Below are 106681 nucleotides of genomic sequence, written 5' to 3' on the forward strand. Positions count from 1 at the left end.
GCTGCTGTTGCTGCTGTTAGTCGGTCATCTTCCCAGAGGGGAAGTCGTAAGACCGCTAAGTCTTTCACAAAACAATTGACCGTCCAACAGTCGTTTGCCATGACCACAAAATACGATAGTAGTCACCCTATTGCAAAGCGTATAACTGCGGCTGTAACTGCAATGTTGGTGTTAGACGTGCGCCCGGTGTCCGCCATCAGTGGAGTGGGATTTAGAGGGTTGATGGAGGTATTGTGTCCCCGGTACCAAATCCCCTCGAGATTCCACTTTACTAGGCAGGCGATACCAAAAATGTACAGAGAAGTACGATCAAGTGTCCTCAGTGCTCTTAAAAATGCGGTTGTACCCACTGTCCACTTAACCACGGACATGTGGACAAGTGGTTCTGGGCAAACGAAGGACTATATGACTGTGACAGCCCACTGGGTAGATGCATCCCCTTCCGCAGCAACAGCAACAGCTGCATCAGTAGCAGCATCTACAAAATGGCTGCTCATGCAAAGGCAGGCAACATTGTGCATTACAGGCTTTAATAAGAGGCACAACGCTGACAACATATTAGAGAAAATGAGGGAAATTATCTCCCAGTGGCTTACCCCACTTAGACTCTCATGGGGATTTGTGGTGTCAGACAATGCCAGTAACATTGTGCGGGCATTAAATATGGGCAATTTCCAGCACGTCCCATGTTTTGCCCACACCATTAATTTGGTGGTGCAGCATTACCTCAAGAGTGACAGGGGTGTGCAGGAGATGCTTGCGGTGGCGCGCAAAATTGCTGGACACTTTCGGCATTCAGCCAGTGCCTACCGCAGACTAGAGGCACATCAAAAAAGCATGAACCTGCCCTGCTATCACCTCAAACAAGAGGTTGTGACGCGCTGGAACTCCACCCTCTATATGCTGCAGAGGATGGAGGAGCAGCAAAAGGCCATTCAGGCCTACACAGCCACCTACGACATAGGCAAAGGAGTGGGGATGCGCCTCAGTCAAGCGCAGTGGAGACTGATTTCCGTGTTGTGCAAGGTTCTGCAGCCATTTGAACTTGCCACACGAGAAGTCAGTTCCGACACTGCCAGCTTGAGTCAGGTCATTCCCCTGATCAGGCTGTTGCAGAAGCAGCTGGAGAAAGTGAGGGAGGAGCTGGTAAGCCATTGCGATTACACCAAGCATGTAGCTCTTGTGGATGTAGCCCTTCGTACGCTTTGCCAGGATCCGAGGGTGGTCACTCTTTTAAAGTCAGAGGAATACATTCTGGCCACCGTGCTCGATCCTCGGTTTAAAGCGTATGTTGTGTCTCTGTTTCCGGCGGACACAAGTCTACAGCGGTGCAAAGACCTGCTGGTCAGGAGATTGTCCTCTGAAGAGGACCGTGACATGCCAACAGCTCCACCCTCATTTTCTTCCACATCTATGGCTGCGAGGAAAATGCTCAGTTTTCCCAAAAGAGGCACTGGCGGGGATGCTGATAACATCTGGTCCGGACTGAAGGACCTGCCAACCATTGCAGACATGTCTACTCTCGCTGCATTGGATGCTGTCACAATAGAAAAAATTGTGGATGATTACTTTGCTGACACCATCCAAGTAGACATGTCAGACAGTCCATATTGTTACTGGCAGGAAAAAAAGGCAGTTTGGAAGCCCCTGTACAAACTGGCTCTATTTTACCTGAGTTGTCCCCCCTCCAGTGTGTACTCGGAAAGAGTTTTTAGTGCAGCGGGGAACCTGGTCAGTGAGCGGCGAAGGAGGTTGCTTCCTCACAACGTTGAAAAAATGATGTTTATAAAAATGAATAATCAATTCCTCAATGAAGTACAGCACTGCCCTCCAGATACTACAGAGGGACCTGTGGTTGTGGAGTCCAGCGGGGACGAATTGATAATGTGTGATGAGGAGGAAGTACACACTGTAGGGGGAGAGGAATCAGAGGTTGAGGATGAGGACGACATCTTGCCTCAGTAGAGCCTGTTTAGTCTGTACAGGGAGAGATGAATAGCTTTTTTGGTGTGGGGGCCCAAACAAACCAATCATTTCAGCCAAAGTTGTTTGGTAGGCCCTGTCGCTGAAATGATTGGTTTGTTAAAGTGTGCATGTCCTATTTCAACAACATAAGGGTGGGTGTGAGGGCCCAAGGACAATTCCATCTTGGACCTTTTTTTTTTGCATTATATGACCAATCAACAGTCGTTTGCCATGTTCAAAAAGTAAAACCAAATTTAAAAAAATACAAGAAATTAAACCAAAAGTAAAATGCCGTGTCATAATTTAAAACAAGAGGTATTGACGTGCTCTAAAACTACTGTATTGTTGTTTATATTTTATAAACACTACACTTGAAAGCTTGAGTCTTTCAATAAAAAAGTAACTGTCCATTGCACGAATATTTGCAACAGGGACAATTTTAGGGTTAAGAAAGTCAACTAATAACACTTCGACGCTGTCTGTCTTTATAAACACTACACTTGGAAGTTGGAGGAGGTATTGTGGCCCCGGCACCAAATTTACTACCGGGGCCACTCCACTGTGCAGTCCATATTTAGGTGTATCAGATATTAAACAACGTTGACAGTTGATGCCCAATTTTTTAATTATATTGTGGCCTCGGTACCAAATTGTGTACCGGGGCCACCACACTACGCAGTCCAGATACTTGTTTGGTGGAATTCAGACCAGTTGAGGGTTTTATTATTATTATATTGTGTGGACCACTCTATCTATACCACACTACAACTCTATATACCACTCTATTTCATACTTTAATTCTATTTCATACTTTAATTCTATTTAATACTTTAATTCTATTTCATACTTTAATTCTATTTCATACTTTAATTCTATTACTAATTACCATAAAGAGGAACAAAATAAACCAATTTTACCAAAAGTATAATATGACTTAGACTTACAAACACTACACTTGAAAGATCGTGCCTTTAAATGAAAAAGTCAGTCTTCATTGCACGACTATGTGCAACAGGGACAGTTTTTTGGGTTTACAAAGTCAAACAATAACACTTTGACCCTGTCTGTCTGGGATCTCAATGACGAATTGTCTGTACCATGTTTGGAGGAGGTATTGTGGCCCCGGTATCAAATTGGGTACCGGGGCCACCCCACTATGCAGTCCAGATACTTGTTTGGTGGAATTCTGACACGTGGAGGGTTTTTTAATTATATTGTGGCCTCGGTACCAAATTGTGTACGGGGGCCACCACACTACGCAGTCAAGATAGATAGATGCGTATCATAGATAAAGTACATTCAGTGGTGTGGGGCAAATTGAAAAATATTCAAAATGCACTGACATTATCAAAAACAAGAGGTTGTCACACGCTAAAACTCCAACATGTATATGATGGAGAGGATGGAGGAGCAGCCGTATGTGTAGTGTAATGCAGATCTGTTGAAGGTTTTTTATATATTTTATTGTGGTGCCCAGTGCCCACTCCTCTACGCAGTGCAGGTACATTTATTGGTGCGATTCATAAAAGTTCAGGGTTTTTAATATATATTGTGGTGACCCACTCCTCTAGGCAGTCCAGGTACATTTATTGGTGCGAATCATAAAAGTTCAGGGTTTTTAATATATATTGTGGTGACCCACTCCTCTACGCAGTCCAGGTACATTTATTGGTGCGATTCATAAAAGTTCAGGGTTTTTAATATATATTGTGGTGACCCACTCCTCTACGCAGTCCAGGTACATTTATTGGTGCGATTCATAAAAGTTCAGGGTTTTTAATATATATTGTGGTGACCCACTCCTCTACGCAGTCCAGGTACATTTATTGGTGCGAATCATAAAAGTTCAGGGTTTTTAATATATTGTGGTGACCCACTCCTCTACGCAGTCCAGGTACATTTATTGGTGCGATTCATAAAAGTTCTGGGTTTTCAATATATATTGTGGTGACCCACTCCTCTACGCAGTCCAGGTACATTTATTGGTGCGAATCATAAAAGTTCAGGGTTTTTAATATATATTGTGGTGACCCACTCCTCTACGCAGTCCAGAAAGATACCTTGTTGCAACGTTTTGGACTAATAACTATATTGTGAGGTGTTCAGAATACACTGTAAATTAGTGGAAATGCTTGTTATTGAATGTTATTGAGGTTAATAATAGCCTAGGAGTGAAAATAAGCCCAAAAACTTGATTTTTAAACTTTTTATGTTTTTTTGCAAAAAAATCCGAATCCAAAACCTTAAATCCGAACCGAGACCTTTCGTCAAGTGTTTTGCGAGACAAATCCGAACCTCAAAAATAACGAAAATCCGGATCCAAAACACAAAACACGAGACCTCAAAAGTCGCCGGTGCACATCCCTACTTGTGAATGGCGGGACGGCACGCAATATGGCATCTTAAGGTCTTCTCTTCCACAATGAAAATTATCTCTTAACATCACAGATAGTTTATATATGGAGCTAGCCGCTTGGCTTTTAATATCTCTACCTCTAAGGGCTAGATTTACTAAGCTACGGGTTTGAAAAAGTGGGGATGTTGCCTATAGCAACCAATCAGATTCTAGCTATCATTTTGTAAATAAATGAAAGCTAGAATCTGATTGGTTGCTATAGGCAACATCCCCACTTTTTCAAACCCGCAGCTTAGTAAATCTAGCCCTAAGTATCTATAACTCCTTCAATGTCTCACTACTTACATGCACACATGGTTTCTTCATTGGTATTTTACTTGTACTAGTTTACTTGCTTCAATCAAGTTCCAACTCTTATTCTATTCAATTCGTTCTACCGAGTACCACTACTTTATGTTCACACTGGTTTATGGCTAATTGAAAGTATGTGATTTGTTACCACTACTCATACATTATACATCTGTTATTAAATAACATGAATACCCCTATTATCTATTATAACTCTAGGACTATCACATTGGATAACAAAAGCTTTGAGTATGACACAGTAATACATTAGACACATTTCAATACACCTTTACCCAGACATATTTCATTAGTACACCACTGTATACTTGAGGATCCTGCATGGTGGTAATTGGATGGCGTGGATTTGTTTTATCAGGAGGAAAACCCATCAGCAGGAGGGATATGGGATGGCTCTATTGGTCTACCTTGTCCATCTTTCCAGAGTCCACCAGACTCCTCACCACATCTCTTCACCTTCCAGACAGTTTATTCCTCAGGTAACACAAATCTTCATATATTCACCAATATGTGTATGTGTGCATGTTTGTGTGTGTGTGTTCACCTTTTAAAACTAAAACAATACAACGAAAAATAAAACAAAACATAGATTTGTTAGCTGTCACATAAAACCCTGCTGTCTATTTGACAGCTATGTTCGCCCTGGTGTGACAGCCATGTATGGTCGTGTGTGTAAGTGTGGACTTTACTAGCAGATACTTCAGTTGGTAACTGTGTCACTGTATAAATTCCTCTATCTAGTGTCCTAATCATGTGCTGGTATTGCTATAAAACGATTTCTCAGTCACCTCAACATCGCCCCCTAGACTAGAAAAATGCTGAAGGCCAATGTATATCAATCGATTTTCTCTCTGCCAACTCACATGTCATTCTCAGTACCTCACATTCAGCTACTTGAATAAGTGAGGAAGACAAAGTGGTCTATTTCTATAACACTTTCTTCAAATATAACAGTACCTAGTACATGTCTAAAAGTGAAAAATATAAAACACGAAAATTCTACATTTTCTAGGGTTTTACATTTTGTCGTATCTTGTGGTAAAAATCCTACTCCAATGTTCTATACAGAGATGCATATCTGTATGCCTAACCTCCAGAAATCTCCTATCCACCCTTTGTGCATCCATATAAAGGCACATTTTTGTACAGGAGGCACGAATCACGAAAAACAAAAAAAACAAAACAGATATGCAATCTATAAAACATGAATCATATTTCCACAACAGAACCTTTCTGCTTAAAATCAGCAGTTTCTATACACATGAAAACAAAACCCCTGACTGTTTCTGTAACTCATGTCAATCTAGTGTGTGTATCTCTGAATTTGTCTTATGTAAAAAAATAAAAATATGTCTTAGCCCCATTGTTGAGACTGTGTAAAGAATGAGAAATAGGAAAGCAATGAATGATGAGAATACAAAGATTTGAATACAAACATACATGGAGAAAGGGAGATTTTACAGCAAAAATGACAGCTGGATTGGACTCTATGGGGAAATGGCTGAATTCATTCCACTGCTCCCCTTAGCCATTTGCTAACTATGACCCCTCCCCATACTTGACTAGGGGGTCTTAACCGTGCAATCCAGTGTCGTCCGTCATTTGTTCATTAAGAACTCTGTATCTCATTGACTACATACCTTTTCAACGGACTTTCCTAACTTATGATAGCGAAATGTAAAAATTAACTGTTGACTCGACTCATCTGAGATACATAAAACGATATTTTGAAGCAAAGTGTGTACATACTTCATTGTTGGATAATGATTCTCAGCCAAACAAATTATCATGAGACACTGCAGCCTAAAACAAAGAGTGTTCCATTTGTCTATTGTTAATTAGTCTTTCAAGAGTAATTTTTTTCTATTTCTCTATCCCACCCTTGTAAACACTAAGTCTATATTTCTTTCGTGTACCCTTTATCTGTAAGAGGGAAACAAGAGAGTTATCTCAAAACAGCAAACAAAACAAACATTTCCATTCTTTACCATCGGCCAGCGATTAGGAAAACAAGCATTTGACAACATAAAACAAACAAACAAAATCAATAAAGATTACCTTTCAAAACCAGTTTCTTCCTAAAAGTACACAATGCTTACCACAGATTAAACCTTTACCTTGTCTAGTTGAAGGATTACAGGTCTGACCTGTACTCTAGAGTTGACTATAATTCTCCCCCAAAGTATTAGTTGTTACAGAGTGTGCAATCAATTGTAGGGGAACCTCTGAGAGAAGTGTACGCCTCCTTTGTGGATGTCTATGTGATTTCCAACCCAGGTATCCATTCTTCTCTCTACAGAGTTCCTACTCATGTGTCCCTTCTTACGGCAGTAGAAACACGTCCCTGTCATGTCTGCACAATATTTTGCTAGGTGTCCTATTTTATTGCATTGAAAACACTTCCTCAACTCATGTTGTTTCCTTTTTACAATCTCTCCTAATGTGTCCTTCTTCTCTGCAATTGTAACATCTCACTATTCTGGGTTTCCTGTTATGTGGGTTGTATGCTGGTGGTCGTGTGTGCAGTCCCTCTAGTGCTGGGATACTTACCATCATTACCCTATCACTTAGTGTCTCTTTCTGTTTATTCATACTTCTATCATGTCCTATAGCCGACTCCCTGAGAGCACTTACAGTGATTCCTTTCCAGTATGGTAATGAAGTTTGCACCCTTCTTTGTAAGTTTTCCCTGAGACCATCCATTAGAACTGAAATAGCAACCTCCCTGTAATATACATTATCTTTTATGTCTGATACCCCAGTATATTTGGCCATCTCTATCAGAGCCCTGCAAAAATAGTCTGTTGCATTTTCACTATCTTTTTGCTTGATAGTAAAAATTTTACTCCAGTCCACTATCACTGGAAAATATATGGTCAACTGTGTGATTATATGTCTAATATAATCTCATGCTCCATCCCACCCTCTCTGTTCTGCCTCTGACCGTCGCCTCTCTTCCCCCCTTATAACCTCCTCCCACGCGCGTATCCAAGACTTCGCCCGCGCTGCCCCCCTCTACTGGAACAAGCTCCCTCCCTCCATCAGAACTTCCCCTAATCTGTCCAGTTTCAAAAGGGCCCTAAAACCCACCTTTTTCTTAAAGCCTTTCTGTCTCCCACTTAACTTCCTACCTTATCTTCTGCCTCTGTCCCCCTACTCTCCCTCTCTCCCCTGCGTCTCTCTGTCTGTCCACCCCTCCCCTTAGATTGTACGCTCCTCTGAGCAGGGCCATCTCTCCTCCTGTTTCCACCACTTCTAACTCTGCTCTCCAGCTACTTAGCCCTCCTCCTCGAGAGTCCCTCCTCCACCCCACGTCCACTCTCGCTCCCTCCTCCCCCCTGGGGTCTCCCTGTCTTCCGCGCCCTCCTTCTTGGGCCCCGTCGTTTGCGGATCCTCCCTCCCCCTTCCCCACCCTCTCTAGCTGTGCATTGAGCTTACTGAGTTGCTGTGTTTACTTACTGTACTGTGCTGTCTCCCATTGTATTGTAATTTTGTTTGTCTCTGTACGGCACTGCGGAAGCCTTGTGGCGCCTTATAAATATTAATAATAATAATAATAATAATAATAATAATAATATTGTCCTGATTATCATCCTCGGTTAAGGATTCATCCTCCTCCAACATACAATCCTTAATGAACGTTTGTATATCGGTATTAAGAGGAGGACAGGTCTTCAATAATATTCGCCAATCGTTATTAGTTGGCTCGTACACATTACCATAATATCTAATAAACTGCTGACATTTGGTCAAATCTTTCCTAGGATCAGGGAAATCAGACAAAATTGAAAATGTTTCAGACCTAGTGCATGGATCATGCTTTGCTACATGTTTTAAGGGAACATCACCATCTCTGTCCGCTTTCCCATTGGGAACTGTTGTAGTGCAGACAGGATGAAAGTCTACCAAATCACTATAACGAGTTGCTGAAATTGCTGCTGCAGTACAATGGATGTCTTCCCCTGTGTTAACCTTTACATTATTCTCACCACTTTCCGCTGCCCCTGCTGGTGGGATCATTCCTTTTCTTTGTCCTGAAACATTACTTTTAACATTACTTAAAACAACATACAAGTTACTAGTTACAGTTTTCAAATTTTTGGTATTGGCTGTACTATCCGCCCCGACCGAATTTGTCAGGGGCGTGTTTGCGCTCAGTTCGCCACGCTTTGCAACGCACACTTCCGGAATACTTGTTTCCGGTACGCTTACTTCCGCTGAACACGTGTTTTTCGCCACACTCACTTCCACTGTGTATTCGCTGCTCTGCCACGTGTTACCTTCCATTTGCCACGATTTTAAACAATCATTATGTGAATTTCTCGTTTTTGTTGATTTAATCAACCGCACTTTATTTCTAACAATATTTAACACCTCTGACTCAAAACTACCCATGTTTGGGAAAGGTCTTTCACAATCCTTGGTCATTTTGACCCACTTGTCGCAATATGCAGTTGCGTATGCACCATATTTATTAAACATGAGAGATATTGCTGAACTAACCGGCCATTCATTAGGCAGCACAACACGAACTATCTCTAGCGTTTGCTTCACATCCATTGTGAAAACAACCTATTTCTCAACGCTATGCAAAAAGACTTTTTACCTGTTCTCCTTTCAAACAGAACCTACTAGAGATTTTTATCCGTGGATGGTTTCACAGGCTACGCCCACACATCTCCTAACACAGAAATATCATTGCGGACTAACGGGCTATCAGCTCCTCGATACCCTTGACTCTACCACAAAATCTGTTTTCACCATATACCCTGTATACTACTTATTCAAATCACGTGTTTCTTCAATACACCGTATGCTACATAAAAATCCACATACTACCAATATCACTGCACCGTATGTTACATAAAAAAAATCCACATACTACCTATTCCCACACCATATACAGCTTAGAATACTATATATTACCTATAACACCGTATGTTACATAAAAATCCACATACTACAATATCACTGCACCGTATACTTTGTATACTACTTATAACAACGTATGTTACATAAAAAATCCACATACTACCTATTAAAACTGCACCGTATGTTACATAAAAAATCCACATACTACCTATTAAAACTGCACCGTATGTTACATAAAAAATCCACATACTACCTATTAAATTGCACCGTATGTTACATAAAAAATCCACATACTACCTATTAAATTGTTCTTATTTCAAACACAACCTTGCTCATCCAGTTTCCCTGGTCAGGCAGCAACCGATATCTCTGTCTTTTCAATAGTAAATCACCTCTTTGTCTGTCTTCAACAGTATGCAAATTCTTCCGTTATCTATCTCTTTTCAACAGTATGCAAACCCTTCTCTTATCTTTATGCATACCATTCACATACAACCTTTTGTTTTCTGCACAGAAAATAGATTTCCCAATCAATGGTAGTTTTACAGAGGTTTTAACAAATGCTTATATAACAGACTATGAACATATTAACACATATGTAGACTATGTTACATATATAACAGACTATGAACATGATTGTTTAAACACGTGGTAACAACACCGGAAGTTCATACACACTAAACAGGAAGCACACATACACTAGGCAATGCAATACCCTTTAAAACGCAAAACGACAATAAAAAGAAACATTTTTCTTTCTTGTCCCTAGATTCAAATTAGCGTTCCTTCAGTCTATGCAACAACGAACATTCGGTTTCGCAACACAAAGTGAACCACAGGTCTTAAACACATTGCGTTCTTTCCTGTTATGCGACGCGTCCGCCAATCCACCCTTTGTTGAGGAACCGAATACCGTGAGCGTTGCATACCTGCCGATAACGTAACTCCTAAACTCACGAGCCCCCAAATTATTAAAGTAATTTTATCGTTTTCAAATAAGCATTGCCCAATCAATTGTATGTGTTTCCAAAGCACAAAGAGATTTATTTTAGCAGATGTAAACAGTTAACAATTCAATACATTATTATATTATGATACAGTACAGTACAGTACAGCACAGCACAGCCAATACCAAAAGATACATACATACCACTGCTATCGCATGCGCTCGCTGGGCTAACCACGGGACCCAATGGACAGTATATCTGTTTAGAATACTGTATCAGAGTTTACTGAGGCTGGGTGTGCAGCTATGATCATATATACACATTCAGTGTTACAGAGAACAATAGAGATGACGTAGTTTGTTTCTATAGGTCCAGACGTTGGGTGGCTCCAGGGTAAACAGGTCATAGGCTGATTCAATCTAAGGAATCCAAAGGTGGGGGTCGTCTCTCCAGGGGGTCTGCTCCTTTCATAGCCAGCATCATACAAAGGTTTATTCTCTAATATCAATAACTAAAGTATGCAATGTGCGATCTCTTCGCCGACTGCACCGGACAGCTGCTGATGATTAGGGGATCAATATGATATCAGGCATGACACCTTTCCTGTAACCTAAACCTTTAATAACACTAAAATGTACATATAATCATAATATATATATATATATATATATATATATATATATATATATATATATATATATAGACTAATAATAAACCACATACTATCTGCTCATAAATTACAGTGTGACGGAACCAATATGAATATGAATTACATAAATAACTAAATGTTGTCATGCGAGTGTGTGTGCATGCGTATATTACTGAGCAATCGCAATATGCCAGTGCAATCGCCCAATAAGACAATATCAACCAATATACTTTCGTTCATCCAATTATAAGACTTCGACAATATATATATATATATATATATATATATATATATATATATGATACAATACATATATCTTCTCTGTTTATTGTGGATAAACATTAGTGAAAACAAACACGCTTACCTTGGCCGCGATTCCTCCTTTGAAGATGTGTATATGCACTCGCGCATACCTTTTTCTCTGTTCACCGTGGAGAAATACCATTGAAAATAAACATACTTGCCGTTTCTATGATCCCCGTATATAAAACTAATATACAATATATTTTACAGAGGATGATCGTATAGCCGCTAAACCCAAATGCAGACATTCTTTAAGTATGAGTGGAAGAAATACTTAGTATCGGTGTAGCTTTAAATGATCAAATATATGTCTACACAGATTATTGTTATTACACATACTTACCACTTTTATGATCCCTGTAAAATAAGCTATTTTCATAAATAAAACCAATATCACGGATATCTTGTGGATTGTTAGAATACTGAACTGATATTTACCACCATTTGAAGATATAGAAATAGAGCTAATATTTAGGAACTTCATGTGTATTAACTAAATAGACAAATCATGCTTTATTTATAAGAACCATTCAATTTCGACTAAATGTCTAAATTATAAGCATGAAATGTGCAATACATATATGAAGATCTAATCACCTATATGACACGTTGAGTCTTTACCACATTTGATATCTGATTACAAATTTTTACTGTGAATATCCTGGATAGGGAGATACATATATATATGTGATTTCATCATCACTATACTCCCACTATACTCATTTCATTAACCTGTCCCAGACTCCGATATTTTAATATTTCACTTTTATAATTGCTATTTTTAATGTATATCAATAAAACTTTTGGTTTTTATGTGTTACGTTAATGTATTATCCACCTTCACAAACCCTCATAATGATGTGGAATATCTTTCCACTATCAGAATGAAAGAAAAGAGCAGTACTAGAAACACGAATATTCAGTCTGTCATTAGCTGTCTCACAGTATTCTTTCTCCACCACCAATTTACCAATTGATTTAAATAAACTGTGACATAATAATTTGCCACCTCAAAAAGGTGTCTGTGTATTCATTTAATTATATATGTAAAATTAATGTATAAGGGTGATGTGCAGAAGTAGGAGACATCCACAATATACAGTTTAGGTTTCTTATACGGCTTTCTCTACACAGACACCTGAACAACTAAAATTTGTTGGATGCTGCATTTTGCTTTATAGTACATGTACACTTACATATGTCACTGGACAGTGGGGTCAATTTTCTCAATTCATTTGCTTGTTAAAATGGGGACTATTTCATACAGACCTTACTGTATTTTAATTATGACAACACATTTCAAGAGAGCAATACTGTTGTTTCTTGTTAAATCCTGCTCTACAGCTGCTGAATTACATGTTGTTGCAATTATTTTAAGATACAGTTTTTCCTGTAAAGGGTGGACTATCTGTGATGGCATCCATACACTTTTCTTGTCAAGTTTGCTGACCATTACATTTGCAGTCTGCAATAAAGCTCAAGATGTACAAATTGAAAAAAACCTCTGCATCTCGCTCTATATAAACAAGTCTTTAAAAAGGAAACACTTGCATCTTTAAAAGGAATTTAATCAAATACAGTCCCTTATATGAGTTAAGCCATTCAAAATAAACAGGGCACCCTTAGTGTCAGTGGTATCTTTTTTTTTTTTTTTTTTGGATGATCATGGCTTTGCTATAGGATAGAGTTATCCTTCAAATATAATGAAAAGTGTCGTGGGACATCATATGAAGACCCTACAGATCTCAAGCTTAAAAAAATGTGTTTTTTGAATCATTGTTGCCATTTGTTAAGAAGTATTTGTAATTTGTTTGATTGACCTTCACTACAGTAGTGTGTAATCATTTAATGTTGTTTTCGACTTAAAGCTTACAAACTTTCCTTAAATGTTTGAACTTATGGTTAAACCTTTTTTTTATGGTTGTAAAGAAGCCAATTTTAATTCTGAACTCTTACAAGCTCCAGTTAGCGACACTAGAAGCCCAACACAAAAATACACCTCAGGATCCCAAGATTAAAGCCGAACTGATTGTTCTACGTAGGAAAATTAATGATGATTCGCTTTTACAGATAAACAATAATATAACTAGACTAAATCAATGATTTTATACCTTAGATAACAGAGCTACTAAACTGTGGGCTCGCAAGCTTAGAGGAAAGAATGCTATCATGAGGATTTAAGCTATACGTAACGCACAAGGTACCCATATTTCTAACACCCGTAGCATAGTGAATGGATTTGCTCCATATTATGCTGATAATAATGCTTTATAGCCTAAGGACAGATGCAACTTTGACCCAACCATCTTCTGAGTCTATTAATAAATTCTTAGCCTCCATTTCACTCCCATCCTTATCCTCCGAGACGGCTCTGGTTTTGAGCTTGGACTGAACCGCGGATGAGGTTAAAGGTGCCATAAAGGCCATGAAACGTGGCAAGGTCCCGGGCCCCGATAACTTCACACAAGATTTCTATACCTCTTTCCAGACCGAGCTGACCCCGGTCCTTACTAATCTATTTAACTCAGTGACCCAAGATACATTCCTCCATGCAGAAATGCTTGAGGCGCAATTAATTACCATCCCAAAACCAGGTGAAGATCCATCCCGTTGTCACAACTACCGTTCCATAGCTCTCCTTAACTCTAATCTAAAAACATTTTGCCAGATTGATTGAGAACCTGTTAGTCCACATCCTACCACAGCTAATCCATTTAGACCAAGTGGGATTCATGCCTGGTAGACAGGCACCAGATAACACAACAAGGGTTTTAAACATTATTGAGACTCACTCAGCTAACTCTGTACCTCTGTTATTACTATCGCTGGATGCTAAAAAAAAACTTCAATAGAACCCATTGGGCATATATGTCTGCAGTCCTAACCAAATTTAGGTTTGTTGGATCTTTTCTCCAAGCTATCGCCACTTTGTACACTACCCATTCTGCCAGAGGCCTCAGCAATGGGTTCCTCTCCTCTGTTTTCCTGATCATGAATGGCACCAGACAGGGCTGCCCCCTCTCCCCACTGATTTTTAGCACTGGCTATGGAACCCCTAGCCACCAAGATTAGAATGGCGGATGATGATTGATGGACTATTCTAGATACCACACACCATAAGATCTCCTCTTCGCGGATTGATTACCTGCACAATCCAGAATTTTACAGGAATACTCAGACCTCATACTATAAGTTTAACACATCCAAATTGGGAGCATTTGGGGTGGCATTCACACACGACTGCTTAAAATCCCTAAAGGTGTTATACAAATTCCAATGTACCCTTTCTATGATATATCTGGGTATACATATCTCCTAGGACCCTACATCGGTCATTGAATGTAACTACCAACCTCTGCTGTAACAATCTGATATGCTCACTAAATCCTGGGTAAATTGTGAAAACTCTTGGATGGGCAGGGGAGCTGCCTTGAAATTGATGTTGCTTCCAAAAATGCTATATTTGTTTCGATCCATCCCCTACCTTGTTCCCATGCTCCTACTCAATAAATTCTATTCCATTGCATTTAGCTCATTTGGCTTAATAAGAGACTTAGGCTATCTAGAAAGTGAATGTTTAGATGTAAATGAAGAGGTGGCCTAGACATGCCTAAGTTGGAATCTTATCAACATGCTGCCTTACTAGATCAAATTACAGATTGGCAGGCTCCTTCTCCACTTAAACCTTGGGTGTCCATTGAACACCAAAGTTCCTCTCCATTCACGTTGGCAGACCTTTTATGGCTAGCTAAATCTAACAGACTGAGTTCATCAACTACCCTCTGCAGTATAAAAGACTCACTTGTTGTCTGGGACAAAAGGATAGCCTTATCACCAGATTATCAACTCCCCTCAGCTAACCTCTGCACTATTGCCCTGTCACAATTGATTCCAGATCTTTGCCTTGACTTTTGGCATAGGCAAGGAGCTAGGCTAATAGAGGATCTTTTTGACAGAGGTTCGCTCCCTCCATTTTACCACCTGCAAGCCAAGTACAATATCCCAGGCCAAGAATTTTACAAGCATTTTCAAATTAGACACTGGATACAATTCCATCCTTAACATCCTCTGGCGCTGAGGCCCCCCCCCATCCTCTCTGTATCCACCTGTTGCTCTCTCTCCCTCTACCCACACAGGTGGAATCTCAGGGTGGTAACGGCTTCTCCTGTTGCCTAGTGACGCTCGTGACCTGCCGGTTCAGGCTACATGGGAAACTGATCTGGGGATTAGTATCTCAGCAGAAAACTGGGAGGAAATCTTCCAAAACATTTAGAACATATTTAAGTGTATTAATCACTCAGAGATGATAATTAAGATGGTACACAGGTAGTATTTCACCCCTGATAAGCTACACAGAATGTGGCCCTCAGAATCTAAATACTGCCAGAGGGAATGTGATGAGGTTGGTACACTTGTGCACATTTTTTTGTCTTGTCCCAAACTCCATTCATTGTTGGAAGTGGTCTTCCACCTAATTTCACAGTTCACCAAGTCTATTATTTCCCCTTCCTTTACTGTGGCGCTTCTACATTTATACCCTTACCCCTCTGTCTGTATGTATTACCCAGTATGGTCTTATTAATGTTTGTTCCCAATTGTAAAGCGCTGCGGAATGTGCTGGCGCTATATAAATAAATGTTGATGTTGATGATACCTTCCTCCCCTCCAAAGACATAAACAATACGTCACTGGACATATACTCATCGCCACTAGGGCGGCAATAGCCAAAACTTGGAAAAGCCTCACTACCCCATCTCTCTCTAAAATTATCACCAAAATTCAACGTAGTTATGAGATGGAAAGCACCGGCTTTAAGTATTCAACAGATGTATTCTCCCCACTGATTAAATCCCCCTCTCTTCCCCCCCATGTATCTTGGGTATTCATATTATGTCTTTGTATTATGATTTTGTTATATATAGGCAATGTTTAACGTGTTTACATAACAGATTGAATGCAGTATCCATTGCTTTATTTATTTAATTTATTTATTTATTTCTTGAGAATTATTTTTTTTATTGAGTTTATAAAAATGTACAAGTTAAAAAAAAAAGTTCAACAAACTCACACAGAAACAGGAGGGATAGCAGGTACAGTTTAACAAATCAATAATCTGTAAGACTGCAGGGAGCTGCCTGGTTACTAATTGACAGAGCAACTGCGCAAACCCACGGCAGTTCATAGCACAGCTAGGAAACATTGCCACATGGCAGTGGCAGAGAAGAAAAGTGGTGCAAGATGGAATTGTCCTTGGGCCCAACCACCCAGCCACCCTCATGTAGGATATTGAAAAGGACATGCACACTTTACCAAACCAATCACTTCAGTGACAAGGAGTGCTAGTTTTGTGTCTGAAATGCTTGGTTTGTTAAGGCCCCCACAAGACAAACTACCAATAGGCTTAAGGCAGCTAAACTAACAGTGCTGTTAATGAACTCTACAGTGGCAAGTCATGCACCAGTGGAAGCAGTTCTTGCCAGTGATAAGAAAAAGGCCACTGTCATGCCTGGGTATATGACCAAAATATCCACCTCTTATGTTTGGAATTATTTTTACCCAATTCTGACAACAGTTGTCTAGCCATTTGTAGCATTTGTGAAGCCACAGTCGGTAGACCATCTAGGAACGTCATCCATGTTACACCATTTGAAGCGAGTTCATGACAAGCTCTTGGGAAAATCTGAAACTTATGCTAAAAAAATAACTACAAGCAGTCCAGCATCAGCTAGCTCCCTTCTCTCTCAGCTAGATCCCCGCTCCTGATATCTACACCCCCAAAACCTTCATCATTAATATCCTCACTAGTGATCGGAGTTAGTCCTGCATCCAAGTTACTAAAGTTAGATGACTCCTCTCCTTTCCAGGATTCATCAAAGGAATCCTTGACACTGGGGATGGATTTTCAACCCAGAAGCAGACCAAAAACATGACTATTAGTAGTTTACAACAATTGTTTGTTAATCCTTTGCAAGAGGAATCAAGTATGACAGCTGTCACCCAGTCACACAGCGGATCACGGACACCATGGTGACTATGCTAGTATTAGATCTGCTTCCAATATCCACCATTAATACAGCAGGTTTAATGCAGTTGAGGTCCTGTGTCCCCGCTACAAAATTCCATTTTGACACCATTTTACTAGACAAGCAATTCCTCATCTGTACCAGGAGGTTACAAAAAAAAAAAAATGATTGGGCAACAAAATGCCATTCTACCCACTGCACACAACCACAGATATGTGGACAAGCGGAACTGGGAAAACTAAAGATTATATGACTGACAGCCCACTGAGTTGGTGAATCGCCTTCAGCAGCAGGAACAGCAGCAGAATCTAAAAAACAATGCCAGATATTTCAGAGGCAGGCTACTCTGTAATACATGCTTCGCTAAGAGGTATACCGCTGACAACCTGTTTAAAAAACGAAGGGATGTCATTGTAACATGGTATATCCCCCTTGGACTCTCCAGAGGATGTGAGATTTCTGATAATGCCAGCAATATTGTTAGAGTATTACAGCGGGGATAATTCGATCACATTCCCTGTTTTGTTCACACAAACAACTTGATTGTACAAAACTTTTTAAAAAAATGACAGTGACATGCAGGAGATGCTGTATATGTCCCAAAATATTTTGGATCATTTTATGCATTCTGCAGCAGCATGTAGGAGATTGCAGCAGCTGCAAGAAGAATAGAATTTGAGGGTGAATGTACTTTAGTCCAGCACAGTGGAGAATAATTTTCGTGTTGTGCAAGCTGCTGAAACCACTGGAAGCAGTCACCTGTGAATTGAGTTCAGACACTGCTAGCTTGAGTCAATTGATTCCCCTAATTAGACTTTTGGAAAAGCACCTTGGTGTAATTTCTTGGTTTCATCTCCTCCTTCTATTTCACAAGTATGTCGGACTTGTGGATCAAGTACTTTATTTGCTTTGCCAGGATCCAAGAGTTATCAACATGTTGAAATCGGAACACTACATTTTGGCGACTGAGCATGAGTCCAGGTTTAAGAGCTATATCTTCTCTTTCTTTCCAACTGATCCAGATCTGAAGAGATGCAATGAGCTCCTGGTCAACAAGTTGACAGATCAAGTGGTACATGACAACAAAGTCTCCTCCTTCAGTATCTCAAGCAACTGCTGCTAGGAAAAACTTAGCTTTCCCAAGAGACCCAGTGGTGATGCAGATGAGTCAGCCCAACATTTTGACTTTTGGTCTGGTCTAAAAGAATTTACCAAAAATCATGACAGCTCTGCCATAAAATAAACTACAAATTCAATGAGGAAGGCCTTTAGGGGCAAATACATCAAAGTAGACAGACTTCTGTAATGGTCGATTCCAGGGAAAAATTAATATTGTGTAAGGAAGATGTACACAGTGATGAGGATGAGGATGAGGATGATGACAATGCAGATTGCAGGTGGTGGGATCTAGCTGAGAGAAGGAAATAGACTTTCCCTTTATTAGAGGTTTTTTTCGTTACCAATGTAAGAGATTGTTTTTTAGGATTTTAGTTTCCCTGACTTAAACCCACTATACCCTTGACCATAGGCTTTAGTAGATGACATAGAAGGACTAGCATCATCAGGACTGGTGCCAGCAGCGGTTGCCATATCAATTCCACTGAGCTATGGCACTGGAGACTACCAGGAAAACTGCCACCCCTCTTGTATGAGCAATGGCACACAGCTATGTCAATGGAGACTGATAAGAAGACTACTACCTTCCCTCCTGTTTCAGTGTGAGCTATGGCACAGTACAATGTCACTGGAGATTGGCAAGAACACTGCCACCCCTTTTGTGTCTGTGAAATGGCGGAACTCATAGGATCCAAAACTTGCAAGATCCAGTGACGCAATAATAACGTTTTGCCTCGTTTTCAGTTCCAAGGGAGCATGAAAGTACTGAGCCTGCTCAGCACTCGGATTTGCGAAGTTCGGGTGGGCTCGGTTTTCGGAAACCTGAGCATCTCTAGTAACAAGCAGCAGAAAAAATGTCTGCTCCTGGTGCTTTCCCCAATTTCTGGCCCTATATGGGTTGTATATTTTATTCCATAGAAATCTCTGCCCAGTTAAAGGGCTCTAACCGTAGATTACTTGGGTTAGTGAGAAGACGAGAGAAACGAATTTATGATTTTGATTAGTTTAGGGCTAGATTTAGTATTATTTGCATTGTATATTTTTTGATAAAATTAAATTTTTTAGTTATTTGAGGAGTCATGAATAGTTGCCTTTTTGAGTATGTTTTTTCATTTCATTTTTAACCTTCGCTTATACGGTAATAGATTACACAGCGCAACAAAACTTTTTTTTTTAGTTGCTAAGGATATCTGAATGAATTTAGGGTATTTTGTGGTTTTTAAATTAAAAAAACTAAAGTAGTCTTTTCGAATTAGCTCTACTTCTTGAGATTATGGATACCCTCAATTAATAGGGAATTTAGTCATAACATGTGCATATGGGAATCTACCAGAACATTCTAGAAGATGAGAGACACAAGTATTCTAGGTTTTCACTCTGATCACTCTAGAATATTCTCCATCCATATGTAAGTGATCAGTCACACAACCAACAGTCAGTTGACAGTTGAGCAGTTTGAGTCGTCTATTGTGATTTTCTTGTTTATCGTCCAAGTAATATATTTGTATGCATATGAAGCAAGATCACTGGATAGAAGGGACATAACCTTTAAGAGAACACATGATTATAGGTGTAGCAAACGATTAAAGAGCCATTGGCAGACAGGAGAAAAAAAATATCAATCATTCTCCCATCACTCCATATCAAGCTGGGACTAATGAAACATTTTGTTAATGCCTGGTGAAGCTTCTACCTGGTGCATTTATGCTTCAGTTTTCACAAACTTCTTGGGTAACCACAAAGCAGACAATTATGGAGAACTTGTGAAAACCATGATCATACTTTAAAAATCTCGGTACTAATAAGACCATAAAAAGGTACATTTTCTCTATAGCCACTTACACAAATTTCCAGATAATCTTGGTGATTTTTATTGAGGAGCAAGGGGAGAGGTTTCATCAAGATATAATAGTGATGGAGGAAAGGTATCAAGGCAGATGGGACAGACACATGATTGCTGACTATTGCTGGAGTCTTCAACATGATTGTCCTGATAACCAACATAAAAAGAAAATCATAAAAAAAACAGCATTTTACTATGCATTGGTTGTAATTATCCGAATCAACTTACTATGTTTAGCTATTAGGGGCAGCACGGTGGCTTAGTGGGATCATGAGTTCGATCCCTGACCATGGCCTTATCTGTGTGGAGTTTGTATTTTCTCCCCGTGTTTGCATGGGTTTCCTCCGGGTGCTCCGGTTTCCTCTCACACTCCACAAACATACTACTAGGTTAATTGGCTCCTATTAAAATTGCCCTTAGTCTCTTTCGGTCTGTGTGTGTGTATGTTAGGGGATTTAGATTGTAAGCTCCAATGGGGCAGGGACTGATGGGAAGGAGTTCTCTGTACAGCGCTGCGGAATTAGTGGCTCTATATAAATATATGATGATAGAGATATATATATATATATATATATATATATATATATATATATATATATATATATATATATATATATATATCTATATATATATATATCTATATATATGTATCTGCAAATATTATACCGCATAAAATGCCATTATAGGTTTCATTTCGTTTGTATGATTTGAGACAATTTCAATTTGATTTGTAGGTAGGGTCAGCTGACCATTACATTTTTTGCATTTTTTAGTTTTTCCAATGGGGTACCAGTTATCTAAAAAATTAGAGCCAATTGGGCAAACCCCATGTCTTATTCGGAATCAGCACCACAAAGTTACCCCAAAATCACTGTATTAGGATTGGCAATAAAATGTGTTATCGTCTTAATCCACTCTTTTCATTAAATCTCTGGTTTAAGCATCTCTGAGCTTGCTCATTTTTTTGTGTTTACATATTTTTGAGTTCTGGCTTGCTACTCATTAAGAGAAGAATTTAAAGCAACTTTTAAAGAGGAACAGGCAGACATTAAATATTTAGTATATTTATTTTAATGTGACCAACATGATTTGTGAAACAACAAGCACACCCAGTGTACCACATGTAGAGTGAGAAATGAGGTTATTTACAATAATCCTTAAATTCAGGATTACTTTTTGGGGGATCAACAGTGGAATAGACCCAGAATGCACGACAGATAACTTTCCATGTGAGGTAGATCTTCACATCCCAAACATCAACTCCATAAGTGCTAGAAATTAGAACAGCGGTATTAAACAGATGCATCACTACTATTGTATTTTATTTCTAAAGTAGCAAGATATTTTGTAAAGTAAAAATAGTTTGATATTTAATTTAAACAAAAAAAGGGGAGAAAAACTAAATGAAAAGAGAAAAACCTCATAGCAAACAGATGGTTTTATGCTCTAATAAAATAAAGAATCTGTTCAGTTGATATGGCCAACATCTTTTGCAACATTTTCTACAGCAAACTGGAACAAAATAATTTCTTATTTTAATATGCAGTGCCAATTCAATTGGGAAAACTAAATATGCAAAAAAGTGACTACAATTCGCATACTTTATAAACATGATATATTGTGGCATTACCTAATTCATACCCAATAGTTGATAGCATTGGGAGTGGTGGAAGATGGACAATATGAGATTATAGAATATGTCCTGCAAAAAAGGACAATGCTAAAATTAAAGCAAAAAACTAAATTTCCTTTTCTTTTATAGAAAATGACCCAAACTAGTTTCCACCACTACAATGTTTACATTATGGGAGAGGTGTGTGCACACAGGTGTCAGAACATAAATTGTCCAATGATTTAGGCGATTATTTTAGAGGTTCTTAAAACCATTTCCTTTCTGACTTCTCACCATCAATTTTTAAAGTCCCTAACTTTGAAAAAATAAACATTAGATTTATAAATCCAAGTCAACATTCAGTCATTTAAACTAAAAACAAAGCCGCTTATATTTCGACACTTCATAACAACTACATCATTTTAGTATATACTGCTAATTTGGACATATCCAAATTATGCATGAATCAGTTGTCACGTAGACAAATTTACAATTTGGAGACCTATACATAACTTATCCTGATAACTGGTTTCGGACAATCACTGCTCAATACAACCTGCTTGGCATGTAGCAAATTGTAGTGACCGAGATCTAACATGTGCTCACAATAATGGAGGACTCAATCCATCCAGTGTCTTCAATAATGCTCTGTGGAACTCTACTGAAGAGAACAGAAATGATTGCAATCACTCTGTGAGTACAAGCAGGGCCGCCGAGAGGGGGGGCGGGTACATTTTACCCGGGCCCGGCCATGTCAGGAGGGCCGGGCCCTCGCTGCTAATTTAATTTTTTTCTTTTGTGATCTTTTATTTATTTTTTTTACTTTTTTTTCCCATGGGGGGGTTCGTTGGCGGGGGGAGCTGGAAGAAAAGAAAAAAAAAACCCCCCAAAAAAACCACAATACTCACGTGACCGCGGCGCTGTGTCCCTCCTCTCCTCCATTCACACTGACTGACGGGCGTGACGTCATCAAGTCACGCCCGTCAGTCAGTGAGGAGCGCGGCAGCCAACATGAAAAGCCAGAAGAAAGAAGAGAGAAGAGAAGACAGAAGAAAAGAAAAGAAGAGAAAGAGGCTGACAAAAGGTAAGAAACGGAGAGGCAAGGGGGGAAACAGAGAGGGACAGTACTATAAAGAAGAGGCATAGAGGAGGAAAAAAATGGGAGAGATGCACAGAGGAGGAAAAAATGGGAGAGAGGCACAGAGGAGGAAAAATAAATGGAAGAGAGGCACAGAGGAGGGGAAAAAAAGTGGGAGAGAGGCACAGAGGAGGAAAAAAAAGTGTGAGAGGCACAGAGGAGGGAAAAAAATGGGAGAGAGGCACAGGAGGAGGGAAAAAAATGGGAGAGAGGCATAGAGGGAAAAGGAAGGAGGGAAGGCAGCATGGAGGGCGCAGTGCGAGCATAAGGGGGCACAGTGTAGTTGTGATGAAGGGGCACAGTAATGTGTGTGTGATGGCACAGGGGGCTTGTTGCAATGTAGTGTGTGTGAGGTAGGTGGTGGCTAATTAATGGGTGCTATTTTGTTTGTAGGGTGATGGTGAGGCAATTTAATATTGGGGACTATTAATTTAAGATGGGGTGGTTTGGGGGCTATTGAATGTTGGGGTGAGTTTAGGGAGAATGAGGTCTATTTATTAAATGTGACTATGAATTATATAATGGCAGTGATGGTTGCGGGAAATAGGTATTGCTGGGGCTGTTTGCAGGAAGGGAAATAAACCTATTTATTAAATGTAAATACTATTATTTTAATGTTGGGGCTGGAAAAAGGCCTAATTATTAATCGTGGGTGCTAATGATTTAATGCCGGGGCTGGCTGTAAATTTTCTAAATGTAGCCATTTTTTCCCCCCAAATAGGTCCTCCAACATTCCAGGAAAGCAGCAGCCACAGGTGGAGGAAGTGAGAAGAACAGGTAGGACAGAGCAGCATAGTGTGTGAAATGTTGTGATTCTAGTAGGGACAATGCCAATGTTTGGTGAGCCCAGTTGGCGCAGGCCAAGACTGAACTCTTTGTGTACACACTGCATTCTTCCTATACTACACAAGGGTGCTAGATGTCCTGAAAGTCAGGAGTGCTTGGACAAATGTGATGCTCGGCTGAATTCAGGACCCAGTGATTTTGATGTGCTAGCCATGCCCCAATGGCGCATTGTCACGCCCCCAATCATGTGACCACACCCCGCAAAAAATTTTGCTCACTTAACTATAAGGGGGCCCCATGAATTTGTTGAACCGGGGCCCTGAATTCCTCTTGGCAGCCCTGAGTACAAGTGATTATTAGTACTGTGTGGCACAATCTGATTTACAGATTTAGTTAAGAGGATGAGGTCCCTCCTATGGACTTTTACTGAATATTTTGCCTTTATTTCCTTTACTTTATTGTTATACCTGTATACAACTATATCCAATGCAGAGCACAGCAAAGGTATCAAATCTTAAGGCAAAAAAACTGTGTGAATAGAAATGCCTGGCTAAAAAGCACATAGGAAAGCTTGAATGAAAGAAAAGTGTATATAGTAAAAGTTATAGATAGGTTTATAAGCATTAAAGTTACCTGAAAGTGTAAAATACTTTTAAAGTTGAACTGCTCGGCTTGTGTAAGGCATTGAATTAGGTTTATCAACTAAATCAGCAATAGTTAGATATTCAACTATCCATTTTTTTTACTACACCTGTTATCTATGCAAATTTAATAAGAGTTGGGAGACCAAAATTCAAAAGCCTATGCCCTGAATTTTTCCCTGATTTTTAATCCCCATTTAATCACTTTATAGAAGTAACTTAAGAGTGTCCAAAGATTTATGGTTACATCCCCAAGCTAGTTATTGGTCAGGCTCCTAATGTCTACAACAGCATACACAACTGTGTATCGTGATTTTATTTTAAATTTGTTTTTTATAGCCAATTGTGTTGTGTTATTTAATATTCAGAACATTGCATAGTAAGTTATATTCAAATAAAATAGTTTGAAGGCATTAATAATTTACCAACTGCAGAGTACATGTACATCATATAAAACAGACCACCCCCACTTTCCTACATAGAATTTTGGACACAGGTGGGAATGTGCATGCCAGCAAACGTAAAATCATCAAATGTTCTGTCTACTATCGGACCACCCTGTTAATTCATTTCAAACGAGAGCACAAAATCCCAAGAGGGGTTAGGGCACACGCTGGAGATTAGCTGGGGGTTGTAATTAATATGGATGTGAGGGAGATAAAAGAATGGAGAAACCTATTATGTAGACTGAGGAGTCTACTGCACACCCACAGTTGGCAGCTCACACCCACCAAAAGTTATACATAACACAAATAAACAAAAAATGAGGGTCGCGCTGCTAAAGGGTCAATATAATAAAAACTAAATAAAAATATACAATACACGGAGGTTCCCCTGTCGTGTGAGATCAGACATGATTACGTAATCCCTAGTCATATAAAAACCCTATATAGTAGAATATAACCGATTTAAAATGCAACACTATATTAAAAACAAAATATGCAAAAAGACATATCACAACCGTGGCCGTAGAAAAATGAGTTGGTGTACACAGAAAAAATACATCCAGATACAAAATAATCGACAGTCATAAATCCGGAATATAATTCGCATAGTACTATAGATGATAGCCCATAAATACTGTCTCCTCCATATACAGACTGTGTGAGTGGCGAGAAAAAGTCTTAATCACCTGGTTTGCATGGTCCGTCCGAGAAGTTGATAATACGATTTACAGATGGAATTGCTCCCTCCAAGATTATCCAATCTCTATACCACGGACTCCGCCAGACAGCTCAGATCCAATTATGATGTTGTCTCATTACCAGCTGTATCGCACTCAGCACATTGTGCATGCAGCTTGGAGCCAAAGTTCTTGGAGACTTTCTATACGGACCAGCAGATTTAGTATAATCCTCAGGATTATTGTTGGATAATTAGAAAAGAATCGCCAGTTTTAATCAAACACACATGTATGATACAGTGGGAGGCTCTTTCGAATCCGGATAAATGACACACAATACCCCGCTGACGCATTTCGTGCCTCTCAGGGCACTTTCTCAAAGCTACTGAGGGGTTTGTGAGAAGTCCTTAAGTAGAAGGCTGGTCCACACCTGTATTGACTGATTATACATCTCCTCCAGAGTATTATGTGCTTTAATCAGGCCCGGCACTCCCATTAGGCAACCTTAGGCAGTTGCCTAGGGCGCCGGGACCTGCAGGGCGCCGCTGACTAGATTTTCTAATCTAGTCAGCAGCTCAGGAGAGGGTTGCAGCGGCGGCGGGGTGCCGACGCTGTTTTTCAGTGTCCACGGGGCATCACTCCGCCTCTGCGTGAAGAAGGCGCGGATCAGCTAGAGAAAAGGTAAGTAAACTCTACTTTTTTTAGTGTGTTCGCCGGGGGGGGGGGGGGGGGGGGGGGGGGCGGCGACAAAATTTTGCCTAGGGCGCCGTGAACCCTAGCGCCGGCGCTGGCTTTAATTAATGGCTTGTATTCACACATTGATCTTCAGGGCACCCGTATGAAAAAATAAATTAAATAAAATAAAATAGTAAGCGGGAAATAAGTTGTGTACAGACAATTATGCACTAACACCCGCACAATCACTTGTATGAGCCAAGCTCGTCATAATTAATAGCATATATCCAGAAGATTTTATTCATTAACAAGGGAACATAATAGACACCAGGAAAATCCACTGGAATAACAATCTAATACTGACTACAGCATATTGAAGCACCTTTATCCCTATATCAGAAACAAAATATATATACACACACACACACACATGTAAAAAAAACACGTAATTATATAAAAGTGGAACATGAAGGCCACAACGATTCCAATCCTGATTTTATAGATGGGTATATGACATAATACTGTTGATAAACGTATTGTAATATTTTAGACTATTCTTAACATACCCACAGTTTAACCAAAACTACAAATGCTAAAAAGACATATAACCAGACTGTAATCATTGAAATATTGTCCTAACCCAATATGAGACTTAAGTATCATCAAACATCCGTCGTCATAGAGACACAAAAACACATAAACGTGTATGCAAGCACGCAAAGGTATTTGAACATGAACCAGCGTAAATGAGCAACATATATGCAAATTAGATAAATCTACAAAGACCTAATAAATGAATAGTCCTCAGCAGTAATGTTGTACATAATATCGCTATAATTAATAGGTGCCATGGCCCTAGAGAAATTATTATTAGTTCAAACAGTGATGGTCCAGCGCTTCATTTAGACCAGATGAACTTAAAGTGCCCAGTTTAAAGATCCATGATGATTCACACAGACAGAGTTTTGTGAACCGATCACCCCTTCTCTCCGTGTTGATCACCTGTTCTACCCCTATTAATTTCAGACCATTTGGGTCACCCCCGTGATGCTCGGCAAAATGCCTTGAGACACTGTGATTTTGAACTTTTTTACAGATGTTCCTCCTATGTTCTCTGAATCGTGTTTTGAGAGATCTAGTTGTTCTCCCCACGTACTGGAGTTAGCACCCACATACCAGAACATACACTACATAATTGCTCTCGCAGTTAATAAACCCTTTGACTGGAAATGTAGTACCAGTGTGGTTAGATGTAACAGTTTTAGATTTATTAGAAATGTGACTACATGTCAAACAAACTGATTTCCCACATCTGAAACAGCCTTCAGGTAGTTTAGGTAGCCAGCTGTTGGTTGGGTTATCTTTAATTTGTCTCAAGGAACTGGGTGCCAGTATCCTTTTAAGATCCAAGTTTTTTCTAAAAATAACAGTAGGTTTATCTTCAATACAATCACATAGGATATTATCCAGTCTAAGTAGATCGAAGTTAGTTTTGATTATATTGGTAATATGAGTCGATTTAGAATTATATTTGGATATAAATGCTGGTGTTTTATTATTTACACACAAATCATTGTTCTTCGATTTTTTGTGATTTTTATTGTGAACAATAAAGCTTCCTCTATTCAGAGAGAGCGCACATTTTTTCGTATTTTCCAAAAGGACTTCAGGATACCCTCTTTGTTTAAAGGATTCCAGCATAATATCCAATTGACACCTAAAGTCTACTTCATCCGAACAGTTTCTTCGAAGTCTTCCTACCTGGCTTTTTGGTATATTTGTAACCCAGGGTCTGTGATGTCCACTTTGATAGTGCAAAAAACTGCAGACATCAACAGGTTTGTTAAAATTGGCTGTCACTATTTTACCTTCTTTGATGGTTAAATTAATATCCAAAAAGTTGATCTCTTGAGTACTCATAGAATAGGTAAATTAGGGGTGTGCACCGGGCACTTTTAGGGCCTGAGTCATTAAGGAAAGTAAGGCAACAAAAGGAGTAAATATTCTCTGGGACAAACCATGTTACAAAACAAGGGGTGCAAATTAGTTTATTATTTTGCACATAAGTTAAATACTGACTGTTTTTTCATCTAGCACACAAATACTTAATAGCTTTATTTATACACTGAAATTTAAAGTTGATCTATGACATGCCCTAATCCAACTATAAATCTGTCCCCACATTTTATATTTATCTCCCCCTCCAATGCAACATGGTTTTGCCCAGATACAAACTTACTCCTTTTTTATACTTTACTCTCCTTAATGACTCAGGCCCTTAGTGTTTTGGGTTTTGGGTACTGATTAGCTTGAGGTTTTGGGTTCTGATTTGTTTTGCCAAAACACCTGACGAAAGGTTTCGGTTCTGATTTAGGGTTTTGGGCTCGGATTTATTTTTAAAAAAGCATAAAAAGTGCTAAAATCCAGTTTTTTGGTTTTTTTCACTCCTACGCTATTATTAACCTCAATAACATTCAATAACAATCATTTACACTAATTTCCAGTCTATTCTGAACACCTCACACTATTCTTTTTAGTCCAAAACGTTGCACAGAGGTAGCTTTCTGGACTGCATAGTGAAGTGGGCCCGGTACCCAATTTGGTACCGGGGCCACAATATATCACCCTCAACTGGTCTGAATTCCACTGCACAGATATAAACAAAGAACATAGTATTAAAAATGGCAGTTCCCCTTTTTTGGAACTACAGAAACAAAGAACGTAGTAATAGAAATGGCGGACACCGGACGCACGTCTAAAACCAACATAGCTGTGCCGGTGACATGGCCTGCAGGAATATCTCTGATGGAGATAGAACTAGGCCCCAAAGAGCACATAATGCCAAAAAAAGAGTTGCAAGATGTCCTTGGGCCCTCCCACCCACCCTGATGTTGTTGAAATAGGACATGCACACTTTTACAAACCAATCATTTCAGCGACAGGGCCTACCAAACTACTGTGGCTGAAATGATTGGTTTGTTTGGGCCCCCACACAAAAAAAGCTATTCATCTCTCCCTGTACAAACTAAACAGGCTCTACTGAGGCAAGATGTCGTCCTCATCCTCTGATTCCTCTCCCCCTTCAGTGTGTACTTCCTCATCCTCACACATTATCAATTCGTCCCCGCTGGACTCCACAACCACAGGTCCTTCTGTAGTATCTGGAGGCCAGTGCTGTACTTGATTGAGGAATTGATAATTCATTTTTATGAACATCATTTTTTCAACGTTCTGCGGAAGCAACCTCCTTCGCCGCTCACTGACCAGGTTCCCCGCTGCACTAAAAACTCTTTCCGAGTACACACTGGAGGGGGGACAACTCAGGTAAAATAGAGCCAGTTTGTACAGGGGCTTCCAAACTGGCTTTTTTTCCTGCCAGTAACAATATCGACTGTCTGACATGTCTATTTGGATGGTGTCAGCAAAATAATCCTCCACCATTTTTTCTATTGTGACAGCATCTAATGCAGCGACAGTAGACATGTCTGCAATGGTTGGCAGGTCCATTAGTCCGGACCAGATGTTGTCTGCATCCCCGCTAGCGGGTCTTTTAGGAAAACTGAACTTTTTTCTTGCAGCCTTAGGTGTGGAAGAAAATGAAGGTGGAGCTGTTGCCATGTCACGGTCCTATTCAGAGGACAATCTCCTGACCAGCAGGTCTTCGCACCTCTGTAGAATTGTGTCCGCCGGAAACAGACACAACATACGCTTTAAACCGAGGATCGAGCACGGTGGCCAGAATGTATTCCTCTGACTTTAAAAGAGTGACCACCCTCGGATCCTGGCAAAGCGTACGAAGGGCTTCATCCACAAGATCTACATGCTTGGTGGAATCACAATGGTTTACCAGCTCCTCCCTCACTTTCTCCAGCTGCTTCTGCAACAGCCTGATCAGGGGAATGACCTGACTCAAGCTGGCAGTGTCGGAACTGACTTCTCGTGTGGTAAGTTCAAACGGCTGCAGAACCTTGCACAACACGGAAATCAGTCTCCAGTGCGCTTGACTCAGGCGCATCCCCACTCCTTTTCCTATGTCGTAGGTGGCTGTGTAGGCTTGAATGGTGTGACGCGGTGGGTCTGACAGCCATCATTTTCCCCATCTGTCATTTTAAACACTTAGAATGAAAGTTGCTTGTGCTTAGTTGAACACTGGGTTGCTTTAATTTATTAACCTCATTTGTTACATAATCTAAGTGTGTATAAAAACCTATGAGATGGACTTAAGTTAACCATATTATTCTTAAATAAAGCCAGGTGGGTTACATGTATTCATCTGAACATTATATCGGATTACAACATGGTGGATGTACTGTTTCCTGACCAAGGCATCACCTCCCTCTTACAGACAGGAAACCGAGAGTAGCTGGAGCCCCTCTGACATCACAAATGACTGGAAGGGGTTAAAACAGGGAGGCTCTCTTACTTAACCAGGAATAAGTCAATCAGCAACTGCTTGGAGCAGCTATTGTTCCCCCTGGAACTGTGTCAGACTCCTAGTCTCCAAAACAGCAGGAGGGAAAGCCATGAGGGAAGGACAGCTCTCCACTCCCATCTCCATCCCACTCATACCTCCCAGCCAATCCCAGCATCTGTGACCTGTGGATAGCCCTGCAGTGAGGGATTCCACACATGGGAAATATTGTCCCTTTAAGAAGACCTGCAGGAGAGACTTCTGGGTGTGTGGGATTTTTGCTTCTAGAAGCTACTGGCGTTGGAGTTTCGGCTACTGCCCGTGTGCTGAGGATTTTACCTGGGAGTATTGTGGCTATTGGATTACAAGCTTTTCCTGGACTTGCAGACTTGTTTGCTCTGCCTGGCTTATTCTATTAATCACGGACATCATCCTTCCCCTATAACTTGGACTGGTAAAGAAAACCTATTTTCGTTATAAACAATTTGGGGTTATTGAACACTGGGGTGTTACTGGGTGATGGTTGAAGTTTGGTAAACACTGGGTGTTGTTTGAATTATGGTTTGATATATATAGGCTATTGTTTGCAGTGAGCTGTAATAAAGATACCGTTGTATCCACACCTTTTCTTTGCCTGTGTGATCCTGAACCCCTTGATACCAGGACTTTCTTCTGGGTTCCTACCCTAACATCCTGGTATCATCACAAATGGCCTTTTGCTGCTCCTCCATCCTCTGCAGCATATAAAGGGTGGAGTTCCAGCGCGTCACAACCTCTTGTTTGAGGTGATGGCAGGGCAGGTTCAGCCTTTTTTGATGTTGCTCGAGTCTGCGGTAGGCACTGGCAGAATGCCGAAAGTGTCCAGCAATTTTGCGGGCCACCGCAAGCATCTCCTGCACACCCCTGTCACTCTTCAGGTAATGCTGCACCACCAAATTAACGGTGTGGGCAAAACATGGGACGTGCTGGAAATTGCCCATATGTAATGCCCGCACAATGTTACTGGCGTTGTCTGACACCACAAATCCGCAGGAGAGTCTAAGTGGGGTAAGCCAATCTGAGATTATTTCCCTCAGTTTTTCTAAGAGGTTGTCAGGATTTTGCCTCTTACTAAAACCTGTGATACACAACGTTGCCTGCCTTGGCACGAGCAGCCGTTGTGGAGATGCTGCTACTGATGCAGCTGCTGCTGTTGCTGTGGAAGGCAATACATCTACCCAGTGGGCTGTCACAGTCATATAGTCCTTAGTTTGCCCTGAACCACTTGTCCGTGGTTAAGTGGACAGTGGGTACAACCGCATTTTTCAGAGCACTGAGGACACTTGTTCGTACTTCTCTGTACATCTTTGATATCGCCTGCCTAGTGAAGTGGAATCTCAACGGGATTTGGTACCGGGGACACAATACCTCCATCAACCGTCTAAATCCCACTCCACTGATGGCGGACACCGGACACACGTCTAACACCAACATAGCAGTTACCGCCGCAGTTATCCGCTTTGCTATAGGGCGACTACTGTCGTACTTTGTGCTCAGGGCAAACGACTGTTGGACGGTCAACTGTTTGGTAAAAGACGTAGCGGTCTTACGACTTCCCCTCTGGGAAGATGACCAACTACCAGCAGCAACAGCAGCAGTGGCAGTAATAGGCGTACCGCTGCAGGATTCCTCGGATGAATCCCGTATTGAAGAGGACTCAGTCTGGCTGGTGACATGGCCTGCAGGACTAAATCTGATGGAGATCGTGGAGGAAGTTGACGAGGAGGGTGTTGGTGGTATGTATCCAACAGGACCAAGGGATTTAGGTGTCCCTGGACTGCTGATGGTCCTAGCCACAGGTCCTGAACTAAACACTGAAATATGAAGGTTCTTCAGGTGACGTATAAGTGAGGATGTCCCTAGGTGGCCAAGATCCTTACCCCTGCTTATTTGAGCTTTGCATAAGCTACATATGGCCATACATTTGTTGTCCGGATTCGGATAAAAATAACTCCAGACCGAAGAGGTGGATTTTTTGGTCTGCTGACCAGGCATGAGGATGGGCTTTTTCATCCCATGGACAACAACTGTTTCCCCCCCTGGTGCCTCATTTATGATAACCACATCAGCATCCTCCTCGTCAAGTTCCTCCTCAGCGCCAGCTACATTAATATACTCCTCTCGGTGTACAACAGTCACACCTTCATTAGCCAAATCTGTAACTGGACTGTGGGTGATCCTTCCAGTATATGCAGAGGGCATTCTGGAAATGGTTGAAGGAGCCACCTCTTCCCGTACACTGATGGGAAGGTCAGGCTTCGCAACCACAAAAACCCTTGGACTCGCTGGACTTGGACTAGTTGTTGATGACAGCTTAAGTCTCTTAAATTTGTTAGAGGAGAAGTGCTTAGATCCATGGGTGAAGTTGAACCACTAGTCATGAACACGGGCCAGGGCCTAAGCAGTTCCTTGCCACTCCGTGTCGTAAATGGCATAATGGCAAGTTTACGTTTCCCCTCAGATGATTTTAATTTTCTTTTTTTGCTAATTTTTGGGAACTTTGGGTTTTTGGATTTTACATACCCTATACTATGAGATTAAGCATCGCCCTTGGCAGCTGACGTTGATGGCATTTCAGCGTCTATGTCAATGTCTTGACTAGTGGCAGCAGCTTCAGCATTAGGAGGAAGTGGGTCTTGATCTTTCCCTACTTTATCCTCCAAATTTTTGTACTCCATTATATGCAGCAAAAGAGAGCGTACCCCTAAACCACACACACTTTGGGACTACAGAAACAATGACCGTAGTAATAGAACTGGCAGTTCCTATTTTTTGGGAACTACACAAACAATGACCATAATAATAGAACTGGCAGTTCCTATTTTTTGGAACTACACAAACAATGCCCGTAGTAATAGAACTGGCAGTTCCTATTTTTTGGGAACTACACAAAACAATGACCGTAGTAATAGAACTGGCAGTTCCTATTTGTGGGAACTACACAAACAATGACCGTAGTAATAGAACTGACAGTTCCTATTTTTTGGGAACTACACAAACAATGACCGTAGTAATAGAACTGACAGTTCCTATTTTTTGGGAACTACAGAAACAATGACCGTAGTAATAGAACTGGCAGTTCCTATTTTTTGGAACTACACAAACAATGACCGCAGTAATAGAACTGGCAGTTCCTATTTTTTGGAACTACAGAAATAATGAACAGTATATAAATAAATAAATCGCAAATAGCAGTACCTATTATTTTTTGGTACAGCAGCAACAGTGAACGTAGTTTGACTTTGAAATAGCAGTACCTAGTATTTTTTAACTACATTTTTTATAATTTTTTTTAATTATTTTTGTATAAGTTTTTTTAAAAAATGTTTTTAATTTTTTTATGACTTTTGAATAATTTATAAATGACAATGCCCTTAGCAAAACAGAGCACAGGAAAAAAAACACACTGGACTGATCAGCAGGACAGAGCACAGGACCAAGTAACCACTGGATATTAAGCAGGACAGAGTGACAGGACACAGGACGGAGCACCACTAAACCTATCTCTTCAATGATCTGAGCCCGACTAAAGATGCCGGGCGCAAGCGGGGAATTTATGCAATCCGAGTCTCGCGAGATCCGACGCGAGACTCGGACGTCAGAGCCTCAGTTTCATTTTTTGGGGCGACGGAAATACCCGAACAGTGCTCGGATCCTGTCGGATCTGCACTGTTTGGGTGGGCTCGGATTAGAGAAATCCGAGCCCGCTCATCCTTAAGGTAAATGTTAGATTAAACGGGTTGATATTAAGAAAATTAATAAAGTCCAAAGCTAAATCCCGACCGCCATTCTAAATTATAAAGAGATCATCTATATAGCGGCCATATAGGACCATGTTCGCGGCGAATGGGCCATCCCATATAAATTGTTGTTCAAAAATGCCCATATAAAAGGTTCGCAAAGCTCGGCGCGAACCTGGTCCCCATCGCAGTTCCGGTGGTCTCTAGATAGAACTGTTTTTTCAAATACAGCATATTGAAGGTGCTTCAATATGCTGTAGTCAGTATTAGATTGTTATTCCAGTGGGTTTTCCTGGTGTCTATTATGTTCCCTTGTTAATGAATAAGATCTTCTGGATATATGCTATTAATTATGACGAGCTTGGCTCATACAAGTGATTGTGCGGGTGTTAGTGCATAATTGTCTGTACACAACTTATTTCCTGCTTACTATTTTATTTTATTTATTTTTTCATACGGGTGCCTTGAAGATCAATGTGTGAATACAAGCCATTAATTAAAGCACATAATACTCTGGAGGAGATGTATAATCAGTCAATACAGGTGTGGACCAGCCTTCTACTTAAGGACTTCTCACAAACCCCTCAGTAGCTTTGAGAAAGTGCCCTGAGAGGCACGAAACGCGTCAGCGGGGTATTGTGCGTCATATATCCGGATTCGAAAGAGCCTCCCACTGTATCATACATGTGTGTTTGATTAAAACTGGCGATTCTTTTCTAATTATCTAACAATAATCCTGAGGATTATACTAAATCTGCTGGTCCGTATAGAAAGTCTCCAAGAACTTTGGCTCCAAGCTGCATGCACAATGTGCTGAGTGCGATACAGCTGATAATGAGACAACATCATAATTGGATCTGAGCTGTCTGGCGGAGTCCGTGGTATAGAGATTGGATAATCTTGGAGGGAGCAATTCCATCTGTAAATCGTATTATCAACTTCTCGGACGGACCATGCAAACCAGGTGATTAAGACTTTTTCTCGCCACTCACACAGTCTGTATATGGAGGAGACAGTATTTATGGGCTATCATCTATAGTACTATGCGAATTATATTCCGGATTTATGACTGTCGATTATTTTGTATCTGGATGTATTTTTTCTGTGTACACCAACTCATTTTTCTACGGCCACGGTTGTGATATGTCTTTTTGCATATTTTGTTTTTAATATAGTGTTGCATTTTAAAATCGGTTATATTCTACTATATAGGGTTTTTATATGACTAGGGATTATGTAATCATGTCTGATCTCACACGACAGGGGAACCTCCGTGTATTGTATATTTTTATTTAGTTTTTATTATATTGACCCTTTAGCAGCGCGACCCTCATTTTTTGTTTATTTTTTGTTAATTTCAAACGAGTCCCGCTTAAACACCCACTTAAAATGTGCACTCTCCAACTCTTAATGCATTGAAATGCTGTGGGCAGCACAGTGGCTTAGTGGTTAGCACTTCTGCCTTACAGCACCAGGGTCAGGAGTTCAATTCCCAACCATGGAGTTGTGTGGAGTTTGTATGTTCTCCTCTTTGCATGGGTTTCCTCAGGGTTCCACAGTTTCCTCCCACACTCCAAAAACATACCAGTAAGTTAACTGGCTGCTATCAAAATTTACACTAGTCTCGCAGTGTGTGTGTGCGTGTGTGTGAGTGTGAATTTAGACTGTAAGCTCCAATGCGACAGAGACTGATGTGAGCGAGTTCTCTGTACAGTGCTGTGAAATTAGTGGCGGTATATAATATGATGATGATGATGATGATGATGAAAGGTCTCATTCCACAAAACATATAATGTTTCATGCTTTATGGCCAACCCATTCGGATCCTTATCAGAGGAGGCAAGATGTGTAACCCCAAAGTCCCCACCATATTGATAAGTTAAATTATTTGCCTGCCCACATAAGAGGATACAATCATGGACAGGATCCCAAAGCTGAAAATGTTCTGCAAGGCCTCAGATTTTCTGGTGACCCTTACATGTGCTAAAATAATACAGGATATAGCATGTTAATTGTACCCTCTTTTCAGATAAGTGATAGTTAATTATAAAGTTTCTTTTATAACCTGGTTTGTTCATGCTCCTTCGCAACACAAGTAGTGACTCATCCGATAAGGCATGCATCTCTGCGCGGAATTTTTTCCGTCCCTGGCGCGTTAGTTTCCACAGACAAGAACGTCTGTGTCCATCAGCACATACCCAGCCAGCACTCTTCTCAAAACTACTGCTGAAGCAAAGGTTGTGACGAACTGTATTCTTCCAGCCATCTGGAGCAGCCCGGAAAAATGGAAACTGCTCCCTGAGAATTGTAGAAACAAATAGCTTGTATCAAATTATGCATAATAAAACAAGCTTGTATATCGAAAACTCCATAACTTTCACAAAATGTGTGAATTATTCCTGAAGGCCATTACTCTCTTCCAATTGTCCTGGATGTCTCTGCTGCATTTGAAACTATTGACCACTCTCTCCTCATACAAACGCTACAATCCCTAGGTCTTGAAGGCACTGTCCTATCCTGGTTCTCATCCTACCTATCTAATCACTCTTTCAGTGTTAATTTCTCTGGATCCACCTCTACTCCACTTCCTTTATCAGTTGGAGTAACCCAATGCTCAGACCTAGGTCCTCTGCTATTCTCTATCTACACCACTTCTCTTGGAAAACTAATAAGCTCCTTTGGATTTCAATATCATCTCTATGCAGAGGATACACAAATCTATCTAACCTCTCCTGATCTCTCACCATCTGTGTTGTCTCGCGTTACTGACTGTCTTTCTGCCACTTCATCTTGGATGTCTTCTCGCCAACTCAAACTCAATCTTTCAAAAACTGAATTAATATTCCCACCCAAAAACAGAAGTTTCCTGCCTGACATTTCTATTTCTGTTAACATGATCATAAATCCCACCCCACAAGCTCGCTGCCTTGACTCACAACTATCCATTCTTCCCCATGTCGACTCTATATCTAAATCATGTTACATACATCTAAAGAACATTTCCAGAATACACACACATCTCACACAAGACACTGCTAAAACCTTAATTCATGCACTCATCATCTCCTGCATCAACTATTGCAATTCCCTCCTTACTGAGCTTCCCAAAATCAGACTTGAACCCCTACACTCTATTTAGCATGCAGCGGCTATATTGTTTTCCTTGCAAACTGTTCTTCCTCTGCTGAGCTACTCTTTCAGTCTCTACATAGGTTGCCTGTTTTTCAACGAATCCAATATAAAATTCTTCTAATAACATACAAGACTGTCAACAAAATTGTATCGACATACATCTCCTCACTTGTCTCAAAATATCTCCCAACTCGACACCTCCGTTCTGCACAAGGTCTGTGTCTCTCTTCCACTCTCATCACATCCTCCCATTCCCGGTTACAGGACTATTTTGGGGTTGCACCCACTTTGTGGAATTCCCTCCCTCGCACAATAAGACTTTCCTCTAGTCTTCAAACCTTCAATCATTCTCTGAAAACCCACTTCTTCAGACAAGCTTATGATATTCCTCAACCAACATCTTAATCTCCCTAGGTAACCCATTTATCACCCTCTACACAGCTAACACAAGACAACAACCCTCTAACCAACATTGCTGTGTGACTGATCACACAGCCCACTCAATAATTATTACCTATGCATTCTAGCTGGTCCAATGTGCAATATGATGTAGCACGTGCCCTTGTGTTTCAAACTCCCATTGTACCATAGATTGTAAGCTTTCGAGCAGGGCCCTCTTACCTCTCTGTCTGTCTGTATTACCTAGTATTGTTTTATTAATGTTTGTTCCCAATTGTAAAGCGCTACTGAATTTGCTGGCGCTATATAAATAAATGATGATGATGATGATTCCTTGGGGAGGTGAATTGCATGTGAAAGAAAAAAAGTTTAAAAATAATGGATGGGACTGATGTAAAAAGAACAAATAAAGAAAAATGAATCCCGCACTGGGCTGCACCACACCAAATAAACACAAATCGCCAATTACTAGCCCCTAATCAATAACCATCACAAACCAAAAAAGGCAGCACTGAATAGTGATATAAAGCTGTGTCCTTAACTTGAAAATCCAAATGAAACTATGGTAGGATACATAAAACCTGAGATAGTAGTATATAAAAAAAAAAATATTTTTAATGTCTCAATAAATATAATACAAAGGCCTCAAATTAGTTAATTGGTAATTGAAATCAAAACATATACAAAACACTGGGACTAAAAGCTGTATAAATGGAATCACAAATGATGTCTATAAACAGACTAAATTGATGAGTATGTCCATGTAAATCTAGTAAATATATGGTAGTTCATATAAATATATAATCACAATAAAATCCCTCCAAGATTTCCAGAAAATTGTCCCATAAATTGAAAGATATATAGCAATCAAAGTAATGCTAGTATATTAATGGTATTCCCTGTCCAGATCCTGATGGAATGTCCCTGGCAAAGGACTTGCATAGGAAATTACTGATATAACTCATTTAATGGTCACAGCAGTTCCAATGGTGCAACTCCGTCCGGGTGTTCTGTACACAACTGTCAGAAAACATTACCCAGAAGCACAGAAGTAGGTTTCCTCGCCTTTAGTGACGTTAGAAATAGCAAAGGTAAGTAGGTCTTCAATTGCAAAAAAACGTGGGGATTGATTTCAGAATTGGTAGCAAGTTCCAATTAGAGCACATAAATTCTGGAGGGAAAAAAACTGGTACCAGTGTAAATATAAAATGAGTCCAATATCAGATAACTGAATCAGCGATCCCAGTGTAGTATATTTGGCACGTTTCATCTGTTGAACCCAGTCTTGATCAAAAATCTATTTTTTTTTATATGTTTACTTTCAATTGCCAATTTACTAATTTATGTGGACTATGTATAATGTATATATTTATTTATATACTACTATCTCTAGCTTTATGTATCCTGACTTGGTTTAATTTGATTTTTCAAGTTAAGAACACACCTATATATCACTATTTAGCGCTACTTTTATTTTGATTTATGGGATTGATGTACTGATGACATAATTAGTGTGCACCTGGAGCTGGAAGTGTTTATTTCCAAGTTTAAAAACAAACCTTGAGGGCAGGTGAGAGTGATAAGTGGGCTTTTAGCCAATAACCAAGCTTTTACATTCAGCCTATAACAGCATACCAACTCACAGACTATAGACAACAGAAGCTAATGCTTTGGTGAAAAATGCACAGATTAACCACGGCTTATTGACTGGTACAGAAAGTAATGAATGGAGTAATGGTAAATGCAGCAAAAACTTGCATGCTTAATTTTGGTAGATGCACACACAGGGCCTGATTAAGGGTTCTGGCCACCCTAGGTTAATACACACATAGCGCCCCCTCCCACCTCAAAATTCAGGAGTATTTTCTCGTAAACAAATTTAGACAGATTCTCTTACCTGTTTTTTCTTACTTGTTCTTGCAGCTTTGTTGTCATTTAGCTGTCTTCTGGAAAGTTGGGGTCCTGTTTTGGAAGTGTGCAAACATTACAAACCCTCAATGATTAGGCAGGGCCGTCTCTTACATAGGGCATGATGGGCAGGTGCCCGGGGGTCCTGCAGCCCAGGGGGCCCGTCAGAGGCAGCTAAAAAAAAAAAAAGTTTCTGAAAAAAAGAAGAAGAAAATACTTACCTTGCTCTCAGCTGGTGATCCGGCTCCCTCCCTGGTCTCCTCCTCTGTGCGGCGCTCTCAGTGCATGTCGGGCGTGACGTCATCACGCCCGCCCGACATCCATCACGTCATTTTGGCCCCGCGTCGTACAGTACTGTGACGCCCCCCTCCCGCCCTCCAGTCACGCCCCCAACTCCTGGAAGCAAGTTTCCGGGAGTTGGCAAGTATGGAATAAACAACATTGAAGTAGGAGTGGTTATGCTGTCTGCCTGATTATATTCAGGCTAAAGAGAAGATTATAGTGAAGACAGAACAGTAAAACATTGGCTGTCGGCAAGTGGAATACATATATTCTAAATAAACAGACCTGCTACGCTGCCAACTCAGCTATCTGCATAGGACAACTCAGCAGTTTCTACACAGTCTGCAACACAGTGGCCACTCAGCAAGAGGAGTACAGGCACTTGACTTCACAGAAACCTACAAATTGTCAGTGAAGCCATCCTGATTCAGCAATAAAGTAGTTCCTGCATAGTCAAGCACCTCCTTAAAAGGAGCCAACACTCTGACTTCTCAGAAACTGGCACTCAGTATACGCAGTTACCTGTATACTGAAATATAGTGATCTCCATACAGTCAAACACCTACCTCTCAACATCATGTCACAGAAAAAACAAGGTCTCAAACACCTGCTTCCTCAAAATCCTCATCTGTCAGCAACGCAGCCATCATTGCCCATGCAAAAGCTGTAGCCGCGAAAGTACGCACCAACTTTGCAGAGCAAGAAATGCAATTGAAAATAGAGAAATCACGTCAGGAGGCAGAAATGACAATAGAGAAATCACGTTCGGAGGCAGAGAAATCACGTCAGGAGGCAGAAATGACAGCAGAGGCAATTATGGAAAAGCTTGCTGCAGAGAAGGAAGCCGCAGCTGCCATTGCTGAAGCAGACTTCTTGGAGACTGCAGGTCGCCCTGATATAAAAGGCAACATCAATGTACTTGACTCAGAGCTCGGATCCCAAGATCCACTGCAACGCACATCAGAATATGTCCATCAAATCTCCAAAATGAGTAGCAACCCTCCAGAAGCACAAGGTACAGACTTTATCAGTGAAAAAAGTCTAACACGCTGTACAGTGCAACCACATGTGAACAACAAACCCCAAATTTACAAGCAAGAGAATTCTACACAAGGTGAAACCACAGGGGACATCCCTCCCCCACGCCCAGAGTTTGAGTCTGTAAACTACATCAAAGGCAGCGCCTCCTGCAGACAAAAGTGGTATGACACAAGCCGGCTGGAAACAGACAATCCTAGCAGGTATGACCACACACCACTTACTCACTATGTTCATACACCGACAGCACATCCTAGAGCCAACCAGGACACACTAGACTTTGCCAAGTTTCTTGCACGACGAGAGCTAATATCACAAGGACTTTCAAAGTTTAATGATCGACCCGAGAGCTTCAGAGCTTGGCGATCCTCCTTCCTAGATGCAATCAGAGGCTTAGACCTTTCATATAGCGAGGAGATAGACCTCTTAATTAAATGGTTTGGAAAGGAGTCTGTTGAATATGCTAAAAGGATCAGAGCAATTAATATAAACTACCCAGAGTCTGGCCTTAAAATGATCGAGGGATAGACTTGAGGAATGTTATGGCTCACCAGAAGCAATAGAAGGTGCACTATTCAAAAGAATTGATGATTTCCCTAGATTACCTAACAAGGGCTACCAGAGACTTAGAGAACTGAGTGACTTATTAATGGAGCTTCAGGTAGCCAAGTCTCAAGGAGACTTACCGGGACTTGCCTATCTTGACACAGCCAGAGACATTAACCCCATACTTCAAAAGCTACCTTACAGTCTGCAGGAACAATGGGTCACCCATAGCTCCAAATACAAACAGCAGAACAATGTGCCATTTCCCCCATTCTCTGTTTTTGTGGACTTCGTACACCAGCTAGCCAAGGTCAGGAACGATCCTAGTTTTGCCTTTACCCTACCCCAAGCAAAACATTAGTTGCAGTTCACAAGACTAATGTGTATCCTCCAGATTCCTTCCACAGGTCTTCCAGATATATCAGTCAAGAGACTAAAGACAAGGATCTAGCAAACAGTGTCCTCTACATCGGAGACCACATCCACTCCTGAAATGCAGAACCTTCAGAGAGAAGTCCCTGGAGAACCGCAAAGCCTTCCTTCGAGAAAACCACATCTGCTACAAGTGCTGCTCTTCAACATCCCACTTCGCCAAGGACTGTAAGGTCAGTGTCAACTGAACAGAGTGCAACAGCACAGATCACAACACAGCTCTACACCCTGGGCCTCCCCCATGGACTTTATTACACAGTCAAAGTGACACCGAGCATGGCGGGGAGCACAGTGGAGAGGGAAGGAACACTACTACAGTCACACCAGAGATCACTTCACAATGTACTGAAGTCTGCAAAGAAGCCATAAACGGCAGATCTTGTTCCAAAATCTGTTTAGTAAGAGTCTACCCAAAGTTGTCAAACTCTATGCACTCCTAGACGATCAAAGTAACAAGTCTCAAGCCAAATCAACCTTCTTTGAAATCTTTAGTATCAAAGGCCCCAACACTCCTTACTCCTTAAAGACTTGTGCAGGGAGTTTTGAGACAACAGGGAGGAGAGCTACTGGTTATCAAGTCGAGTCCATGGATGGAAAGACTTGTCTTCCCTTACCAACTATCACTGAGTGCAACCAGATCCCAGATAACAGGTCTGAAATCCCTACACCATGTCACGGTCGTCTGAATGTCTTGATCCGATTCGGGACCCTTGGGACTAGCTGGAGCATGAGTGAAACAGAACTTAGCAGCCTGGATGATCTTTTTGCTCATTGTAGAATATAGCAGAGGAATGAGCAGTCTAGAAATGTTGACAGGAACACTGCACTTGTAATGCAGTCAGGAACAGTGCACTTGTAATGCAGTCAGGAACACTGAAGCCAAGAACTATCCTCTGGAGAGAAGTGTGTTGTTCTGGCAATGAACAGATCACAGCAGCAGGTTTAAATAGGATGTCCCAAACAACTATTGGCTGATCAGTTCATGTGATCACAGCTTCTGAATCTGGTTGGTTTGGAATGATCACCTGACTGCATCCAAGATGGCCGCGCCCATGCAGCAGGACAAACAGTATGTGTTTGTTTACAAATGAAGGTGTGGAGAACGGGAATGCTGCAGATGACCAGAAGGGACCCAGGTAGCCGTGATATGACAGCGGCGGATGAGGTAAGTGCGGCTAAGATCCCGATTTGTGACACACCAGATGCAGCTATTCCATACTTACCAACTTTCTGTTGGTGAAATCCGGGAGCCTGCAGAGGAGGTTGGCGTAACAGGGGGGCGGGGCTCCAAGTGGCGTCATTTTGGACCTGCCCCCATGACGTGATGACGCAAAATGCGTCATTTGACAGCGGGGGGCGGGGCCAAACGCCGCGATTCACCGGGAATCGCGGCGTTTGGGACTTAATTCTGCCCACTTCACTAGGAAGTGGGCAGAATTATCCAGATGCGGGGGATTGCCACACTCGCCCGGGAGCCCGGGAGACTCTCGCAAAATGCGGGAGTCTCCCGGATATTTCGGGAGAGTTGGCAAGTCTGAGCTATTCATCATGCACACTTGAAACGTATAGCACACCTGTTACCGGAACTGGACCCTAAAGCCCAGATCATTCTACTCATAGGGAGAGATATCTTAGGGGTTCACAAAGTCAGAAGCCAGATCAACGGTCCATACAATGCACCTTATGCTCAACGACTCGATCTGGGATGGGTCATAATAGGAGATGTATGTCTGGGAAACGTACACAGACCATCTTCTGTTAACAGCATGCTTACCCATACCTTGGGAAATGGACGTCCTTCAATTTTCCAACCATGTCACAATCGCTTTCTCATGAAAGAATTTCCACACTGTCCTGTCATAAACTCCTCTAGTGACAATCACATCTGTGACAACTACCAAGATCATCTAGGCAGGGCCACCTTAACTACTTTATGGGCCACCGGGCAATGCAGTGTACCGGGCCCCTAAAAAAATAAATTAAAAAAAATAATTATAATATATATATATATATATATATATATATATATATATATATATATATATATATATATATATATATATATATATATATATATATATATACATATATACACACACACACACACACACGTTAACCCGTGCATGATACTCATGCATTCTAGTCAAATCAAGCTACTTAAGGTCTTAAAAAGGTTCTTGTCATGCATTTGGACCTAGCCCGGGCCTCCTCAGGGGAAGAGCGTTAGTTCCCGACGCAAGCGGCCTTTTTAATGTGTGTTCATGAGGTAAAATTACCTCACGAAAATTAGTTTGACCCCTCAACTGGTAAATTTAGCCTTAACTTCCACCATCCCCCCTTCCCCCCGTGGGAGGGGTAGTAAACTGACTTGACTATTCTAATTTTTTTGTCAAATAATGTCAGTATACCAAATTTCAGGTCAATTGGATGAGCCCTTTCTGAGAAAATTGTTTTTTCCACACACACACACTAACGCACGCCTCTACACATGTGTGTTCATGAGGTAAAATTACCTCATGAAAATGAGTTTGAGCCCTACCAAATTTCAGCCCTTTTTGAATTTTTTTTCCCACACACACTAAGAATTTAGTAGGTCAGTGCATAACTCTGCCCCGCAGGTGGCGCTGCAACTTGGGGTTTTTTTCCCCACACACACAGACAGACGCCACTAAGCATTTATATATTAGATATAGTGTGTGTATGTAAAAAAAAAGTGATTATATATACAATCACGTTTTTTTTTACATATACACATATATATATATATATATATACACATACACATACACACACATATATATGGGCCCCCTTAACTTACCTCAAGTCCGATCCTCTTCTTTTTTCCGCGCCGCTGAGTCTCTTCTGCCCTCTTCCGTGCTGTGGTTGCAGTGAATGCTGGGCGTGACATCATGCCCAGCATTCACTGCGAGCACAGGATTCAGATGGGCCCCCCTTGCCTGCAGGGCCCCCGGGCACCTGCCCATCGTGCCCAATGGAAGAGACGGTCCTGCATCTAGGGTGCACAGTCTTCCAAAGAACACAGAAGGATGATCAGGTGGCAATGTCCATTGAGGATAAACAATTCTTAGAAATAATGCAGAATGGACTAGTCAAAGATGAGGCAAACAGCTGGGTTACACCTCTACCCTTTAGAACCCACAGACCTCGCCTACCTAACAACAGAGAACAAGTACTTAAACGCTTCTCTTCACTTAAACGTAACTTTCACAGGAAACCAGAGATGAGAGATCACTTCTTCTCTTTCATGAACAAAATATTTGAGAATGGCCATGCTGAGATAGCTCCCATCCTCAAAGATACAGAGGAATGCTGGTACCTACCTATGTCTGGAGTATATCACCCGAAGAAACCAGGTCAGATCAGAGTCGTGTTTGACTCCAGTGCCAAGTTTGAAGGCATCTCCTTAAATGACATTCTGTTGACAGGACCAGATCTTAACAACAAACTTCTCGGAGTACTTATGCGCTTCCGAAAGGACGCTATCGCCTTCACTGCTGATATTCAACAAATGTTCCATTGTTTCCTTGTAAGAGAAAAAGACAGGAATTTTCTAAGATTCCTTTGGTTCAGAGACAATGACCCTTCTAAAGACATTGCAGAGTACCGCATGAGGGTACACATCTTTGGTAACAGCCCTTCTCCTGCAGTTGCCATCTATGGACTTAGACATTCAGCTCATGAGGGTGAGCAAGAGTATGGTTCAGATGTTAGACAGCTCGTAGAAAAGGACTTCTATGTGGATGATTGTTTAAAATCTTTACCAAACATATGAGACTGCGGTCAGCCTCCTCAAAAGAGCTCAGGAAATGCTTCTCTGCTCAAACCTCAGGCTTCACAAAATAGCTTCTAACAGCAGAGGAGTCTTTCTCAAGACCATACTAGTGATTTAAAGGTTTTAGATTTTATAACTGATTCTCCACCAGCTCAACGTAGCCTTGGGCTCTTATGGGACTTAAAATCTGATTCCTTCACCTTCCAAGTGAACAATGAAGAAAAGCCCTTCACTCGCAGAGGTATCTTGTCTGCTATAAACAGCTTGTATGACCCCTTAGGATTTGCAGCTCCTGTCACTATCCAAGGTAAAGCCCTGCTCAGGGACCTAACCTGCGAGTCATCTGACTGGGATGCCCCACTGCCTACACAGAAAAAGGATCAGTGGGAAGAGTGGAAGAATTCCCTATGTGCCTTAACTAACCTTTATATTGCGCGTCCATATGCTCCTGTGCCTTCTACAGAGGTGCAGAACCAGAGCCTGTGTGTATTCTCTGATGCTTCAATTAAAGCAATAGCAGCTGTTACATATCTTAAAACTGTGGACATAAAAGGACAATGTCATATCGGGTTTGTTATGGGCAAAGCAAAGTTAGCACCACAACCAGAGCACACCGTACTCAGACTGAAACTTTGTGCTGCAGTATTAGCTATTGAGTTAGCTGAACTCATCGCATCTGAGTTGCCTATTGAGCTTGCAGAAGCAGAATTCTACACAGACAGTAAAGTAGTGTTAAGCTACATTAACAATGAGACCAGACGATTTCATGTTTATATCAGCAATCGAGTGCTACGGATTAGGAGATCTACCAATCCAAAACAGTGGCACTATGTATCTACTGTTCACAATGCTGCAGACCACGCTACAAGAGCTGTCACAGCCAATCTCCTTAAAGACACTTCATGGATCACAGGACCTGAATTCTTGTACAAAGCAGATTGGAACAATCCAGAAAGCCACACATTTGAGTTAGTAGATGCGGACTCAGATGTTGAAATCCGTACACAATTGACTACAATCAATACCACAATTTCAGATTGTCAACTGGAGCCTCAGATTTCAAAGGTTCTCAACTTGGAAATCACTTGTCAGAGCTTTTACTTGTCTAACCCACATAGCTCGGTCATTTAAAAACGCCACACCTGTAAATGCAAATGGATGTAAGGGTTGGCATCACTGTCGAAATACTTACATAGTGTTACGAGCCGCGGCGGTGCCCAGCCGCCGCGACTCTCCTACCTCCATCCCGGTCGTCGCTATGGCGACCGGGACGTCACTTCCAGGGGCTTGCCTGCCGTTGCCGTGGCAACGGATGGACGCTCCTCTCTTCAGCGCCGCGTCCCGGCATTGCAGGGCAGCCAGGCGCGTGCGCAACAGCGGGGCAAGCCTGCGGTCTAATTTGAACAGCTGGATGTATTAGAGAGCTGGGCTCTCATTGGTCTGCCTCAGTATTTAGGGCAATGAGGTCTGCTGCCTCATTGCCGGTTATAGCTTCATCACTCCAGTCTGCTGACCTGCTTGTTCCTGTTCCTGTCTTCTGAACCTCTACTGATTTCCCGTGTATGACCCTTGGCTTTGAATTGGACTTCGCTTGTGTTTCCTGTGACCCTGATCCCTGGCCTGTTTACCGTTTCTGCTATCCGCCTGTGACCCCTGACCTCGGCTTGTTTACTGGTACTGTTGTCTGCTGCCGGCCCTTGACTTCTGCGTGGACCTCACTCCGCTTGCCTGGGTTCTCCCCAGCCGGTACACACTTCACGACCCTCTGTCAGTCTGCGGCCCAGTCTGTCCCCACCATCAGGGGCTCCAGTGAACACCTGATTGGCAGAGTAGATTCCGGGTTGTGTTGTGCCGGCTGGAGGGGTTCCTAACACATAATAAAAGAGACACAACAATCCAAGAACCTCATTATCCGTATTGTGCAACATCAAGCCTATGCTAGAGAGATTGACTGTATTACCAGTGGAAAATCTATACATAGAGACAGCGTCCTGAAGAAGCTAGACCCATTCCTCGACAAGCATAATTTGCTGAGAGTAGGAGGTCGCCTTGAAGAAGCGAACTTAGAATCCAATGAGAAACATCCATTAATCATTCCTGGAAGTCACCACGTTACTTCTTTAATTGTGCAACACTATCACAATGAAGTCAAACATCAAACGATCAGCTGGGTTCTGGATTATTGAAGCAAAACGACGTGTAAGTAACATAATCTTCAAATGTATCACTTGTCGCAGACTTCGTGGTACTTCTCAATCTCAGAAAATGGCCAATCTTCCAGCAGACAGGCTTAGTACAGAACCTCCCTTTTCTAACGTTGGTCTTGATGTATTTGGTCCCTGGATTGTTATCACCCGACATACAAGAGGGGCGAATGCAAGCAGTAAGCGCTGGGCAGTTGTATTCACCTGTATGGCTATCAGAGCTTTTCATATTGAAAGTCATAGAATCAATGGACACTTCAAGCTTCATTAATGCTCTTAGACGTTTCATTTCCATCCGTGGTCCTATAAAACACATCCGCTCCGACAGAGGTACTAACTTCGTTGGAGCAGCCAAATAACTACAAATTTGCTCGAACATCGACATGAAAGGTGTGCAAAGATACCGTAGTGAACAGGGTTGTGCATGGACCTTCAACCCACCTCATTCTTCTCATATGGGAGGGACCTGGGAGAGAATGATCAGCATAATTTGCAGAATCCTTGATTCCATCTTCTTACAAGTAGGAACTGCAAGACTCACTCACGAGTGTTTAACAACCTTCATGGCTGAAGTCTCAGCTATTGTCAATGCTAGACCTCTGACTTCAGTTTCTAATGACCCAGAAGACCCATTCGTGCTTACTCCTGCCACTCTTCTTACCCAGAAAACTGGGACTATCCATGCTCCTCCTGGAGAGTTCAACACCAAAGACTTATATAAACGTCAATGGAGGCAAGTATAAAGTCTTGCAAACACCTTCTGGGGCAGGTGGAAGAGACAGTACATCTCTACGCTGCAATCAAGGAACAAGTGGCAAGTTGCCAAACCCAACTTAAAACCTGGTGACGTTGTGCTTGCCAGAGAGTGTCAATCACAGCGCAATGAGTGGCCTTTAAGTCTTGTCACTAAAACATTCCCAAGCAAAGATAGGAAGGTCCGTAAGGTCGAGGTCAAGATTTGCAAGCACGGAGAGACTAAGTTATTTCTTAGACCAGTATCTGAGCTAATCTTGTTGTTACCTTCGGAGGACTTAAGTGGTGGTATCAATCGATACCAGGCGGGGAGTGTTATGCCTTCAGCAGTTATGTATTTACATATGTATGTATTCTGTGTAAACTCCATCTAGTGGTCAGCCTGGTATTAACTTAAATTGAACTCTCAGAGCCTCTGTAGTTTAGTTACCAATGCACCATGGATAGCTACAGGTCTCCATTTTAGATATTACATGCTAAGAAGCAAGAGGTGCAGTGTATAGCTTTCCCCTTAGCACAGCATCAATGGTAAGATTGCTCCTTAGTTATGCACTTTTGCCATGTGTTTTCATGTTTGCATTACAATACATTTGTTCATGTTGTAAATGTATTTCCTTATTTCTGTATTACAGTTTTACCACTTGAATTATAACATTCTTAACTATTTGAATAAACAACATTGAAGTAGGAGTGGTTATGCTGTCTGTCTGATTATATTCAGGCTAAAGAGAAGATTATAGTGAAGACAGAACACTCTGTATCCTCTTTGTGTACTGTCCACTCCCCTGGGTGAATCTAGCAGCAACTGACAGTCTGCTACAATGTAGTCCTTGCCTGTCACATAAAGGACTGAAAACTATTTTTCCGCCCATATCATAATTGGTGATAACGCCATCATGGCTTTAATCCTTGTTCCTCCTTGTCGATTTATGATTGCCACCACTGTCAGATTGTCTTAAAAAATCTGGAGAACATGGTGCTATTACAAGGCAGCAGCAGTATGTGCTACCGATAATACAGCAGTACTTGGTTGATGACATTTCTGGGCAGCTATCGGTGGCAAGTCATGGGTGAAATGAGGAGAGAAAAACGGAAGGTGGATACACAAATCTGGATCTAGTCACTATAGAAAATTTAAAATAGTCAGCTGCAGTCAAGTATAGCTGTGCTTTACCAGTTATAATGGAATTCCATTCTCCTCTGGTTGTTGAGAAGGCGTTTGCTTTCATGCTGCACGGACACTTGTGATTAACTGCCGACATGGAGTAGTGGAGAATAGTCTAGTGACATACTTTAGTATCAGGCTTACTGTTGGAAGCAGAACCAGGACTTATGCTCCCCATGTGCGGCAGCAGCTGTTTTCACCAAGGAAGCAGTAAAGATAACAAAAGGAGGAACTGAGATGGCAACAGCAATGACAGAGGGTCCAGCAGCTGTACTGGGATAGTATTAGATGCCCCATATAGAAAGTCAATTCCTTTTCTCAATGTCCATGTAGGACAAAACAGTGCAAACGCAGTGTTTTGTCATTTATCGAAAGTATGTTGCAAGGATGCCTGAACCATGTATCTTGTATATTAATGCCTTCTTTATGTTTCAAAAGGCTTTCCACTATTTCTGTATTAAATGATCTGGTTTCTTTTTATCTCCCCTGGTTCACTGCCTGAGGACCATTCACACTCCCAAAAAGTATCCTCTAATCCATATATAGAGGGCTTTCATAGATCACCCAAATCTAAGGATGTGTGATATGGTTCTTTTTAATCCTTTAGAAGTATAGATTTAACAAAAGAACTTAGTCATCCAACTAATCAGTTCTTTGACATGTTCAGGAGGCAGAGCTGGTTCTTCCCTGCTTTGGGGCATACAGTCTACACACAAGGTCCCTAAATAAACCCCAGTTTGCATCTTGTCATGACTCCATAAACCCTATTCTGAGGTTTTACGATATTTCCTCCACAATAGGCTCTGAAAGAGTACTAAAGAGAGAGAATAAACTCTTCTAATAGCGAATTCTACAATTCTGGAATGCACCTTCCAACTAGGGTTTACCTGGTACATGTGCTTTTTGGGGCAGGATCTGCGCCCATGCTTGCAGGCCATGATTGCATCCACAGCCATTTATGTGGTTATTGAGTCCCCTGTATTTTGTTCAATGCTGGTTCCTGTATAGTGTATTACCCAGAAGGGATATCAGATGTATAAGCTGCCCTCTGATGATGTGGCGGTCGAGTCTTTAACTATCCCTCATTTGCTCCTTCAGGGACTGTCCCTGCACCTGTATTTGCTACATCTGGAAACAAACGGTGCTCTGGAATTGCTCTGGGAATCAAAGCATAAAAAAAAAAAAAAGAAAGAAAAAGAAAGAAGAAAAGACACTTATAAAGAGCAGGTGTTACTTTATATAAACCCTCTGAAGGCATTTTTGGTTTTCCTTTCTCTGATCTGCTGATCCACTTGTTAGCGCTGCCAGGAAGAAGATTATGGTCATGGGAGGGTGTCATTTGGACACCGAGCCATTCAAAAGCTTTATTTTTTTATTTGCAAATAAAATTAAAACACACATTTACAGACTAGTCAGACAGAGAATATGTGCCAGAACAAAGTATTCCACATTACACTGGTGACTGAATAAGATACACCCATTATTTTGATCAGTGGTCATGACAAAAACATAGACCACTTCTAGAAATCCATTTTTACTTCACTTGTGCTTTTGTAATATTAAATGGGCTTTTTGAGGAGACATACAAACTATTTTTTGTTTGTTTTTAATTCCAGTAACTTTCGGGGATACTTGTCTCGGCCTATTGCTCTATGTGTGTTGGAAAATGAAAATATTAAACAATATTCACTTAAACATGTATTTTATAAGCTTACCTGACAAAACTGTAAATTTGTTGCACATTTAGACTGCCATCCTCACTATTTCTTAATGCCAGAGAGATCAAGTTGCAGTAATTTATTGGAGGCCGAGGCCAGCTGTCAAGCCGAGTTAGATTTCTCTGTACTTGCCCCTTCTTCAAATGGTAATTTACTTTCTGCATGTGAGCTGGAGATGGGCAGGTAATAAAGGAGTTGTCATCTTCTGTACACTGGTTTAAGGAAAAGACAATTATGTTATTTCAAAGCTACATTGATCTCATTGACGTCAATATGTACGACTTAGCTAAAGTTCAATATTTTTTCATTATTTAAATCACAGATAAACCTGTGAATTAATCATACCCATTAGATTTAACCTCTTTTGCTACCGTGGATGCAACTCTTACATCTGCACACCCCTGCTCTGAGGTAGGCATGGCATAAGAGTTCATTCTTTTATGCAGCTACCTATTGTGACTGACCAGTCTCTCAGTTTGATTGCGCTGCTTGAAAGAGAACCAGCACATTTTTCTGGATAGCATTATGGGATAAATATATGCGACGCAAAGAGAGCACTAACAAAAAAACAAACAAGCAAAAAAAAACATTGGCAAAATACAGACATGTGTTTCACTGATGCACAGCTTTAAAGAGGTAGGCACATTAAATTTAAGATCTATATGCACCAGCAATTCCATTGAACTTTAACAAAATAACAGACTGACAGCTTAGGCTGGGTATACACTACTTTACTTTCAGTCAATTATCGGGTCAATCAGACAATAAATGACCGATTGGCATGATATCATAGTAGTGTGCACCCTGGAACGATGAACGAATATCATTCCAAAGCACAAAATATCAATATTATTCAACTGAACTGAAAATTTTATTCAGTTCCTAATATGCAGTGTGAATACACTCTAATCTACGAAGTGAGAAACTTTTAAGATCTTCAAGTTATCTGTAAGTTAAAAGACGTGCATAAATAAGCACCTTCTGATTGCATGTGTTATGTCCGTTTCTATCATCACCGATAAAGATTGTCCGATGCGATTAATGTGGTTCCAATGCACAAAGAGATTTAATAGCAAAATATATCAAAGTATAACAACATACAAGAAAGTATAACAGATACATGACGCCGCACACTGATTCCAGTAACAGCTCATCAATCCTGAAGTCTGTGTGGTCAAAGATTGAGTGATACTATTCAGTGGATTTTTATGCAGTTTGAATTGACAAAAAAAATAATGTCACAATGTACACAAAAAATAACTCAGTTCTTCATTGCTTCAGGATTTATGATGTTCCAGTACAATGCAGGTCATAGGTCAGTTCAAACGATTCTTCTCCAAAGTTGGGGGCAACTCATTCCATCAGCTGTGTAAGTATCTTGCCTCAAGGAACCACCTAATATTTGGTTTAAATTAAGCCATTAACAGAGTACTTAATGAGAATTAATCTTATACTGATCATACGTGCGATAGCTTCTCCGAAGATACCGGATTCCTGCTGGTAAAATGTGGATTAATATAAGACCAAAACACCATACATTTCTTAGAACCTGAAACATAAAATACCTTTAATGTAGTTTTTTTCTTTGTGCAAATAATCTCTAATTCTTAATAATAAAAGAATGTGAGTTTGAACTTTATTAAATGTGAACTATTTACAAATGTAGGAGTGAGTATAAGTATTTGCTCTGTCTGCCCGTGCGATTGCGTAATTAACCCTGGTATGACCTAACATACTAAATCGCAAAGAAAACCATTACAATCAATATTTATTCATTTAGAATGACTACCTCCAATTATTTGACTTAGACACATGCATAGGATTCAAAATAGCAAATAATCTTAAGGTGATAAGACCACCAATATTCATTATATACACCCATATATAAATTAAATATTTGAGGGAAATTATGAAGTTTGAATGTTATCAGATGCAAGACATATGTGAAAATTAAGGAAAAGAGGCAACACCCGACTGTTGATAATAAAATTGTAGTAACACTTTCACAAATATCTCAATATATAACATATGCTTTGTTTTTAATATTCAGCTGTTTAAAGATCAAAGATGTTTAGGAATTTTAATGGATAAATAATTCAGATTTAATATTTTAAATGCGCTACGATACATTCAAGGAGTGACCCTACTAAAGAGATTTTTTTACTTTTTTCATTAACCTGTTTTCCAGGAAGAATTTTATTTATGTAGTTATCATGACAATATATATTAGACATATGTGACAGTGGCAGCCACTCTTTTGTTTCCATAATGAATTAAAATCTAAAAATAAATAACCCTCCTGACACACAGCATGTGTTTACACAGTTTTTTGTATCGTTATCATTAAAGGAAGTTTTTAGAATTTATTACTATGTACACAGTGGTCAAAGTGAAAATTTAGAAGTGGAGGTACGAAAAATAAAAAAGTAAATGGAATTTGATAATTTTGCAATGAAAGCAGTAGAAGTGAAGGTATGGGATATCACCATATGCCTGCCTACTTCGACCACCGATTGTACAACATGGAGGTGGTGATGGCAAATTCACTCACATTGAAGAATGGATTGTATGCTTTTGATACAAGAACTGGTATCTGTAGCTGTAATTATTAGAGAATTTATCAGGTTCCCAATTCATGAATGATCCACCCCCCCACCCCTTTTTTTGAGAGTCTCATTCCTTCTTTGTATTCAGCTTTGTTTCATTAGATTCAGTCCTGTCAGGAGTACACAGTGGTAGGGGAGAATAGGTGACACTAGGTATTATTTAAACTGAATAGGTTTGATTACTAACAGGTTTTTCGATATTAGGAAATAGATCAAACAAAGAAAATAGTATCCAGTATCAGATGTCATCGTGGAGCACATTCACGTAACGTTGTTTTCACAATGACGCAATGTTTTTTTTAAATAGAAACGCCTTAAATGGATATCCTGTCAGATCTTTACTCCTCATGCTGTACTACACTTTACACCTTTTTTTTTTTCTTACTACCACGTAATATGTGCCTTATAATATACACTACTATGGTCATATCCTGTAATTATCTGGCAGTGTTCAAAATTAAACTAATGTCTGAGAAGTAGATTTCCCATTATAAACATGGTTGCATTTTGCTCCTGTAGTCAACTAAGCATATGGGTCAGCACTGCTGCACAGTGGTTATCAATGATACCTCACTGAGCTTGGTTCATGGGTGCAATACCCAATAGGGATTTTATTTGTTAATTTGTAGGGTTGCGTTTGCCTGTGTCTCACGGAACAGGGTTTTAGAGCCGTAGCTCGCACTATTAACCTCAATACCAAGGTTCATAGATAACACAGGTAAGGTAGATTAGGAAAGATACAATAGTACCTTTTTTTCATTGCAAAATACTACAATATAATGCAAAACAGCAAAAACACTATGTACAAACCCAATGAACATTATCCAGATGATTCTCCAAAACCTTAGGTAGCACCCATACTCACACAGTCCATGATACACACAGAGGTAGAATTAGAGTCTTTAGTTATTTTATAGTAGCAAGGAAGAGCTCTGTGGCTCACGACTTGTGATACCTTTTCACATGGCCAGCTGAAAACAGATGTCGGATATGACGAACTGATGAAATCTGGACACCTGCTCACTTGTCCTCCAAAGTGGCACACATTCTGAAAATTTGCAACCTAGCTTTAAACCCTTGTTCTAGCTATCTTTTTATATAGTGAGCTATCTATGGTACCATGATGTCTGGAGTGGAATTGTCCTATGTTTAGCCTATATTTTTCCACACAATACGGCTCACTGAGAACATAATTAAATTGCCTCTGTACCCACACAATCTGCAAAGATCAATATGTCCCAGTGATTGAACAGTGGACCCTCCTGGCTAGATTTAATCAACATTAGATACATACAGTTCTCATTCGGAAAAGACACTTATATGAACACAATGAATACAGTAAAATAACAAGTATAATATTAATATAGCGTGAAACCCAACATTGAAACATATAAAAAATCCACATCAATGAACAATAAAACACCTTTTAAAAACTTGGGGTAAGCTCAACCCTCAAGAAATGGGACACTGACCCCTTTCCAGCACCCTGGGGATCTGGGGAACATTAAATTGGACTATAACATATCTTTAGTCCATATTTTGTGAGAAACAAGTTACAGACAGTGTAAAGTGAAATCTATCCTCATTTCCTCACAATGGGTGTCCTCCCACAGACCAAAAAATATACTGGTAGGCTAACTGGCTTATGACAGAAACGACCCTAGAGAGAAAATATGTGTGTAGTAGGGGATTTAGACTAGGTTCCAAAGGGCAGGGACTGATGTGAATGACTATATATTCACTTTGCAGCATTGTGCAATATTATTGTCATTATATAAAAATTAATAATAAAGTATACGGACATAACTGCTGATATCTCCCCATTTTATGCCTTACATTCATACATATGAATGCTAGCAGCCAAACTGGTTACTTTGCAGAGGTAAATGCTAAATAGAACTCCATTTCCATTGACCATTTTGTTAACACATTTTAAAGAAACTTGTTTTAGACCTCATCTAAACCTATACTTTACGTAACAAGTACTTTTATCCAATTTTTAATTTTCTTTCTACATCCCTTTGAAGCCAATATCATTCTCAAACTTTGTATAAAACCTAAATAAGCAATGCCACTTGTTTTTACCAGTTCACTGCTTGATGTTAGAGCTTCTTCTTCAGAATCTTCCACAGTTGAATAGTCTACAGTAGACTGTGTCCTATTCTCTGGAGTGAAGGACTTGTAAGAAGGAGTCATGTGAGGCTCAGGAGGCAAAGTAGTATACACCTCAGGGCACGGCATCACTAGATTGGGGTCCACAATGAGCCATAAGGTGGGCTTCACAGTGTTCTCTAAAACAAAGTAAAAGGCTGTGTGTAAACAGCAAAAGTAGTAAACAAAACTAGTTTAAAAATCTCTAATGCTGTTCTGCCTTATTGGTCTACAGATGCAGCATAATTATAGGACACCAATGCAAATCAAAAACCTTGCACGCTACAGGAGGCACTTGTTCAAGTTGTACAATCCTCTCCAACTCAGTCAAAATGCTAGTGACTGCATCACAGCTAAAAGGTGAACGATTCAATCAGAACTACACGATAGGTCCTCCTCAATTACATCTTTTTGTCTCAAACAATCATGCATCATCTGCATTGGGCAAAGAATGCTTTGCTTACCCAGTGTAGATCCTTCTTCAGACCTACAAGGTTGCACCTCCATGCAGTGTTGTTGTTTTAAAGAGTATTGGTCCACCTTCTCATCAGTACCTATAACTCAATTAGAGAACAGGTAATGCAGTTTTTAGTTTTTGCAGCAAATATATTTTGTTTACCTATAACATTATATATGGTATATATAATATAACCCATAAAAGAGGTACTCAAGAATTTACTCATATGGCATAGTGCCAAATGTTAACTGAAATGTAGGAATCTGAAATAAATTACCAGTGACTTTAACAAAGAGCATTATATAAAGACCCTTTAATTACTTACCTGGGGTCAAGAAATCAGCAAAGAAGAATTTACCCTTGCGCTGTGGTACATTTAGACATCCATGATTAGGAAAAGCAAAAAAAAACAAGTGTGTGTGCTACGATCCTCACATTGGCGGGTCCTGAAGACCCAGTGTGAAATTAAGATGCAAGTCTAAGCAACAATGAATATGTAATGAAATTATAGTGTAAGGAAATATAAGAGCTGGGTAAATCTGTGCAATTACCAAAATTTGGAAAGTGCTAACAAAAATAAAAATATTAACAGAAATAAGAACATTCATGTTGACAAAAAAAAGACTACGCACAAACCGTAATAGTTGTAAAGATATAATATATAATAAGATCTAACTGTGAACTTGTATTGAACCAAGTAGAGAAGCACAGAGTATGAGTATATATATATATATATATATATATATATATATATATATATATATATATATATATATATATATATATATATATATATATAAAAAATGTAGTTAATTTTATATACTATTAATTAGAGTAAAAAAACAAAAAAAAAAAAAAAAGAAGAAACCGGTGCTGGTGACTCCCAAATGTAGCGTCATTCAACACCTTAGGCATACCAAGCACCGGATACTGCAGCAATTTGATCTGAAAAGACCTGCATCTAGGATAATAATGAAAAAACACTTGCAATTATCAGAACATATTAACCAGCTAGGAAATAGAAGACCCATGTTAGGTAGATAATGTATTATTGAAAAACAGATATTAAGTTACGTATACCACTACATAAAAGAACAAGGTCTAATTAAGGGGAATAGCATGAAAAATAGAAAAATACTATACTAAAATCACCTATATTAAAAAAACATTACCAAGAGAGAAACAAACAACAGAATTCTCACAGAACCATAAATGTATGAGTGTTCATCAATAAATAAAGAAACAAAAAAAGGTTTCAGGGACTGTAGTGACATTGTATTCAAACACATATACTTTAATATGGAGTTGATCCCACTTTTGCACTGATAACAGCTTCCACTCTTCTTGGAAGGCTTTCCACAAGATTTTGAGAGTGTTTTTGTGGGAATTTGTGCCCATTCATTCTGTAGAGCATTTAGGAGGTCAGGTGATGTTGGATGTTGGACGAGAAGGCCTGTCTCGCAATCTCCATTCCAGTTCATCCCAAAGGTGTTCGATGGGGTTGAGGTAACGGCTCTGTGCGGGCCAGTCAAGTTCTTCCACACCAAACTCTTCAAACCATGTCTTTGTAGTCCTTGCTTTGTGCACTGGGGCACAGTCATGTTGGAATTGAAGAGGGCTTTCCCCAAACCTTTGCAACAAACTTGGAAGCATAGCATTGTCCAAAATGACTTGGTATGCTGAAGCATTAAGATTGCCCTTCACTGGAGATAAGGGGCCTAGCCCAAACCCTGAAAAACAGCATCATACCATTATCCCTCCTTCACCAAACTACACAGTTAACATAATACAGTCAGGCAGGCAATGTTCTCCTGATATCCACCAAACCCAGACTCGCCCATCTGACTGTCAAACAGAGGCGTGATTTGTCACTTCACAGAACACATTTCCACTGCTCCACAGTCCGGTGCTTTACACTACTCCAACCAACGCTTGCCATTGGTCTTGGTGATGTGAGGCTTGCAAGCAGATGCTTGGCGATGGAAACCTATTCTATTAAGCTCCCGCCGCACAGTTTTTGTGCTTACATTAATGCCAGTGGAAGTTCGGAACTCTTCAGCTATGGAATCAGTAGAGTGTTGGTGACTTACACACCATGCACCTTAGCAGTCGTTGACCCCGCTCTGATTTTACGTGCTCTTCAACTTTGTGGCGGAGTTGCTGTGGTTCCTAAATGCTTCCACTTTCCACAAAACAAGAAGTTTGTTTACAAAATAAGGGAACTGGGTCTAGGAAACAACATTTGTGATTAGGTTGAAAACAGGTTGGAGAATAAGGAACAGAGTTGTGGGAGAAATGGAACATTTTCTAATTGGTCAAAAGTTTTAAGTAATGTGCCTCAAGGTTCTGTGCTGGGAACACTGCATTTTAATTCATTTATTAATGACCTTAGTGATGGTTTAGAGAGCAAAATTTAAAATTTTTGCAGATGACACCAAACTCTGTAAGATAAAATCAGAGCAAGTTGTAGTTTCTCTGCAGAGGGTCTTGAATAAACTGGAGGATTGGGCGGTCAAATAGAAGATGAAGTTTAACATAGATATATGTAAGGTTATGCACTTGGAGATCAAAAACAAGTAAGCAATCTATAGATGAAATGGGACAAATTTACGGGAATCTAAAATGGAAAAGATTTTGAGAGTGCTCATAGAGAGTAGGTTTAGCAATAGTGCTCAATGTCAAGCAGCAGCTGCAAGAGCCAATAAAATATTGGCATACCTAAAAAGGGTATAGGTGCAAGGGAAGACAATGTAATTTTGCCACTATATCAATCATTGGTAAGATCTCATCTTGAATACGGAGTACAGTTGTTGGCATTATTCCATAAAAAACAACAACAATAAAAAAAAATGACATTTTGACATTTTTGAACTAGAAAGGGTTCAGAGAAGGGTGACAAAATTGATAAATATTATGGAGTCATTAAGTTATGAAAAAAGTTTAGCCAGTTTAGGCATGTTTACTTTAGAAAAAAAAGGTGTCTAAGAGGAGACATGATTACCATGTACAAATACATTAAGGGTCAATACAGAGAACTTTCATGAGAACTTTTCACCCGAAGGACTGTATAAGGACACACAGGCACACCCTAAGATTAGAAGAGAGGAAGTTTCACAACCAGCAAAGTAAGGGATTCTTTACAGTAAGGGCAGGCAAGCTATGGAATTCACTGCCAGGGAAGGTTGCGATGGAAGATTCAATTCATATATTTAAAAGAGGGTTAGACAAATGTTAGCTGAAAAAGTATCCAGGGTTACGACCACTAATTAAAATGAAGGACAGTAGTGGATCCATGGAGAAAAAGGACTCCGTTGGGTCAGGATGGAATTTTCCAATTGAAACAGATTGGCAGTTGCTTTATCTGGAACAATTTCAAATATAAGAGTGGGATTGCAGGAGATCAAAAACAGGTTGAACTTGATAGACTGGTATCATTTTTCAACCTCATCAACTATGTTATTCAATAATTAACAGGTGTGGCCAAATAGTTATGTCTATATAGTGTGTAAAATACATATAATCCATAGTTGTTCAACAAATGAACAGACCAGCAATAGCAAAAATAGGAAAAACCCCAAAAAACACACAAAATATAATTTGCCCAACAGATTATGTGGACACAGGTTTGCTGAACCACTTTGCTGTAATTTTATTCTTGAATGTCAGAACAGTAAAGTTAGCAACTCTTGTAGGTCCAATGTAGGTCTTGTAGATCAAATGAACAGAAGTATTTACAATATCATGCAACCCTGCTACTAGCTAGATACTTGGTCAACTCACTGGTTGATGTTGGTCGCCCAGTCCACAACATCAAAAGGAGCCATTTATGCTTCCTCCCCAAAACTAACTGGGTAAACCATTAATCATATCCATGTGCGCCACCTGTGTTCTATGTGTAGAAAAGAATGAAGACTTAACCCTGTCTGCAGCAACAGCCTGCCAGTGAAAATATTAGCCTTTCCCTTAATGGTCTGTGGTAAACTGCCCTTTTTGCCCCACACACACACACACACACACACACACACACACACACACACACATTAACAACAACCAGTAGCCACTACTTCATCTAAACTGACAGATTGCTGAACAACTAGTTTAATTTCAAACTATTCTTGCCGATTTATCCCTACAGAACTGCTTTACAATAATCACAGCTATTCTATGGCTTTCTCTGGCCCTCTTTCCCATTGTCCAACGCTGTATTCTGTAGTTAAACTTTAAGTGTTAATTTCAGAGTAGAGCACTCCCTGCACGCTGCATGTTCTAAAATGACACATGAGAAAACGAGGGAGGGTTAATTATAGAGGATGACGATCCCAAACTCACAAGTTTTTCATTGACATTTTGAGATCCGAAATTGGTACCAAATCATGACTCCGTTTCACTTACAACACCAAACCTAGGATCTGTCGGATTAGACAGAATCCAAACCGCTAATCTCCAATTAAAAAATAAATAAATTATATATTTATGTGGCAATAGAGCAGTTTGCCACACACTAGTAATGGAAAGACAAATAGTTTCCCTGAGAATCTGCAGGCTAAGGGTACAGACAGGATTAACTCAGCACAGGTGGAGCACCTGGGTGTAATTGTTTAGTGGAACAGCTAGTGCAGTGCTTGGAAGGAAACTTAAATAGCTGACTTGTGCTGTGGGGGGAAAGACTGGTCCCCACAAGGGGTCAGTGTTCAGTTAGGGGACTGTCTAGCAAGCATTAGGGATGCATGGACTTGTAAATATTGTTTGATGTGTTTGCTGAAATTACTGAGGGATGGAACTGTATGTTCCATCCCAACAAGAGAATAAATAACAAAAGGGTTTCAGCAAAGTTGTGTGAGGAGCATTTTCTTTGGCGTGCTTTTCACAAATGGTGTCATCGTGGAAAATGCAGAGATGGGTGTTGCAAGCGGATTCAAAGTCTTACAAGGAGCTTGTTATGACGATAAACCATTATTCAGCACTGCAACACATGCAGAGGGGAATCCAAAGCTATTGCTCAAGCAAAAGTGGACACCATGGCTGCCAGAGCAAGCAAGAGAAGTTTCCCCACCTGTCTGTTTTGAATGTGATGAACCTGGGCATTTCCGTGCCGATTTGCCAAAGCAACAGGCACCAACAGATTGTTTATGGCTCGGATGGGATCAGCCTTTCCTAATTGCTACACCATATCCCCTACCACAGGAAATTAGTCACTATGTCGGGTGACTGTCCTGGTGGACTCAGGAAGAGTTGACATTGCTTTCCAGTTCGGTCGTTCCAAAAGAGGTGTCTGCAGGGGTACCTAAGGTTAAGGTGCTGTGCATCCATGGAACTACTAAGGAATACGAGCAGACTCTCCTTTCAATTACCCTAAAAGGCTAAACAGTTGCGGTAGTGGCCATCATAGCCCCAAAACTACCATACCCCCTTATCCTGGGGCAAGACTTTCCCCTGTTCCAGGAGGTTCTTAGTGACCAAATTCAGCTGGACATGTCAGTAACTGATACACCGGCTGAAGTCTAATCTTAAAAGGAACCTGTCCAACTCTCAATGGGCCCGGGAAAAGAGACAACAGAACTGTCATTGAAGGATTCTGAATAAAGGTCCACAACCGCTACTCGTCCCAAGTCTTGCCCAAAGAAACAAAAGAAGGAATTAAGCCAATAATTTGCCAGCAACACTGTCATGGGGACTTTTTCGGTCACCAGAGGGAGCTGAGGACTACTCCACAATTCCAAGTCTTATTTCATTACAGGACTTTGCTAGAGTTCAGTTTAATGGTGCCTCCCTAGATAATGCATTTAAAACTGTTGTGGAAGTCAATGGTGTGGTAAAAGCTGCAAGGTTGGCAGATGATGTACCTTATTTTCACGTACCTTTAGCACTAAAAGCCACACACACACACACACACACACACACACCCCTTTGTGGGGGTCATTTGGGAAAGGACAAGACTTGGGAAAGACTTCCACTACAGTTTTACTGGCCAGGAATATGTATGGCAGTAAAAAAAAGGCATTATTTATTCTGCCCAGTATGTAAAAAAAAAAAAAAAAAAAAAAAAAAAAAAAAAAAAACTTATCCAAAACCTGATTACAGGACCCCATTGATTCCTATTCCAGTCATTCAAGTACCCTTTGAAAGAATAGGAATGGACTTGGTGGGTCTGCTAGAGAAATCGACTCAGACAGAAGTAGGTTTCGGTGATTCTGGACTATGCCACGCGCTATCCAGAAGCCATTCCCCTACGTAATATGAAGTCAAGAACTATAGCAAAAGAGCTCCTACTTCCTTATATGAGGTTGGGAATTCCAAAAGAAATTCTGACAGACCAGAGCACCCCTTTTATGTCAAAATTGATGAAGGAGTAAAGTCAGCTACTTGGCATAAAAGCCCTCCGCACCTCAGTCTTTCACCCGCAAATGGACGGGCTGGTGGAGCATTTTAACCGTACTCTAAAACAAATCATTAATAGGGTGATGGCACAATAAAAGAGATAGGGATACACTCCTCTCTTTTCTAATGTTTGCGGTTTAGGAAGTACCACAAGCCTCAATGGGGTTTAGTGAATTTGAACTCTTGTATAGACGGCAACCTGTGGGAATTTGGACATACTCAAGGAAGGTTGGGAACAACAAAAACCAAAGGAGCCAAATGTGGTTCAGTTTGTTGTCCAACTGTAAAAAAGGATGAGGCAAAAAGAACCTCTGTTGAAACAAGACTCAGAGGATGCCTAGCAGTGTCAGAAAAGGCATTATGACACTCTCGTAGCAATTTGCTCTTTCAACCCAGGCGATTAGATTTTGGTTCTTGTTGCCACCCAGGATAGCAAGTGGCAACTGCACACTGGCAGGGACCTTATAAAGTCAGAGGCGGTTGGCCAGGTGAACTATAGGGTCCGCCAGTTGGGTAGAATGTGAGAACAGATTTACCATGTCAATTTACTAAAACCTTGGCATGAGGAGAATCCTGGGACTTCAATGCTAGCTGTTAAAACAGAAGCCTGTGAGGTACCCATTGAGACCTCCCTGACACCACCTTGGAAGCAACAGGTGGCACAAATGGTGGCTCAAAACAAGGATGTCTTTTCTCCTGTCCCTGGGCCTACAGCCCTGATAGAGAATGATAGTCACATGATCTGGGGGGGTAGTTAAGCAACGGCCCTACCCTATACCAGAGGCCAGACAAGCTGCGGTGAAGAGGGAAGTTGAAAACAGACTATTGCACTCGCTGGTGGATTCATCCACAACGCCCAGTTTAAGCATGATTGTGTAGGTCCCAAAGCCTAATGGGACGATACCCTTTTCTAACGACTTTAGACAGTTTAATAAGGTCTCCCAGTTTCACACATTTTCCATGCCACGAATAGATGAACTGGTTGAGAGTTTAGCTGGGAGTATGTATTTATCCACTTTAGACCTCACAAAGCCTTTCCCCAAGCCCAACAGCCTTTCCCAAGCCAAAAACCACATTTTCTATGCCTGAAGGCTTATTCCAGTATAAAGTATTGCCTTTTGGGCTGCATGGGGCACAGGTCACATTTCAGAGGGCTATGGATAAGCTCCATAGAGCATATGCCATTGCATATCTGGAGGACAGTCATCTATGATCATGATTGGGAGTCACATCTTCCCAAAGTGGAGGCAGTGTTGGAATCTTTGAGGGCACATGGCCTTACGGCCAATACCGAAATATGTACATTAGCCATGCCAGAGGCAAAATACCTGGGATATCTAGTTGGACGTGGGAAGGTCAAACCCCAGGTAGACAAGGTGAAATCCATAAAGAATTGGCCAAAGCCAGAGAGAAAAACCCAATTGAGAGCATTACTACCACCGATTCATAGAGAGCTTTGCTAATCAGGCTACACCACTGACAGAGCTTCTCAAGAAAGCCTATCCAGACAAGCTAAGCCTGTCTGAAGCTGCTTGGGAGGACCCAAGGTTGGCATAGTGTACAACACCAATGCTAGAAGCACCTGATTTCGCTAAGGTCTGGGCACGGTATTTTCACAAAAAGTAGAGGGAGAGGAAAAACCGATCCTGTATTTAAGTTGCAGACCCTTACCTAGAGAGAAGAAATATGCAGCTGTTGTACAGGAGTTTCTCGCCATCAAATGAGCTGTGGAAGCCCTCCGGTACTAACTTTTGGGTAGCGAGTTCACGTTTGTGACAGACCTTGCTCCATTAAAATGGATGCAGATAAAAAAGGAGGCCAGAGTGACCCGGTGGTTCTTGGCATTGCAGCCCTTTCATTTCAATATAGAGCATAGACCAGGAGCTATGTATACAAACGCGGATGCTCTCTCCTGTAAACATGCGCTCCCTGCAGTATCCGCTTAGCCTAGGTTGACAAAGCTTAGGGGAGCTGTATGTGGCAATAGGGGCAGTTTGCCACGCACTACAAAGGAAAGAAAAGACTATTTTCCCTGAGAACCTGCAGGATACAGACAGGGTTAAGTCTGCACCCAGACAAAACACAGGTGTAAGAGCGCTCACATGTATTCTCTCCAGCATCTGTCAGTCGCTAGCCTGGGTTGCGATTAGGATCATCATGTGACCCTGTGGCTGGGAATCCGAACTAAAGAGAGGATCTGACATCATACCTGTGTCAGATCAACAGGTTATCCTCCTGACTACCCTTGTGTTCCCGGAGCTCTCTGTGACTGTTTGCTTCTGCGTTTCTGCTTCGATCCTGCAATACTCCTCCGTGAGGTTTCCACATCTGAACCGTGTACCGACTCGGCTAGAATGTTAGACCATTCTCCTGTTTACTTCATTACCCCATGGCCTTCAGAACCAAGTACCAACCAGCTTGGCTGTAAGACCGCTCACCTGTCATCCACCTTGTGTACCCAGTCCGCATTGAGCACTCCGCCCGCTCCGGTCTGCTTGTCCTACCTGTGAATACAACAGTCCTCTCAAAGGTATTTAGCCCCACTCCTTGTATTGTCAGTTTCACCTATCTCGCTCACTTCTAGGGGCCAAACCAAGAACCGCGACCTGCAGTTCCCTTGCAGCCAAGTCCATCCCACCTTGCGGTGGTTCTTGGCGAATACCAGGGGGTTTTTAGACTCCACACCTTGCTAGGTTCTTGCAAATCTAGACCGAGTGCATTCAGAACCTAACAACAGGTGGAACACTTGGGTATAATTAATTAGTGGAACAGCTAGTGCAGTACTTGGGAGGAAGCTTAAATAGCTGACTTGTGCTGTGGGTGGGAAGACTGGTGCCAACAAGTGGCCAATGTCCAGTTAGAGGACTGTCTAGCAAGCGTTGGGGATGAGAGCATAAGAGTGAAATAGCGAAAAAGATCGCACATGCGTACATATATACACTTCAAGCCAGTCTTTTCAGCACCTGCAACTCCCTCCTCTCTCCAATCCCACTCCCACTCCCCTCCTCGCTCTCTGCTATCAACTGTTACCCACTTCACCTCCAAAATCGAGTCAATATATCATGACATCACCTCCCAGCAGTCCCTTCTTGCCGCACCCTCTCTCCCACCTCCTCTGTGGATGCTATCTCCTTCCCCTCCTATCTACTTGCTAGCCCACACTCCTTGTCTTCCTTCCCTCCAGTATCTGCAGATGAATTCCGCTCCCTTTTCTCCTGCTCACCCCCTTCCACAGTACGAAACCCCCCTCTACTTCCACATTGCCCACCTCCTCAATCTATCCCTCTCCTCTGGAATCTTTCCCTCCTCCCTTAAACATGCTCTTGTCTCCCCTATACTCAAGATACCATCCCTTGACCCTGCCTCTCTCTCTAATTACCATCCCATTTACCTCCTTCCTTTTGCCTCCAAACTTCGACAACTGTCTTGCCTTCATTCTCTTTTCTCACTCACTCCTTGACCAACTCCAATGTGGTTTTCGCCCTCTCCACTCCACCAAAACTGCCCTTATTGTCACTAATAACCTACTCTTCGCTAAATTTAAAAGGACACTTCTCACCCTTCTCGACCGCTCTGCTGCATTCGATACCATTGACCACTCCCTCCTTTTGCAAACTCTCCTCCCCCCTCTTCCCTTACTTGTTAAACTTCTCCAAGGTTCCGTTCTTGGCCTCCCACGCTCCATCAGGTTAGCTTCTGCTCTCATAAGCTTTAAGCATGCCTGTCTTTATTCAAGCCTATCAGCTTAATCCCAGCTTTCACCCCCCCACTCAGTACCACCCTATTTGTGTCTCTACCTTTCCATTTAGGACAGTGTTTCTCAACTCCAGTCCTCAGGACCCCCTAGCAGGACATGTTTTCCATATCTCTTTGCTGGAGCACTGGTGTATTTATTATTGACTGACACAGTGTAGCAGGTGGTATTAATTTACTGGTCACCTGGCAATCCTGCACTGTTAGTGGGTCCTGAGGACTGGAGTTGAGAAACAGTGATTTAGGATGTAAGCTCTCACAAGCAGGGCCCTGTTTCCTTGTATTCTCCTTCTAATATTCAATCACCATCTGTACCTCTGAGCCTGCTTCTCTAGCCTTGTGTTCTTAAACTTAGAAATACTTCTTGCTGGTCATTGCTATCACTCTCATATAGTTTGCATATTACTGTGCATATACACTTCCCCTTGGAGCCACACAGACATATATAGGTGTGTGTGTGTGGGGGGGGGGGGGGGTCACAGTATATGCAGAAAAAGATGGAGTGTTATATAACAAACATTTCATTATAACAAGTAAAAGTATAGGCGGGGTTGTCACACTGCATGTAGATCAGAGGCACTTGTGCCAATAGTCCCCATTTTTTGTCAGATTTACACTATCCAAAATGGAAGGCTGCAGGTTATTGCTGGAAGGGCATAGTTTGGAGACATTCGCTGCATTGCATATACATTTTACAATATGGAATTTTGGCAGATATATTCCATAGTTGGAGGTCATACTTTCCATTGGTCCAGATTTAGGTGGGACAGTCAGCACGTTTGTCAAGACTTCAAGGTAGTTTGGGAGTTATATCCCTGCTCACCATGGTTAGCAGGTGCGTGTGGCACTGGCAGCAAACCACAGGTGTTTTCAGAGAAGTGCAAGTGGGTTTAGAGATAGCCTAGCAATTCTGTAACACCAGGGAAACTCCTAGTGATGTGACATGCCTATATGTGACATGGCTTTGCCCAAGGCCGGCGGAACATAGTTAGCAAGGCGGGGCACCATGCCGGAGAGACACTTCCCCGCCAGCAAAAAAAAAAATATATATATATATTTGTGCCCTCCTCTCTGCTCCCTGACAGGGTCGGGCCGGACATCAGCACCTGCCAACCCAGTGAGTAATGATACGTACAGGGAGCAGCACATACTGAAGAAACAAAGACAGAAGAGGAAGAAAAGATCATGGAAAAATAAGGAAAGAATAAAGGAGGGCACAGTGAAACAATGTTGTGCTATTTTTTTTTTTTGAGGGTACACCAGTGGGTCAATGCGGAAGTCCTTTCTGGGCTGTTTGTATCTATTATTGAAAAGTTATCTTTTAAGTACGTTTTTTTGTTTTTAAGGTTAGCAAATATTTAGCTAATTTTATAGCCTAGGAGGTGGTGGTAATGGATGCATAGTCCCCACTTCCACAGCAAGGAGACTCAAAGTCAATATGGACAGATCTTAGGAGAAAAAAAAAACACAACAAAACAAACAAAAAAAAAAAACCCATTGCTCCACTGTATAGGCAGTTTCCTTGTAACTTTTACCACGAATCCAGGACAAAAATAGGACAGGGTGGGGGGGGGGGGGGGGGGGGGGAATAGAAAAAAAAATACACAAAATTCATATTTGGGAGGGGGGCACAAACTGTGATACAGTGTTACGAACATTGAGCAGTGTAGTGAAGAGTTATGGAGGTATGTTCAAAAGGGAGGATGTGCAGTGTTGGATGCTGTTTACAATATTCTACTACTATCACATTGCTTGCCTCGAAGAGAAACTTTGTTGTTTTATGATACCATGTACTCCATTTAAAAAAAACAGAATTCTGACCCTAAATCTCTCATAAATTACTGCCCCATCTCCAAGCTCCCATGCCCCTCCAAGCTTCTCGAGAGAATTGCCTACACCCGCCTCACACACTTTCTTACAGCAAACAACCTATTGGATCCTCTTCAGTCAGGCTTTCTCTCTCAACACTCCACAGAGACTGCGCTGACCAAGTTGTCAATGATTTGATCACAGCAAAAAATAATAACCAATACTCTCTTCTAATTCTCCTGGATCGATCTGCTGCATTTGACACTGTTGACCACTCTCTCCTCATACAAACGCTACAATCCCTAGGTCTTGAAGGCACTGTCCTATCCTGGTTCTCATCCTACCTATCTAATCGCTCTTTCAGTGTTAATTTCTCTGGATCCACCTCTGCTCCGCTTCCTTTATCAGCTGGAGTTACACAAGGCTTAGTCCTAGGTCCTCTGCTATTCTCTATCTACACCACTTCTCTTGGAAAACTAATAAGCTCCTTTGGATTTCAGTATCATCTCTATGCGGATGATACACAAATTTATCTATCCTCTCCTGATCTTTCACCATCTGTGTTGTCTCGCGTTACTGACTGTCTTTCTGCCATTCCATCTTGGATGTCTTCTCGCCAACTCAAACTCAATCTTTCAAAAACTGAATTAATAATATTCCCACCCAAAAACAGAAGCTTCCTGTCTGACATTTCTATTTCTGTTGCTAACATGACCATAAATCCCACCCCGCAAGCTCGTTGCCTAGGTGTAATCCTTGATTCACAACTGTCGTTTATTCCCCACATCAACTCTATATCTAAATCATGTTACATACACCTAAAGAACATTTCCAGAATATGCACATATCTGACACAAGACACTGCAAAAACATTAATTCATGCACTCATCATCTCCCACATCGACTATTGCAATTCCCTCCTTACTGGTCTTCCCAAAGTCAGACTTGAACCCCTACAATCTATTTTGCATGCAGCGGCTAGATTGATTTTCCTTACAAACCGTTACTCCTCTGTTAAACCACTCTGTCAGTCTCTACATTGGCTGCCTGTATTTCAACGAATCCAATATAAAATTCTTCTACTAACATACAAGGCCATCAACAAAATTGCACCGACATACATTTCCTCACTTATCTCGAAATATCTCCCTACTCGACACCTCCGTTCAGCACAAAATCTACGTCTCTCCTCCACTCTCATCACATCCTCCCATTCTCGGTTAAAGGATTTTTTCCGGGCTGCACCCACTTTGTGGAATTCCCTCCCAAGCACATTAAGACTTTCCTCTAGTCTTCAAACCTTCAAGTGTTCACTGAAAACCCACCTCTTCAGACAAGGTTATGATATTCCTCAACCATCATCTTAATTTCCCTAGATTACCCTATTACCATCCTCTACACTGCTAACGCAGGACAACAACCATCTGACCAACATTGCAACACACATAGCCCACTCAGTACTTTTACCTTTGCAGTCTGGCTGGTCCATTGTGCAGAATGATGTAGCACATGCCCTTGTGTTTCTAACTCCCATTGTCCTATAGATTGTAAGCTTTCGAGCAGGGTTCTCTTACCTCTCTGTCTGTAATGTATTACCCAGTATTGTCTTATTAATGTTTGTTCCCAATTGTAAAGCGCTACGGAATTTGCTGGCGCTATATAAATAAATGATGATGATGATGATGATGATGATGATGATGATGTACTTACATACACCAGAATTAGATTTACAAGTAAACTTATACTTTTGGAACTTGGCACGCAATGTATAAATTTCTTTACAGACCAACAGTTTTACTTTGGTGAATTACCAAATTCTTTAATATTAAGAGTATTCATGCTTGATCACTACTCATTGCTTGCAATTTCAATTTTGTTGTGGACATAATAGGGAGTTCAAGCCAGTATTACTAAGGGTGCCACATTAGATTGGCAAGCTGATAATTCAAATATTCCTCAGATGACAGTGTTGGACACCTTTTAAGCATTCACCAGGGACTCTTTCACAACAGCTACTACATTTCATCTTACAATTTCTAGCCCCCAAGTTTCTGTATTTAATGTAATTTCCAAATCCAGTCCCTCAGGGATACTATGAAACCATTTTAATCTGTCACAAAAAAAAATCTAACTCTTTGCACATACAAGATTAACACCCAAAGTTATAACCCAGTTCAATAAGATTGCCTGCTCGCCAGTCCTTGCAGGAAAAGTATGGAATTTAGCAAGCAAAAAAGTTGAATGCGAAAATAAAGATGGTGTGTACAATCTTAAACAGCTCTAAATGCCTGGCTGGTTTTTACTAAACTACTGAGGAACTACGTGTCGCATCACGCATTGGCAGCCACTGTCTGGAAGTGGATGTCCCCAGCTCCTGTGCCCGAGAAGCGGGCGAAGATGCCCGCCATCGCCGCGTCCCTGGAGGGACAGAAGATGTCCCCAGCTCCGGTGCCCAGCAAGAGGGTAAAGAAAGAAGAGGAGAAGAACTTACCCATCCAGCGCTCCAGCGGCGGTAAGTATAACCTCTTCCTTCCAGGTTCTGGCAGCGGAGGAAGGATGAGCCAATCAGGGCTCATCTTTCCCCGCTGGCCAATCAGTGGCCGGATACGCGAGCCAATCGAGGCTCGCGCCCGGCCATTTAAAAGATTGGCGCCAACGCGAGCCAATCAGCGCTCGCGCCGGCTGATGACGTCATGCCGGCGACTATATAAGTCGCCGGGTGGCGCCATTTTGCCACAAAGAGTCCGGCGGCGGAGAGAGAAGGACGTCGTGGGACGTCCGGAGTGGAAGAAGAACAGAAGCAGCGGAGATCGTCGGCGGGGAGCCCTTGTAAGGACTGAGAGCGCCCCCGCCACAGAAGCAGCAAGAAGACCCGCGCCGAACGGGAGAAGAGGCGCCGCTGGCTGGAGGGTCTGGAAGACCCGGAGAAAGAAGGCAGAAGACGGCATGGCAAGTTCAGATTCCTGCGCAGAGCAGGTAAGTAGCCTCAATGGTAAATTCGGGCACTAGGCCCGTTGCTACGGTCGGGCGCAAGGCCCGTGGGAGCAGTAAATTAGGGGCACAAGGCCCAGGGACTTGGGCACTAGGCCCCGATAAAGTTAGTGGGCCAGTAGGCCACAATACTTTTGTTAACGGGCACAAGGCCCTGTTAGTTAGTTAGGCAGGGGGCGTGAGAGCCCCAGGTGCAAGGGCACAAGGCCCTTAGGTAGTTAGTGGCCTAGAGGCCATAGGAAGGCCACAGGGCCTACGTAGGGGCTGGTAGCCCATAGGCTTAAAAGGGCACAAGGCCCTCAGTTAGTTAGGAAGGCCACAGGCCTAAGTAGGTGGGGGCTAGAGCCCCTAGGTAGCAGGGCACTAGGCCCTAGTTAGTGGGCTCAGAGCCCTGAGTTAGAGAGGGGGCTGAGGCCCATTAATCAGAGCACAAGGCTCTGTGTGCAACTGGGCAAGAGGCCCATGGTGTGAAGGACAGACGGCCCTGGTGGTGTGGTAGAGGCGCGAGAGCCTCGTGAGTGTAGGCGCGGTCCTGTGTAAGGTGAGCACACGGAGTTAGGAGGTACAGTGGAGCGAGGCTTCTGTGGTGCTGTAGCAACCGGCTGGTTGGCTAGCAGCGGTGTGCTCTGGTAAGTAGCGTGCAAAGTACTGTATACTGCATTTATTTTGTCTGTGCGGCGAGTATTGTTTGTATTACTGTATTTTGGGGTGTGCTGCATAACTGTGTCCAGGGGCAAGACGTCAGGCCCCCATTAAAGGTAGGCTCTTGTTCCTGTGTTGTTCTGTGCTAACCCGTGCTGTGGGGGACAAGTGTAGCTACCAGCGTACACAGTCAGGGGAGAACACACGTAGTTTTCCCGTCCCTTAGGTCCCCGGAGTCACACTGGTTCCCAGATGGGGGTGGCTAAGTGAGTTGGTGGCAGTGGAGCACACCTTAAGGCAGTTCCAGGGGCGGCCCGTGGTTCTGGTTGAGGATCCCCAAGGCCGGTTACGTGCAGATGGACCTGTGGCTCCGGACATAAGGACACGTGTGAGATACCAGAGTACAGGCAGTCGGGCGGTTCAGTTTCGATCGGCTGTTCCGTGCGGCAGTCGGCCCGCGGGTTAGTGGGCTGTTCCACTGAGCCTTAGCCGGGCTTGAAGCAACCAGTCCTTAGGGTCTGTGGGTGACCCCATAGTGAGGAGACAGTCTCCTTGGTTAGACCTGGGTGAGGGGGGTTAGGAACCGCCCTCCGGTATAGTCCGTGAACACCGGCTGGTGTTCCCCGTAGTGTGTAAGTGAGCAGTTCCGTTAGTGCACCACACCTAGTTAGTCATAGTGGTTTGACTTAGTTGCGTTGCCGACCATTAGAGTGTTGTTAGGGTCGGGTCGCAGTTGTAGTCAGTCCAGTTTTGTGGGTGCCCTCTTAGTCTCACTGACAGTGCAGAGGGAGGCTGTGTGTTCTTGTCATCCGCAGGTGTCGGGAAGGTGCAGAAGAACAGGATCGTAAGTGGGAGTGTCCCGGTGAGTATCACGCTCGATTCCCCCTTTCGGTTAGGCCCTCACCAGCAGGTGTGGGAGGTACTTGAGGCGGGATTAGTCCTGGGACTAGTCCTGGTCTTAAGTGGCTGTAGTCCCCCGCGTCTTGGCAAGAGCAAAGTGAGGAGGCGGCAAGTGAGCTTGGACTGACCGTGTCCTCGTTCTTTGCTGTATTCTCGGACAGCCCTTACCTGGTAGGCACGGCCGTAATCTTTGTCTCTTTCTTAGAGGGACGTGGTTGGAGGTGACAAGGGTTGCGGCTGCGGATCTGCTGGGATCGGATCGCAGTTGGGATATCGGAGGCGGACTGGAGGTGACCATCGTTTACAAGGTAAGTTCTTTTGTGTTGCGTCTGTCCCTGTTTCCCCGCAGGGGGGGCTCTACACATGCTTGTGCTTCAGCAAACTGCAGCATGCCTTTCCAGTCAATGGCTCCCAGTGCACACTGGAACATTTTGGTTTCACAATAGAAAATACAAAACCACATTTTAAAATAACGTTCAATTTAATAAAGTGCTTAATGAAACCTATTGTCATTGCTTTAATATAAAATAAAATATTTCATCTGACAGGACTCAGCGTATTACATCAATTAAAGATATCTTTCAAGGAACAATCTGCACTACGTACCTGTGAGCGTTTTTAATCCTTGGTCGGCTATTAAATTTTATAAAAAGGTAGTTTACTATGTCGCCTCTATTCTTTTGATCCACATGTCACCCTCGAATAATATCTGTAAGCACTATGGTATGAAATTTTAAAGCTCAAAATCATTTGTAACGACGGATATGGAATATAGCTACCCAGCGAATTGCCCAGTAACTACTGACATACATACTGGTGCCTATATATGTAAAACTTTACTGCTAATTATTGGGACACTTTCTTCATTTAGAAAAACATACTCGAGTTTCATATGCTATGAACTCTGACTTCAAGTGAAATTCATTTAGTGTGGATATAATTGCAGAGACACCCATTGTGTCATGGGAATTCGGATTGAATCGTGAACATTCGATGCATGCTTTATTAATTTTTTCTGTGTGCAACATACAAAAGCTAATTGCACTTTATTGTGATTTATAGATTTATGATATGATTTTAGGCCAGCAGACTTCTACTTTCCTGATGATATTTTGTCCCTGGTGTACTCATAGCTTCCCTTATGCGCCTTGTCCCTTGCGTTGTTGCCACAAACCCCAGTAGGGTGTGGCAGCAGTCTGAATGATCTTCCCCCCCGGTTTCCTCAAGGTGCTCCACATCGATCAATTCTGTGTAGTATGAAAATAAAATCTTTGTTCATCCTTCCATGGGAAGTTCTTCTGTCTTTTAAACCATTGTATGAAAATACAAAACACAAAAAAAAGGCAGACCCTGCTTTTAGGGTTAAAAGAACAAAAGAATTTCCCTTTGGATCACAGACACAGGACAACAAATAAAGAAGATTATTTTATAACCTAGTGGTAAACTAGTGTTTGGGCAGTGTTTATTATTTTTATTTTAGGGACTTTGTTCCATTATATTTCACCACAATGGTACCAATCTTTCTCGATACCGGAGATTTTCCTGCCTCACAGTCTAAGGGGTGTGGGAAAAGCCCCATGGTATATCAGGGCAAAGAAGGAGAGGCCACACCTTTTTTCCCCCCAACCTCCCTCCTCCCAGAAAGTTCCAACACCGCAATGACAAAATGATGCTGGTTCCCACTTTGATAGATGGACACCTTGTAGAGAGTATCCCTTTTATAGTGTGACAAGCCCAACTGCTCTTGATTGTTCAGATTTCCACTTTAGCAGGGAGAACTTACATCAGTTAATATTTGATAAATAGGCCTGAAAAGCGACAAAGGCAGCAGGCGTTCATAGTGAGCAGTTGCGTCTGCTTGTAACAAAAAACATAAAATATATATTATTCATAGATTATAACTCATCCAATGTCCCAAGTCATTATTGCCAGGATATTGGGATTCTAGCTTAAGATTTGGCCAAGTTCAATATCATCCAGTATCATACACCCAGGTCAATCTGGGTTTATGCCCGATAAAGCCAGACATATTAATGCAAGATGTGTGTTAAATAAATAAAGGGGACCGTCAACCAGGCAAGAGTATTTGACTCAGTTAAAGGACAGTTTTCATGGGCAGTGAGTGTTTGTCAAGGTTTGCCATTAATGTATCAGACATTAAAACAAATTAAAACCAATGTACACATTTTCTTCTGGGATGGGGTACCTGGCAGGGTTGCCTGCTTTCACCTTTCCCAATTGGGTGTTGTGATTTGTTACTTGAACAACTACTAGTTTTAAACTTGGCAGACATGAGCACTGGATCTCCTTTTGATGTCCTTCAGTGGTTGAAGTGGAAATTTAGAAATGCTGGTATGGAACTGTCACTTTTAAATAAACAGCCGGGGTTCAATTACATTGCCTTTGTCATTCTTAAGCTTTTATTCACAGGTGTAATAGTCGGTTTTGCGTCAACATACCATACTTTGTAAGTATATTTTCGATGTATGCCTGTTGATCAACTGTAACAGTTCCTTCATTCAAATTCTGCACGATCCTGATGCCCAACAGCTTGTTTACAGGACCTAGATCTTTCAATTTGATTTTCTGTTTCAACAGGTGTTTGGTACTGGTGACGTGTCTCTCTTGGTCTGCTAGCAGATCATCTACGTACACAGCTATAAAGAACATCTTTTCCTCTATGGTTTTGTAATACAAGCAATGATCAGTCTCTGACCTATTAAAGTCCATGTCTAGCAGTACAGCATCAAGTTTTATGTACCAACATTGACCACTTTGTTTAAGACCATAAAGTGACTTCTTTAGGAGGCAGACTTTACCTTCTTTGCAGACACCCTCGTTGTAGTGTTCAGGTGGCTCCATGTAAATCTCCTCTAACAATTCTATATTCAAGAATGCAAAATCAAAGTCAAGCTGATACAACAATAAATCACTAACCTCAGGTTGCTGTTTCTGGCAACAGGCGAGAAGATCTCTCCGTAATCGATCCCGGACTTTTGTTTGTAGCCCTTGGCCACAAGGCGGGCTTTATAGCGTGCTTTGGTACCGTCCAATTTATTCCTGATCGGTTCTCAGATACTCGGCCTGTCAACTACAGTCCAGGTATGATTGTCATCCAGAGCTTTTAACTCTGTATCAATAACAGCTTTCCACTGTTCCCAGTTGTTGCTTTATTTATCCTCTTCAATATTTTGCAGTTCACAAAAGGCTAGATTAACGAACTCCTCGCTATATCTCCTAGGGGGAATACCTTTGTTACTACTCATAGAACTTCTGTTTTCGGGTTGGGTATCCACAATAAAATTTTCTGTCTCAATCACTCTTTCTGCTGCCTGAACATCCAGTGTCACAAACTTTTCTTGTGGTTGCTGTTCCACTACTCCACTAGGTGGCGTTTTTTCGTGAACCACCACATCTCTGGATTTGATAAGACGTTTATTGTTAAATGTCCCAAAGTCTGTATCCTTTACTCTGTAGGCAATACCCGAGCATGATACACTCGACTGACTAGGTATCGAACTTACGTTGCTTTTCTTTAGGAATACAACTTACAGCCAAATACACGGAGATGGTTGACACTTAGCTTTTTACTGGACCACACCTCCAGTGGTGGTTTACCTTCCACAGCTATTGTGGGAGCTCGGTTTTTATGGTAGACTGCAGTGAACACTGCTTCCGCCCAAAACCTTTTCTCCAGACCTGCGACATTCAACATAGTTCATGTTCGTTCAACAATTGTGCTGTTTGCTCGTTCACTCACACCGTTCTGCTCTGGTGTGTAGGCAATTGTTAGTTGGTACTGTATGGAATATTTTCTTAAGAATTCAGCTAAAGTCCTGTTGCCGTATTCTCCCATATTGTCGGATCTCAAGTCTTTTTATTTCAGACCTGTTTGAGTCTCTTCAAGACTTGTGTATACCCTAATTTTTCCTTTGGCTTCACTCTTGGCTTTTATGAAATAGACATGTGTCATCCTAGTTGCGTCATCAATGTGTGTCAGAAAGTATCTGTAGCCACTGTCTGATTTCACCTTCATCAGACCACACACATCAGTATGCACTAGAGCTAGGGGTGCTTCAGCTCTAGTTGCCAACTTTGGTAACGGGCAATGAGTTTGCTTACCCTTTCTGCAGCTATCGCATGTCGGTCTCTCAGAACTGTTCACAGTGATGCCTGTCACCATTCCCATCAGCAAGCTTCTGGACGTTGTCATATTCCAGATGACCCAATCTCATATGCCACAGCTCCATTGATTGACTTATCTGAAGCCGCCAATGCATGACATTCTACTGTGTCTAGGACATAAAGACAGTTATACATGGTTGCTGTTACAATTACAATACCTTTCTGGTTTTCAACCACATATTTGCCCTCTGCGAATTTGACCTGATAACCCTCCCCCCCCCCTCCCCCAAGATGCTTATAGTGACAAGGTTGGTTCCCAACTCTGGTACACACAATACGTCTTGCATATTTGTGATGGTTTCACCTTTTATATTCAGGTGGACTGCGATAGTCATGACTTTTGTTGCAGTAAGAAACTTTCCACCGATTCCTTTTACTGTAACACATGGTTTCAACAAACTGAACCATTCCAGATTGCAGCTAAAATGTTTTGTGGCCCCTGAGTCCATATACCAGTAGTCTTTCTTATGATTATCTGCTACATTCAATGTCGACTCATTAGGTTTTTCATGAGTTTTCAGTTCACTTCTAACTTTTAGGGCTAGATTTACTAAGCTGCGGGTTTGAAAAAGTGGGGATGTTGCCTATAGCAACCAATCAGATTCTAGCTTTCATTTATTTAGTACCTTCTACAAAATGACAGCTAGAATCTGATTGGTTGCCATAGGCAACATCCCTACTTTTTCAAACCCGCAGCTTAGTAAATCTAGCCCTTAGTCTGCATTCAGATGCCTTGTGCCCCATCTTATGACATATGAAGTATTTAAACTTAGGTTTCTTGGACTTTGCACTTTTTGTGAGTAGAGTGGTACTTTCAGCATTTGCCTCGACAGGAATTCTGTTTAAACTGCAGTAGCTTAGCTCTCACGATTTCTGTTGTTAACTTGGTACGTTGGACTCCAAAGCTATTACTAGGAAATCATACTCTGGTGTAAGATTCTGCAGCATCACCATTGCGACTTCCTCGTCATCTACCAGTGCTCCCACAGATGCCAATTGCTGGAATATCTACAACATTTTGTCTATGTACTCACAAGTACTTAATTAATTCCGCTCAGTGTACATCTCAAGTTGATTCTTCTCATCAGACCTTTGTCCTAATACGCATTTTTTCAGAGCAGTCCACATCTCCCTTGCTGAATTTTTATCATTAATGATGAATACACGTGCTGTTCTATAGCTAAGCCAATGGTGCCCATGGCTCTATTCACTTCATCAGCATTTGGAATGGCGTCTGTACCCACTGTGACTTTCCACAACTTTTCCCGTATTAACTACATTTGCATTGCAAATTTCCACGTTGCATAATTCTCAGAACCTTTTAATTTAGCAAAGTTCATACTGGTGCCTGTGCACATTTTTTGTGTACTGAATAAAGGATTATTCTGCAATATATCAACTTCCTTTTATTTTCTTGTACTTTTGCTATCTTTCTATATGTTTAAGCGTTTACCTTAACACACAGTACCTGGGCCTATAACCTGTTGGTTATACCTTTTGATGTTGATAAAAGGTGTTCAGTGGTGTTAATGTGGATATTACGCTTTTGTAACTTAAACAAAAACACTGTTTATTAAAAATGATAACAGATGAATAAATGCAGCTACTCACAGTTGGTAACTTGTAGTACAGCAGTAGTTCAACATTAGTAACAGTATGAATACAGTTGAACTTATACACTTGTATATACAGTATACAGATGCAGGTAGGTTGGTAATGCACTTGTGGGGTTCTCTATATGCACGTCTGTGCAGGTTATTATTGTGGGCATACAGATGCATCCCTTATGTATACAAGTAGTGGGGAGCCTCCAGTCACCTATGTGCGTTTGGAGGACTTATATATACACATACGGAGTGCAGCCAACAGTACTGCATCATTATTATTACTGGTCAGACAGGAAGTGTCCCCCACTTCCTGTTTCCTTACTCGACCACAGGGGGTTGTGCTGCGGTTGCCATAGTAATGCAGCAGGGGAGACGGAGCAAAAGCGCTCCTATATACTAACTATGTTCCTATATACCACTATCTTCATTGCAGGTATCCTCCTCTCCCCCCCTACCCGCTCTCCTCTATGCCTCACATACTGCTTCTCTCGCTCATCCCTTACTCCTTGATCTTCTCTATCTATCCCTGTTCCTGCTCCTATTGTACCCTTTCACTAGTGAATTCACATGTTTGCCTCTCCTCCATCACACTGCTGCCCCCTCCATTCTTTAGCTACCTTTTTATGACCTTCTTTCCTTCTGTTTTCTTCTCTTACTCTTTGATCTTATTTTATTCAGTATGCTGGTTAATCTTTGCGCAGCTACTCACTGACGGTGTCGGTATGTGATAACGTCACGCCCAACAGTTAGTGAGGGGGAGCCCCCATCACCTAGTAACTATTTACAGGGCCGGTGGACAAGCGTTCTGCTGGCCCTGGCTGCCTGCAAGGAAATGCGGTGAAGAAGTGCCAATATGTCATACTGGCTCATACTGCCCCACTTCAAGCACTGATGTCCTTTAATATCTACAGAACCCAGACACCTCACTCCTGATAATGCTAGATATTTTTAGGGGAATGCAGGCGCTTAAGTTTACTTAAACAAATCAAGTATATTTTCATTAGAAGCAGGTGTTTTCCTACTTATATTGGAATTTATGCAAAGTAATACATAGTTATTTAAAGACCTTCATCAAAATATTTAGCATAATTCCACACAAATAGTCACAGTGCTTCAATAGGCTTTCATTTGCTGGGGCAGATCGCCATAATGGAGTGCTATAGGATTTCGATAGTTCTCTAATGTGGCTGCCTGCCAAAAGTATTTGTTAGTTCACTTCCTCTCAATCCAGGTACACTAATATTGGCAGCATAGTTCGGGTCATATGAAAAAGGTTTAAATAATGTATATCTGTGAGCCTAACCCCAAAGGTTAGACTCACTGTACCTATGACTACAGTTTTGAGCGCATGAAAGGCAAAACTCACATGTTATGTTGTTCAAATGGACACTTTTTTTGGTTTCTAAAGTTCAACAAGTACGCATTGAAAAATCACAATTGGTCATTATCCCTGAATAAGGATATTGTTCTTTGCGGCCAGAGCACTTAGTAGCTCACAATAACACTGGAATTCTAGTCTGCAGAAAGGTGCAGAAATGTAGTAGAGTTGATAAATTACTTGACATGAATGACAGACAGTCTAGTATCTAATAAAATGCATTCATTAGCACATAGAGCACATATAGAACCAGGGCCGGACTGGGACTAAAAATCAGCCCTGGCATTTCAACCATACAGGCCCATCTCTGTTGATGAGCATGAAAAAAACTGGGTGCCGCTAAGGGCGTGGCCACATTATGTTGGGGGCGTGGTCAAGATGGGGCATTGATACATACATTATAATAAAACATTACATTTATCAGGCCCTCCCTATCATGCCACCCCTCCACCCCAGAAGCACATTACAACACCCCCAGTCCACTGTGCTTATCTATGCTTCTGATTCTGCGACATCCATCAGGATGGGAACTTCCTGTAGAGTGAGCAGAGAAACTCTTAGTCTCACAAGATTAATAAATCTCATGAGACTTAGAGCTCCTCGGCATGCTCTGCAGGCTGTGTCCTATCCAGGGACTGGGAGTAGCTATCCGCTCCCTCCTGCTAACCAGAGCTGGACTTAGTCTCAGGGGGCCCTAGGCACTTAAGACAGGGGGCTCCTATGATGTAATATGGTTATTAGACACATTTTCAACAAATACATAGGCAATACTGTGAGCACTACTATTAGGTGCACACAGTTCTGCCTTCACAAGCAGTACAATGTGAAGTAGGACATACCTCCCAACTGTCCTTGCAGTCAGACCAAATCCTGACTAAGCGGGACAGTCACCCAACAAATTCAGGACAGTTGGCAGACTGTCCTGGTCTCTCTTACCTGTCTTGTCATTGTCACCACTTGTGGCTTCTGGTGTCTTTAGATCAGTTGCTGCTTGTCTGGATCCTGGAATGTTGGGGATCCTGTTGGAAAAAAAAAAAAAAATGGGTACATGAAAGTTAGAAAACTCCAAACAGCACCAATGTTAACTCAATATAGCACCCACGTTATAAAATTAGGCCTCACTCCAGTCCCAACATTAAAATAATAGTATTCCCATTTAATAAATAAATCTATTTCCCTCCCTCCAAACAACCTCAGCAAGAAATTAAATAGCATTTATGTTTAATAAATATAACCATTTCCCACAAACATCCCAAGCATTAAATAATTCATAATCACATTTCATAATTAGACCTCATTTTCCCCAAACAGCCCCACATTCACTTAATAGCACACATTATAGTCATAAACTGTCCCCCACACACATTATAGTCATATACTGTTCCCACACACATTGGCCATTTTTATTATCCCCCTCCTACAGCCATTGCCCCCCCTTGCAGACATTTTCACTCGCCCCCTCTTCCCCCTGCAGACATTTTCACTCACCCCCCCTTCCCCCTGCAGACATTTATTGCCCCTCTCCCCCCCTGGAGACATTTATTGGCCCCCTCCCTGCCTGGAGACATTTATTGCCCCTCTCCTCCCCTGCAGACATTTATTGCCCCTCTCCCCCCGCGCAGACATTTATTGCCCCTCTCCCCCCCTGCACACATATTCCGTTTGTCTCCCCCCCCCTCCCTGCACACATATTCCGTTTGTCTCCCCCCCCCCCCCTCCTTGCACACATATTCCGTTTGTCTCCCCCCCCTCCCTGCACACATATTACGTTTGTCTCCCCCCCCTAACTGCACACATATTCCATTTGTCTCCCCCCCTCCCTGCACACCCCACCTGCAGACATTTTCACTCATCCCCCCTTCCGCCTGCAGACATTTATTGCCCCTCTCCCCCCCTGGAGACATTTATTGGCCCCCTCCCTCCCTGGAGACATTTATTGCCCCTCTCCCCCCCTGCAGACATTTATTGCCCGTCTCCTCCCCCTGCAGACATTTATTGCCCCTCTCCCCCCCCGCACATTTATTGCCCCTCTCCGCATACATATTCCGTTTGTCTCCCCCCCTCCCTGCACACATATTCCGTTTGTCTCCCCCCTCCCTGCACACATATTCCGTTTGTCTCCCCCCCCCTCCCTCCCTGCACACATATTCCGTTTGTCTCCCCCCCCCTCCCTGCACACATATTCCGTTTGTCTCCCCCCCTCCCTGCACACATATTCCGTTTGTCTCCCCCCCTCCCTGCACACATATTCCGTTTGTCTCCCCCCCCTCCCTGCACACATATTCCGTTTGGCTCCCCCCCCCTCCCTGCACACATATTCCGTTTGGCTCCCCCCCCCCTCCCTACCTGCACACATATTCCGTTTGTCTCCCCCCCCCTCCCTGCACACATATTCCGTCTGTCTCCCCCCCTCCCTGCACACATATTCCGTTTGTCTCCCCCCCCTGCACACATATTCCATTTGTCTCCCCCCTCCCTCCCTGCACACATATTCCCTACACTTACCTCAACACTGACAGCTGCCTCCACTGCAGCTCCTCCTACGCGGTAGCCGGGCCGGCGCACAGAGCCGTCATGACGTCACACGACATGACGGCTGCACACAAGATGGCCAGTCCAGCCCTGTATAGAACTTAATAGAAGTATTTTCTTGTTAAGCATTTCTCTAAGTCATAAATTATATACAAATGTTTAATGTAAACCATCTATTCTGTGACAAAAACTTTATTTTGTTCATATTTTACAAATAGATTTGTCATTTAAAAAATGAAATCATGATTTGTTTTGCATCCATTAGAGTTGCATCAAATAAAAATGTACTTAAGGCTCAATAGCCTATTTTTTATTGTTTTCATTCTTCATTATGTATATAAAAATAACTACTTAACACCTCATAGGTCATGCTAAACTGAAGATACATCCTAGTAGCCAGGCCTAGTATCTTGCATGGGATGCCTAAATCTAGTATACCAAGCAAGGCTACTACATCCATGCAAACATGGATCTAAGGATTTAATAGTGACTGTAATAAATATAGAGACCTGGGGGTAGATTTACTAAATCAGCCAATCAGATTCTAGCTGTCATTTTGTAGAATGTACTAAATAAATGATATCTAGAATCTGATTAGTTGCTATAGGCAACACCTCCACTTTACAAACCCGCAGTTTAACAAATATACCACCTGGGGGTAAATGTATCAAACAGAGGATTCTGCTAGTCAGGGGCGCACAGAGCATTTTTAAGGGGGGGTTTCCTCTCCACCGGAAAAAAAAAAAAGCGAGAGAGCTGCCGCACATGCGCCCGAGCAGCAGCTCCGTTTAGGCAGCACTGTACTATACAGCAGCTGCGGCGCTGTCAAAGAAGCTTCCGCGGCTTATACAGCACCGCCGCGGACGCTTCTTTGACAGCGCCGCGACTGCTGTATAGTACAGGGCACTTTTTTAGCGGAGGGATTTCTGGAGACCCAGAAACCCCCCCTGCGTGCACCACTGCTAGTCGCCAATATTCAGCGACCTTGCAAGGGAAATTTAAAACGGCCATTGTCATTTTAAATTTCCTCTGCAGAGTAGCCGAATATCTGTGACTTGCAGAACTCACTTCTTAATATATTTACCCCCTGATGTGTTAGATTCCCAAAAGAAATATTATGATCCCTTCAGTTCTCAGCGCTGGGTATTATGTTAGCACTTTATAAAAGATAATAGTTAAATTGGGTAATTTATTGTGACTGCTGGCAGTATGTAAGAGTATGAGAAGAATTATAAAAGTGCATTTTTGTAAGTGTTTCTACATTCAATGCAGACCTGCCAACTTGAATTTTTTTCATCTTTTGTTAGTAGATCATCAGGAGCTAGTTAGTACAAATTAGGAAGCACTTTGCATGCTGCATGAATTTTGCTTTCGCACTGCTTGCCGAATATAAAAGTATTAGAGTACCACCAGAGCCGGATTAACAATAGGGCTAAATGGGCTACAGCCCAGGGGCCTCGGGAAGCTGGGGGCCCTGCCGGCATTCATCGGGTCAGGGGCGTCCCCGCCCCCGGCTCCGACTGTCACCCGTTCAAGGAAAATGGCAGGCAGCTAACAGCAAATGTTATGCCGTTAGCTGCCTGCTGTCACTGTAGGACTTACGTGGCACGCAGTAATTTCCTTACTCTGGAGGTCTTGTGAGAGTGAGACTATGACTTAAGGAGTAAGGAGATTACTGTGCACCGCGCAATTGCTACAGGGAGTGGAACAACAGAAGGAGATAAGATCAAGGGGGGTGGGAGGCTCATGGCTGAGGGGCCTCATGGGGGGGGGGCCTCACAGTACCCGTAGCCCAGGGACCTCCCTTCCCTTAATCCGGCCCTGAGTACCACAGTGACAAAATTAATTCTGTAAAACAATGTGGAGCTTCAAACTTGCTTTCAAAATTGTACATTCAATTTAGTATGTATGCTATTGTAACAAATAATTATGGAAAAAAAGTCACTATTTATGGCAAAAGAAATACCATATATGCAAAAAACAACTGTCCTTTCAAATGCCTCCATATAACCTCATATGCCCTGTATAACAATACACCTGCATGTAGCATCACATAGCCAATACACCTGCATATGCACTCACATAGAGACAGACTAAAGTGAAACTTTCTCCCCTCCCCCTCACTTAACAAGCAGAGTATGTGCTGTGCAAAACCATCACAATGGGCCTTGTCACAGAAGGGTAAACTGCCCCAGTTATTTTTTTTTTTTAAGGTTTATATTTTGCATCATTTCTTCTCTTCCTCTCATTGTTCTGGGAGCTTTTTCTTCCTCAGATTCAAATGAAACAGAAAAAAAACAAACAAACAGGAAACAAAAATAAATAAAGCAAATAAAAAGCACTTGTGTACTACTGATGTTTTCTTGCCACATTGCATGTGTTTGCAGTTCTGTGTGTCAAAGCAAAAAATTTTAAACAAACAAAAACACTCATAACAATGTATAGACTCAGCCCAATAGACTTGTTTGGGAAGTTTGGGTCTAAAAAAACAGTCACCTTGTGTTTAGCTCCATAATATATGAGAACCACTGATTCTAAGCAAAAAAAATGTCCTATAAGCTGCATTGCATAAATTCAGAAAGCAATGCACTGCTTACCAGCAAAGTACTGATCAATAGTTACACACTGTTTCAGTTCTTCCATCATGTCCCAATCTTCCAGAGCTGTTGATAGGTGAAGGCTTCCATACCTGGTTCTGTCAGAAAAATGTAAAAACATCGCTTGTACTCCTCTTACCAATTCCAAACAACCATCACATTCAGGCTTTGAGCAGGTGTATTGTAAGGTTGCATCTAAACCCCACCCTCTCAGGTTTAAAGGGTCAATATCATTCGGCTTATAAATCTTACAGAAATGCAGTGTTTTTGTTTGGTAGAGATGTTCACTGACCCCCATGTTTTGGTTTTGGTTTTGGTTTTGGATCTGTATTAAGTTTGTGTTTTGGTTTTGGTTTTGCATCTGTATTTTTTAGAAAAATTGCTATAATATGCTAAAAATCACATAATTTTGCTCTTTTCTTTGTTCCTACATTATTATTAACCTCAATAACACTAATTTCCAGTAATTTCCAGTCAATTTTGAACACCTCACAGGTCACAATATTATTTTCATATACTTTCGGACAAAGACAGCAGCAAGCTGGCTGGATGCTAAGCAACAGAACAACGACAGAAACACAAGGCAGTATATAGCACATCTTGGAAACATAGATACACAGCAGTTGCAGAAAAAAAAGAGAGGTGGTACAAGATGGAATTGTCCTTGGGCTTTCCCACCTCCCCTTATGTAAGATATTGAAAAGGACGTGTACAGTTTAACAAACCAAGCACTTCAGCGACAAGGAGTGCCAATTTTGTGTCTGAAGTGCTTGGTTTGTTTTGGCCCCCACAAAACAAGCTACCGATAGCTTAGCTGCCTTAAGCCCAACAGCGCTGTCAATCAACTCTACATTATTAAATCATGTCTGCTCCTGCTGCATCTTTAATCTCCTTCTCCTCTGTGGACAGAGCCGGATTTAGACCTCATGGGGCCCTAGACAAGATACTGGTTGGGGGGGCTACGAAACAATCCATAGCACTATGTTTTTGTAGCATACCATATACCCCTATAGCTGAGTAGAAGGAAAGCTATGTGCTGCCGCGCAGCAGCGGCGTGCCGTCAAAGGAGGTGTGGCCATATCATTGAGGGTGTGGCTTGCATCATTGGGGGTGTTCCTAACAGCAATAACCTAGCGTACCTAGCAGCAACAACCAACATACCTAGTAATAACCAAGCAGTTCTCACTTTTATCCCTCCATCATCACATATGCCCCTTCACATTAAGGCTGTGCCTGTTCACAATATCACATGTGCCCCTTCATTGTCACTTTTGTACCTCCATCATAATACTGTGTCCCTTCATTGTTACTTTTGCCCCTCCAAAATGTCACATGTGCCCCTTCACATCACCTCTGTGCCCTTTAACATATCCTCTTTGCTCCTTTACATCACGTCTGTGCCCCTTCACATCAACTCTGTCCCTCCCTCTTCATAATTTTTTGGGAACAAATTATTCCCCCTTTTTCTTAGTGTGCAATTGTGCCTACGTTAGTTTGCTTACCTTTCTATTGCTTTCTTCTCTTCTGTTTTCTTCTTTCTGTTTTCTCATCTTCTGTTTTCTTTCTTGCCCTGTGGCACGCTGCTCCTCTTTGCTCCACAAAAGTCTTCAGTGAAAATGCATCAGGGGTGATTATGTGACGCCCAACATTCAGTGGAGCACAACTGAGCAGGAAGGAGGAGAGGAGATATGGGGGGCGCTGCAATCATGTGATTTTTTTTGGTTGTTTTTTATTGCTCCCTCAGACACAATATTTTTTTTTCTTTGCTGGCGCCCCCACCACCCACTGAGCCCCCTGGAGACTGCTGGGCCATAGGAAAGTGTTTAGGTTGCCCTGTCTGTGTATCCCTCCCTCTCATTCCTGAAGAACTGCCAAACTTATGTAGACACAGGAATGGATATGACAACTGGAGTGGCATTAGATCTGCTTCGGACAGACTGTGACACTGAAGATGTGAGCAGCATGGAATCCGTCATGTTGGAATTAAGGATGAGCGGGCTCGGATTTCTCTAATCCGAGCCCACCCGAACAGTGCGGATCCGACGGGATCCGAGCACTGTTCGGGTATTTGCGGCGCCAAAAAAAATTTAAACTGAGGCTCTGACGTCCGAGTCTCGCGTCGGATCTCGCGAGACTCGGATTGCATAAATTCCCCGCTCGCGCCCGGCATCTTCAGTCGGGCTCAGATCATTGAAGAGGGAGGTTATAGGTTTAGTGGTGCTCCGTCCTGTGTCCTGTGTCCTGTCACTCTGTCCTGCTTAATATCCAGTGGTTACATGGTCCTGTGCTCTGTCCTGCTGATCAGTCCAGTGGTTATTTTTTCCAGTGCTCTGTCCTGCGCAGTGCAGTGGTGCTTTTGTCCTGTGCTCTGTCCTGCTGAATCCAGTGGTGCTGTGTCCTGTGCTCTGTCCTGCTGAGTCCAGTGGTGCTGCCTGTGTCCTGTGCTCTGTTCTGCTAAGGACATTGTCATTTATAAATTATTCAAAAGTTATAAAAAATGTAAAAAAAAATTATAAAAAACGTATACAAAAATAATTAAAAAAAATTATAAAAAAATAATTGAAAAAAAAGATAAAAAAATTTGTTAAAAAATACTAGGTACTGCTATTTCAAAGTCAAACTACGTTCACTGTTGCTGCTGTACCAAAAAATAATAGGTACTGCTATTTAAAATTCAAACTACGTTCACTGTTGCTGCTGTACCAAAAAATAATAGGTACTGCTATTTACTATTTATTTATTTATATACTGTTCATTATTTCAGTAGTTCCTAAAAAATAGGAACTGTCAGTTCTATTACTACGGTCATTGTTTGTGTAGTTCCAAAAAATAGGAACTGCCAGTTCTATTACTACGGTCATTATTTGTGTAGTTCCAAAAAATAGGAACTGCCAGTTCTATTACTATGGTCATTGTTTGTGTAGTTCCAAAAAATAGGAACTGCCAGTTCTATTACTACGGTCATTGTTTGTGTAGTTCCAAAAAATAGGAACTGCCAGTTCTATTACTACGGTCATTGTTTGTGTAGTTCCAAAAAATAGGAACTGCCAGTTCTATTACTACGGTCATTGTTTGTGTAGTTCCAAAAAATAGGAACTGCCAGTTCTATTACTACGGTCATTGTTTGTGTAGTTCCCAAAAAATAGGAACTGCCAGTTCTATAACTACGGTCATTGTTTGTGTAGTTCCAAAAAATAGGAACTGCCAGTTCTATTACTACGGTCATTGTTTGTGTAGTTCCCAAAAAATAGGAACTACCATTTCTATTACTACGTTCTTTGTTTCTGTAGTTCCAAAAAAGGGGAACTGCCATTTTTAATACTATGTTCTTTGTTTTTATCTGTGCAGTGGAATTCAGAACTGTTGAGGGTGATATATTGTGGCCCCGGTACCAAATTGGGTACCGGGGCCACTCCACTACGCAGTCCAGATAGATGCGTATCAGATATTAAACTACATTCACTGTTAGGGGCAAATCCAAAGTTAATGAAAATGACCTGTCATCGTCAAAAACAAAGGGTATTGATGCGCTCGAACTACACCCTGTATATGCTGCAGAGGATGTAGGAGCAGGCAGCTGTGCAGTGGAATTCAGACCAGTTGAGGGTGATATATTGTGGCCCCGGTACCAAATTGGGTACCGGGTCCACTCCACTACGCAGTCCAGATAGATGCGTATCAACTACATTCAGTGTTGGGGCCAAATCCAAAATTAATGAAAATGACCTGTCATCGTCAAAAACAAGAGGTATTGACGCGCTCGAACTACACCCTGTATATGCTGCAGAGGATGTAGGAGCAGGCAGCTGTGCAGTGGAATTCAGACCCGTTGAGGGTGATATATTGTGGCCCCGGTACCAAATTGTGTACCGGGTCCACTCCACTACGCAGTCCAGATAGATGCGTATCAGATATTAAACTACATTCAGTGTTGGGGGCAAATCCAAAGTTAATGAAAATGACCTGTCATCGTCAAAAACAAGAGGTATTGACGCGCTCGAACTACACCCTGTATATGCTGCAGAGGATGTAGGAGCAGGCAGCTGTGCAGTGGAATTCAGACCAGTTGAGGGTGATATATTGTGGCCCCGGTACCAAATTGGGTACCGGGGCCACTCCACTACGCAGTCCAGAAAGCTACCTCGGTGCAATGTTTTGGACTAAAAAGAATATTGTGAGGTGTGAGGTGTTCAGAATAGACTGGTAATTAGTGGAAATGATTGTTATTGAATGTTATTGAGGTTAATAATAGCGTAGGAGTGTAAAAAAACCAAAAAAATGGATTTTAGCGCTTTTTATGCTTTTTTAAAAATAAATCAGAACCCAAAACCCTAAATCAGAACCAAAACCTTTCGTCAGGTGTTTTGGCAAAACAAATCAGAAACTAAAACCTCAAGCTAATCAGAACCCATAACCCAAAACACTAAAAGTGCCCGGTGCACACCCCTAGTAGGAATACACTGCATTGAACAGAAATTTAAACCAATATATAGATGCAGTTGATGAGACTGTTTAAGTTAAAAAGCTGGCTCGGCTCAGTACTCGGATCGGCGATGTTCGGGTGGACTCGGTTTTCTGAAAGCCAAGGGCGAGCATCTCTAGTGTGTGCTGTAATGTATTTTTATATAAATAATATTTAGAAAGGTTTTACATAAATTATAAGAAATTGCTAACTGTAACTGGATAGCCCACATTTACTGAACTACACATACATTAGTATGGATCGCTGACATCATTTTTCATTTCTAAGTGGTTTTAATGTATGTCAAAATTATATATCTTACAAGATATGTTTTCAATATGACATATTAGTTATCTTCACTGCAGGGGTTGGGTACGTTTTAACTATTCTGATAAGTCCGACATCGCCAATCCCTACAAAAAAAAGACGAAATAATTAAAAACCGACTTGAAAATAATGAGACTTAGCTTGAACACGACGCTGGAGATGACCAAATAAAGCATCATAATGACAGCAAGGCATTCCCTTGCTTGAAGAACTGACCGGCGGTGCAGCCTGACATCATCTCGACTTGTGTGAATAAAGATTTAAAGCGGTGTAAACACTTAACCTTAGGGGTCCCCACATTGCCGCTTTAAATTTTTATTCACACACGTCGCGATGATGTCACGCTGCACCGCCGGTGAGTTCTTCAATCGGAATGCCTTGCTGTCATTATGGTGCTTTATTTGGTCATCTCCAGCGTCGTGTTCAAACTAAGTCTCATTATTTTCAAGTCGGTTTTTGATTATTTCGTGTTTTTTTTGTAGGGATTGGCGATGTCGTAATTGTGGTAATTGGATAACCGATTACCACCGCACTGCAGTACCCATAGACTTCCATCCAACGTGACTCAAATTTAACAAGCTCTGCTTTTCACTATTAAAAAAAACTAATGCCAGCTTACCGTTTCAATGGAGTCCTATGGACTTCATTGCTGCAGGAAAAGTGTCTCTTCATCCAGCGCAGGGTCCCGTAGCAAAGAGCATGCGCAACCTTAGCCGTGTATCTGCAGTAGGTACTTGCTTCAGATCCTCTATTCACCAGCAGCGTTCGCCAGGACTTACCAATGAAACCTGGCATGGTAAATTTAAGGGCTGGTATTTTACATTACTGCATTTTGATTTTCCTTGCCGCCCAGTAATGATATATGGGACCCCAAATTCTTTTATGCAAGAGCTCACAATGATCCATTTTTGTTAGCAGTTAGTTAACCAATATAAATTCCACACAGATAGGGTCTTGGTTAAAATCGAACCCACAGCCCCAACGCTTTGAGGCAGCAATGCTAACCAAGGCAGCATAGTGGTTCTGTATTTAGCCTTCTTGCCTCACAACACTGGGGCCATGATTTTAATTTCAAAACATGCCACTATCTGTTTAGTTTGTATGTTTTCCCTGTGATTGCGTGGATATCCTCACATACTCCAAAATCATATTGGTAGGTTAATTGGCTGCTGATGCTGAGCCTAGTAGATTCTCAATCTTAAAACCTTTCACCTCATTTTAAAGGATGAGATCTGCAACTTATTTGTAACCCATACACTCTGTGATCAAATATTTTGAGACCAGCTAATAGGATCAGTGTTCTGAATACAGAAAAATAAAATCATCTGTATTTCTCAACCATTGTCACATGTATACCTGAACCATTATATATTACATTACCTCTAATTGTGCTTCATAGTGACATCACCACCCTATGGCCAATTTCTATAACTTTAACCCTTAATCAGAGTCACATCACCATCTTCTGGCAAATTCCTATATTATATTGATTTTAAATATTCATCAGAGTGACATCGCCACCTTGTGGCCAAGTTCTATATTACATTCTCTTTAATTCTTTATCAAACTGACATGCCATTTTCTGGCCTATTTGTTTAATGCATTGACTTTATATCTTCCTCAGAGTCGCATCACCATCTTGTGGCCAATTTCAATATTGTATTGAATCTTAAGCATCATCAGAGTGATGCTACCATCTTGTGGTCAATTTCTATATTATCTTCATTTTAAAGTTTCATCACAGTGATTTTACCATTTTCAGGCCAGATTCAATATTGCATTGACTTTGAACAAAATTATAGTTTCACTCTGATGAAGCTTTAAACTTCTATATTACATTGTTTTATCTCCTCAACTGGGGATCACCACCACCTTTGTACCAATTTATATATTGCATTGCTTTCATTCATTATCAGGGTTTTGTTAACCTACAAGATGCATGTCATAATCCTGATCTTTGTAGTTATACATTAATACAGCTACAAAACACTGTGTATGGCAAACCACACAGTGCATTCTCAATCTTGAAACCTGTCACCTCATTAAAACATTTGAGATCTGCAACTTAATTGTAACCCATTCACTCTGTGATCATATATTTTGAGAGCTGCCACAAGGATAGGTGTTCTGACTAAAGAAAAATAAAACATTTCTATTTCTCTACCATTTTCTTTGGTATAGCTGAACAGATATGTATTACATTAGCTCTAATTTTCCTTCAGAGTGACATCACCACTGGCCAATTTCAATATTGAACTGAAATTGAAGCTTCATCAGAGTGATACTATCATCTTGTTCCATTTTCTATATTGCATTGATTTATCTCTTAATCAGTATAGCACCACCCCCTTTTGGACAATTTATATATTGCATTGCTTCCACTCATCATCAGGATGATATCAACCTACAAGATGCATGTCAAAATCCTGATCTCCGTAGTTAAACATCAACACAGCTATAAAACACTGAGTATAGCAAGCAACACAGTGTCAGATTCTCAATCTTAAAACCTTTCACCTCATTTTAAAGGATGAGATCTGCAACTTATTTGTAACCCATACACTCTGTGATCAAATATTTTGAGACCAGCTAATAGGATCAGTGTTCTGAATACAGAAAAATAAAATCATCTGTATTTCTCAATCATTGTCATATGTATATGTAACACCCCCCTAGTGGTGTTCTAGTAAAACCCTGCACTTCAGTGAATACAGGAGGGGTCACCTAGAGGGTAAGCTAGAAGTTTATAAAAAGTTACATAAACTGGTTACCATGGTGATAACCCAGCCCAGCCTGTGAGACTGAGTGAAAGGAAGAAGGGGCTGTCATTAAGGGGGGATAGAGAAGAGAGAGAGAGGAGGAGACAGAGAGGAGACACAGGAGAGGAGAGATGGTAGCTGGGGACCTGGGAGAGAGTGGGGTGGAAGCTCCCAGGCTCCCCCAGCATTCCCTGGAAGTCTGAGCATGGTGACTGCACCAGGACAAGGAATGTGTGCCCTGGATGAGGGGGAGAACTCCATGTCACTATAGAGAACCCAAGATAGAGGGGGACACTTCGCATGGAAAAGACCCTGGAGGAGGGTAGCTAGAAGAGGCATGGTAGCTGTATTGTCAGATCCTGAGGCTGAGAGTACACAGAGTGAAGTGTCAGAGCACAGGAGACATTATCCCCGCAGAGGAAGGATGAGCTGCAGTTGAGAGGTTCACAGCGTGTGTCAGAGCTGCATGGAGAAGAAGCTGTCTGCCTGTTAGCATCCATGTGAGTGCCCCTGCAGAGGAGGGTGATCTGCAGTGAGTATGGAGTGTAAGAGACCTATGATTTATGTTCTTTAACATCTAGATAACATTAAGAACTGTGCTGGAGAGAGTAAGGAGATGTATATATTTTTCTTTATTGCTGCAACCATTATGATTATCGTGCTGGAGTAAGAGGAGTGTAAATAAAAGTTCAGTTTATCATAGAGATGGTCTGGCGCCCAAATTATTGTGACTTCTATTACACTGCACCAAAGTGACATCCCCTGTATCCCACTAACTACAAAGAAACACCTGCATGTGCAGGGACCCCCTGATCATTCACACCAATGCCCATCAGCTAGCCAGGGCTTGAGAAGGAGGTGCACTGCGTACCCTTTGCACCCCACAATACACACAGTGAAAGGGGGTTACATATACCTGAACCATTATATATTATATTACCTCTAATTGTCCTTCAGAGTGACATCACCACCTTATGGCCAATTTCTATAACTTTAACCCTTAATCAGAGTCACATCACCATCTTCTGCTGAATTTCTATATTAAATTGATTTTAAATCTTCAGCAGAGTGACATCACCACCTTGTGGCCAAATTCTATATTACATTGGCTTTAATTCTTTATCAAACTGACATGCATTTTCTGGCCTATTTGTTTAATGCATTGGCTTTATATCTTCCTCAGAGTCACATCACCATCTTGTGGCCAATTTCAATATTGTATTGAATCTTAAGCATCATCAGAGTGATGCTACTTCCTTGTGGTTAATTTCTATATTATTTTCATTTTAAAGTTTCATCACCGTGATTTTACCATTTACAGGCCAGATTCAATATTGCATTGACTTTGAACAAAACTATACTTTCACTCTGATGAAGCTTTAAACTTCTATATTACATAGTTTTATCTCCTCAACTGGGGATCACCACCACCTTTTGACCAATTCATATATTGCTTTGCTTTCATGCATTATCAGGGTTTTGTTAACCTACAAGATGCATGTCATAATCCTGATCTTTGTAGTTATACATTAATACAGCTACAAAACACTGTGTATGGCAAACCACAGAGTGCATTCTCAATCTTGAAACCTGTCACCTCATTAAAACATTTGAGATCTGCAACTCAATTGTAACCCATTCACTCTGTGATTATATATTTTGAGAGCGGCCACAAGGATAGGTGTTCTGACTAAAGAAAAATAAAATCATTAGTATTTCTCTACCATTTTCTTTGGTATAGCTGAACAGATATATATTACATTATCTCTAACTTTCCTTCAGAGTGACATCACCACTGGCCAATTTCAATATTGAACTGAAATTGAAGCTTCATCAGAGTGATACTATCATCTTGTTCCAATTTCTATATTGCATTGATTTATCTCTTAATCAGTATAGCACCACCCCCTTTTGGCCAATTTATATATTGCATTGCTTCCACTCATCATCAGGATGATATCAACCTACAAGATGCATGTCAAAATCCTGATCTCCGTAGTTAAACATCAACTAAAACACTGAATATAGCAAGCAACACAGTGAAGCAACACAGTGTCAGTTTCTCAATCTTAAAACCTTTCACCTCATTTTAAAGGATGAGATCTGCAACTTATTTGTAACCCATACACTCTGTGATAAAAAAATTTGAGACCAGCTGATAGGATCAGTGTTCTCAATACAGAAAAATAAAATCATCTGTATTTCTCAACCATTGTAATATGTATACCTGAACCATTATATATTATATTACCTCTAATTGTCCTTCAGAGTGACATCACCACCCTATGGCCAATTTCTATAACTTTAACCCTTAATCAGAGTTACATCACCATCTTCTGGTAAATGTCTATATTATATTGATTTTAAATCTTCATCAGAGTGACATCACCACCTTATGGCCAAGTTCTATGTTACATTGGCTTTAAATCTTTTTCAAACTGACATGTCATTTTCTGGCCTATTTGTTTAATGCATTGACTTTAAATCTTCCTCAGAGTCACATCACCATCTTGTGGCCAATTTCAATATTGTATTGAATCTTAAGCATCATAGGAGTGATGCTACAACCTTGTGGACAATTTCTATATTATCTTCATTTTAAAGTTTCATCACAGTGATTTTACCATCTTGTGGTCAATTTCAATATTGTATTGAATCTTAAGCATCATCAGAGTGATGCTACCACCTTGTGGTCAATTTCTATATTATCTTCATTTTAAAGTTTCATTACAGTGATTTTACCATTTACAGGCCAGATTCAATAATGCATTGACTTTGAACAAAACTATAGTTTCACTCTGATGAAGCTTTAAACTTCTATATTACATTGTTTTATCTCCTCAACTGGGGATCACCACCACCTTTTGACCAATTTATATATTGCATTGCTTTCATTCATTATCAGGGTTTTGTTAACCTACAAGATGCATGTCATAATCCTGATCTTTGTAGTTATACTTTAATACAGCTACAAAACACTGTGTATGGCAAACCACACAGTGCATTCTTGTCACTCACCGGACCGTGAGTGCTTCTTCCCGGACATTTAGGAACCGTGGCCGTCCTCCATCCTGAGGGTCTGCGCATGCGCAGCCCTTTCCTACCCTTCAGTGTATGTCCCTTTAACTTAATTGGCAGATCAGGCAACACTCCCTATATTAAGCACCTGTGGTCAACACCACGTTGCCTGATCTTGGAGTCTCATTCCCCATGAGTCTCTGAAGGTGTTTCCTCGTTTATTCAGCGCTGCTGATTCCTGTGGTTTCCAAACCACTTCTACCTCTGTGGTTTCCAAACCACTTCTACTACTGTGGTTCCCATACCACTTCTACCATCAAGTGTATCATCGTGACTGTTAGCTGATTCCTATCCGCTGCCTCCGTGCACTACAGTCTTCTAAGCCACTTCAACTCTATCTCATATCAGTGTGACTGTTTGCTGATTCCTATCCGCTGCCTCCGTGCACTTCAGCCACTCTCCACATCCACTCACCTGTTCATCAAGACTGTGAGCTGATTCCTATCCGCTGCCTCCGTGCACTTCAGCCACTCTCCACATCCACTCACCTGTTCATCATCAAGACTGTGAGCTGATTCCTATCCGCTGCCTCCGTGCACTACAGTCTTCAACTTGCAACTCGTCCGTGTTTCCTCATCGTGACTGTTAGCTGATTCCTATCCGCTGCCTCCGTGCACTACAGTCTCCAGCTTGCAACTCGTCTGTGTTTCATCATCGTGACTGTTAGCTGATTCCTATCCGCTGCCTCTGTGCACTGCAGTCTTCATCTCATCACTCCCGTGTTTCCTCGAGACTGCTGCTATTCTTGCCATCCGCTACTCTCCGTGATCAACAGCTCCTGGTCTACTCTGCTCACCCGTGTTCCATCGCTATTTGCACCTGCTGGTTGCTACTGGTTACCTCCGTGTGTCCGCAGAGTCCTGCTGCTGCTGCCAGCGCTAATCGTCCATCTACTGCTGATCCGCTCTCCACGCCTTCCTGTGTTCCGCTGGTCTCTACCCGCCTGTCAGCATTGGATTCGTGTCTCATCCGCTATCCTGCTACTAGACCATCACCATTCTCCTGGGTCCTCCAAGAGTCCAGTTCCGTGTTCTACCGATTCCTGTGGATTCGTGTCCCTGTTGGTTTACTTACCTGTGCGCTGCACCTACTAGACCTCTGCTTCATCCATCCAGGGACTTCTCATCCTGCCGGCCTCCTGCCGCTCAGGTATCGCTGCACTCCTGTCTGACTGCCTGCTTCTGAACCACGGTATGCATACTTCTCATTGACTGTGCTGGTGTATTGCATATCTTGCTGGACGGTGTTGGTTCTCCTCTGGAGGCTACTATCCGCTGAGTCTATTGCCATCATTGACTGTACTATCTTGTGCCGGATTACTTCAAGAGACTTTCCATATTTGCAGTGCTGTTCAGTCATTCATATATATATATCTATATTGTGCATATTACTGTGGACCGTGTTAAGGTGCCGTGTTTACCCTGTGTTGCAGTCTCTCCCCGTGCACCTCCTCACATATATATTCAGTGGTACAACTTGCTAGTAGCAGACCACTGATCCCTGTTTCCAGTATCACCTGTTCCAGTATCCTCCCACATAGCAGTGGTACAACTTGCTATCGCAGACCACTGACTCCCCGGATACCTCCACTTGGATTCCATTCCTTCACCCAGACAGCGGTACAACTTGCTATCCGCAGACCGCTGACTCTCATCACTTCCTCGTTTCTGTTGGACATTCCTCCTCACTATAGCAGTGGTACAACTTGCTATCGCAGACCACTGACTACCTTCACGTGTCCTTGTCCATACAGTTCCTCGTGTACTATTACCTCCATATTACCAGTGTTGCTAGTCATAGACTTTCCTGAGCATCTCATCTTCTGCTATTTCCTGTTCCGTGATCACCCTGCTACCAGAGTACCCTATTACCACCTACATTGCTCTTGTAAGCCTACCACCTGGTGATCCCTGGGTAAAGACTCCTAGTGCCCGTGACAGTAAGATCAGGCACTGACAGACCCAGATACGGAACCTACCGCTAAAGAGATGCTGCAGCATCTGGTCAGCCGTGTGGAGCAACAGGATGCCCGCCAACAGCTGTTACTTCAGTGTTATCAATCATTAACCTCCCAAGGAACATCTGGACAGACTGTGACAGCCACTACTGAGGCTCCTGTGCTTTCCTCCGTTTCCCCAGTGCCATCCCAGGTGTCTACAGCTTCCACGCTTCACCTGCCTACTCCGGCAAAGTACGATGGGGACCCCAAAACTTGTAGGGGTTTCCTTAACCAATGTTCAGTCCATTTTGAGCTCCAACCTCAAAATTTTTCTACCCATCGTTCCAGAGTGGCCTATCTTATCTCTTTGTTTTCTGGACAAGCCCTGGCTTGGGCCTCCCCTCTGTGGGAAAGAAACGACCCAATATTGCAAGATAGTGCCAAATTCATTTCTACATTCCGAAGTGTGTTCGATGAACCAGGTCGTGTGACCTCCGCTGCTTCCAGCATCCTCCGTTTGCGACAAGGATCTCATACAGTAGGCCAGTACGTCATTCAATTTAGGATCTTAGCCTCTGAACTTCAGTGGAACACTGAAGCCCTAGTTGCCGCCTTCTGGCAGGGGCTCTCCGATAAAATTAAAGATGCACTGACTACCCAGGAGCTTCCTTCGTCACTTGAAGATCTGATCTCTCTTTGCCATCGTGTTGATATGAGATTTCGTGAAAGAGAAGCTGAGAAAACAACTTCTGCTAAAGCACCTCTTCGTTCAAACCCTCAATTTCGTCCAGTTTCACCCTCTGTGATTCCCATGGAGATAGGACGTTCCAAATTATCTTCAGAGGAGAGGAAACGAAGAGTAAAGAATAGACTCTGTATCTATTGTGCTGATTCCACTCATATGCTCAGCTCTTGCCCTAAGAGTTTGGGAAATGCCAGGCCCTAACTAGTTCTGGAGAGGTGAAGTTAGGGTCCCTGGAGTCCTCTCCATCTTCTGTGAAATCTAAAGTCTGCGCTTTTGATGTTACGATTTCCTTTGCTACCAAAACCTTTGAGTCACAGGCATTGATTGATTCCGGAGCAGCAGGAAATTTTATTTCCAAATCATTAGTGCATCAATGGTCTCTACCAGTAATTACGTTAAAAACACCCATTACTGTGACGGCTATAGATGGATCACGTCTCATCAACGGTCTCATCACCCAGAGTACGTCTCCAGTAACACTTCAGATTGGTGCCCTGCACCATGAAGAAATATCGTTTTTAATCCTTCCAGTTACGACAAGTCCGATTGTCTTAGGCCTTCCATGGCTTCAGTGTCACTCTCCCCAGATTGACTGGCGCACTCCTCAAGTTACGTCTTGGGGGTCTGAATGTTACCATCGTTGCCTTTCCCAGGTTATTCCTCTCAAAGTACAGCAATCTTCCATCTCATCTTCCTCACCGGGACTCCCTCCTCAGTATGCTTCATTTACTGATGTGTTTGATAAAGCTCAGTCTGAACGTCTTCCTCCTCATCGTTCTTGGGATTGTCCGATCGACCTTCTACCTGGCAAGACTCCTCCCAGGGGCCGGGTCTATCCACTCTCGTTACCTGAAACTCAAGCCACATCTGAGTACATACAGGAGAACCTCCAGCGTGGGTTTATTTGACCTTCCACTTTCCCGCTGGAGCTGGGTTCTTCTTCGTCAAAAAGAAGGATGGATCATTACGCCCTTGCATAGATTTTCGTGGACTCAATGCCATTACTATCAAGAATCGGTATCCCATTCCGCTGATCACTGAGTTATTCGATCGCATCAAGGGAGCCCGTATCTTTACTAAGTTGGATCTTCGTGGTGCCTACAATTTAATTAGAATTCGTTCCGGTGACGAATGGAAGACAGCGTTCAACACCAGAGACGGGCATTTACGAATATCTGGTAATGCCTTTCGGGCTGTGTAATGCCCCCGCTGTTTTCCAAGGCTTCATCAATGAGATCTTTCGGGACTTATTATATGTATGTGTCATCGTCTATCTGGACGACATATTGATCTTTTCACAGGACCTGCCTTCTCATCACCAACATGTGGCAGAAGTCCTCTCCAGGCTACGGAAAAACTCATTGTTCTGTAAATTAGAAAAATGTTCATTCGAATTGCCCCAGATTCCATTCTTGGGGTATATAGTTTCCGGAGTTGGCCTGAAGATGGATCCAGACAAGGTGAATGCTGTACTACATTGGCCCCAGCCAACTACTCTTCGTGCTATCCAGCGTTTTTTAGGTTTTGCCAATTACTATAGACGCTTCATTCAAGACTTTTCTTCCATTGCATCTCCTATTGTGGCCCTGACTCGGAAAGGGGCTAATCCTAAGCAATGGTCATCTGAGGCTCTCCAAGCCTTTCAAATTCTCAAAGAGTCCTTCGCCTCGGCTCCAATTCTTCGACAGCCTGATGTGACACTTCCCTTCTTCCTAGAAGTAGATGCCTCTAATGTGGGCTTGGGAGCCATTCTCTCCCAACGCTCGGAACAGCAAAAATTCCATCCTTGTGCCTTCTATTCTCGGGGTCTTCTGCCCGCAGAGAAGAATTATACTATCGGGGACAAGGAGTTACTGGCTATCAAAGCTGCATTAGAGGAATGGAGATACTTATTGGAAAGAGCTCGCCATCCGGTGACGATCTTCACGGATCATAAGAACTTGTCATATCTCCAGTCTGCCCAATGCTTGAACCCTCGTCAAGCAAGATGGTCTCTTTTCTTTTCCCGTTTTGAATTAATTATAACCTTCAAACCAGCTGCCAAGAACAAAAAAGCTGATGCTCTATCTAGAGCTTTTGTGACGTCCTCTGATGTAGAAGAGGTTTCCAGCCATACTATTCTAGACCCCAAATGTATCTCACTGGCTGCTTCATCCACCAAAATGCTACCATTTGGGAAGACCCTCGTGCCTCCTACTCTAAGGAGGAAAATCCTTTCGTGGTTCCATGCCTCCCGTTTTTCTGGACACGCCGGTGAACACAAGACCTTTGAGATTCTCTCTCGAAATTACTGGTGGCCTTCAATGAGGAGAGACGTCAAAGAGTTCATTGCTTCCTGTGAGTTATGTTCCCAGTTCAAATCCTCCCGCAGGACTCCAGCAGGGTTGCTGCGACCACTACCCATTCCGTCCAAACCGTGGACCCATATTAGTATGGATTTCGTTACTGATTTACCACCTAGTAAGAATCATAATACTATTTGGGTGGTGGTGGACAGATTTTCGAAGATGGCTCATTTCGTCCCTCTGTCCGGTTTGCCTTCCTCGTCTATTCTGGCTGAACATTTCATTAAAGAGATCTTCCGTATCCATGGATGTCCGTCGGAGATTGTGTCTGATAGAGGAGTACAATTCGTTTCCAGATTCTGGCAAGCCCTTTGTAAAACCTTGGGCATACGATTAGCACTCTCATCTTCTTACCATCCGCAATCTAACGGACAAACTGAACGAGTCAATCAAGATCTTGAGACTTTTATAAGGATGTTCTCTTCAGCCAATCAAGACAACTGGGTAGAATTGCTTCCTTGGGCTGAATTCGCCCATAACAACATGTACCATGAGTCGTCATCCAAAACTCCATTTTTTGTGGTCTACGGTCACCATCCGTCTTTTCCGGAATTTCCTGCCCTCCCGCCCACCCAAGTTCCTGCTGTGGTGACTGTTTGTCAGACCTTCAAAAATATCTGGTCTCAGGTCAAAACCTGTTTAAAGAAGACATCTAACAAATATAAGTCTTTTGCAGATAAGAAGAGGCGGGCTATTCCACCACTAAAAATTGGAGATCGTGTCTGGTTATCTACCAAAAATATTCGTTTGAAGGTCCCATCTATGAAATTCGCCCCTCGTTTTATTGGTCCATATAGGATCATTCAAGTAATCAATCCAGTATGTGTTAAACTTCTTCTTCCGAAGAATCTTCGGATTTCCAATGCCTTCCATGTGTCTTTACTCAAACCTCTTATCATCAACCGTTTCTCAACTCCTCCCTCAGCTCCGCAGCCAGTTCAAGTTCATCAGGAGGAGGATTTCGAGATTACTGAGGTATTGGATGCAAAAATTTCGCGAGGAGTCCTCCGTTTCCTCGTTCATTGGAAGGGCTTTGGTCCTGAGGAGCGCTCTTGGATCAAAGCTGAAGATCTTAATGCTCCTGCCCTTTTGAAGAAGTTTTATTCCAAAAATCCGGACAAGCCCGGTTCCAGGCGTTCTGTGCCCACCTTTAAAAGGGGGGGTACTGTCACTCACCGGACCGTGAGTGCTTCTTCCCGGACATTTAGGAACCGTGGCCGTCCTCCATCCTGAGGGTCTGCGCATGCGCAGCCCTTTCCTACCCTTCAGTGTATGTCCCTTTAACTTAATTGGCAGATCAGGCAACACTCCCTATATTAAGCACCTGTGGTCAACACCACGTTGCCTGATCTTGGAGTCTCATTCCCCATGAGTCTCTGAAGGTGTTTCCTCGTTTATTCAGCGCTGCTGATTCCTGTGGTTTCCAAACCACTTCTACCTCTGTGGTTTCCAAACCACTTCTACTACTGTGGTTCCCATACCACTTCTACCATCAAGTGTATCATCGTGACTGTTAGCTGATTCCTATCCGCTGCCTCCGTGCACTACAGTCTTCTAAGCCACTTCAACTCTATCTCATATCAGTGTGACTGTTTGCTGATTCCTATCCGCTGCCTCCGTGCACTTCAGCCACTCTCCACATCCACTCACCTGTTCATCAAGACTGTGAGCTGATTCCTATCCGCTGCCTCCGTGCACTTCAGCCACTCTCCACATCCACTCACCTGTTCATCATCAAGACTGTGAGCTGATTCCTATCCGCTGCCTCCGTGCACTACAGTCTTCAACTTGCAACTCGTCCGTGTTTCCTCATCGTGACTGTTAGCTGATTCCTATCCGCTGCCTCCGTGCACTACAGTCTCCAGCTTGCAACTCGTCTGTGTTTCATCATCGTGACTGTTAGCTGATTCCTATCCGCTGCCTCTGTGCACTGCAGTCTTCATCTCATCACTCCCGTGTTTCCTCGAGACTGCTGCTATTCTTGCCATCCGCTACTCTCCGTGATCAACAGCTCCTGGTCTACTCTGCTCACCCGTGTTCCATCGCTATTTGCACCTGCTGGTTGCTACTGGTTACCTCCGTGTGTCCGCAGAGTCCTGCTGCTGCTGCTGCCAGCGCTAATCGTCCATCTACTGCTGATCCGCTCTCCACGCCTTCCTGTGTTCCGCTGGTCTCTACCCGCCTGTCAGCATTGGATTCGTGTCTCATCCGCTATCCTGCTACTAGACCATCACCATTCTCCTGGGTCCTCCAAGAGTCCAGTTCCGTGTTCTACCGATTCCTGTGGATTCGTGTCCCTGTTGGTTTACTTACCTGTGCGCTGCACCTACTAGACCTCTGCTTCATCCATCCAGGGACTTCTCATCCTGCCGGCCTCCTGCCGCTCAGGTATCGCTGCACTCCTGTCTGACTGCCTGCTTCTGAACCACGGTATGCATACTTCTCATTGACTGTGCTGGTGTATTGCATATCTTGCTGGACGGTGTTGGTTCTCCTCTGGAGGCTACTATCCGCTGAGTCTATTGCCATCATTGACTGTACTATCTTGTGCCGGATTACTTCAAGAGACTTTCCATATTTGCAGTGCTGTTCAGTCATTCATATATATATATCTATATTGTGCATATTACTGTGGACCGTGTTAAGGTGCCGTGTTTACCCTGTGTTGCAGTCTCTCCCCGTGCACCTCCTCACATATATATTCAGTGGTACAACTTGCTAGTAGCAGACCACTGATCCCTGTTTCCAGTATCACCTGTTCCAGTATCCTCCCACATAGCAGTGGTACAACTTGCTATCGCAGACCACTGACTCCCCGGATACCTCCACTTGGATTCCATTCCTTCACCCAGACAGCGGTACAACTTGCTATCCGCAGACCGCTGACTCTCATCACTTCCTCGTTTCTGTTGGACATTCCTCCTCACTATAGCAGTGGTACAACTTGCTATTGCAGACCACTGACTACCTTCACGTGTCCTTGTCCATACAGTTCCTCGTGTACTATTACCTCCATATTACCAGTGTTGCTAGTCATAGACTTTCCTGAGCATCTCATCTTCTGCTATTTCCTGTTCCGTGATCACCCTGCTACCAGAGTACCCTATTACCACCTACATTGCTCTGGTAAGCCTACCACCTGGTGATCCCTGGGTAAAGACTCCTAGTGCCCGTGACAATTCTCAATCTTGAAACCTGTCACCTCATTAAAACATTTGAGATCTGCAACTTAATTGTAACCCATTCACTCTGTGATTATATATTTTGAGAGCGGCCACAAGGATAGGTGTTCTGACTAAAGCTAAATAAAATCATTAGTATTTCTCTACCATTTTCTTTGGTATAGCTGAACAGATATATATTACATTATCTCTAACTTTCCTTCAGAGTGACATCACCACTGGCCAATTTCAATATTGAACTGAAATTGAAGCTTCATCAGAGTGATACTATCATCTTGTTCCAATTTCTATATTGCATTGATTTATCTCTTAATCAGTATAGCACCACCCCCTTTTGGCCAATTTATATATTGCATTGCTTCCACTCATCATCAGGATGATATCAACCTACAAGATGCATGTCAAAATCCTGATCTCCGTAGTTAAACATCAACTAAAACACTGAATATAGCAAGCAACACAGTGTCAGTTTCTCAATCTTAAAACCTTTCACCTCATTTTAAAGGATGAGATCTGCAACTTATTTGTAACCCATACACTCTGTGATAAAAAAATTTGAGACCAGCTGATAGGATCAGTGTTCTCAATACAGAAAAATAAAATCATCTGTATTTCTCAACCATTGTCATATGTATACCTGAACCATTATATATTATATTACCTCTAATTGTCCTTCAGAGTGACATCACCACCCTATGGCCAATTCCTATAACTTTAACCCTTAATCAGAGTTACATCACCATCTTCTGGTAAATTTCTATATTATATTGATTTTAAATCTTCATCAGAGTGACATCACCACCTTATGGCCAAGTTCTATGTTACATTGGCTTTAAATCTTTTTCAAACTGACATGTCATTTTCTGGCCTATTTGTTTAATGCATTGACTTTAAATCTTCCTCAGAGTCACATCACCATCTTGTGGCCAATTTCAATATTGTATTGAATCTTAAGCATCAATGGAGTGATGCTACCACCTTGTGGACAATTTCTATATTATCTTCATTTTAAAGTTTCATCACAGTGATTTTACCATCTTGTGGTCAATTTCAATATTGTATTGAATCTTAAGCATCATCAGAGTGATGCTACCACCTTGTGGTCAATTTCTATATTATCTTCATTTTAAAGTTTCATTACAGTGATTTTACCATTTACAGGCCAGATTCAATAATGCATTGACTTTGAACAAAACTATAGTTTCACTCTGATGAAGCTTTAAACTTCTATATTACATAGTTTTATCTCCTCAACTGGGGATCACCACCACCTTTTGACCAATTTATATATATTGCATTGCTTTCATTCATTATCAGGGTTTTGTTAACCTACAAGATGCATGTCATAATCCTGATCTTTGTAGTTATACATTAATACAGCTACAAAACACTGTGTATGGCAAACCACACAGTGCATTCTCAATCTTGAAACCTGTCAACTCATTAAAACATTTGAGATCTGCAACTTAATTGTAACCCATTCACTCTGTGATTATATATTTTGAGAGCGGCCACAAGGATAGGTGTTCTGACTAAAGAAAAATAAAATCATTTGTATTTCTCTACCATTTTCTTTGGTATAGCTGAACAGATATATATTACATTAGCTCTAATTTTCCTTCAGAGTGACATCACCACTGGCCAATTTCAATATTGAACTGAAATTGAAGATTCATCAGAGTGATACTCTGAATTTACATAGAATTAGATTTAATAGATACATAGAATCTTGTTCCAATTTCTATGTTGCATTGATTTATCTCTTAATCAGTATAGCAACCACCCCCTTTTGGACAATTTATATATTGCATTGCTTCCACTCATCATCAGGATGATATCAACCTACAAGATGCATGTCAAAATCCTGATCTCCGTAGTTAAAC

General features: G+C 41.8%; 1 protein-coding gene across 1 annotated transcript; it reads right to left on the reverse strand.

Moving 5' to 3' along the window:
• Positions 1-36484: 36484 nt before the first annotated feature.
• Positions 36485-86082, reverse strand: FOXR1 (forkhead box R1). The gene is made up of 6 exons (XM_075189613.1): positions 85962-86082; positions 57197-57286; positions 56667-56872; positions 51973-52187; positions 36671-36903; positions 36485-36588 (listed from the first exon to the last, which is right to left on the reverse strand). Exons 1-6 carry the CDS (start codon positions 86080-86082, stop codon positions 36485-36487), a joined length of 969 nt encoding a protein of 322 aa, XP_075045714.1.
• Between the last annotated feature and the right edge of the window lie 20599 nt (positions 86083-106681).

The sequence above is a fragment of the Mixophyes fleayi genome, chromosome 11 (genome assembly GCF_038048845.1).
Source record: "Mixophyes fleayi isolate aMixFle1 chromosome 11, aMixFle1.hap1, whole genome shotgun sequence".
Taxonomy (NCBI): Eukaryota; Metazoa; Chordata; class Amphibia; order Anura; family Limnodynastidae; genus Mixophyes; species Mixophyes fleayi.

Bases quoted from the DNA above. Each gene is read 5' to 3' on its own strand.
- FOXR1 (XM_075189613.1), bottom strand. From the start codon at position 86,082: ATGTTTTTACATTTTTCTGACAGAACCAGGTATGGAAGCCTTCACCTA. The intron at 36,904-51,972 runs GTAAGCTTATAA...TACAATTCTCAG, and splicing joins CAAATTTACAGTTTTGTCAG to GGAGCAGTTTCCATTTTTCC. The intron at 36,589-36,670 runs GTTATAAAAGAA...GTATTATTTTAG, and splicing joins AAGGAGCATGAACAAACCAG to CACATGTAAGGGTCACCAGA.